Consider the following 144,179-nt stretch of genomic DNA (forward strand, 5'->3'; position numbering starts at 1 on the left):
ATTAGAAACTCTAATCTGGATGGACTGGAGTTTACGACTGATTGCATTCAGTGGGATTAGGCAATGGTGTTGTCCGTTGAATTCCATTTTTTACAATTGATCAATTGAAATCCCCCACAATGAAAACACAGAGGCAAATCCCTGCATGGCAACATCAGAAGTGAATGAGAGAAAAGTATGATCCTGTGGAGCCTCTTAGTTTCACCGGGGAGCTTTGTAACATGGTAAAGTAAAGGCTAGTGATTTTTAACCTTTCGTCAAGAACTAAAACTACTAATAATTAGTTTACCTGTAGATACATCTTGATGTTTCTAAGAGATGACAATAAATGTATTCACTTCCACATTGAGAGCAGAAATAAACCGGAAAGTGTTTCGACATTACTAAGTTGCCACTTTCAGCTGTTCCTCTGTCCTACATCAGCACTTCCTCAAAATGATCCTTCCCACATTAAGACATTTACTGGATAACATAATTGCCCGCATCATTTACCATATCCAAGTTCCCCATTTCTAAACATTTGAGGAATTTTCAACTTTTATCCATCTTTTTTCCATGATTTCCTTTCGTTTAATCATTATAATAAAACATGTTACTCTAGATTAACAGTTCTGTTAACCCTGATACTTTATGACTAACTCCAGTGGTTATATGACTGAGCTTTGCTTGGTGACAATACAGCCCAAATCTAAGCAGAACACCCCCACTAATGAAACTAAGTAGCCGATATGAAACAATCTCATCATCACCACGTTATCACATATCTTCTGAAAAACAATTACCACAATTATAAAACCTAAAATCAGCCGTTCCTGGAAGCGGTTCTTTATGTTTTCGTCGAACGGGCCACAAAATGCAAACTCAAGCACTTGTATTTTCCCCTTTCAAAGCAACACTGCTGTGAGGGACACAGTGTCAATTGCCTCACATCCTGTGTTGTGAGGAAGTGGAACAGCCAGCCCATCAGACAGGCAGCCACAGAGTTAGTTAACACATCACTGTCAGGAGAGAGGGGTAACGACAAGAGGGGAGCAAACACTGAGATTTGAAAATAACCTTAAAAACAGGAGAAAATGTTACAGAGGACGGCCTCCAATGTGTCCGACAAAACAAAGAGCTGCAAGCCGAAGGTACGTGAACAAAATTAAAACTAAGTATGTGTAAAAGTATAGATGTTGAATATCAATTTTGACATTAGGAAATGACCAATGACCTGAGGGGCAAAAAGAGACAGTTACAAATGTGTACAAGTTTTAGGTGCATTTTATGTAAAAGACACTTATTACCATTAAAACATATTCATAGTTGATGTAGGGTGTTTTCTCCAAATGTAAAAAGTAAATTGTATTTGGAAGATTTTTTATAATGCAAAACAAACAAACCACAATGGCTTAAAATACAATACCACAAACATTGCAATTAGCGGGAAGAATATAGATTTAAAACTGAATGTCTTTGATTCTGCTGCTGTGCTGTGGGGTAAAGTGTTCGCCTGACAGAGGACGCTGCATTTAATCAATCCGCAGAGGGTTGTCTAGAAGTATGGAGCTCATATTTAACCAGGATTTCCAGGGATTACTCAATTATTCAATTCGGAGATGATGGGGAGTTGGGAGAGATTATAATGACTTTTAAGTTTTATGAAAAAATGAACCGAAGGAAAGCTATAGGTAGGTATATAAGACCTATGTCATGAGGACTAAACTGTTTTTTGTAATCAATTCTTTTTTAAGTACGGACATGTTAGCCAGTGTTGCTGTATACAACCAAATATTCTCTCTGCTGCAACATGACCACAACATGTGTACATTTTGTGGACACATCTACAGAAGGCACTAACAAATAATTAGAACATTTTGTCTTTCCATAAGAGAAGGGACATAAAGAGGGTCGAGACCATGTACAAATCTAATCATATTTTGTCAGTAAAATCCTCTCTTGAGTGAAGTTGGAGCATTTTTGTTGTTGTTTTTTGGCCTTAAGACAGCTGGGACAAGGACTCACAAATGCAATGAGTTGATGTTATGTAATGCTCGTTACACAAACAGTACCATTTGTCTTTATGTCATGCTTTGCTTTGTAATCCTCCCTGCAGCGCTCCACCAGCTTTGGCAGGTTTGACATCAGGAATCACTCTCCACAAGCCAAACCCGAGGAAAATGGAACAACCGTGGTATGTGGATTTATTATTTAATTTTTTTATTTGTATGTGCTTAACTGCAAAACATATCATAGCAGCACCCATGAAAGCAGTTACTTGTCAATAACTTAACAAGTATTCATGTTAAGTATTTCAATATAAACATTTGCATTAACAATTTTCCCCTTTTGCACTGTATGCTTACATATTCAAATATCTGCAGCCATTGGTGCTGTGACGTGTTTCGTACACACACACACACACACACACACACACACACACACACACACACACACACACACACACACACACACACACACACACACACACACACACACACACACACACACACACACACACACACACACACACACGCACACGCACGCACACACTTGATCTTCAAGCCTTATCTATGCCTTCAAGGGCAAAAATGGTTCCACCACCTGCACAGCAAGCAATCTGCTGTGAAAAAACAAAACAAAAATGCTGGAAAAAAAACCTTTGCTGTACTAGAAGGGAGAAATACAATATGTCAAGGTCTTAAATATCACAGTACTACTAGTAGTTATGTACTAAATTATCTCTCTTTTCACAGCACACAGAAAACTGCGAGACTTTGGACCCAAACAAATCAGCTGGACTTGGGAAGAAGATGAAGGCAATTTCTCTGACCATGTGCAGGAAAATGGGCAAGAAACACGCCAAGTCATTTTTTGAGGAGGTAGTGTGTAAAAACTGAACTCACACAAACAACACTTTACCTCAGTTACAGTAAACCTGTCCGTCTTTCTCAAGAGTCCTATCACGTTCATCTCTTATTAACCCACATCCTCAGGCTCAACGCTGTTTGCTATATTCAAATGACGCACTTCGCTCCGACTTACACTCAAACACGTATTTTTGCACCCTTGTGTTTAACTGTAAGAATCTAACTTGCATTTGCTTAACTGGAAGTTCTCTGTTATAGTTTCCTTATTGCCTTTCACTTTCATGTTTATTTTATTAGCTTTTCTTTTTTAATGCTTAATGTCTTTCATTTTTTGTAAAGCACTTTGAATTGCCTTGTGTTGAAAAGTGCTATATAAATAAACTTGCCTTGCCTTAATGTAGATGTACTTCATTAGTTAACTGGAGTTTGCACACTTTAGTCTATGATCCATTGAGAACTATAAGAATATCTGAGTCTTATATGTCTCATTAAAAACTGTATATCTGTTATTTTCCTCGCAGGGTGAGGACATTGACAAAGACCCAGAAGCCGAGACAGAGAGCTGCCCTCCAGCTGAGAACAACCCAGCAAAGACAAGCAACTCCTTAGAGAGTCTTTACAGTGGCCAGAGCTCCTCCAGTAAGTACCTGCACTGCAATGTATGGGCCACAGAGTGCTGGGTAGTTTTAGCCAACATAGTGAACACATGTGGAGTTATATAACTAATTAAAAAAAAAAAAAACCTTCAAGGTCAGCGGATTTGTGTATCTATGAATGAACAGGTACAATGATTAGATAAGCATGACTGTGTGTGTTCAGGTGGTGTGACCAGTGAGTCCAACGGCTCTGGCCAGAGAGACAGTCTGAGGCTGGAGGAGGACGGATCGTATCAGGGACAGTTCAGCGGCAGAGCTCGGGTCCACACAGACTTTGTTCCCAGCCCGTACGACACGGACTCTCTCAAACTCAAGGTAAGATGCAACACAGCAGAAGTGGCGGAAGCACTTAAAGAGGCCCCATTATGCTATGAGGGGTTTTACCCTTCCTGTAATGTATTATATAGGTGCATGTAAATGGTCTGCAAAGGCTAAAATCCCAAAGTTCCCTCCAGAGGGAGTTTCTCTCCCACACACAGCCTGAAATGCTTCTAATTGGACTCCTTTGTTTACGTCCGCAACATAATGACATCACTATGTTACACTTGCACTTCTATTGGCTAGCACTCCAACACATTGTATGTGATAGGCTAGGGGCGGGACATCTTTTAGCGGTTGACCAATCATAACAGAGCCATCCAGTTAGCTAATGAGAGCAGAGTATAGGCTCTGGTTTCAGACAGAGGGTGAAAGGGCTGCTGCAGCACAGGCAGTATGAGAACAATAAAGACCTTTTCGAACATTAAACCACTTAGATAGCACTTAAGTAAAATACACAGTGTTTTAATATTCAGTAACACAGCTCTGATCTAAATTATTTTACAAGGTAAACAATCTTTAATCTTCACTGTTATTTTTTCCTAGGTCGGAGACATAATCAGCATCATCAGTAAGCCTCCGATGGGCATCTGGATCGGCATGCTTAACAACAAAGTGGGCAACTTCAAGTTCATCTACGTAGACATGTTGGTGGAGAAAGAGGAAGAAGAAGAGGAAGCTCCCAAGATCAGACAACAGAAGCTGAGCAAAAGACCTCGGCCTAAAACATTGCTCGAGTTACTGGAGCGACTGAATCTGGAGGTGAGGAAACATGTTTTATTCTGTTTACAAGTGAGAGGGTTTACTACGGAGCCCCTAAAGGGACATGAAAAAGCGCACGAGATACTAACCCGTTATCCTAACTTTTTTTTTGTTGAGAAAGTTACCGGTGCGCCAAGGAGGAAGTGGAGCGCACAGGAGACAACCATTTCATTGCAGACTGTTATGTTTACGTGGGGAAATGACAGTGCATACATTATTTGAGATATATTTCGTACTCAGACTTCACTTTAAGGATATTTCGGCCAGGGGTCTGTGGTCACTCCAGGAGGCAGCGGGACGTGTAACTCAGAGAAGAGCTCAACCAGTGCTCAAAGAGCTTTTACGCACCGCCTACACTGTGTTTATCTTTATTGAACAGCTATAAAGAGTGCACACACACACACACACACACACACACACACACACACACACACACACACACACACACACACACACACACACACACCCTTGTAGAGCTAGGGGTACCAAGGGAAGTAGCGACACACCAGACAGCCGGACGAGAGAAAAAGGAGAGGAAACGGAATGCCGAAGGAGTTTAAGTGAGGTTTTAATGCGTCAATAAGTAGGGCGGCTCACCAGCCAAAGTACAACACAAACGTACAACAAACACAACTATGCTGGGTCTCACACAGACAGGCTGCACACATGCAGCCAGACGAGAAGGAGAGAAAGAAGTCCCTCACTGCCGTCCTCCTCCGGTCCTATATGGAAGTCCTGATTGTTAATTCGGATCACCTGGGGGGAGGCTGCACCTGGGGACAATCAGAGGGAGAGAGGAAAACACACACACGACCACACACACACTACGGCCCGTAACACTTCCCCCCCCATAAAACACACCTTATACTGCTCACCAGCAGCCAACACCGGAGCAACACATGGAACACACACCACTCACTGAACACAGATCCACATCGCTCTGAGCTAGGTCCACACCAACCGCTTCAGAGACGGAAACACCCACACCCACAGCACTGTCACAGACGGATGCAGAACTCAACTGCAACTCACCACTCTGTCGCATCGCAACCGGGTGCCGGTCTTTTGGCTTTTCCAGAGCCGCTGCCACCTGCTCCTTCCGAGCTACACACTCTGCCTCTAGATGACCAGGATCAAGACAAAAGAAACACACTCTTTTTCTTGGGTCCTGGAAGAGAGACAGAATGAGCATGTGTGGCACGCCTGTTACGAGCTTTCCGGAAACCAACACGATGAGGAGAATCGCTCTGAGCCAAAACACCACTGTGTGATAGCTCAAGCCCTTCCTCATCCGCCATAGTGGTGGCCTGCTTTCGCTTCCAAGCTGCACAGTCTGCTATCATGTGACCTGGGTCAAGACAAAAATAACACGCTCTGTCTATCCTGGGACCTAACAATGGAACACTGGCACAGGGAACATCAATATCAGGAGCTCTCCGATAAGTGTCCCGCTGAGGAGGGTCCTGCTGAAACAAAACGCTCCTGTGTATCAGCGCACTCTCATCTGCCAGAGTGGCAGCCTGCTGAAGGGTAGTCACTCTCTGCTCATTCAGGTAGACTACCGTACGCTCCGGTACACAGTTTTTGAACTCCTCCAACAGCATCAGCTCACATACTGAAGCTATGTCATCCGCTGTACATGCTCTACACCACCTGTCAAAGAGGACTTTCTTCTCCCTCACGAAGTCCACGTATGTTTGGCCAGCAGCTTTCTTCATGCCGCGAAAACCCTGCCTGTAGGCCTCAGGCACAAGCTCATATGCCCTGAGAATAGCACCTTTCACCTTGTCATACTCCAAACTATCCTCAACAGAAAGAGAAGAGCAAGCCTCCTGAGCCTTGCACTGTACAAGTATGGCCCACACGTCTTCTGGCCAGCGCAGGGCAGCCGCAATGCGCTCAAATGCACCAAAGAACATCTCCACTTCCGACTCAAGAAAGACGGGGACTAGCTGAATGTTGCTACCAACATCAAAAGCAGCAGCAGAACCTGAAGGTGTAACGGCAGAATCACCCACCACAGCTGCTTGGAGCTCTAGCTTACGCATCCGGACAGCAGTGTCTGCCTCCAACTTCCTGATCTCCAGCTCACTCCTGAGCTGAAACTCTCGCTCACGCTCACGCTCCTCCCTCTCACACTGGAGACGAGCCATACGCACTTTTACCCTGGCATCTAATTTAGACCCCATAGCAACGGCTACTTACAAATATTATTATTTATTTACAAACTTCCCCAGATCCTGCCTACCAAACTTTACCTACCTATCTTCTGGAGCGTGCCGGGCTCGAGGCGACTTTAAAGGCAACCATCAGCGGCCGAAACCCTGAATCGCCTGCCCCCAACAGGGAATAAATCCCCACCCAGGATTACCCCGAAAATAAAAAAGGCAAAATAAAAAATGAGTGCCTGAAGGAAGGACTGATTCAGTCCAGCTAGACACTCCCCTGTCTAAACTGAGGAAGCTGTTCAACAGTAAATCATTTCACAGCCAATTCTACACCTATATACACTACTGCTCACCACCACACACAATATCAACACTAACCAACAACCAAATACTCACTCTTTGTCTCAAAGATTGGACGAGCCCCCATGTTACGTTCCCTTGTAGAGCTAGGGGTACCAAGGGAAGTAGCGACACACCAGACAGCCGGACGAGAGAAAAAGGAGAGGAAACGGAATGCCGAAGGAGTTTAAGTGAGGTTTTAATGCGTCAATAAGTAGGGCGGCTCACCAGCCAAAGTACAACACAAACGTACAACAAACAACACAACTATGCTGGGTCTCACACAGAGACAGGCTGCACACATGCAGCCAGACGAGAAGGAGAGAAAGAAGTCCCTCACTGCCGTCCTCCTCCGGTCCTATATGGAAGTCCTGATTGTTAATTCGGATCACCTGGGGGGAGGCTGCACCTGGGGACAATCAGAGGGAGAGAGGAAAACACACACACACGACCACACACACACTACGGCCCGTAACACACACACACACACACACACACACACACACACACACACACACACACACACACACACACACACACACACACACACACACACTGAACTGCCCGATTAATCCCCCTTTTATTAGTTTTATGAAGGAGATGTTCGGTCACCAGGGCGCATGATGGGCAGACTGAGACAAAAAATCAGCCCGGGAATCTAACCCAGCCCACGTAAACTGTCAACGGGGGGGCAGCAGGTGCTTAAACAAATAGCTCTACTCACGTTGTTCCACTCATTATGTGAAACTTCACAGACTCAAAGGATGAAAGGTGACTGTGAAAACACTGTTTGTCTGAGCTCATGTACACTCAGTGGTTTGATGGTAATGAAGACGCCGCTGTTGTTGCAGGAGTACGCCTCTGCCTTGCTGCTGAATGGCTACCAGACAGTGGAGGACCTTCTGCACCTGCAGGAGAAACACCTGATAGAGCTGAACGTCCACGACCCCGAGGACAGACGCAAGATTCTCGCAGCTGCTGAGTGCTGCTACACAGGTCAGCAACATCCATGACTATCACTTCTATTGAGTTGGTAATAAATTACATATTTGTTTCAACTTATCATATGTGGTAATGTAATGGCCTTTGAATAATGACACCAACGGTTTGGTTCCCTAAGCCTTGCTCTTACTTTGAGATGATGTCTGCCTTTGCATGGAAATGTGTCTTTCACAATAAAGGACTTCGACATAAACATGATCCCTTCCTACAAGAGTATTTTGCTTAGAGGCACCTCCACAAAAAGACTTACAAGTCAACAAAATTACATACAACTCAACAAAACAGCATAAAGTAACATTTCCAGATAGCAGAACACTGGAAATTGTTAGCTGTGGAAACCCTTCTCAGCAAAAGAGCCCTGGTTATCGACGAGGCAAAGGAGGTGAAGGGTGAAAGTTAAAAACCAAATGTTGAGGTCAAGTGCCTATCAATACAGCTTTTTCACAAAACAAACAACAAACTTCCAAATAGAAAATGGACAAAGCTGTAATTAGCAAATACATGCTAACCACATTAGCATACCCAAAGGTTCCTTTAAACCTAAGGCTCACCAGCCAATCAAATTGCAAAAACAAACCTAGGACCAACATCTTGACCAAGCTGCCAATATTCAATCAGCCAATCAGAAATGAGCATTCAACATGGCTAACAGTCATTTTACAAACATATTTAGTAACTTTAGTAGCATTCAAACAGCAACAGAGACCATGATACACATCTAAATCAGAACATCCTGTTCCTAAAACATTTCAATAGTATAACCTTAGAGTTTAACATAAATATAAAACCATGCAGGTGTAACTCAGTGCTTTTCAACAACTTGGTTGTAAGCTATTATTCTGCCAGGAAATAAAAAGGTGTTTTTGAAATGTGAAAACAGAGGCATGGGTGCCAGACAGAAGAGAAATACATCCTGTGTGCTCTGAGAGGCTTATCACTGATTTCCTGTTACTCAGAGAGAACGTGCTCGAGGTGTTCCAATCTGATGTCTCGAAGCAGAAGGCTGATTATCGCTGGGTATAAAAAAAAACTACTTTTCAGCATGAAGAGGAACAACATCCTCTTGCTAGTTTTGTTCAGGCTGTTGATGAACTGCAGTTGTAGACGAGGCAAATTAAAAGCCATTGTATTTGTTGTCTGGTTGACAGCGTGAGTAAACAGATGGCGGCTGCAGCGTGCCTCTGCCAGGCTTATTGACTCAATTTAATCAAGCTGAACTCCATTAGGCTAGTGGTTTAGCAACCTGGACAGGAGGATTAGCAGCTTCCATCAGTGGAGTAGAACTATTAAAGAATGGCAGAATATTTGTACTCTGTGTGAGTGAAAAATGCAGCACGGCCACCGCCTCACCTGGATTAAGCTTTGATGAGGTGTTGGATGTATCAAAGTGTCCAAAGCAAACTGATGGACGAGATTTCTTTCATATGGCACATTGATATCTAAGTAGTCTAACTAACATTTATTTGACTAATCTCTGAGAGTGGGGAATAAAAGTCTCAGAAGACATTACATGTTGGGGTGTCTTTATCCAAAATGTCAATGTATTTTTGTTTATTTTTATTATATTCTATTCTATTTTATTGAACAGGTTACTTTACCTGTTTTTGTTTATAAATATCTTTATTTTATATTTGTATTGCACATTCTTACTTAAAAATCTCATGTTTATACACACATTTTAATTCTATTTTTTGTATTTCTAAGTTTTAAATGTTATTAAAATGGAGTAACTATAAATGTTTAAAAATGCAAATTCTCCCTGGGATAAAAAAGTATTTTGTTTTTGTTCTGATTAATATCAGAGTGACATTTGCAGAAGTAACTTCAGCATTAAGTTATTAAGACAATCAAAGCCAGCCAGCAACACATTCTCATTGTTTCCTGGGAAATGTAGCAATTATAACCTTTAATGTTAAAAATAAAGTATTGCTATCACAGAAATAGATCATTAAGAAAAGACTCAGCCATTAAATGTGGGTTGATTTCCGCTGACTGACTTGGAAATGATTTAATCTCCTTTAATGCGGTTGAAGACAGAAACGTTTAATATTATGACATTTGATTAAATTCCATTTAACTTGTTTTCGACCGCAGGTGACGAAGTTAAGGAAACGGAGGAGCAGAGATCCTCCCACAGTCAGCAGGAAGAAGACAGCGACTGTCCCAGAGACTCGGGTTGCTTTATTCCATCTGAATGTACAGAGAGCAAGGAAGACACGGAGCGGCTCACAGAGGCTGTGGACTCTTAGTGAGAATACTCCTCAGAGGGTACGATGACTATTGGGATTTCAGTATTTTCTTAGGGGTGATGGTTTCGAAAATTATCAAAATGTCAAGTTAATATCCCTTATTACAACATTCTGAGCACAATTGAACAAACAACCTGCACTCAGAGTCATTTTATCCATTTGTCGCTAAAATAATAATAATCAAGTTGTACGTTTTGATATAAAGAGTTTTCTTTATTTCATGTTGTTGAAAAAGTGACATTTTATTGAATTAATGTCTTTTGTATTTATTGCATTCTAAATCATTCAGTGTGTTTTCCATAAGAAGCTTTTATTTATCACATCTGTATCATTTCACTCTGTCTCATGGTATATTTTTTCTTCTCATTAATGAGGTGAAGGATGTTTTTGAAATGTGGCGTCTGGGTTTGAAAAATGCATATTCAAATGTTGCCTATTGTATACTGTACAGGAGAACATGTATTTTTTCTTAGTGTGTGTGTGTGTGTGTGTGTGTGTGTGTGTGTGTGTGTGTGTGTGTGTGTGTGTGTGTGTGTGTGTGTGTGTGAGAGATAGAGAGTGAGAGATAGAGAGAGAGAGATGTGCCTGTGCATGAATTCATGTTAAAGTCAGCATTCAAATGTTTTCAAAACTTTTTGTAAATAAAATAAAAGCAATAAAATATTATTTTTCAGAATGATTTATTTCAGGTACCAGTCCAGTGCCTGATAATAGTTATTGATTGAATTTGTTCTGAAAATTAACAAAAAAATATATAAAAAGTGATTTTTATTTATGTTATATGAAATATATATGTAGATAGAATATTACTTTTTCATGTTGTCATATTTTTGATGTCAACCTTTTGATTCATTATTAAAATAGATACAATAATAATATAATATGAATTAATGATGCAAATTATAACACTACTACTGCTAACTTATTATTATTAATTCACTCCATCTCAAACATGGTTTGGAGGGAGGCTGTGGCTCAGTGGGTAGTGTGCTGGACTTGGAATCAGGGGGTAGCAAGTTTGAGTCCCACTGCAGTCAGCATGTCGTTGTGTCCCTGGGCAAGACACTGTCCACAGGACTGAATGTATGTAAGCTCTCGAAGATTAATTAAAAAATGTTTAAAGTTATCCTATCATCCATCCTTACTATGGCATTTGCCACTTGATTGACGTACAGGTGGGCCAGACAACACCAACCCCCAAGTGCTCAAGGCGTGTGCCGGTCAATTAGCAGGAGTTTTTCAGCACCTCTTCAGTCTCTCCTTGAAGCTGATGAAGGTACCGGACATCTGGAAGACGTCTTGCATTGTCCCGGTGCCCAAAAAGACACACCCCAGGAGACTACAGGCCTGTTGCTCTGACTTCACACGTCATGAAGATCTTTGAGAGACTGATTCTGCAGCACCTCAAACCCCTCGTGTGTGACTCCATGGACCCTCTACAGCAGGGGTGCCCATTACATAAAATAATAATAATTAATTTAATTTTTTTTAAAGTTATCCTATCATCCATCCTTACTATGGCATTTGCCACTTGATTTACGTACAGGTAAGCCAGTCTGAGTTGTATTGTGCCATACAGGTTCATACAGTTATGAGGGGGCCTCACCTCCTCATCTGAAGCGCAAATGCGGCGCACTATTATGCGTTTATGCGGCGCAATTAGTGTAAGCGCGCCACAGTTTGCTCCACAGAGCCTACACACAGCTGGAGGAGCCGCACAGCACACTAAGAATTCTGTTCTTCGACTTCTCCAGCGCCTTCAACACGATCCGGCCACACCTGCTAGCTGAGAAGCTGGTGGCCTGGATCACAGACTACCTCACCAGCAGACCTCAGTATGTCAGACTGCAGGGCAGCATGTCTGATGTGCTGCTGAGCAACACCGGAGCCCCCCAAGGAACTGTGCTGTCACCATTCCTGTTCACCCTCTACACCTCCGACTTCCGCTTCAACTCCGGCTCATGCCACCTACAGAAGTTCTCGGACGACTCCTCCATTGTCAGCTGCATCACAGATGACAATGAGGAGGAGTACAGGGCCCTGGTTGAGAACTTCGTAGGCTGGTGTGACAACAATCACCTCCAGCTCAACATCAGCAAGACTAAGGAGCTGGTGGTGGACTTCAGGCGGAGCAGGAAGAGGCCTCTGACCCCCATCACCATCAGGGGGAAGGATGTGGAGGTGGTGAACAGCTACAAGTTCCTGGGAGTGCACTTGAACAATAAACTGGACTGGACAGACAACACTGATGCTCTCTTCAGGAAGGGACAGAGCAAGCTGTTCTTCCTGAGGAGGCTCAGGTCCTTCAACGTGTGCACGAGGCTGCTGCAGATGTTCTACCAGGGCCGGACTGGGACAATAAGTCAGGCCGGGAATTATACAACCAGCCAGGCCACTACTAGTTTTTTGTGCCATTTTGCTGGATTTATTTGTCAATTTTTACAGCATTGCTGCCCATAGTGATAGCCGTCTAAATCTACTACCCAAAAATAAACATATGGACATGGGTTACTATTTAAAAAAATGTGCAATTCTATTTAGGAACCTATGTGAACATATTTTAAGTGAAGGTGGACCTCACATCTTATAGGGGGGTCCGGGGGCATGCTCCCCCGGTAAGATTGTTTTTAAATGTTGGACTTAAATGCATCAATCTGGTGCATTTTGAGGGGAAATAAAGAGACCACACCCATATAAAACAGAACTGTATACATTTAAATAATCATAAAATTATGGCCATAATCAATAACATACCATATCCAATATGAAAAAACATTGAAACTTGTTTATTTATTTGTTTTTGTTTCATTTATAGTTGCGAGTGTGTCTGTGTTCCTGAACCAGCCTCACCTGTCTCCCTCCTGCTCCTCTTTGAGGCAGCAGCAAAGACTAGTTTTAGGTCTCAACAAGTTTATCTTACCTTTTTTCACCTAGTTAACATTTTATTTGTATTATTCATGCATATTTTACTAATCACTCCCCCCTCAAATGGAAATATGTGTTTACATAAATGGTGACCAAACCCTTTGAGACCCACAGAGATAACTTAGACTAAGTTAACTATCTAAACACTCCGAGTCCTTTACCTCACCTGAGCTGTAGTTATCAGTCTCTCAGTCTGACAGGAGAGGACTCTCCTCCACCTTGTTGTTGAAAAGCTGCTTATATCCGTTAGCGCAGCTAGCTAGCACCAGATGCTAACAACAACAACAATACACGTAACTGGTGCGCGCGCTTTATCTCACTCGCTCGCGCCACATTACACACACCCTCCCGAGCTTGAATGACACAGAGACCAATCGAGGGCATTAGTGTATGTATGATCTGTATGAAAGTGGCCATGTCGGCAGGCCATCATGTAGACAGCCAGTCACCCTCTGTGAGGCAGTCAGACCCACATTTGCGCAGCGTTGCGTTCACAATACATACATAAAAAGAGAGAAATTCCACAGGCTAGCAGGCCACTTAACAGGCCAGGCCATCGGGAAACCTCCCGGTCCTCCCGATGGCCAGTCCGGGCCTGTGTTCTACCAGTGTGCTCTTCTTTGCCGTGGTGTGCTGGGGTGGTAACACAAACACTATAGGGACACTGGCAGGCTGAACAAGCTCGTGAGGAAGGCTAGCTCTGTAGTGGAAGTACAACTGGACAATCTGGAGGAGGTGGCAGAGGGGAGGACGAGGAGGAAGCTCGACAGCATCCTAGAGAACCCCTCCCACCCACTCCACACAGAGCTAGTGAAGATGAGGAGTACCTTCAGCCACAGACTCATCCCTCCACGACAACGCACCAAGCGCCTCGGACAGTCCTTTGTGCCTGTAGCCATCAGGCTGCACAACAAGGGGTTAATAATGAAAAATAAATAAAATTAAATCAGTGGACATAAATATACACTGTTTCCACAACCCATGTTAACATATTATTAGTAGTAGACCAAATAGGTAGATATGTCACTATATGTACAGATGTCCATTTTCACTTTAACTTATTCCGTACTTTATAACTTAGATGACCAAATATGTATATATTGTAGTGCCGAGAGATATGGAGTCAGAGGCGGTGTATCGAAGGTGCAAAAGGGAACTTTAATGAGGAGCAGAAAAGGACATGTTGTCGGGTCGCAGCCCGGGTCGACAAGAGAGAGAAGCCAGGAGGGCACACAACATATATAGACAACACCTAACATGTCCGTGTGGAAACAAAACCCCAACTGTAGTTCCATGTGTGAATTATGATCCCCAGTGTATTAATGAGTGGTCACCACACAAGCCCCCCCAGAATTCAAACATGGCAAAAAAAAAAAAAAATATATATATATATATATCCCCACGTCCGTGGAGAAAACATCACAAGGGCAGAGGAGGGTGGGGCCGCAGGTGAGGACCGGGCCACGAAAGGGGGCAGGGGCCCTAACGAGGGCGAGGGCACCCACACCGGGCCGTCGTAAGGGGGCCGCACTAGGTGTTGCGGAGAACCCAGCAGGAAAGAGGGCAACCCGGCCGCAGGCAGACGCACAACGGCGGCGGGCATGAAGTCCTCAGCAGGCGTCGAGGTATCCCCGGAAGAGAGGGCAACCCGGCCGCAGGCAGACGCACAACGGCGGCGGGCATGAAGTCCTCGGCAGGCGTCGAGGTATCCCCGGAAGAGAGGGCAACCCGGCCGCAGGCAGACGCACAACGGCGGCGGGCATGAAGTCCTCGGCAGGCGTCGAGGTATCCCCGGAAGAGAGGAGCAGTCCCCCCGGGAGGAAGGGAGATGGGAGATGCCTCAGCAGGTGCTGAGGCATCACCGGGAAGCAGGAGAGGCCAGACAGGGTCCCGGAGCGCGCCACCCATGGGCCGATGGAGCATGGGCGACGTCCGGAACTGTCGAGGCGAGAGGGGGTCCAGGAGTGCGCCACCCAGGCGTCGATGACACCGTGAGTGGCGTCTGGAACCGCCGTCGAGGTGGTGAAAAAAACGAGTGTCCACATGAGGTCAACCGGCTGGTCGAACCTCCTCTCCGGCACCGGAAAAAAAAATTGTTAACAGTCAGATGTCAACACGTCGTTAGCTGCTAGCCGTCGTTAGCCGTTAGCTGTTGTTGCTAGCCGTTAGCTGCCACTGCTAGTTGTCGTTAGCTGTTAGCCGTTGTTAGCTGCTAGCCGTTATTAGCCCCTCGTGGTTAGCCGCTAGTCGCCGTCAGCTAGCGCAGCCAGGACGTGCAGCCGCACGCCCCGAAGAAACAAGCCCACGAGGTAGCAATGGGGTTGCTGGTCGACCCAGCAGGTCGTGCATCGTCCCCCCGTTGGATAGAAAGCCGATGCGGGAACGGCGAGCAAAGTCTCCAGCCTTCTGCGGAGCGCGCACCGAGCCTCAGTCCGCGTGCCGGTGGCAGCCACGGACGTCTCCAATCAAACCCCGGCATTTCGAGAAAGGAACTCGAGTTCCTTTTGCCGTGTTCGGCTCCGTCCCGGAAACTTCTCAAGACGTATCAGGGTCACCAGTGTAGTGCCGAGAGATATGGAGTCAGAGGCGGTGTATCGAAGGTGCAAAAGGGAACTTTAATGAGGAGCAGAAAAGGACATGTTGTCGGGTCGACAAGAGAGAGAAGCCAGGAGGGCACACAACATATATAGACAACACCTAACATGTCCGTGTGGAAACAAAACCCCAACTGTAGTTCCATGTGTGAATTATGATCCCCAGTGTATTAATGAGTGGTCACCACAATATGCTGACAGTTATTTTACTCTTATTTTTACTCATCTCCTATTTCATAGTCTTTTATTATTATTATCATTATTATTTAAATTTTTTAATCTGTGTGAATCTTTGCTGTCCTGTATTTTCACGCTTACCCTGTTGCTGCTTTGCACAACTGAATTTCCCCTCGGGGATTAATAAAGGTTCATCTTATCTTATCTTATGTAAGTCGCTTTGGATAAAAGCGTCTAACAAATGACATGTAATGGTTGTAAGAGAAATGCCCTGGCTCTGTCTGGTTGGCTGAGAACACGGAAACGTCTGAAACTTTTATATTACGTTGCATGTCGCTAGAGTTCATGGGAAGTGTAGTATAACTACAATATTCGTGGCGTCTATGGTGTGAGTCTCAGACTACATTACCCAGCATCCACAGGGCGCCATGCAATGTTGACGTGTATTTTGTTGCTAGTCTGAAAAACTCCTATTTCGCATCACACAGCTGTCACAGCCCGACATCATTTAACCAAAACTTGGAACATTTGACCGACATTGTGTTATCTTTAAGCAGTTGGTGAGTTCGAAACAGTTTGTAACGATGTCCGGAGAAATCTCTATGATTGGTAAGTTAAATTACGGTTATTTCCACTCAGTAATTAGCCGGTGACAGTATGCTAACACATGAGCTAACTTGCTTGGTCCTCATCACCTGTTGTCCCGGTCTAGGTTCGGTTATCCTGGCCCTCTTCCTGGCAGGATACCTGGGTCAGCAGTACTTGCCGCCCCCCAAGCCCAGAGTGATCGGCCTGGATCTGGGCACCACCTTCTGCTCGGTCGGCGTATTCCATCCTGGCAGCGGGGAGGTGGAGGTGATCGCGGATGAAGAGGGAAGGAAGACCATCCCCAGCTCCGTCTCCTTCACCACCACTGCGGTGCTGTCCGGACATGAAGCCGTGGAGCTGGCCGACAACAACCCTCAAAACACCATCTACGATGCTAAGAGGTTCATAGGGAAGATATTTGAGCCGGAAGTCTTGGAGCAGGAGAGCGCGCGGTACCCGTTCAAGGTGGGTCGTGATGGGGTTAGTTCCCAGTGACTGACGAGAACTACTTTGCATGTGATTGCAAATTAGCAGTGGTGAAAATATTCATGTAGTGGAGTAGAAGTACAAAGTAGCATTACATGGAAATGCTCAAGTAAATTACAAGTACCTCAAACTTGTGCTGAGTAAATGTACTTAGCTAATTTACCAAATCATGTTGATATATCCCCTTACTCTGTTTTGTTATTCTATCATCACTGACTCTGCCTTTCAGGTGATAAACAATAACGGAAGTGCAGAGTTTGTGATCTCCACCAACCACACCTTCACTGTGAGTCCAGAGTTCATCGGCTCCAGGCTGCTGCTGAAGATGAAGAAGATGGCCGAGCGACAGCTGGACGTCCCCATCCTGAGGGCCGTCATCTCGGTGCCCGCGGAGTTTGATGAGAGACAGAGGAACTACACCGTGAGGGCCGCTAACCTCGCTGGTCAGTTCACTTATTATTTAAGCTGATAGTTTAATATCTGTATGTGTCATTTGGAAAAGCTGCACCTGCATCTAAAACACATATAGCTACTGTTATACTTGGATATTTTTAATTAAAGGTCTCCTATTATACTATTTTTAGGCATATATTATAGGTCTCAGATATATACAAATATATAAAAAACATATCTATGAAGTGTTTTGCTCAAAATACCAAACATATGTCCCATTCTAGCCATGCCTCATTCTCCTCTATTTCAGCCCTGTTACTAAAGTGCTGATTCTGGGTCCTTAGCTTTAAAAAAAAAAAGAAGGGGGGAGCTTATGCAGGAGAATTCTACCCAGAGACTGCCGTGATTAAACGCCATATCATGTTCAAAACCACATCAAGGATTATGTCTGTAACAATATGGAGCTCAAATGCTTCTTTTGTGAGGTGAGTTCCTTTTTTATAAAAAAAGCTTTGTTGCACTCTCTCCAGTACAGGTTAGCTCTGAGTGTTAGCGATACTTGCTAATGTAAACAAAGACCATATTACGTCCAAAACACATCGCATGTTGTTTCTGATAGCGACGTTTCTTATAGGGCCGTGGGTGTAAGCCAGCCCACATTTCCGATAATACGTCATATCGGCAGCGAATCTGGATCAGCCCCGTTGTAGCCCCGTTTTTAGAGATTTGGGTACGGAGGAAAAGAGAGAGGGTTTTGTTTTCTGACACTTTGTGAGTTCCCTGACACACCGGGGACACATTTATGTATAAAAGACATCAAAAAGTGAATTTTGCATGATGGGAAACCTTTAAGATCCATAACAGCCTTTCTTCCCCACACACATGCGCCACATTCGTTACATGTGTTCCCGTGTCCCTCAGGCCTGGAGGTGCTGCGCGTGATCAATGAGCCCACAGCGGCCGCCATGGCGTACGGCCTGCACAAGGTGGATGTGTTCAACGTGCTGGTGGTGGACCTGGGGGGGGGGACCCTGGACGTTTCTCTGCTCAACAAACAGGGAGGCATGTTCCTCACCAGAGCCATGGCAGGTAAGGACTCTCACTGATGCGAGATATGAGGTGATATGAGCCCGCTTTTGTCCGAAAATTGGAGCTTCAGCTTTTGTTGCGCAGTTCATGTCCCAGTTAAAGGATGTAAGTATCATGTTCCTCTGTGTCTGGCAGGGGAATTGTAAAATGAGACTAGATCGACACGTCCTTGAAGCAGAATCAGGTTTATTGCTGACGAGCTTCACACAAACGAGGTATTTGCTTTGGTGTGAAAGGTGCATACATAAGAGGAACACGTCATAGAAAAGGAGCAATAATTGTGCTGTACAAAAACTATATAAAAATAAACACAAATATGCAAAAAAACAGTGAAAATATGACAAGTACAATAATTTAAAGTTGCAAGTTTTTAAAAGAGGAAGTGTTGAACAGAAATATGCAAAATATTCTGAGGGGTGTGCAGGTATATTCACAGTATAACATGAATAAGATTAGTTCACACAGTTCACTTAGATATTGGATCGTAATGTGGCAATGTTGCATTTTCCCGGTTTTAAAGGCTGCATTTCCGCTAAGTAATGTATTTTCAAATGTTTTAGTCTTTGTCTTTTACCCACATCTCCTCCTTACTGATGATCACTCATCAAAAATGTCAGTGTTAATATTTCTATGAAATGACCAATTCTCAACCCAACATATCGTCACAAAATCGAGGTATTAGGTCAAAATGATAGTGATAATTGATATACTCCATATCATCCAGCCCTAGGTCTGTGATCTTTACACTTTGAAACATAATCTGGGAAGTTAAACCTTGGTTCTGTTAGTCAGTCTGTCATACAGATAGACTAGGTGTTTAGAATTCGCTCAGACAATAATCAGGTAAAATGTAGCGTCTCTATATTCTGTAACGTTGCAAAAAAACTAGTATAAGTGAAATGTGTTGTTATAACCTTATCATGATTGAACTGTGTTTCTTGGCAGGGAACAACAAGCTGGGAGGTCAGGACTTCAGCCAGAGGTTGCTGCAGTACGCCATGGAGCGAGCCCAGCAGGAGTTTGGCGTCCCTCCCACTCTGAAAGAGGACATCCACCGCCTCCGTCAGGCCGTGGAAGCCGCCAAGCTCAACCTCACCCTCAACCCCAGCGCCTCCATCCGCGTCCCCCTGCACCTGCACACCCCCGACAGCTCAGAGTCCCCCGGAGGCTCCGCTCCTCCTCCGGTTCTCTTCCAGACCACGATCACACGGGAGCTGTTCGAGGAGCTCAACGAGGACCTCTTCCAGAAGATCCTGGTCCCCTTGGAGACCGTGTTGGCCGAGGGCCGTCTGGACAAACAGGAAGTGGACGAGATCGTTCTGGTGGGCGGCTCCACCCGGATCCCGCGGATCAGGAGGCTGATCAGCGAGTTCTTCGGGAAGGAGCCCAACACGTCGGTAGACCCCGACCTGGCCGTGGTGACAGGGGTCGCCATCCAGGCCGGCATCATGGGGGGGTCCTGGCCCCTGCAAGTGAGCGCCATCGAAATCCCCAACAGACACCTGCGCAAGACCAACTTCAGCTGATCGGTTATTTATGTAAACGATCAAAGGGATGCCTCAAAGGCTTCATAGCTGTTTCATGCTTTAATTATGTGCGTCATTTAAAACCTGCTCAAGCATGAGGAACTGCCAACAAAACACTCAGGTTTTTAACTCGTGATTCTTGTTTGGGTAAGTGGCGCATTTCACAACACAACATTCCTCTTAGACAGATTCTAACTGATAGCATCTGCAGAAGTGAACAGTCCTGTTTTGTTAAGGGACAGATTCTTTTATTTTGCACAAAGCTTCCGCAGAAAGAAAATAATGACTGAAAATGTGAAGGAGAAACTTCTCTGCGTCAATGATGCTTCATGGTAGATACTCTCATGGTGTTCAATTCGGGGAACAACCATTTCAAGGACTTACAACCTAGCCAGTCAATCTTCTGCTATTTATGTATTTATTTATTCATAAACGGTGTGTGTGTGTGTGTGTGTGTGTGTCAGAGGTGGAAACAGTGTGTTCCTGTTCAGAAAGCTGCTATACTGTTTGAAGTGGAGGTGTAACAGTTTAAAGATGTATAATTCATTTCAAACAGAGTCACAGCATTGCCTACAGACGAATCAGCTCGATAATGAGTAGGTGCGGTTGACTCGGCTAATCGGTAATGATGCATGTTGAGAGAAAGCCTAACTATTCAAACAGTAACATCTCACATCACTGGCACCACCTCTCGCTCATGCTCAGTGCTGCACCTCCACTTGTTGACCTACTGTTTTTGTGCAATAGTGAGCAAGGACTTATGTTTGTGCTGCATGTGAGAAGTAGAAACAGCAGCCTGCTTTTTCTGCTTTAGGTAGAGCAAGGCGACTATAGACCTGCAGGAGGACCAGCGCTTTGCGGATTTGGAAAATGTGTTAAGTCACATTTTGGATGTTTGATGGACCTGATGAATGGGTTTGGTTGTTACGCCGCCTTCAATTTTGACAGAATTGTATTGAATAATTTACTTTGAAGAAAATTATGTTGCTCTTTTTGTGGTGGATTTTAGGCTGGTTACTAAAAATCCAGTATGGTCCAATACAACCATTTCCAACCAAGAACTCAAGTTACCTTCATTCCTTTAAAAAAGTATTAAGACTACATGTTGCCGAATTTCATTCATGAATCAGTTTATTTATTATATCGACTTTTTTTCTCATGTTGAAACTAAGATCTTGATATAATGGAGCCTTTAACTAAAGAAGCAGATTGGCTTTGATACCGTACATCATTATTAGTCCCTTTTTGAAGGAGGGAGAAATGATGTGACTAAGATCTATTTTTATGTCATACTCACTGAAGTCCAGCCACCTCAACATTGATGAAGAAGTTTGAACTGTTGCAAGCCGCAATTAAAATGATTTCCCTTCGCTAACTCACTTGTCTCTTTATTTCATATTCCTGGGCTTTTCACACTCCTGATCCTCCCATTTGATCCTCACAGTGTTTGGGAAAGAGGATGCTCTTGAGAACTTAAGGCAGTAAAACTATTTTTGATTTGATTCCAAATGTATCATGGGCGGTTCTCCCCTCCAAAAGAATACATCTATGATAATGCAATTCATGTAAAATACTAACTTACTGTGCTGTAACCTGGCCAACGGGATTTTTTCAGTAATGTACTTTAATAAGTGGAAACTAAAAACAAAGTTTGGTTGCATAAATCATGTATTTATTATGCCAAACTTATTTTAATGTTCTGTATCTTGGGCCAAAGTAACTCAAATCAATTGAAACAGTCATTGACACAAACGCTGTTTTATGTGCTTGACTAGAAATGCATTAAATGATGTGCCCCCTCCCAGTGAAATGAGTCTAGAACCGCAGCTGAAATGTAGTGGATGTGTCTAAAGTCTACAAATAAGACAGGATTACCGATTTACTTATTGCAGATTGTTGCTTTAATCCCCAGTTCCTCCTTTCATCATTGAAAAAACAAACAAGATGCAATTTTAAAATCTCCTTTATTAGATTATTTGTTTGTATTGTTTACTTCTGAGGCACAGTAATACCCAAATAAAGAAAACACAAAAGGCAATCTATTTCATTGACCCTGTGCTGCCTGTTGTGATCCCTATAGCGTCCCTTCAAATAGCTTAGAGCTTTATTTTCACATTTAGCACCCACTTCAGCAGTCCGTTTGACACCAACCAGCACGTGGATGCATGCAGCTGTCAACAACAACAACACACTGCAGACTGTCCTGCGACTCAGAGGCAGTGCCATGACTTCCATCATGACCCGGATATTGCTTTTGTTCATCACGGTCACATTGTTCAATAATTATTTGTGAAATATAATGCTTAGTTGGCTGGAGCATCTTACACACTGGTTCACCTTTTTATGTACAATAACACACTCAACATAGCACTGCACACAGGGTAACACATATATACCCAGCCTGAATACACACTATACAACAATCACATCTTTAAAAAAAAAAAGTCCAAACACATTCACATTAACCATAAAAAGACTGCACAAATCTTCACCCCCATACATCAGCCGATATGATTATTAGTCACATGCACTGGTCAAAGGTGGGGCATTCAGGCTCTTTCAAAAATAATTATCTTACATACACCATGTGAATATTTCACCTGGAGGAGAAGGCAGGACTTCTGTAAACAGCTTGTTGGTGTTTTTTTGTTTTTCTCTTTAAATATAAATATGAATGAACAGCAGCACAGTGAGTGCTGATGGAAGGTGCGAGGAGCGGTTAGCGAGTCTCATGCTGCGTCCAAGCCTCGTTAAAAGCTAAACAAATCTGCCGCGAGAAGAACAGTGGTTTAAAACAAGAAACTGCTTTGGAAAATTAGCTGAAAATAAACAATCTGGAAACATATTTAAATGAAGCAGGCGTTAATTGTAACTCAGAGGGGCCTCTCCGGGCCACAGATTTGGCGACTCCCGTAAATAAAAAGTGCGTGTAGTCCCGTGTGATATACAGTATGTCTGACAAGCAAACTCAAAACTATTTACAGAATGTACACAACTGAGTGGTTGTTTTTCTTTTCTCCATCAGATACAGCAGTCTGTCAGTTTCTCAGCAGGACAGAGGTGGAGGTCAGAGGAATGATGAGTGGTCTGTCCACACTGGTCGGTCACTGGCTGACGCCCTGGTTGCTTTAGTAGTCGTAGCCGTTGTCTTCGTACAGCTCCTCCGCACTGCCGACTCCATTCCCCACCTCTGGAGGGCGCCAGAGGAGTGAGACAAACAGTCAGTGTACTGGATAATGACACGCAACAAGCATCATGCAGGGCGTTAAAAAGAAAACAAGTATTGATACCATGCTAATAATACACATGTGGTTTGTTTGCGTTAGCTAATATTAGGCCTTGTGGATTTCTTCATGGCTTTTCACAATTTATTATGTAATTGTTAGTTGTGTGCAGTTGTGAGCAGTTGTGAGCAACGCTGTTCAAAGTATTGGTTCCTTTAGGGCTGCAGAATTTATGGAAATGTTATCAAAATCTCAATATGGACTAGTGCAATATTTAAATTGCAGTAGGAGAAATTCCCACTAACATTTAAAATTATCACAATTGCAAAAATCTGTCAAAAATAATCGCAATTATTTATATTTCCCAAATTGTGCAGCCCTTCTTTGAGTTGGTAAATGTAAATGAATCAATCTTTGAGATGTATTACTTTTTGCACACTATGGCCCCGGTTCCTTTTATAGTACCGGTACATGTACATTCGACCAGTAGTACTGCCCGCCCCATAACACGTATCTTTAATGGACTACAAGTCATTTATAAGATGAAATAGCGTGCATTGATTCAACATCCCACTTGCATATACGTTATGTCATGACAGCATCTCAATAAAACAACGCACAATAAAGACAGTTCAATATGATTTTGGCTAATAGCTTCTTTTTTTTTTAAATGCTATAAATATCACTATAGTTTAGTTGTGAATTATCATAGCAACTATAATCGTGAAGTGAAAATCTGATATTGTGACTAACTTTACAACCACATCAGTTTGCAAGAAAAACACGTTTTCCCTTCTTATAGTATTTTAAAAGTACAGTAATCTCAATGGATAAGAAGAACGTATTTAATCAAGATTTGAATTTAAGTTAAACATTTGTATTTCTACCCGATTGTGAAAAAAACAGACACGTGTCGGCAATGATGAACGCATGTCTGCAGTTACACTCAAATAAGATGTGAAAATAGAAGAAAAAGGAGCGATTGAGTAGAAAGTCGGGTGAAAATCATGAGCGGGAGAATTCGGTGGGACTGAAATGACTCACCTTTGACCCCCAGCTCTAGAGGCTGTCTAGACAGACTGGGGCGTCTATGAGCTCCCCTACACATGACGTAGTCTCCAGTGGGGGGGGCAGTGGGGGAGGATTGGTGCATGAAGGGATGGATGGATTGATGAAGGGGGGAGGGGGAGTGTAGGCGGAGAGGAGTCAGGTAACGAGGGATGCAATGGAATAAAAGGAAGTAGTCCCTGCTGGTGGAAACATGGAGAGGAGGTGGAGCACATCACACAGGCCGCTACTGGGGGTGACCTTCAACAGGAGAGGAAGAGGAGGAGCGTTCACAGACAGATGCATGCTGGGATGCAGAGACATGCTTATGATTCCTCATCTTTAGGTTAACAGACAAGAGAGGAATTTCAAAGTCACAACAAACAACAACACGGTACAAAACATCCGGGGCGTAAACACGTCCTCTGGCTGCGAGGCTCTCACCTGAGAAGATGAGTTTCTCCTTCATCACGTTCAGGTCTCGGCTGGACCTCCGGACGGCGGCCGCGCTCAGCATGATCTGCTCCGGGTTGTAGCTGCGCATGCCGCTGGTTCGATACCTGGAGGGGGGCACGGTTAGGGTCAGAGGCCGTCTCAAGAAGCAGCGCTCAGGTGCTATGCTCCATACATCTGGATGAGCTACCAGAAAACTGCAGGACTGCTGCTCTCCTTTTAAATCAAGGAGGAAGAATTTCCTCTTTGTAGTTGCCTTTTATTAAATTAAATAACTCTTATATCTGAGACTTTTTCTTGCCTTTTAAACCTGTATATCTTATTCTATTTTAGCTTTTTTTTTATTATTTGTATTCTCTTTAATGATTGTTCTCAAATGTAATTGTTGGTTTGTTTAGCACTGTGTCTTGATGCTTTTAATGTTTTTATTTTAAAGCACTTTGAATTGCCTTGTTGTTTAAATGCGCTACATAAATAAACTTGGCTTACCTTGAGTCAACAATTACATCCCTAAATAATGCAGTTTGTAGCTCAGGGACAGTTTTGGTCCGTAGAGGGAAAACTTCTACAGTTCAAGAACGAGCTCATTGTTAGTGTATCGTGCAGAGCCTTAAGATGAAACTAAACAATGAGGAACATTTTGTTGTAAGGCATTCTTTATTAGGTGTGTATTGTTTATCCGACAGGTTTCTTACTGGTTGATCAATAATGTACTTCATGAGTCAGTAAGACATTATGCGTTGCTAGGTTGGGAACAATCCAATCGCAGGTATTTATCTGGAAGTAGAAATAAATATATTCTGTATCATGTCCTCTTTAGCCCTTTCCAGAAAGTAAGGGGTTAAACGGTCCGTTTAGTTGAATATATTGTTATTTAAAACAGTGTGATCTGCAAATAACACTTTGCAGAGATTAAAAAAAGATATATGTTTTCAGTTGAAAGTCATTGTTCATAGTGCCCTGCATTCACTATATATCTATTGAATGTACTTTCTGGATGAATAATAATTAATACCATTAAATACAGGAACGTTTTCTCCAGCCTGTATTTATTGAATCATTATTTGTGTGTCAAAGCAAAGAGATCCATTTCCTGCACGTGAAAGCGGCGCCTTTGTTTCAGTGAAAGCAACTTTGACTTCAATGAATTAACTTCTAACTCTGAAGCGTTGCTCAGAGTAACTGTAAGAGACGAAATGCAAAAGAGCAAGCTCTTAGCTGGTCAGCATCAATAAAAGTCTATTCTGAGGCACTTCCCCTGATCAATGCTCAATCCTACTTCATTTGGACGTTTAGTCGTTGGGCTTAATAAGATGGAGAATACATTTAAATCTCATTGGCGACTTAATGCTGCGGATATGTTGTGCTGTGTGGGTGGAAAGCATTTGATTAAGCCCGTAGGGATAAGGATGTGAGCTTCTTCCTCAAGAGGAAGGATGCAGCAGTGCAGTACAACGATTCAGGTGACATGAAGACAGAGAAAATAAATATAGGAAGAAAGGTAGAGAGAAAAATCTGATGAAGTTTAATGTCATAACAGAGAGAACGACAAGACAACTGAGAACAAAATGAGAAAAAAAGTCAAAAAGGCAAAAAAATGCGAGAAAAAAAAGAACGATGGATAAAGATGGTAAAAGACAGAAAGAGTGTGAAAGGAGAGAAGACTTTGGGTCAGGAGAGGTGACCCAGTTACCTGATCATGTGATAGCTGAGAGAAGAGGCCAGAATGCAGCAGAGGAGGAGAGCATGCACATCAGGCAGAGGAAGAGGACGAGGAAGAGGCGGAAAGGACGCAAAAAGGACAAAAGAAGGCAGGAGACAAGAGAGGTCAGTTTAAAAGCCAGCAGGAGCTGCAGAAGAGCAGAGCACCGGATCGGAGAGAAAAAGACAAAACAAAGGAGAGATCTCTGCCCTTCATCTCGGAAGCACCAGGAGGAAAGCCGTCTGTCTCTCCGACGCAAAGAGCAAGTGCTGCTGTCGGGCTTACATCGTTTAGCTTAGAATGCTCATAGGATCATCTTCATTACACAGAAGTGCAGGAGGAGAACACAGCACATCTTTACAGTTTGCACACGACACTACACACAATGCCATTTAGTCTGCCGGGTCATTATTGGCAAAGTATTGTTTTTAAAGGGATCAAAACACAAGAGAACAGCATACTTATGTACGAGCTGTTAGTTTGTGTTCGGGTCAGATAGATTGAGAAAAAGTGAGTCGCGTTGCATGGGAGGTTTAAGAGAAGAGTGCTCGTTAATATTCAGTATTTAGTGACAGAATACACACACGGGAAACAAAACCAAAGAGCAGTCTTTGTGCACCGTGCGGTCATTGAGTGGCTGTACTTACTTCTGGAAAATGAATATTCCTATGACTACAGCGAAGGAGATGAGGTCCACAGACACCCACATCAGGCAGTATTCATCTGGTCTCTGGAAACACACACACACACACACACACACACACACACACACACACACACACACACACACACACACACACACACACACACACACACACACACACACACACACACACACACACACACACACACACACACACACACACACACACACACACACACACACACACACACACACACACACACACACACACACACACACACACACACACACACACACACACACACACACACACACACACACACACACACACACACACACACACACACACACACACACACACACACACGTTCATGGCAGAATCCACCACTGGGTGGCGCCTTGTGTCAACCAAACAATCGGTTATGTGAGCAGCCCCATTCAAACGCACTTTGATTCATAAATCTACATTAAAGAAAATACATTTGAATTGGGAAACAGGGGATTATGCAGTCCGTTAAGATGTGCATTCGTGTCAAAGTGTATTCAGAAGGCATTGCACTTGAACACAATCCTAAAAACGGTCAGTGATGTAATATAACAAGTTGAAAACCTGCATAAATACATTTTACCCCCTTTAAGGGTTTACAGGCTTTTCCGTCAATGTACGTCCACTGCTTGTTTTGCCACTAACAGGCTTGTGTTGTTATTACAAATTCCAACACTATAACATAAATGAATTCACGATATCCTTCTCTTGATGTGTACTGTGTTGTATTGTGTCCCACTCAAGGAGTAATCTCATTCTGAAATCACGCGATAAGACGTGACTTGGAGTCAGTGAGACTTGGAGAGCAGCTTTGCGTTATCAAAAACACTTTCCATGTTAGCTGATTTATACGATGTGGATGAGTCAAAAACCTCTTAGGAGATTTCAAAACGAGACTTCTCCTTGAGCAATACTTGGTTAGACATAATGATGAACAGACTAGATCAAGCACAAGGTCGAGAAAGATGTTTTCGTCAGTAAGAAAAACGACACGATCTGAGCTTTAATAGCAAAACAAGCATTGACTTTGACACCATCCAACGGCACATTCCCCTTGACTTCACAGTTGGCAGCAGATGGCCCAGCAGATTAAACTCTTCCTGAACCACAGCGGGGGGGCCGGGGTCACTTCCACATGTTGTCATGCAGGGTCCCCATATGGTGCTACGGACGGGTAGAGCAGGCTGGTGAAACGATAGCAGAGCGGCACAGTGTGGGTGCTACCCAGGTGCTCAGAAGGGGATTGAACTAGAAAAGATGAGTCATGCACGACTACAGCGTCCACTACAGTGATAGTGCACTTCATTCTACAGTGCAGAGACCTCGAATGAGTATATTATGCTCACTGCAGGAAATAAAGGAGTTTGGTTGAAAGCTAAGAACCCTTGTTGGTATCATTTGTTAAAATCTCGTTTGGTCATGCAGAGGTGAGGAAGCTTAAGGAGAGGAGACAGGTTGTCATGTAATACCATCACATGATACAACCTATAGCCAGTTGATGAGAGATGTTACACTTTGAAATCCTGTTGCCAAGCAGATCTTACAGGCTGGAAGGTCAAATAGAAAGACTATGGTGGAAAAAAGAAAGCCTCACACTTTACACACAAAGAGCAAGAATAAAAAGCCAAAGAAGAAGCTAAACAGCATGTCCTGTGTCCTTACCATGAGCCAGATGGGGTAAGGCACCTTTTTGAGTATATGTGAGGCCTCGGAGGAGACGGAGGACACCCCGCTGCACCAGAGCACCGAGTACAGCCAGGGCTCGTTGATGGTGTACAGCGTGATGCTGATGTTGCTCTGGGAGAAGTTTCTGAAGGAAAGGAAGACGAAAAATACATATTTTATTATTACATTTCATTTAGCTGACGCTTTTATCCAAAGCGACTTACAATAAGTGCGTTCGACCAAGAAGATACAAACTTGAAGAAAACAGAATCATATAAGTACATCAGGTTTCATAGAGCCAGACCATTGTAAGTGCTACTCAACTGGCTTTAGGTAAGCCAGTCCTTTATTAGTATATAAGTGCTTTGTTAAGTTCTATCGCTCGAAGTGGAGTCGACAGAGATGAGTTTTCAGTCTGCGGCGGAAGGTGTGTAAGCTTTCTGCTGTCCTGATTTCAATGGGGAGCTCATTCCACCATTTTAGAGCCAGGATAGCAAACCCACGTGTTTTGCTGATGGGAACTTGGATCCCCCTCGCATGAATCTCATAAGGGCATGTCTTTAATTTAAATCTGTGTGGAGCTGTGCCCACCTGATAACAGTGTCAGGTTTATGTGTGTGTTCCTACCCGATCTCCTGCGTGCTGGCCTGGTTGTATCGGAGCAGCAGCCGGCTGATGCCGTCCAGATGGAGGCGCTGGAGTCTCCGTTTCTCCACTGAGGTCTGGATCAGACCGGGGGCCAGCTGCCTCACCTGAGCTCTGTGTTCATCTGGAGTCCACATCACCTTCACACAGCACAACACAAACTGTTCTTACACTGGTCCCAATCACACTTTGTGTCATTTATCACATCATTAATGAAGCATGGTCTGAATGAACATGCATAGTAAAAGGAAATCACCAAGACAGGAGGTAGTCGTGGAAGCCACCTGTCAATCACAAGGTAGCCTTGCCATAAAGCAGGGGTGGGGCCTCCGGGCCGTATATGGTCCGCGAGACCATTTGGTACGGCCCTCGAGGTAATTTATAAACACACGCACAAAAAAAAAATTAAAGAAATCTAGCCCGCAAAAGAATTAATCAAGCGAGTGCCTGTTTTTCCTGGCCAAGGACAGGTTCCTAGAACACAACACGAGCCTACGTGTCATCACGTGGTATAGGGTTAGGGTTAGTTCTGACGGAGAGCACCGGAACGCCGCTCCGGCACTTCAAAAATGGTAGTACCCATAAGGAGCCGTACACATGCCGCAGTTTTTGCGTATATCTGTTCATCTGACATACAATAACGCCATCGAAAATAATATGCTACATTACAGTGGAACTACTTCTGGGTCTTTGTGTTTCCTTCAAGCTCGGCTGTGTGTGTGTGTGTGTGTGTGTGTGTGTGTGTGTGTGTGTGTGTGTGTGTGTGTGTGTGTGTGTGTGTGTGTGTGTGTGTGTGTGTGTGTGTGTGTGTGTGTGTGTGTGTGTGTGTGGCACAAGCCACATTTTGTGGTACCGGGGATTCGAATATATGAGGAGCTTTTTCTACAACCTGGGGGGTATACTACGAAGCAGGATTGTCGCTTAGCCGGCTAAATTCAGGGAAAACTCCGGCTTTCCGGTCCTACGAAGCTGGTTCTCTTTTTAGCAAGTTAGATCTCCATGGTAACTTATGCTTAGTGGCTAACCTGGTCGGGACCAGGTTAGGTTGCAGGCTAAGAGCTCAACTCAGTGAAAGCACTGCCTGCTGACCAATCAGAGCTCAGTGTGCGGAGTTTAAAGCGATCAAGTCATATTACAGGAGAAAGGAAATACAGAAAAGCTGCCGTTGCAGGAAAGACGGCCGGCAAAAATCACCGACTGTGTGATATTAATAGAATATCACCTCCATCTTCAGAGCAATCTGACTATTATAACATTAACGTTAAGAAAGCTTACTTAAATATCTGCCACAACATAAGTAACCGGATCAGAGTACATTAAGTACAGTCCGCGGCATATCACTTCATAATGTATCAATATCTCCTTATCTGAGTCAGCTGAGCCGTATCCGGCCGTGCAACACTCAGTGTCACATACTGTATGCAGAAGTATTATTTTAAGCAACACATTAAGTTGACAAAACACTCGAGTCAAATGTAATTAAAGTCAGATCGTGTTTTAGACGGGGCAGTGATATCATAAACCTGTTAATGTACGCATTCAAACACTGTATTCACCTTGCAGGTGCAGCTCTGAGGCTTTGATCCTGGATAAAGTGTTTAAGTCATGGATGTTTAAAGTTTAACTTCTTCATATGTCTAATATTAAAGTTCACTTTTCATTCAAGAAGTATGACGCTGCACTGTCAGTACGCTTCTCCATGTTTGTGATTGGTCGAATGCTCCAAATACCACCCCTTTCATGTGAACGCGCACCTAACTAGATAGGACACGGCTGGCTTGAGCGATCCACTTGATAACCCACGTCGTAGGACAGTTTAGCGAGAGCGCGTATGTTTTGGATTAGGCCAACCGGCTAACTCAAACATATCCAGGTTAGGTTGAACCAGCTTCGTAGTACAGGCCCCAGGTGGAAGAGAGCTCTCCTGACTGAGAGGCTCAAATAACCTCAGCTTAGTGAGGTAAAGGCACATCTTTATATGATCATTATAGTTGTAAAAAAATAAGAGAATAAAGTAAACCGGTATAAAATACTATATGACAGTAAAAAAAAAGTTGTTATTAATAAACAAGAATACAGTTTAAAAGGGGAGTGATTTGTAAAATATCCATAAAGAAAAATAAATCTGCTTCCAGTTCTGTTTCATCTGGGTGTTGAGAGATGTATCCATAGATCTCCTGATGTTGCTCTCAAAGTGCACCAGATTGATGCTCTTAACTTCATTTAAAAAAAATATTCCCGGGGGAGCATGCCCCCCGGACCCCCCTAGAGGAGGTTAGGTCCCCCCCCCCACTTAAATCATGTTCACATGGATAGGAAACTAAATACATTTGCACACATCTTCTGTCCATATCATTCTGTTTTGGTGGTCATGCCACACCGTGCACGTGCATGCATGCGCGAGTCATGGTGAGATATCTGGATTAAGAGGTTGCTTTTTCTTTGCACAGAATGAAAGAAAGGCCAAATGAATGATGAACGATTTTAGTTCTTAGAGGTTGAGTTCAATAATTTGTACGGCCCTCTTAGTATGTTGTAAAAATTGAAATGGCCCTTGAGAGGAAAAAGGTTCCCCACCCCTGCCATAAAGCACAAGCTGTTTTATCTATTAAACATGTATTTCACAATAAAAAGGACCATTCTTTACAATACGAGCATGCTTCTGCATTGAAACAACCTTGAAACTAGTGATTTCGACAATATACTGGTCAGGAAAATGATTACTGAGGAAATAACTCAAAGGAAGTTAATTATCTGGGAGTGGGGTCTGGGAATATGGGAGAATAAATCCACACATCTAGCTGCTCAAAATAGACATCTAAACATACTGCTATGGAAACAACACAACGCGGATCGAGTGTATCTAAGCCTTCAGTCCCTACTCACCAGGCTCTGAGGAACCCCAGATTCCTGCACAGCCTGCAGTGTATCATTGATCCAGCTGTCGTAGCAGGGGTGCTCCGGAGGGGGTCTCCTGAGCCGGAAAACCACCGTGCTGTTGTGATAGGAAGCCAGCCGCAGAAGCTGCTCCAGGCTACATACACTCTGATTGGCTATCAGCCGCTTCTCACGCGACGACAGGGTGTGCACCGTCCAGAAAGGGTCATCCTGAAACACAGGAAGGGAGCTGCATGAGGACGAAGATCAGATATATGTTTAACACAGGTGTCAGTTTTATTACAGTTACAAAAATAAACAAAATAGTATATCATAACATTAAGTAATTTAATTTGCATATTTTGAAAATCTGTAAACCTGCTTTCTTTATCCTAGTTACTCTAAACCAAAGCGTCCATCCTTTATAAGTAGTGCGTATGGAAGCCTACAGCAGATACATTTAGTGGAATATATTGTATATATATTCCTTGTTTCCTTCACATCCCTTCTTGCTTCACTGCTCCCTGTCAAAGGATAAAGGAGAGGAAGACGAGATGCATCTTATATAGGTCTTCCATAGTGTGCTTCACTTCCTTCCTTTTTGCTCCGTCATCTTAACATTCAACATGTGAATACAGATCAGGACAAATATACACGTGGACATCATACTATGGCAGATAATTGTCATGATTATGCACAGAACGGCTGAGGCTTTCCTTGAAATCCAGCTCACATGCAACGTAGAGAGACAGAGTGAGTGTGGAAAACAATTTAGATTGAGACAAATGTTGACGTAGCAGAGGCATCACAGCCAACTGTCTTGGCACGCTAATCTGAATGATGAAACATAAACTTCAGAAGAACAAACTGTATTTCAAAACAACATATGAATTTGAACCTACATTTAGAGTGCATGCATTTAAATTGAATAGAAAGCAAATACATGACCGGAGGGTGCTGTAGAAAACACAGCAGAGTATCTCAGTTCATGAAAAGCAATGTTTCTACATCACTGCATCTTGGTCAAGTTTAAACTGATTCTCTTTCTCACAGAATGTGAGATAACATGGATTTACACAATCTGCAGCAAGTGGCTGAACAAGAATAAAGAAGCAGGTCAATTTTACATTTCTTGTAGAGTATGGTATGCAGGGAAGAATAATTCAGCAGGTTGAAACCAAACAATTATTTTGAAGCACTAGTTGACCCTCTGCAAACAGAAGAACTTCTCAAAAGCATTAATGGATCCCAGAATGCAGATGAAATAGGCGTACTGATGATTCAATAGGCTAATGACCTTTATCTCACATCACTACACCACACAATGCCGTCGAACAGTTAAAAATGGCTTCATCAGCAACCACTAACTACCTTGAGGAACCACTGCCCGGCGTTGAGCTGCCGCAGATCTGTCCAGTTGAAGGATGAGGCGTCTTCCATGTGTCTTTCGGGGAATACCTTCCCCACGTCTGTGGTCCTCCGCAGGGTGCGGTCGTGCATCAGGAAAGGCACTCCGTCCACACTGATGATCAGAGGTGGGAGCAGAGTTAGGAGATGCACTTTATGGTAAGGCAACATCTAGATATTTGTTTTTAACCCGCTGACATCAAATACAAGAACAGGGTCACACCTAGGGCTGTCAGTCGATTAATCGCATGAATGTCCATAGTTAATCGCGATTAATCGCACACTTTTTATCTGTTCTAAATGTACCTTGGAGGGATATTTTTCAAGTTTTTAATACTCTTATCAACATGAGTGGACAAATATGCTTTATGCTAATGTTTATTATCATTTGAACAATGACAAATATTATCATAAATATTAAACACAACAACCTCTGAACATTACAAATATTCGCCTCAATTCAACCTGGAACCTCTCTCATACAATAATACAATACTGTGTGTGTGTGTGTGTGTGTGTGTGTGTGTGTGTGTGTGTGTGTGTGTGCGTGCGTGCGTGCGTGCGTGTGTGTGTGTGTGTGTTCGTTGGAGCTATGTGCAACTCAAGGCATATGCTCGAACGGGAGCTGCATGGACGCTGTGATCAGGTTGCGCGCACTATCCGTGCTGACTTCTCCTACAATGTCCCGCTGTCTGGCTTCCTGCATAAAGTCAAGTGCTCGGCGCAGTTGTCGGCGAAATGTCGCTCCTCTGTTTTCATTTAAACAGCTCCTTATATCCGTTAGCGCAGCTAGCTAGCACCAGATGCTAACAACAACAATACACGTAAGGTCTCTCTCTCTCACTCGCTCGCGCCACACATACACACACCCTCCCGGTCCTCCCGGTGGCCAGTCGGTGCCTGCCGGTGAGCATGGAAGTGTGGTCTGCAGCAAGCGGACGGCAGGCGCATCAGCTTGTAGATGGTGTTTTAAACTCGATGCGCTCTGAAACTACGGGGCGGCCGAGGACAAAAAATACACATGCGTTAAACGCGTTAAAATAATTAGTGGCGTTAATTTTCGCGTTATTAACGCGTTAACGCAAAGGAAAATGCGTTAACGCGTTAATAACGCGTTAACTTGACAGCCCATTATTTTTATAATAATTCAAACTGAGCAAGCTTAACAAGGACTCAAAAGGATCAGCAGAGTTAACTGTCTCTCTAGTGAAGGCTTAAAGGAATAACAGCTCTCAAAAGGATGTCATATTTATTCAGATAAGAGCAGAACAGACAAGACTTGGTTAGAGCGGATAAGTCTTGAAATAATGTCAACAACAAAAAAGGAAGACAAGACAAAAGTGAATTGTGAGTCTTTATTTAAACAAAGCTGCTGATCAATATTTGAATACCAAATTACTTCTCTTTTATGACAAGAGAAAATAAAAATGCCCTCCCATTACTTAATTTGCATATCAAATTCTTTGCAGACAAAAACAATGCCTTCCCTGTGTGGATACAAGTGTGTGTGTGTGTGTGTGTGTGTGTGTGTGTGTGTGTGTGATCTGCTGGAGTCTCACTGGCGCTCTGGCTGTCATCAAGTCTAATTACTCAGCACAGCCAGGAGCTCACCTGTCAGCGGCCTGCACCAATCACACACCCAGTCACCTCTACTGTACAGTGAGCGAACACACACACAACCACACACACACACACACACACACACACACACACGTTTCTCATACAGGAATAGAGTCAGAATCAAAGATGACAAAACGTGGAGTCCAAACAAAAGCTCTAACTCACAACAGGGCAACACCCCCCCCCCCCCCCCCCCACACACACTTTTTTATATAATCAGTCATCTTCCATCACTGCACATGCATGAGTAGACATGTACAGGAACTATCCATGGCCAAACAGAACCCCCCCCCCCCCCATTTGTTCTCTTCCCTCCCTCCTCCAAGTGTGTCTCTCTGAACATAGTCTGTCAGCTCCCATTATGTGATGTCGTGCCTCTATCTACTGCCTGCTGATAGACTGTAGTGAGTCCAACGCTCTATTATTATGAATGTTATGTTAAAACACACACGCACACAAATGTGTGACTGTTGTAGAGAAAATCCCAAGTACAGTATGTGTTTAGATTGTTCTTTACGAGACTTTTATGATGAAAGAATATTTTGCCTTGCCCATTTGCCTTTGACAAAAACAATACACAGTTGATTGTCCATAGTTTTATCAAATGGGAATCAACACATGTGTTTCCATGTAAGCTAGGTCTGATTTAAAAAACTTTTCTCTCCTGTACTTTTTTTCCTGGGTAATCTTTCTAAGTGGCTGACGAGAGAGTAACACAACTTGCTAACACAGAATATGTGTACCTTGTCTTTAAAGTACATAGAGATATTAAAACTCAACATGACAGAAACATGAATGCTTTTAGTCATATTTAAAACATGGGGCAGTGGGACAGGTGAGCTTCGTGTGACGAAAGTTAGTACCACGACAACAAACACGTGAAAAGAAGAAGTCACCTGCCAAAACCTTTTTGTTACTGTTTTAAAGACACATTTTTCCAGAGCGACCCGGAAGGATTATCCCTACAACATCTCTTAATTACAACAAAAATAATTAAGATCAGACTTTTTGTTCCTATTTCCCTCTCTTGGCTTCCATAAACCAAACAGCGAGGAAGAATGTAGAGATACTAAATAACTTAATTGGCGTGTGTGTGTGTGTGTGTGTGTGTGTACCTGATAGCCACGTCAGCCTCCAACCCGGTGACGTTCATCTGCAGAGCACGCTGGAAAGACCACAGTGTGTTCTCTGGAGCAAGCTGCGCACACACACACACACACACACACACACACACACACACACACACACACACACACACACACACACACACACACACACACACACACACACACACACACACACACACACACACACACACACACACACACACACACACACACACACACACACACACACACACACACACACACACACACACACACACACACACACACACACACACACACACACACACACACACACACACACACACACACACACACACACACACACACACACACACACACACACACACACACACACACACACACACACACACACACACACACACACACACACACACACACACACACACACACACACACACACACACACACACACATTAGATGAAGTCCTCTTACAGTGACCTCATCAGAAACTGAAAACCCTGCCACTGCTGAAGAAAGTCACAGATAAAATGCTGATTATTATTATTATACATATCAATTACATAAAAAATAATGTGGTGCATCATAGATGTGAAAATAGACTCCTTCCTTCTGAACATTTTGTTAAATGAAATGGAGCCGAGACGAGGATTGCTCTGTAACTCAAGTCAAGGCTATGATCCATATCACACCATTAGGTTAACATCACTTACTAGAAAAGCCTTTTCCTATGAGACCGTGTGAGTAAAGCTGATTTGGAAACACAGGAGAGGAATAAAGCCGTAATCAATACAGAGTACTTCTGGTAAACAGATGTCATGTGACCACGTTTCTCACAGCATCGCAGAACCACTCCCAATTTTAGATTCCGCTGTAAGGATCGATCGCTCAACACAAATACCACAAACAGCAGCAGGGTGTGTTTTTGGATCGCGCGAGTAACTGTCACGAATAACTGGGAATCCTCCTTAATTTCCCTTCCAAGTGTTGCATAACACTGAGTCAGACGCTGTGCCAAGAACATCAAGCACTCTCCAGGTAATATTTAGAAGCTATAACATGAATCCAAGCACATAAATCAAATATAAAAAGCAAAAACGTTTGCATTCATCAGATTTGAACATGGCCTTCTGATGCATACTTAAAGGTGACATGTCATATTTTTACGGTTAGTACCCGTCCCCTTGTGTGTTATGAAGGTTGTTATGCATGTAAACGGTGTGCAGAGTCAAAACCCTCAAAGTACACCCTGTAGCGAGTAAAACTCTAACACAGAAAATACCTCCCCAAATGCCTCGTTGGAGATATGGAATGGAATTATGATCAGTGGAAATGGCCATGACATGGGACCTTTAACTAACAGGCTGTAATAAGGTTTTTTTTTAAACTGTATTTGAGTCTAAGGCTGCGGCCCCACGAGGACGAAAACGGCTAAACGCATAGGATTAACACAAACGCAATCGCAAACGGCTTCCGTCCACATGCAATAATTATCCGGATAGTGTCTGCCCACACGAGACCGCTCCGTTTAGCTCCAACCGCTGGAGAAGCTGCAGTACATATGCAGGAGCCTCGACGTGGCGCTGTAACTTCCTCCACAAAAGCAGCGAAGAAGCATGGTTGTCATGGTTGCCCTTCTGTTTATTCTCCGCGGTGGGGGCCGAGGGAACCGGGCAGAGTTTTTCGCCAGTCAGCGTGTATTAAAGTTGAAATCTTCCGGACAAAATTATAAAAGTGCCGGTCAAAGGTCTTCTTTGTTATTTATTGAGCTTTAAAACAAATGAATAACGACTCTATATAATATAATGATAAAATACACGGAGCCTCTCTTTTTCCTCCCTCTCTTCGGACAGCGCCAGTGTCTGTCTCATGCAGCAGCTCATCCAGTAATCAGTGACCCGGCCGACTGTAAAAATAAACATATTTATAACTAGTTTAGGGAGTTTGAGAGGTAATTAAAATAGCTAAGGGTGATGATCTGACTTGAAGTGTGTGTTTTGCTGCAGCGGGATGAGCTGCAGGTGAGCAGAGCTGCGTGTCTCCGTCCTGTCAGATTAGACTTCACTCGCGAGAGAAAGATAAATAATCTGAATTCAGGGTGCAGTTTACTTTGACGTGAGCAGCAGAGGTGGGGAGAGGCGGGGCTATTGCCTCATCATTATTGCTGTAGATGTTGCACAAACAACTGTAGCATGGTCAATAGCGTCCGGAGCACGATAGCAACTCTGCGATCCGCCATTGTTGTTGTTGTTGGTGGCGAAACACTTCAGCACTGGCGCGGGGTAAGCGGAGGTGAGCAGAAGAGGTGGGGAGAGGCGGGGCTATTGCGCAATCACTATCAGTGATCTGAAAATGTCCGTATAGGGCGCACACACGGAGCTGTTTGACCCCCCAGAGAGTGGCGTATGCATTTCTATCCACCTTGGGACCCGTTGTCGTTTCCTCAGTCGTTTAGTGCCATATTCGGTCGTCCTCGTGTGGCCGAACGGTCTATATGACACTAAACAGTAACGCAAACGACCGAATTCGTCCTCGTGGGGCCGCAGCCTAAAATGTTAGCTGTGAGAGAGATGATGTGAAGTGATGGTAGTGAACGTGATTATTAGAAATGTCTAAATCGATTTTCTTTCACAGCAAGTTGCCAAGTCTTTGCAAGATGCAACTGCAGAAAAAATCCAGCAGAACATATTTCCCTCCCATACAGTACATCACACAGTGAGAGCTCAAAGCTCCCACTGGGTTATGTTTGTAGACTATTTTCAGTTGCACTACACCAAGGTCATTAATAGACTAGAATAGCTCTGGGAATCGCAGAAGAAAAATTAATAAAAAGAGTCAAGAGGAACAAATATCTGTAGGCAGTTTTCCTTCTGCCTTCTCCAAATCACAATCTTTGACAGCATATATTAAAAGGCAGGTAGAGTGTGTGGCAGTGTGAAAGATATGAAAATACAATTTGTTTATTGTTGCCTGGTTTATTACCACATTCAGATGTATGGTAGTTGTCAGCAGACTCACCATGGGGGCTCCTTGGTGGCCAATGACATCAGGGCGTTGTTTGAGGGTGCTGGGGTCCATGATGCAGGGGGAGGAGATGTACAGCGGCACCACGTAGAGACCCAGCAGCACACTGAGATACAGCAGCACCACCACCAACTGGAACACTGGGAGAAGACAGACCATAATACATGTCTGTAAGTTATATATGAAGCTACGACAGCAGTCAGCTAGCTTAGCATTAGGACGTCAGACAGGGGAAACCGTTAGCCTAGCACTGTCCAAGGGGAAATAATCAGCATAACAGCCCATCTAATGCTCACTAATGAACTGTTAACTTGTCTGATGTATCTGTTCAAACAACTAATCATTAAATCTTCTTAACAACTCTTCATTGCCCTTTTTTGGTTCCTGAGCAATGCACCTGCCATGACATAGCTGCATCTCTTAGCGATGATAGAGCGTTCATGTCATGTGGGTGCAGAAGCTCACAGGAACATAGAGACTGTACCAAGGCGTCCTGTTTTGCTGTGTCACAGTTTATAGGGGTCTGCGCGTATCTCTGTGTGTACATTACACAGTGTACATAACGCACTAATAAAACAGTTCCCTTATATCCCAAGAGCTTGCACTCAGCACTGCTCCTCCTGTCTTCAGCAAAACACCAACAAAGCCTGAAGTAGTTTTGATGAAAGTTTGCGAGAATATTAAAGCACTGACATACCTATATTGCACTTTAGGCGTATATTAAAAATGGGACATGTTTTTGGCAAAAAATGACCATGGTGAGTCGTGACTGTGACAGCTCCTGCCTATCTCCTAAAGCCTTGACTATTGTTTGTCCTTGAAAGTAACACAGATCGTGGGAGTGTCAGATGAGAGCACCTGGTTGTCGCATTACTGGAGATTTAAAGCTCCTATCCCGAGTGGCTCTCGCTCTTTTTCCCTGATCTCCTTCCTGAGAGCAGCTCCGGACCTTTGTTTGGTGTGTCCTTTGGTTTTTACACCTTGCACTACATAATGCTCTCACATTCACATCTACACTACTGATATTACTCACAAACATTCCTCATACTGGTAGTTATGTCTTTATTTGTTTGCTTTTTTATAATAAATAGCGCGTCATTACATTTTTTTGCACAATAACAATGTTGGCACCTTCACCTGGGTGACTAATATAATACATACGCCAAGGTAGTCTCTTGTAGCAAACATCCTACAGTTGGATTAACTATTACATCCACAGCACTGAACTTCACAAGGAATGTTTGACTTAAGAGGATGGTGAATTTTGAAGTTAATTATCAGAATTTTGCATGGGTACGTACAGTGAATGGCAACATTGCCATCAGGGGCCAAGGAGACATTTCCCCTGCTTTCAGCTCAACGGAAGTGAGAGATGAAGGCTGCAAGTGGGAGCACACACACTAACGCACACTCACACACACTCATGGGAATGTATTCGTTTCAAGGTCAGGGTGGGGTTGACTCTTGTTACGAACAGGAGACTCACACACGGACACACTCACTCACATCCTCTCTGGTATTCGGTAGATGCTTAAGTGTGGCCTAGACATTTCCACCTCATCATGTCTCTCCAAAAACAGAAACTAAAATATATCCAGGACTTTTATAACATTAATATTTCCCATAGCACAAACTGTTGTCCATAGTACATTTTATGATTTACATGAATGATTAAATCAATATTACTACAAGGCTCTCTTTGTTCAGAAGATAATAAAACTGGTACATAAATGACTTTCGATTCTACTGTACACCAACGGCAGCGAGAGTGAGAACACTCACTAAGAGATCCTAATCCCCAAAAAGACTCGAGGAGAAACAATCCAAGGTGTACCGACTGGAAAACATCACATGAGCCCGTAGGAATGTTCGTTATCTCCGACACCCTGGGTGGAGGTCCTGGCCTCTGTCTACATAGAGTTAATCATTCACCACTCTTCCTACCATATGTGTGTGTGTGTGTGTGTGTGTGTGTGTGTGTGTGTGTGTGTGTGTGTGTGTGTGTGTGTGTGTGTGTGTGTGTGTGTGTGTGTGTGTGTGTGTGTGTGTGTGTGTGTGTGTGTGTGTGTGTGTGTGTGTGTGTTGATGTGTGTGTGGCAGACAGGGTACAGCGGGTAAGAGTAACGTGTAGTCTTTGTTGCAGAAGTAAACATACTTGTTTTTTCTGAGCGGGCGACCTGTCCCGCCACGATCCACGACAGCGCTGTGACCGCAGCCAGAGCCCCTATGTGCAGGAAAGGACCTGTGGCCTGGACAGAGAGGTGAGGAAGAGTAGGGAGGATGAAGGAAATAGGATATAGAGGAATGGAGACAAAGGGGAAAGAAAGTCAGCAAAAGAGAAGAGAAACAAAAGGACAGAGAGTCATTGAATTACACACATTATCTGGGGTTAATACATTGTTAACATCACTCAGAGATAATAACTATCATTTGTAGGGGCTTTCAATTTCAATGGCATCAGTTTCAGAGGAGTAGCGCGTCCACTTCAATCACACAGTCATGGTGGCGAAATAATCTCACAGGGACACACTAATTATAAGCTTCTCACAACTCCTCCAAAATCGTATAGCTGTTAATTGTTAGGAGGATACATGTGGATTGACTGTTTTCTCACCAGCACCAGGGATTTTCTTGTAAGAGAACAACAAAATAATATATATAGATATTTACTGTTAAAACTTCATGTACCTATTAAAAGGTAGGATTAATTGATTTCGAAACGTATTTATTAATATCAGATTGATACCAGGCTAAAGAAACAGGTACAAAAGTGAAACTAGATGTTTCAACCCTCACTTCCTCATCCAGGTAAAAGTGGTTACAGTTCAAATATTTGATCACAAACCAATGGTCAAAGTCGAGGTTGTTAAGTAGGAATAATAAACTGCCTTGACTTTGTGTCGCACTTAGTTAAGCATTTAAACGTTCAATCATCAGTGATGTAAAAGCCGTGAAACATGACTTTGTGGTTTCGCTGTGTTTCAGTGTGCTGACCTGCAGCGAGATGGGGATGACATCCCACTCTTGCCCCCATGTTTGATTGACAGATATCACCCCGATAACGGTGGTGAGCAGAGCAGCAGTCACTCCTATCTGTAGAGACAGAGAGAAAGAGATACAAAAAATCAGAGGGGCTGTCACTTTGGATAAATACATGTTCACTCACACACCAGATTAACCTCCAAATGGCCCTCAGCCCTTTCACACCCCAGACAGTGTTTGATCCATGCATTTGATTTGCATATAACATTTTAGACTCAGTACAAATGGTGACAGATAGAAACAGAAATAGACATCAGAAAAAATAGATGCATAATGCAAAACCCATCAACCACCTTCCACTTCCCATTTTTCACAACACACAAGCCAACACAGTTGCTCCGTCTCACATTTGGCACATTACCTTATGGAGCCAGTGCAAATTTAGCTGTTGCCCAAGTGCAACGTGGCAAAGTGCTAGAACCTAAAAAGAGAAAAGCATGTCAAGTTAGAACTGTTTTTAAATGATCTGCTGCTTAACAATCTCAAATTGTTCAACATAACCATGGTCTTGACAACACAAGCAATCACTACAGAGGCAATATGATGAACACGACTTGTTTATCACCCCCACAGTGAATATATGATGCTGGACTGACCATTAAGAATGCAATGTAGGTGAAGCCAGCAGCAGTGGTGGCCAGGATGGGAACAGTGCCATCACTCCACTCCCCAGAGCGGTTGTACAGGAACCTGAGGAGAAAAAAACATGTGAAAAACAAATCTCATAACGACAGCTCACCTGCATTTCATTATTACTAATTGTATTGAAGGGTTAAAGAATAGATGCGATTGAGCTGCAACAAGCATTTAGTTTTATATTTTCTCTTTTTTCAATAAAACAATGCCTTAAAAAGGTCCCATGTCATGCTTTTCCAGTTGTTACCCGTCCCCTTGTGTGTTATGTAGCTTTTTCAGCTTGTAAACGGTCTGCAGAGTCACACACCCTCAAAGTACACCCTGAAGCGAGTAAAACTCTAACACAGAGAAGACCCGTCTGTGCTGCCCCAGAACGCCTCGTTGGAGATTTCTCTTTTTACATTTCTTTTCTTCCCAAGTATGGTGACGTAACCATGCCCAGGTCCAAATGGACACACACACACACACACACACACACACACACACACACACACACACACACACACACACACACACACACACACACACACACACACACACACACACACACACACACACACACACACACACACACACACACACACACACACACACACACACACACACACACACACACACACACACACACACACACACACACACACACACACACACACACACACACACACACACACACACACACACACACACACACACACACACACACACACACACACACACACACACACACACACACACACACACACACACACACACCTTTTCTCAACTGCGGCTTTGTGGATTTCTCAGGCTGAGTTTCGCGGTGTCTCATTGTCTCGCAGACCCCACGCAGCAACCAGGAAACGACACCAGTAATCCAGCTCACACTGTCCGCAGCAGCGAGCCCCGCAATGGTTGCTAACAAACGCCATGGTAACACATAATCACTGATGTTCCGCTATAACGGTGGTGGACTCATCAGAACAGAGTGGGCGAGCTGACCAATCAGAGCACAGTGGGCTCATAGGCTCACCAGCCGTTTAGGACAGAGAGTGAATACACATTAGGGTGGTCCTTAAAATTGAAAGTCGGAAAGTCTAAGCTCCAACCCCCAGAATTCATTCTATTAGTCAAGAAAACAAAAGTTGGAGACTTTCCGACTTTCAATTTTAAGGACCAACCTACTGAGGCTAAACTCCAAGGTTGATGAGGGAGGGTAAATGTTGTTGGAATTTGAATAAAATTCACCAGGAGAGTTTTCTTGACTATCATAACAAATTCCGGTGGTTGGAGCTTAAAATAAATGAATTTGAAAATGTGCATGGCACTAAGGACCACCCGAATACACATACTATACAGAGATGCTATATGAGAAACCAATGTGATTTTGGAACATTGAACAATATAAATCTATTCTAGTAGACCTCAATAATGGAATTATGATCAGTAGAAATGGCCATGACCTTTAAGTTAGCTTAAAGATATAGACTTTGATTTATTTCGACAATGGCAGGGTGAAAAGGTTGCTATTTGCAGGCTTTCTGTCAGCAATAGATAGCGGTGTAATATGAGTTGCCGGGTCTATAGCATTATCAGTTTACAATGGATCTGCAAGACCAGAAAAGGCACAAACAAAATAAAAGGCTTGTGAGGGAAAGGAATATAAGACTGTTGGTGTTTCAAAAAGGCCTTTAACTTTCATGCAGGCCCCTATAGAGCAGCCTCAAGCTTTATCGTAGCAATAAAGGTAACAAAGATACATCAAAGAGAGCCGTATCCGTGACAGATCGCAGACGCTACTGTCGGGCGAAATCAGACCAACGAGATAATGTGATTGTATCATTAATGGATGGGAGGAAAACGACTGACAGCTGGTTTTCTGTCGTATGTGGAGCTTAAGTATGGGAAACAAGTGCAGGCTGGTTATCTGGGTTCTAGCAATCACTGACTGTCAGCTTCTCTTTGCAGACAGAAGACATTGTTGTAAAAATGTTTATCCAATGTCGCTTTGAGCTGTATTTCTTTAAAGGCTGACAGTATCTGTACATCGACATCTGAAGAGCAAAGACAAGTGTGTGTGAGTGTGTGTGCCGATGTGGGCTTTGACATGACAGCCAGTGCCTTTAGCACTAATTACTTCGAAGCGTTATCAGTGATTCTAGTGGCACAGAGCCACAGCGGGGTCACTTAGCGCTGATGCTCCTAGCCCTTTGTGAATAAATTGATACTGCAGATGGAGCAGGATGCTCCCTGCTGCTAAATCACTAGAACACATACGGGCAGGGATGTCAGCTGTGTGATTATCTGTGGAAATCCCACAATAAGCAGGAAGGAGAAAGCAGGAAATGTGAACACTTCCTATTAGAAAGGAAAAGCAAATGTCATGCACATGACATTCAGAGATAAATATACACTGGGGAGATTGCTAATAAAAGGAGGTGAGGTTCAATTGAATAAAAGTAAGAACATGATGAATGAGAGAAGTACAGGGGCTTTGTGAAATCACAGAGTACACGGGCTGTGAGAAGAGGTAATGGAAGGAGACAGAGGATAATAAGAGGAAAAGGTGACATTGTAGAGGTTGCTGAGAGCAGGAGGAGAGGGGGAGGGAGGGGAGGGGGAGCAGCGCATGTGATGTGATATTTTGGGACACAGCCATTTTAACCATTTCACACTACAGCATGTATAAGAACATGCCGAACACAAATCACTTCAGAAATGTAACACCACAAATCAAGAAATGTTTGATTTAATGCTAATCCAAAAATAATATGTCTGTCGGATTCACAACTTGAAGGGTGCTGAATCTTTGTCCATGAATAAATGGCATACTGTTAATGTTTTGAAGGGTGTTTTGATCACTAATGTCCAGTATAGTTTGTACCTTAAGTATCTAATGTACATATAATGTTCTTGTATAAATTCATAAAATCACTTGTGCTTTAACGAAAATTGTTTGCGTGGTTTTATGCAATTGTAAACAGACACATTCCGCCTACAGGTTTGAAATAAGGCTGTTGTTGGCTTCAAATCTTTTCATTCACATATAAATGTGGTCACAAAGGCGGCATGGGACCAAGTCATTTATAGTATAGTAAATGTTGGGAAAACCATATTATGTAATGGTGTAATCTGTGGAAAGGATGGGTGGTTTTTGGGTCAGATTAAGGCAGATTAAAGTGACGATTTAGGAAATCAACAAGCCGAAAAGCTGGGATAGAATGTATTTACCGCGGAAACAATATGCTGATGGGAGTGTGGCTGTCGCTGGGTACTCACCAGTTAAACTCATTGTAGTCGTTATGTGCTTCCCACCAGAAGTAGAACCAGACCAGCAGCAGACAGAAGGTGAAGAGGAGGATGATGGACCACAGCAGCTCCCACTGAACACACAGGAAGAAATAAAACTCATTATTTCTGTGGATACACTTGTTTAATTTGAATTAATTAAAGACACATTACTTAATGCAGAACAGCTATAAATGCTGCCAAAACCAAAATTAGGACTTAGTCTGCGTTTGTTTACCCATAGCTATTAGGTTGAATATTTGTAAGTAATTTGTACAACTTTCCAGAAGATCTTCAGAGCGCACCAGAGCTCATTAGATGAAAACTTTATGCAAGCTAACATGGTTTCAACCTGGCTGCCGACCTTTGGAGAGAGTATTCCCTTATACACTTTGCTCATAATGATAACATGACTTTTAATAACTTCACAAGCAAGCCGGCTAATTACTGTCCTCATCCGCTTTGCACTTTCGTACTATGGCAGATATTAAATTGGCTTCTTCTTCAAATACAGGAAACACACCTCTGGGTCACTCTCAGGCGGGAACATTAAAGGGAAATGGAAACACTTTTCAAACTGCTTTCCATGCGACAATATTACCATTAGGAAATGTATTTATCTAGTCTATTTCCAATGTAAACGATCGAGATACGCAAATTTACTTTTTGAAATACGTGCCTAATGACCATGGGCGCTTCCATTGCTCCGGGACTTTTCCAGTGACGTCACTGATTGGGTACGGCTTCCTGGGCCAAAGCTCAATAACAAACAACATGGCGTGCAATGCACCAGTAGTTTACATTACAAGAAAACGGTCGTCGTCAGGAGTTTATTGTATTGCCCCAGGCTGCACAAATGGATTTTATACAAAGAAGGAAGAAGTACATTTCCATAGGCTGCCACTAAAGGATGAGAAGCTGCTCAAAGTCCAGTCTGGATGCCTGGTTCAATACAAAACATTGGATTTGAAGCCAGGATCTGTTCCCACAATATTCGATTTCTCAACGTATGCAGTCGGGAACACCGACCGTCCCAGCACGTCGGCCGCGCAAGACAATGACAGTGTCAACAAACGTGAAGTTCGAGCCACCAAACGAGTTGCTTCAGCTGCCGAGAGAGAGGTAAATATTGCAGCACTACCAGATTACTAGCTCACACATGTATTTACTGACACAGTGTGACCTTATTAATTAACGCAATCGCGTCCAAACTAAATGGTAGCTATTATTATGACGCACAATAGAGAATTGGGGGTGTTCTATAGCTCAACTAATTAAACTGGCATACACACGCTCATCTGTCGAAAACAGCCCTAAAAAGGCTAGTATTGCTATTGATGGATGGTATTGCAGGACCCAGAGCGCACGGAGCACAGAGCGGACAGCAGATAACGGAATTGCAGTTGTATTGCTTATAGATTATCAGAACATTTCAAAGGGGACACAGCCCCATTGGATATTAACCTATGGATTAACTACATCATCGTTTTTATCGTTGTAATGCCATTGAAGACCAGTTTAGACCAGACAATGAGGAAGGTAAGCCGTTAGCCTGGCGTATGTTAGTACCTAGTGCCACTTGTTTTGATGTACGTTTTTGTGAATAACCTCGCGAGTTTGTATCTTCCAGTGTTGAGGTGGGCACCGTTAGATTCTGTGTCTCCTTGCGATCATAAACGATGTGTTGGATGTGCGGCTAGGATAAGTAATAAGGGAGCTATCGGTGCAGTAATAGGTTAGCATTTTCGCTCGGGGCTAATTCGGAGGCTCACTGTTAGCATTGTGTTTTTTAAATTTTTTTATTCCGGATCGTATGCCACTCTATTCGACCGAATCGGTTCATAAGCATAGGCCATGGGATGCCTGGTAACTGTAGATGCTTCCACATCAATGTCATCTCCCGACGAATAGTCAAATTCATCGTTCAAAACGTCGATCTCATTGCAAAACTCCTCCATCGCTGCCATATCTGCTACGTTGTGTTGACTTTCGGTGGAGCGAAAACACAGCCAGTGACGTCACCATTTGGGACTCCCCTAATGGCGGCGGCCTGGTCCCGGAATTCCCCACCCGGCCGGCGGATAATTAATTTTCTTTTGGCGAGTAATATCATATACAATAAATATTACGATCAATATCCATTGTAAAATGAATAAACTACCGGAATATTATAACTGTAATTGGTGTTTCCTTTCCCCTTTAAGCAGGTGTGCTCGCCTCCTTCTTTTTTTCCGTATTTAAGCAGCCACGCTTTTGCTGTTACTCGAACAAGACCTATATGACCTTTTCATAATGCACAGATTTATTTTTATTTTTTAAAACACCCGAAGGAACAGAGCAGCAGAAAATGTTTGAGGACTTAAATGTGCCGATCACCCTCAGGTCACACACAGACACGGATTTTAATCCATCAGATTCCAGTGAACACATGAAAGGGACAGGGTGTGAGAAAACCACGCACATTTTGACCACATTGTTAGAAAGTAGTGAGGCTCTGTGACGTGAATTCTAGGTAATCTGAAAAATAATCTGTTTTACTGGGAAGAAAAACAAGTCACAACACATCTAAAGGTTGACTGGTATTACAGTGATTATAGCTGTCTGGCATGTCCTTAGGAAAACATACTTTTGGATAAACAGTAAAGACGTATTTAAATGACATCAATATGTTGTCCGGGCTAAAACCATTATGAGGTCCATTATTTAACTTGATGACGCATTTTGATAATTGATTAACAAGCAAAAATGCAAAAGATAACATGATTCTCGTTCCCTTTTTCTGTTTTATTACATCACTTCAAATTGAGCATTTGGGGGGGTTTGGACGAGTGCCTGGACAAACACGCAATTTGAAGATGTCCCTCTGAGCTCCAAAAACCCAGACGTGGCTATTCATTAAATAAAAATGAAAGAATCTGGATACAAAAAAGTAGTTCCAGTCATAAATGCGTCCATTGTATGCACTGCACTGTGTCAACATAAAGAAACTCAGTTCAGCTACTTAGCCTTTCAACGGGAGTGAACCGTTGTTGTGTGTGCTGCGGATCAGATTATCAGCGCCTCAGTCAGCTGATCAGACACCCAGGTAAGACGGTCTGTCTGACCTTTTTATATCTCTCTTTTTCACTGCATGCAACTTATCCAAACAGTGCAGCATTTGAAGGTCATTAAAGCTTGTTTGTAGAGCTTTCCCGCGTCAGACAGGAAGTAGAAGTCATGATGGTTTGGTAAACTGATGATACTATTAGATTTGTTGGCATGGTGTCATGTCATATCAGAGATCAGATGTACAAAAAAGGAAAACCAGCACGAGGGAATGCCAATTTAATCCCATCTCTTATTTGGACATGGGTTTTGAATATTTTTGGACTTTGCAAGACAACAAAAAACCTTATTATGCAAGAAGGTCTGCTTTCATCAGATATTGGCACTAGATACGTTTGGATACACATGTTCCTCTTTGAAGGAAATGACCCTGAAGTAAAAGTAGTCTTTCTAGACACTCTAAACACTTCCCGCTTTTCTTTTATTAAGTAAATACTATTCAACACTTCAGGTGTTTTTTATCATCAGTATCACATTGTCCTGTACAAGAGAAAACAATGATTAACCATTTAATCAGAGCAAAGCAAATCTATTCCACCGACAATAAGGTTACCATGGTTTCTGTGAGAGGGAGCTCTGCGTGTGTGTGTAACGGATTAACTCAGATTATTGATGAGGGGGCAGAGACCCTCGCTCCCATGGTCTTTAATGGCTACCTGCAATCACCTCTGAGATATGACCTTTCTCCTGAGAGGACATTGTCCCCCCCCACCCCCCCCTGTGGACCTGATATGCCCCATGAAGAGCTGTGATGGTCAATACATTGCCTTCATGCAGTGTTAATTGGCTCTCATACTAATCTGAATCCCAGAGATCGGATGCTAAAGATGGATAGATTTTAATATACACACACTGCTAAAGTAGTTTGGACAAGTATATATATATAATACACATCTCGGTTTCATTTACGATTTCTAATGAATACTTTCATGCACTGAAAACTATATTCAAATTACAAAAACAACCATATATATTAACCAGCATACAATAGAGTGTTTTAGCCATATGATCCCATGTGTCACGCTAGATGATAAAAACCAAAAACGTTCCATCAAAATTGCGACAATATTTAAGGGTTGATTATTGGTGCTTTCAAATTATTACCATAATGCCTTTTTTGATAAATATTCATAAGGGATGTGCGTAGTATTAGTAATAAGTGGTTTAAGGCAAAACGGAAGATGCGAAAATCCCATCACTTTACTGTAATCCAGCCTTGAAATTTATAGTAGAATAAGACAATGCCATATTAAGTTATTACGATATCCAAAAAGATCACAATATCAATATGACATTGATATATTGCCCAGCCATACATATCCTAATATTTGCAGGACAAAAAGGACACTTTGTCAATGTCTGCTCAAAGACTGCCGTGATAGTGTTTTAAAACTGAGACAAATCTGTATTGACAAAAGTACTGATTTCTCATTTTTGATTTAGGATCTGATGTACTCTTCCTGCTCGACAGCTTACTCAGCAGCAGAGATAGACTCCGTGACATCACATTACCATTCTGCATGGCTGGCATTTTGTCCAGGCACACCACCCCATGGCACCGGCAGCAACAGAACACATCCGTGAGAAAACCTCAATCTCTGTCTCAGTGTTTAAAGAGCGGTGTATGCCAGCAGTCATTGGTGCTTTGTTCTAAGAGCTATTCTGACTGGTGCCACGCTGTTTGCCCTTTGGAGACATCTTAGAGGACACAGAGGACAGGTTCTCCCTTGGAAGACTCAAAGATATTGGATTAGCTTTGATCCAATCAAATTATGTGGTAAACTGTAATTAAAATGTTATTTAAAAATATTTGGAATTACTTTTCAAACCACAAAGGACGCTCTCTCCAGCTAGTCCGGGGAACTTCATTCAGACAGCTGCAGTGTTTAAGATTCCATTTATTTCTTATAATTTCTGAACAAATGTGCCTTTCAAATTGTAATAAAGGATGGATGTTATAGATGATGAACCTTTGAAAAATAGGCGCTGCTAAAAATAGAAGGGACGTTCATTGCAGCATCTTAACTTCTTATTTTAAAACCTATAAAAGCATACACTCCAAAAAACCCACTTGCATTTGCCAACAAAATTATTTGCAAGAGCCATACATCTTTTTAAAAGTAAACAAATATATCTGATAAGGGGATTTCTGGCACTCATGAGGCTTAAGAGATTCCCCAAAGTGTTTACACTTTGACAAATACTCTGTCTCTGAGGAAAACACTAAGAATAGTGTGACACTGATTCATCTTCGCTGACTCACCAATACGACAGAGAACTCAGTGACTTAACATCTGGGAAAAGCAGGTGGGAGGAGAGGGAGAGGGAGAGGAAGAGAGGGAGAGGGAGAGAGAGGGAGAGGGAGAGGGAGAGGGAGAGAGGGCCACATAAGTCTTTGTTTAGAAATATTCAAAGATTTAAAAAGGTCCCAGGATAATGTTCCACAATCTCATTGGTTTCTCACAGCATCTCCGTATAGTATGTGTATTCACTCTCTGTCCTACACGCCTTGTTGGAGCTCCTGCCCCCCCCCCTCCCTATGAGCCCACTGTGCTCTGATTGGTCAGCTCGCCCACTCTGTTCTGATGAGTCCAGCACTGTTACAGCGGAACAGTGATTATGTGTTACCATGGCGTTAGCAACAAGAAAATGACATCAGTAATGACAAACAGATGAGAATGCTGCGTGGGGTCTGGGTGCCGTGTTGGCGGGACGTTGCGGGGCTCGCTGCTCCGCCCTTTGAGGCTCGAGGAGCGGACAGTGTGAGCTGGATTACTGGGGTCGTTTCCTGGTTGCTGCGTGGGGTCTGCGAGACTGCGAGACACCGCAGAGCTCAGCCTGAACACACACACACACACACACACACACACACACACACACACACACACACACACACACACACACACACACACACACACACACACACACACACACACACACACACACACACACACACACACACACACACACACACACACACACACACACACACACACACACACACACACACACACACACACACACACACACACACACACACACACACACACACACAGCCAGGCTGAGATCCACAGAGCCACGGCTGAGAAAAGTTAAGGCTGAGTGAGTGAGTGAGTGAGTGAGTGAGTGAGTGAGTGAGTGAGTGAGTGAGTGAGTGAGTGAGTGAGTGTGTGTGTGTGTGTGAGAGGAGCCGTTACGTCACTATGACCAGGAAAAAAAAAATGTAAAAAGAGAAATCTCCAACGAGGCGTTCTGGGGCAGCATAGACAGGTCTTTTCTGAGAGTTTTACTCGCTACAGGGTGTACTTTGAGGGTGTGTGACCCTGCAGACCGTTTAGATGCAGAAAGCGCTACATAACACACAAGGGGACGGGTGATAACCAGAAAAGCACGACATGGGACCTTTAAATGACTGCAACAAAGAATTTGAGCAAATTCAATTCAGCCGATATTATTTTACCTTTCTGCCTGCAGTTTGTATTTATCTTAACTTAAAGCGGCTCACAGCGGGTCCACTGTAGTGGCTTACGATCAAAGCAGCTAATGATGCACTTAATAAATAGGCTTACTGGATTATTCAAATCTGTTTACAGCCATAATCCTTTGAAGTTCAAAATGTCACATAACTCTTTGAGGCCTCTTTAATTGTTCTTGTTGAGCCGACACCCTCGATCCAATATTTCTTCACAGTACGTGATCACAGCATCAAATAGTGATTATAGCTCCCCTTGTTTTTCAGTGTTACACTCCCCGGCATCAGGTCTATTAGCATTGCATATTGAATTTAGCAAATAAAACTTAATTGTGTCAAACCACAGTAATTTGTGGTGAATATCTCTGTGCGTGTGGTGAATGTCTTTTTCGGAGTCATGCGGGTGGAGTTAATCACATGTATTTAATGTAATTATAGAAGATTGGTGTAAAGAAATGTGCAATAAACTGACTTCTAAATACTCTGATGCCTTAATTGAGCTCCTTTGGGACAATCCCGATCAGATTATAACCAGGCAAATGAGGCGTGCAACATTAATAATGGTTGCAGAGATTCTTTGATGTGCATTTGCCCTACATTCCCTGTAAGGGCAACCACTAATGATGATGCCAACGTGACTGAAGGATCTACGAGCTCTTATCCGTCCAAGAATGCTTCAACATGTCTAACAGGTCGGATCCAGGCTGCGGTGTCGTATCCATAGGAGGGTTATTATTCATGCTCTACAGAACAGGGTATTCATGCATGGATGGAGTGCATGCTAACTAAAAACATACAATTATTTGAACAAAGCAAATGACAATACTTTATACCGTGCTTTGATTTACAATATATGTTCAAGTCAACCCTCAGGCCAAAAATGGAGATAGATGCACATTGACGTGTGACTGCTTGTGTAGAGTCAACATGTCAAACTGCAGCTAGAGTAGCTTTACATAGCTCAACTCTGACCTGTTAACAGCAGCACACTGTGAACCAACACAGCCCCACAGCCTATACATCACACAGGGAAGCATTGGGATTACCACTATATTAATAACCGCACACATTTTAGCAGAGCATTCTTTCGTAGAGCTAAGTATGCGCTGACAGGGCAAAAAATAATAAAGCATGTTTGTGCTTGGTACTTAATGTGAGCAGAGAAACTGTACTCGTGTACACTTTTACATTATTACATTGGGGATTGCAAACTCAATCTATGTGGGCGACAGTATGTATGCGTCATAAAACAAGGCGAATAGTAACTGCTGCATTGTCACGTTACTAAGTTATCTTGACGTGTTCTGCAGAAGCAAGGAGATCATGCAAAATGCATTACACATTTAGCATGTGATATAAACTATGTTGTAATAGACAATATAAGGATTTTCATATGTAGATATCACAAAATGAAATGATGCATTCAATTAGGTCTGACAGCTTGGCTCAGTATGCTTTCAGCCAACATGCCAACACTGGAGAGAACATATTCAGTGGGATGCCCCTGAATACTTTTGCTGTCGGGGAGAAAGAGACAAACAGACACAAACATGGCGTGTGTGCGTGAATAAACTTGTAACGCAATGAAAGGTAGGAGAGATTCTGACTCACTAAAGCAGAGCTTCTCTCTCTGTGAGGCTCAGGCACAGCCTCACAGGCATCTCTATCTTCAACGGATTTAACACCTCAGTCCCCCGTCACATTCCTGAGCATATCCAGATAAGTCCCAGGCATTTCCCAAAGGGCCAGAACTGCTTTTTAATGCAGCCATGCCACCACAGCGATGCAATTATCCTGTCACTAATACTGACTGAAACTCCACTTCTATTTATTTTAGGGTGGTGGAATACAGAAACTGTTGATGTATTTTACAGAGATTTTTAATATCTCTAGAGTGTTAGAATGTATACATCTTTTATAAAAACCTTTTTCAAATGATCTCTAAATCTGATAATTTTTTTCCCCACATGAAAGATCAACACTCGAAAAGGAACTCAAGATGAGACCACCAGCCAGTCAGAAGGTCCTCACACTTCATAACATTCAAATATCATTCTTTACATTTATTTTTTCAAATTATCTTTTTAGCAATTACTGAAAATGTGGGATTACTTCTTTAAAAAGGAAGACCCCGCACAAGAAAATGTAGCAGGTGTCCCTTTCTGTATCCATGGCCGGGCTTAGCAGCCACACACCAGGAAGTAGCTTGGGAATGTTATAATTACAACAGATAAAGTAAATATGTCGTTCAGCAACCACATAACTTATCAGCGCTCTCAGTCATTAACAGCGGGAAACTATAGATTCAAAATAGTTTCTTTCAGTCTCTTAGCGACAGCTGCTTTCATTCTTACGCCGTGTGTACTCTGCAGAGCAACCTATGTGCAGCTCACACACAATGATAAAGTGATTGCCCTTAAACTAAAGGAAAGTGCTAAATGACTACTTTTCTTAAAGATTGAAATCCTGCCTTGACATGTTCTGTCAATAATAGTAACGCTACGATAAATCCCTTACCTTTCAAGGCCTTGGTTTCACTCCCTGGAACATGCATGTGCATTCACATTCACTCGCTACTCGAGTCCAAATCAATATGAGTTGCTGCCATTGCCTCCATAAAACACATCTCAAACCATCCATCCCCTCAGCCTCCTCTTTGAGTCGCCTCACAACTGATCATTGAAGATCATGACCTTTCAGTCTGGCAGCTGGAAGTAGGACTGGACAAGAATGTGAAGAGGCAAAATAAATTAGCTGACTGACTTAGAAGGTCACCTGTCCATGAACTGATATTACACAACAAGTTACACCTCAGAGGATGCAAGAGAAGATGGAAACATGTTATGATTAAGAACTACACTAATGTCTCTGCTCCTTTGATCTTCTTTCTTTTGACAACTGTTGCTATCCAAAGCAACACTGTAACATGGGGGAGTCATCATCACTAACCGTTTGTTCTCTTTAACTCTCTAGTAGTAATATGACCAATATATCAGAGACCGGGCTTACGAAGACCAAAGGATCACTGACAAATGAAGGCAGAGGAGCTTTGTGTGACTGAATGGTATCGACTGGCTAAATGGAAATACTTTCAATTATTACTGAGAGGCCAGATCGGCTTGCACTGCATGACGTCCACCGTCTTCCCACAAAGCACCTTGAATGAAGACGAAAGAACGTCCACTAAGACAGCCAGCGGTTAACCTGAATGGCTAATTACAGTGAACACAGATGAAAACGGGGGGGGGGATTATTGAACGAGACGCTGGCGGATTATGAACGAGTCTACAGTCTTTTCAACTCGAGACTCTCAGTTCTCACGCTTCTGGATTTGCTCAGGTCCGGTTACATGTAGCTGATACTTGTTCTTGATTGGCCACAGTTTGTTTACTGGGATCATTAAAGATGCAGTCACCTGCACCTATACTAGGACACATGGTAAAGACAATGGCAAAGACAGCTCTCTACTCTAAAGTCAGACAAATAAATAGCAGCATCTGACATCACTAAGACATGGCTGCAGGCTTAGTTATCTATATTTAGAATAGTGGTAGAACGCATGAATTCCAATAGATAATAACTTTATTGTCATTGCACCACGTATATTACAGTACCTAATAAACAAGCAACCCAATACATTAAAATGACAATAATTATTAAAAAAAAAGACAGATAGTGAGATTTAGCATTTCTGAATTTGAATCTTATAATTAAAAAGGACATAATTACAGGAAGAAATATATATATATTTGTATTGTCGTAGTCCCTGGTGCAATGACAATTAAGGAATGATTCTTCTTCTAATTGTAGTGGAGTTGCACTACAATTCAATCAGGAAGACTGTATGTATCAATTGGCTCAATCACTAATTATGCGGGACAATTTAAAAGAACGTTGAGGGGAATATATCCACATCCTGATTCGACCAAACAGCCCGCAGAGTGAATGACTGTGTGCTTCTTACAGCGGGGGTCAAGACAAGTGCGTTCCGCCACCACACGGTCAAAACAAAGGATGAGCCCGGTGAACAAAGAATGCTGACTCTGCACTATCCTATCATTTGGACTGAAAGAACAACCACTCTCAACAGGAAACGGAGCTACGTGGTGTCCAGTTTCCTGCAAACAGGACAGGGAAACCATCTATGTCTCTTTATTATGTCCTGCAATGCTCTCTACAGTATATGATGCGAGAGCTATTCACATATAACCACCCGTGTTATTTGAGTCTGTTTGTTTATACACCCAATGTAGGTTAAATGCACACCACATGTTTTCTTTGGCATTCGTCTGCTGACTGCCACAAGTTGATTGTGTGTGTCCTAGGCTTCTGCTTGTCTACAGTAAGGAGGTATGTGGGCATGAATAAATGATCCAATCTAGTGCCTGCGTCCATGAGTGTGCACACATGGGTAGATGCGCGGTGTTTGAGTTTGTTGCAGCAACATAAACTGTGTGTCCTTCCTAAATACGGAATGGAAGAGATAAAAGGGAAAGGTCAGGACACATTCCTTATCTTGTGTCGGCTGTAATACTTATCCTGAGAAGTGCCAAATACTAGAAAATAACACTGTTAGGGAGGTAAATGCGACTATTCTAGATGCACACTTGAGATTTTATAAAAAAAAATGTATAGACAAATGTTGATTAAGAATATATTGACATGATTGGGAATGTGACCATAAATAGGCATACATGTTAACGGTCTAAAACTGTTTAAATGCCAAAAGAAACTCATCTCATAACCTTTCATTGTCTTTCCAGACTATAATAAATGTGACTCGTATGCAGACACACGAACACCTGCAAGGCCATGGCTCGATAAACCACCCCTGGAGAAAAGTAAATAAAATAATTGATGGATGATATTGGTAACTACATTTGATTAAATTAATTAAAAATGTCCACAGTGTAGGAGATGACAGACACTTTGGAACAGTGCAGTATTGCCATGGCAAATCAACCTCCATGTTGAGAGCTCAAGGTTATGTATGGGGGATGAGCCAGCAGGGACATGTTTGGTGAAAAGGAATTGTTTGTTGTAAATCAATGTTGAAGGCAACTAGAGAACATTGAAGTGAAAGAGCACACAGTTATGGAGAGAAATGTGTGGGTTTTATAACGTTTTTCCGATAGAGGCGAAGTCCCTCCCTTTCCGGGGGACCTCCATAGGACCTTATTTTGGAGAAAGTACAGTTGCAAGAAAAAGTATGTGAACCCTTTGGAGTGACCTGGATTTCTGCATAAGTTGGTCATAAAATGTGTTCTGATCTTCATCTAAGTCACAACAATAGACAAACACAGTCTGCTTAAACTAATACCACACAAACAATTATATGTTTTCATGTTGTTATTGAACACACCATGTAAACATTCACAGTGCAGGGTGGAACAAGTGTGTGAACCCCTAAGCTAAAGACTTCTTCAAGAGCGAATTGGACTCAGGAGTCAGCCAACCTGGAGTCCAATCAATGAGACGTCTTGGAGGTGTTGGTTGAAGCTGCCCTGCCCTATCAAAAATACACACCAGTTTTGAATTTGATATTCTTAAGAAGCATTGCCAGATGTGAACCATGCCTCGCACAGAAGAGCTCTCAGAAGACCTACGATTAAGAACTGTTGACTTGCATAAAGCTGGAAAGGGTTACAAAAGTATCTCTGAAAGCCTAGATGTTCATCAGTCCACGGTAAGACACATTGTCTGTACATGGAGAAAGTTCAGCACTGTTGCTACTCTCCCTAGGAGTGGCCGTCCTGTAAAGATGACTGCAAGAGCACAGCGCAGAATGCTCAATGAGGTGAAGAAGAGTCCTAGAGTGTCAGCGAGAGACTTAAAGAAATCTCTGGCACATGCTAACATCTCTGTTGACGAATCTACGATACGTAAAACACTCTGAACAAGAATGGAGTTCATGGGAGGACACCACGGAGGAAGCCACTGCTGTGCAGAAAAAACATTGCTGCACGTTTGAAGTTTGCAAAAGAGCACCTGGATGTTCCACAGCACTACTGGCAACATATTCTGTGGACAGATGAAACCAAAGTTGAGTTGTTTGGAAGGAACACACGACGCTATGTGTGGAGAATCCAAAGCGTTCACATGGGGGGTTCTTGCAACTGTATGTATTGAAGTCAATGGGGAGAGAAAGATTATCTTTCGATTCCGTTTGAATTGTGCCACAAATTACACATATGATGTCAATTTAAAAGATAATTTTGCAAGTCAAAACAATTAAAATGTGTCGTAAAACTGTGAAGTAACACTGTTTTTTGTGTGAAACCGCTCAATGAACTACATCTCCCATCTCGCACCACACACCAAGACGGCCGTCACGTTGGCACATTTCACTTATTTCTTTCAGAATGAGGCGAAAAGTATTAAAAGAGGTTAAAATCACTACAAGTCTGGGCATGTTGAGAGCTGTACAAACACACAAGGGGAGTTAGTCGGTTCCGTAAGAGCCAGCATGCGGGACCGGGACTCTGGGATTTGTAGTCTTTCTAGTTGCGTATTTTTCATAGTCTTGTATTTCAACAGTTTTAAGACAAACTGTGACTTTTTTGACATGGAAAGAATTTTTAAGATTGACAAACATCATATGTGTAATTCGTGGCACAATTCAAACGGGATCGAAAGATACGTTTTCTCTTTCCATTGACTTCAATACATGATTTTTACGAAATAAGGTCCCATGGAGGTCACTGGAAAGGGAGGGACTTCGCCTCTCCATGTAGTTTGTACAGAAACAAATACATGTTCAATAATTTCACCCTTCCTACACAAACATCTTGTTATTCTGAGCTGTGAAAAGACTCATTTCAATTCAGCAGCCAAAAAGAGGATTTCCATCCCTTTGAATACGTTTGTCAAAATGTAGGTAGAGAGAAGATGAGAAAAACTGTAACGTCTAAAAGGAATTCACATTTTAAAAGAGGCATGCTATTAAAAAGCTGAAAAGTTACATCATTTCCCATCGATCTCCCTGGGTAGTACAGCTCTCATTGAAATGACATTGACAAGAGAAATGACAGAGACTGACATTATCATGTATCATTCACTGCAGCTGAAAGAAAATGAACAGAGGCGCACATAGGAGTGTGACCAAGTACTACAAAAAAAAAGTAATGATGATGTACCACAGTGGTTCTCAAACCTTTTTCAATAATATACCTCCTTTGAAATAAAATTCAGCCAAGTACCCCCTGATCAGCGCAAAAACAATGTTAGGGAAAAAATGCCTATATAAAGAGGTACAGTACAGCGCTGCACCATCAGTGTCTGATTTATTTAGGAGGCATGTGGCGCAGTGGGTTAGTGCGTTGGTGTTTGGATCAGGGGAGCACAGGTTCAAACCCCACTGCAGTCAGCATGTCGTTGTGTCCCTGGGCAAGACACTTCACCCCAAATTGCTCCTGTGGGGATTGTCCACAGTATTGAGTATGTAAGTCGCTTTGGATAAAAGCGTCTAACAAGTAACATGTAATAATTCAAACAACAACCTTGTAACTGAGAAACACTTAAATGCTACATTTCAAATGTTAGAATCCATCACTAAATTCATGGCAAACCAATTTCAACATCATGCAATAACACTAAGACGACATTAGTTGCCTTGAACTGATCTTTTTAATAAGTTGTACAATGTAGTGAAACATGGGCTTGTGCTTCACTGAGGACCTTTGTCATTCTGACAGGGAGGCCACTGCAGTTATTACACTTCACGTTTTGAAATATGTGTAACTCTGTTAATATAAAACCCACACTACTCAAACTTCGTTACTTTTCCTAACATTTGTATATTTATTTATTTTGGGGCGTGGGGAATGAAGAGAAAAAAAGATATGAGGATTTTGACCCTCATATAAACATATGCATAATGCAGCGCTATACTTTGCGGCCACACTGAGCAACGCTTATTGTTTAGGTCCTTTGATAAGCACGCAGTCATATCATTAACTAGAACTAGCTAGATCTGATAGATTTGGACATAAACGCGAGCGAAGTATAACCGGACACGAGAGAGAGATCAGATCAGCTGCTGCTGACGGAGAACAAGCAGCTCTGCATTATCACAGCTCCGTCCGCTGTGACGGACCGTTGAGCGGAGCAAAATAAACTAAGAGTTAGACCTAACACACTTAGCTAGTTTATCTACCCTGGAACTAGCTAAACTACTTTCGGGTCACTTATTACAGGTTCAGCGAGCTGCACAAGACTGACGGTCTGTCAGGAGAGGGAGAGGAAAAGAGAGCACCCCGTTTATTTTTCCCATTTTATTATCGAGAATTACTGTAAACTTTTGAATAAAGTAGTTAATTGTTTAAACGCATTACTTATGTTGTATAAAATAAATCTCACATACCCCCTGCAGTACTCCAACGTACCCCTAGGGGTCCGTGTACCCCCATTTGAGAACCACTGATGTAGCGTACTCGAAGGACATGGTTTCCCATTTGGTTAAAAACAAACAATCAACCTGCGTGCCTTTTCTGTGATGATTCACTTTCATACGAACACAGTAACATTTGAGTGTGTTACTATGGAGACCTCGAATGTTGTCGAGTAACTTTTTTCCAACATCTTTCAGGAGAGCTTTTAGATGTGTTGTTCATCTCAATCTTCTCACAACTTCTACAATGTTTTTTTTATTTTATTGTCTGTACAAGCAGAAATGCAGAAATTCAAATTGGTGTAGCTCATCGCAAAACCGTATTTCCCCCCCCCCTCTCACCTTGGTGGTGTCATCATGGGAACGTTGATAGCGTTTCCAGCGGCAACCGTAGATCCCAGTGATACAGGACAAACACAGCTGGCGCTCATAGACCTGGAGGGGTTGGTGTTTCACCATGCTCCTTCAGTCAGTCCTGCATCCAGAGCTCGAACATCCCACTGTCTATGGGGTATCCTGTAAAAAAACAACAAAAGGCATTTCAAATGTTAACAACATGAGTCCAAAAGTGTTGGGACAAAACAAATCAATCCATGGAACAAACAGTGAAGCACGTCAGGCACTTTGATGGAAAACACATGCTGACCTGAAAAGCATCGGATACAAAGCCCGGCCTTAAATTAAGACCTCGTTACCCAGCGCTAGTTTCCATTGACAACTGACTGCTAGGAGCTTTCATCAATATGATCAAGAAAGAAAAAAAAGAACATTCATTTGAACAGGCCCTTGTGAGCCCACCATTTATTAAATTACAGTGACCATGAATATATCACACAGGCACTCCAGATCTAGGTCAAAAGACAGCGTGCAGGCCCCATCCCTCCCTTTTATGTCAGGCCCAGAAGAAAGGCCAGGCAGAGAACAGGCCAGCAGGCGTAACAAGGATGTTATGCAACAATGACATTTTAGCAAAGCCCTTCAACTTACAGTATGAAAATCGATGCATGCCGCTTTTAACAGTGTTAATGGTCCACGTGCCAACTAGACCTGCGAGCGGTACAAAGCCAATTCTGTGTTGCAGTGAACCAAAACACCCTCTCAATCAGGAAGAGCAGCAGAGCACCATGATACTGATAACATGTATCAGCACTACTTTTATGCCTTTCTATTTTTGAGTTATTGACAATGGCAGAAAGATTCAGGCTGCTTTGGACGTGAAAACGCTGAGCTACAACTCGGTCCTCCCTTTTAAATGCTGCTGTGTCGGCATTGAGGCTCTAACGAGCTATAATAACAACAACAACGGTATTACAGCAGTGCTGGCTGTTATCACAAGTTTACCTCACTCCCCTGAGACACGGTGGAGCCCGTTGTGCTGCCTCTGATCAATCTGAGGTTAAAAGTTCGTTTTAGTGACATCGAAAGCATAACATGAGTGTAATGAATGGAGTATCTCTGCTGATAACAATCAAACAAACATGATTACAACTTTTTATAAGCACGCCATCATGTTCCCTGAAGCATTTACACTGGCGACACCACTTCTTAACAGTTTGTGAAGCACAGCTAGCATGCGGCTAAGTCAGATGTGACGTTTCAGAGCAGGTCTGCATGTTAACTACACTCTTCCTGCTGTAATCTGGCTGTCTCAGACTCTCGGCAGCTGCTCATTAGCATCTGCTGCAGTGGCCATGTTTCCTGTTATTAGCAGCTCTGAGGAGGGTGGGCCTGACCCAAGGGTACAACGATTCCAGCCCACCTCAGCAGGACCACAATGCTCTCGACAGACAATGCCTTAAATATATAAATGTTGTGTTTTAATCTACCACCTACAAAGGCTTCTCAACATCTTTTGCATTCTCAAGAATGAGAACTAAACCCCCCAAAATAAGATAACATTTGAGTACTTGCGGTTCCCTCGTTTTGAAGTCAATGGGTTTTGTGATTGGGTTTTTGGTTAGAAGTCTGAAATGAGGCAAAACTACTTTTAAGCAATTTCTACGATATGTCAGAATAGATTCCAGTCAGATATTTCTGAAGCGTTTAAGTGTCATAAAAAAGGCAGTGGCTAACATGTTGCTAAATGAGGCTACTAAACAGCATCACAGCGAACACAAGACTGTCTTTATCGTAGTAGCAGTGACGTGAAATAATGTGGTGGTTTTGTTTATAGCCCTCCATTTAACCTCTGGTTGTGCTTCTTACTGTACCATTTGCGATTGCATTTACGCTTCAAAAATAATAAAAGTGCTTTTAATATCTGAAGATTAACCAGCTGAAGAATGTGTCTAGACATGTGTTTGACAGAGAATATGTGCTGCAATTATCCAAAAGAAAAATACAAGTGCAAAGCTAACTGTCAGCTGTCATCCCTGCAGCGCTCTATATGAAGCCAGAGAAACGTGTACCACGCTGAAGGCATTGAAAGAAGAAAACCTGGTTTAAAACAATCTGAAAAATGTGCTAGAAATAATCACATTATCTTACTGAGAGTCTGCATCGCTGTATTCTCAAGCTGTCATGCAGCCATCCAGGGATTTGAACCTTGATCAGATCAGGAACTGCTTGATAACAAGCATAGCAATTATGCTTGTCTGATGCGTCTCATGAATAAATCATGTCTGGCGGGTTGAAGGGGATCACAGCTTTGTAAGCACATCATTTCCAGCCTTGAATCTAGCAGCAGGGCTCCAACAGTTTGAAGACGGTTCGAACAACAGGTGAGCACTTCACTAGACAGACTTTCTGTTTATGACATGGAATACCAAAATGTCCCAGTAACTTTCATGAAATTCATTGTAGATATTAAAAGCACAAAAACAAAAATTTGACCTACTTTTAAGAGAATTATTTTTGAATTCCACTTATTTGAACGCAAGGCACAGGTTTATCATTTGTTCACTAAAGGGTATTTCATTTGGACAAGCTGTTTTGTCAGCTCAGATTTTTTTCACTTTATAGTTTTATAGGAGTAAATTAACTTGGATACAATTCAAAAAAATGAAAATAAACCCATTGACAATTCAATAAAAAAAATTAAATATGATTTTTAATTAATGTTTCCTACTGCAGTATGTAAACCCAAACACTACATAACATGTTCATTTGATTAAATTAGTTCATATTAATATTGGCAGGGCTGAGCTGTAATGATGGTGATGATGCACGGTTCCTAATGACGTAGGACAACGTGTGTTTGTGTCTGGGCATGTTGAACAAGACAAACACAATCGTGCAGCTGACAAAGTAAAGCTCCATGTGCGTGTTCGTAACAACCACTTCCAGCACGTCGTGTTGTCACTTGTTGACACATCGTAACGTTCAGACCTGTATCCACAGCATGTTGTTTCAGCACAGTGGCTCACGCCGCTTCATTCCCAACATGTTTACCTCTTAAATCTTCCACTTGTGCCAGTTGTGTCATTTATATCACAAACTTCACTGCTCCTTCAACTGAGCTGAACATCAAACAGCCCATTACTTTCAATATTATCATAATTAGAGAGAGCAGCACTGAGATCACATATGTGTCACCTTGAGATGGAAGAGTCATCCATATTTTACTTCCGAGTTAACTTGCCCCAACCCTCATCAGAGCTGTATGAAGGCAGAAGGAAATGTGCTGCAGTTAATCCTTTTATCAGCAAAGTGTCTGACAGAAACTCATCAGCTAAATGACCCAGAGGACATCATTAAATATTTTATAAAAAGTGATGAATTGGCAAAGTTAAAGTTTAATAAAGCATGGGCAATGAGGTTGTAAGATTAACTCTTGAGCCAAAAAAAGCTCAGCTGAGAGGGTGAGCTTCACATCACACATTTGTATAGAAGACATCTATGCCGAGAGTTTAAACACCATTTCAGATTGTATTAGCGGACCCATCCCATCAGGACTGCATCAGGTTAAACAGGTGAAATCAATAGTGATCAACGCTTTGCACCGCAGCACGAGTAGCTTTCGTAAAATATTTGCGCCTGTCACAAGTTGTCTGACTCTGAACAAGAAGAGATGATTTGAGGGTTGCATGAAAACCCCTAAACGGCTGTTGTCATCCCCTTTTCTGCTGCCTCATTTCCTCCAATCACAGGCACAGAGAGGGAAAACAGTCTGCAGGGGAGGAAATGCTTCAGCACTTTCCCAGCCGAAAACAGTGTCTTCTCCTGACCAGGCAACTGAGGGAGAGGGCACGCAGCAGAGGACTGTGATCCAAGGCCAACACACTTATGGGGGGGAAAATACACGTCCGCATAAGTGCCGTTTCAAGACCCTTCTACAAAATGTGTCTGATCTGATGACTGTAACATAATACTACAAAGTCAATGTTTCCGTTGTGTTTCCAAAACTCAAACATTTAACTCATCTTCGAATCATTCTGAGAATCGACATGCACAACAAATTAGACTTCTGCATTACACAGTTACACTTGGATACGGTACACAGTATTACATGAGACACTGAGCTAAATAAGCTCCAACAATTCTGGTTCCTTTTTTGGTTTGCTGTCATTAATTATCATGATGCAGCATCTCATTTAATCTCTGTGTCGGGGATGAGCTCTTTCAACCCTCATTGTTAATGTAATTGCGATGACAATTTGTAAAAAGCGAATCATTCATAATTAAACCCGTCCAATAAGGGTTAACAGAAAACCGGTATATTTTGATCTGCTCTTTTACTACATCTCATTCCACTGTTTTAAACAAACATTACTAGCCCGGCTTATTTCCAGATATCTTAACATTTGGCGAATTCTTGTAAACATAGCTTCGGCATGAGTCAAAGCAGCAGCCCCCGCAGCAGCCCCACCCCCCCCAGGGTTTCTCCTCAACACTGATAGGGGAGAAAGGAGGAAAGAACAGGAAGAGTGACTGATATTATTGACTGATGTCTTCGTTCTTTACTTTTCTAAACTTCACGCAGTAATGGGAGATGATATTACGTTTATAGACTTTGCTGTTGTAAACATATATTTTGCTGCTCTAGAATAAACATGCAGATATATTTAAACATAAATGAATGATTATCCTGGTCTGGTTTTACTCTTTTTTTGTGTAAATATACTAGCAATTATTAAGTAATGAAAAATAAACCGTAATAGTATTGATACGTCAGACCGCTAAAGAGTATTGATTATCGAGTAATAGCATCAATTCAATCCTAATGATATATCTTGCTGCTTACAAACAAAGGCGTTTTTTTTTTTATTTGCAAAAACAAGGACAACATATAATGATATATATATTTAATGACCTTCACTTTGATGAAGGTCAATAAAGCGTCAATCTGTTTTTAAATTCACAACACACACATTCCTACCTGCATTTCAGTGATCCATTTCTTCTCTGTAAATCATCCTCCACTTAGTCCTTTCCTGATCCCCTTCATGCTTTGAATGATCTGAACTGCTAAGATGTGTATTGGATACCGAGTAACAAAGCTCCATGGAGACTCAGCTGAACCATGTGGCATCAGAAAATGCTGTGAGGGAGTTGATTAGTGACACATGGGTGATAAAGCCCATTATAACAAGCAATGAGCGAGTCATTATACATCAGAGCTGTTGGCGCTGCCTCAGCACTCGCTGTAGAAAATATACTTGGAGTCTTGGCAATATTTAAAATAAACTTCTTTTGCCTTCCAAGTAATACTCTTGGTACCTCTCATGTTACTCACCTCATTTTCTGTTTGAGCTAAACAAACTGTGTTAGAACAGTAAACAAACAGGCGTTTATGTATCCGCGATTGGTTGAGTCATTGTTGTGTTGTGTCAGTTGGCAACAGTGTCGTAAAGTGCGAATCAATGGTCCAAAATGTAAGATTTTCTAATTTCAATGTAACTTGAAGAATTAATCATGTGACAAGTGCACTACGTTCTGACGAAAAGTCTAAAAAAGGCAGATTCTGGCTTCATCTATTCTGAAAGGCTGAATAAGAACATGTCATCAGCTTTTTAAACAAAGGTTGAGTCCAGAGATAATAAAGATAAGCTTCCCACTGCTTACTTTAATTTCTCTTTCCATGCGTCAAAGCCAAGGCTGTTTCCTCGGAAACCAAACATCTGATATTGTGAGTATGAATGTTCACACTTTACTGCTATATCTCATGCAGGGGGAAACTATGGTCTCAAAATAAATAGTAGATTAAGATAACAGTTGAGGTAACGAGGCTTCTCTCCGCCGGGTCAATTAGAGCATTCGCTATTCACGGTAAATGACGTCTGAGGCCCTCCAATTATGAATTCAGTTTCTTATACTTTGATGAAATACTAAGACAAAAAACTGCATTCACATCATGTACCTTCTTATTAAAAGGTAGGGTAGGTAAGAATGGAGAAACCAGCTCGAGTGCGCTAGAATTTGAAAGAACACAACCGAAAAAAATCTGCCTCTTCCTTCAGACTTCCTTACAGAGCCCCTCCTCCAACACACACAAATGTGCACATGACCAATGAGAGCACGAGATAAGTTTGTGCACAGATGGAAGGCTGACAGGCAGGTAGGCCATCCAGTTATTTTAGCCGGGCCGGCTCAGATGATTGGTCGTGCTTTTTACAGCGCCACGGCTTCCACAGATGACATTTACGTATTTATTGTCAAATCATTTCATAAATTCATTGCTATCGGATGTTAAGAACATTCCATGGAATATAACAAAAAGTGTTTCTGAAGTGAATTACCTACCCCAGCTTTGACACAGCAGCAAGATTCAACCTTAAAACACCAGCTGGGTCGCTCTCGGTCGTAGAGCAATGGAAAACCTCTAATTTCACAACAATCATTTCATATGACAACACAAGCACATTACCAGATTACATTGTGGGAACATGGAAAAGATAGGAATGTTTTAGTTCAGGCACCCAGCAGCATTTTCCTATTGCTATACAAAGAAATCTGGCTCACCAGAATGAATAAAAAGAACAATTTTCTTTTACATTGCATTTTCAAACTCACTTGACACTGTAACAGGAACATGTGAGAACTAGCCAGACCTTGTAGATGAGGTTGTAAGCTCAGGAAAGGAGCGTACCAAATACTTGGTGGTTTTAAGGTGTTGTAGGTTATGTATTAACAATGCAGTGCAATATAAATGCAGCAGTTTATGCCAGTACCTGCAGAAAGCCTCTGCATTACCCAACTAAAACAATGTTTGGCATGTTTCAATCTAACCCTGAATGCAACCATAAATATAATCAGCACAACACAATTCATTAACATCATTCTAATCAAACCTCAACATAAATCACTCCCATGAGTCAATGCCGAAAAGGCTTTGAGCCCACAGCTTCTGTTTATCCACAGTTTACCATTAAGTCCCACCACTAACCACTCTCACTTTGTCCACTCAGATGTGCCAGTTGCTGAAAAACATTGCATACGTATTGTAAAATAAAATGATATACTCCAAGCGTGCTAAAAGTGTCACTCATCTGCAACGTTTTTTTTAAATAAATGATATATCAGCTCTATCTAAGCATCTCGTCTTTGAATGAATTGGGCACTTCCTTGTTTTGGGAGATACATGACTGATATATGTTGGAACAAATCACATTGATTGATTACACTTTGCTAGAGCCCCCAAGTAGAAAGGTGTAATCATTAGCACCGTTTTAGAAGGTGAAGGTGGAGATACTGATTAGGTAGCTGCAGGTAAGCAAAAACACAAGTAAGCACTGAGTATGCAGACTTAAGTGCATCCTGGCTAACGAGCAGTTTGGCCCTTATTTTAGAAAAGGTTGACGTCAGGAAAATGACTCCCAAGGTCTTTATTTTTAACACCCGATAAGGGGGATTTTCTCATGTGAAGTCATTTCTAAACAACCATCCGTTTGAATTGAAAGATGTATTATTTATTTGATTTATGATTTTACTTAATAAATACTCATTAAATCAATGACTTTAGCTAGATATCTTTATGAAATACTTTGTCTTGTTACTTTTCAGCAGGTAAGCTGCCAGAGGCTCTGTCTGGATGGAGGTGTGGTGTGCAGTGAATCTTTAAACAGACGGCATGCTGCAGTGAGAGACGACATCTTTATGGGTCTTGGCCATTAATACTTGTTTGAAGTCGTCTTGATGACCTAAGGGAATATTCCTTGACATATTCTGCCAGAATATTCATGATAATTAATGCAGATATATTTCCAAGCATACAGGACCCAAGGTAGGTTGATATACGGTATCATCGATGTTCTACTGCTCTCTCAGGCTAGTGACATTATGATGAAAAAAAAAAGAATTGAGTATTCAACACATACTTGTTGAGAGGCAATGGTGCCAGAACATTCTGGCCTCACAAACGGTGATAGAGTATTGCAAAACTCTTATGCCAGGGTTCTTGGGTGTTAATGTCCTTTCTGTGCTCATTATTCTGACAGGTCATGACTTGTTTTTAATGGTTATTGACTCTGAAACAAATAGATCCATTTGTAAGCAATATATTTAGGGAAATGTATTCTTTGATACTTAGCAGAGCTTTAGAAATAGGCAATACATAAATATGACCATAAAACAAAAACACATGTGTTTGATGGAGATCATTAAACTGTTAGAAAGACTGGAGTTTTTTTCTACTGAATTTTGAGCCAAGGAGTCTTCACGGCAGCTCCCAATTTCAAAGTTTTACATTAAACCTGAGATTTAAAAAGGCTCTAGCGCTGTGCCATACAAATAGTGCAACTGCAACTCAAAGCATTTGAGAAGAATTAATTATTTTGAGGTGAGATACTTTCAAACTGGCCGACAGCATGGAACGACTGACAATATGTCAACCACAGTATGTGCACATAATAACAGAATTAGTAAAGCTGGTGGAAGGAGTATTGTAGATAAACATCCAGACAATCTGACACTTTGCTTATCAAGGTGACAGCGCATCAATCCAATACAAATATGGGTCAGAGATAATCCGAGGAAACATTTATCTAATCACACTCCATCAGTTTCTTCATTTACACCTTTGATGACAGAAAGGAAGAGAAGCATCATTACTGTCACTCATTTCCATTTATATGACCGGAAAAAGAGAGAGAAATCCGCCCAGTCATTTCAGTGCGGACGAAACAACGGAGGCATAAGTAGGTCAAGTGATATGTGAAGATATTGCTCTCGTTTTTCATCCGGAGGCAAACATATTCTCTGAAGGGTGGGCTTCACTATACAGTATCATAAGAAGCCACCTTCATTGACTGAAGAATGGTTCGGTTTATGAGAAAAGGTGATTTGATAGAGAAGTGTCTTGATGTGATGCTGCAGGGACAGTGCTTGACAAAGCAATGTAGGTAAAGAGAAACATTAAGCCAAATAAGCAGCTTTGTGCAGCCTTGTTGATGGCGGGGATGGTTGTTATTGATTTAGGTGTTTCAGGTACTGGAAATACTGTGCTTTTCCCCTGAGATCTGGCTCAATGTACCAAGCAAATAAGAAACTACAATATGAGCAACATCCATCAAGTGAAATCTGCTAGGTGTAAGTCCACAGGCGGGAGAATTCCTCTGTTTTCAAGTATATTGTCAAGGGACCACCAATAAACTCGTTTCTGTTGCAGAGGTGGAAATGAAAAGGTGCCAACTTCCCCCCAGAAAACGATCCCATCCTGCTGTGAGGAGCCGGGCAGCTGATGGTGTGTGGGTTTGAACAATGATCACCGTAAAGACACTAGGGCTGTACCCGAATATTAGTTTGTTGGAGTACTATTCGGGTTTCAATTTCGTTATTCGGATATTTGTTTTTTTTGTTGCACTGCGGCTGCCAAATTAAATGTATTGAAATCTCCAATATCAACGTAAGAGCTTGTGCCTCTACGGGGGGTGCTAACACTTAATCATAAACGTTAGGGATGCACGATATTGGTTTTTTGAAACCAAATTCGCCGCTAGTTTAGCAGCGCAGGCGTCTTCGTATGCTTTTAACACACCATCGTAGCGATGGCTATGTTTCAGGTGACTAATTAGGTTGGAAGTATTATAGCTCGTTGCCTTTTTCCCTCCTCGTGGAACTTCTGCATTGCATTTGTTAATACAAATAGCAAGCGAACTATCTAACTCTGAAATAGTCCCATACTACCGACGACATGTTTGTCTACTGTCCTGGCTTCACGGCCGCACACCACTTACGTCACAGCCAGGCATGAGTTAGGGAGCGCTGGATTGGTGAAAAACTCCCCTCTTCCTAAACCACTATACCACAGTTCTGGCAAAACGGGAGGAGCCGAGTGAAGAACGAGCGCCCTTCATCCCAATCCACCCACACCGCAGTATTTTTTTCTTTTCTTTTTTACCCAAAAAAGATATTGTATATTATCGGGGCTATTAATACTTTAAATCGGGTTTATCGGGATGACGTCATAATTCCTAATATCGGACCGATAATTATCGGGCCGATAATTATCGTGCACCACTAATAAACGTAATTGTTTACTTTCTCCGTCTTTATATGTAGATATAACTTTTTCTCCATTAATCTCCGTCAAGTTGTTTCCATAGCAACAACAACTTCCTGTCAACAGTGCTAACTCTCCTTCAAAATAAAAGCATGTCCATACAAAATAGGAAGCCAAGCCAAATTACACTTATATTATATATATATCAAATCAAGTTTTATTTATATAGCACATTTCTAAACGATTTTTGGTCGAGCCAAAGTGCTGTACATATAATAAAATTAGCCTACAGTAGAGACACTTTACAGTAAATACAACAGTACAGATTGTTCAGAATATCAGTATGAGAAAGAAAAAAAAAAAAATATATATATATATAATATTAGGGCTGTCAAGTTAACGCGTTAATAACGCGTTACGCGTTGACGCAAAAAAAAATTAACGCCACTAATTATTTTAACGCATGTGTATTTTTTTTCCCCGGCCGCCCCGTAGTTTCAGAGCGCATCGAGTTTAAAATACCATCTACAAGCTGATGCCGACAGCCCCGCTCCTGCCGCCCGCTTGTGGCAGACCACACTTCCACGCTCACCGGCAGGCACCGACTGGCCATCGGGAGGACCGGGAGGGTGTGTGTATTTGTGGCCCAAGCGAGCGAGAGAGAGACCTTACGTGCATTGTTGTTGTTAGCATCTGGTGCTAGCTAGCTGCGCTAACGGATATAAGGAGCTGTTTAAATGAAGGAGGAGGAGGAGCATTAGAGGAGCATAGAGGAGCGCTCTATCCACACAACTGCGCCGAGCACTTGACTTTATGCAGGAAGCCAGACAGTGGGACATTATACGAAAAGTCAGCACACTCATGATTGCAGCGTCCAGGCAGCTCCCGTTCGAGCATATGGTGTGAGTGAGTCACACACACACACACACACACACACACACACACACACACACACACACACACACACACACACACACACACACACACACACACACACACACACACACACACACACACACACACACACACACACACACACACACACACACACACACACACACACACACACACACACACACACACACACACACACACACACACACACACACACACACACACACACACACACACACACACACACACACACTATTGTATGAGAGAGGTTCCAGGTTGAATTGAGGCGAATATTTGTAATGTTCAGAGGTTGTTGTGTTTAATATTCATGAGAATATTTGTCATTGTTCAAATGATAATAAACATTAGCATAAAGCATATTTGTCCACTCATATGTTGATAAGAGTATTACAAACTTGAAAAATATTCCTCTAAGGTACATTTAGAACAGATCAAAAATGTGCGATTAATTTGCGATTAACCGCGATTAACTATGGACATTCATGCGATTAATCGCGATTAAATATTTTAATCGACTGACAGCCCTAATATATATATATATATATAAAGACATATACAACTGCAACGAAAGTAACAAACACAATGCAACATCCTTTTCAATTTCATTAACAAATAACTATAAAACAACAATACTGTAGAATAACAAAATGAATGCCGTGAATAAACCCGAAATACACGTGTTGAAGCGGTTCACTGCTGATTACTAGGCTACCGAATATCCGGAGCACGAAAAATGGTATTCGGGACAGCCATAAAAGACACTGATCCTAGTCCACATTTGCACCACACTTTCCTCATCAACTTAAGTACTGTACAGTCTGTGATTTCCAATGTCTGAAGGGATAGTGAAGGGAAGCACTCAGGGCAGGAGATGGATCCCGCAGAGAAGAGTGCCAGACAATAAAGAACTTAGGATTGAGTTGGACGGACAGACTGGAGCCGGATGTGTGTGTTCCTGCTGCCCATACTGCTTTTTAAGCTGACAAGAATAAATCAATTAAAGCTAAATGACTGGATGTGAATAAGGAAAACATGGCAGCCCTCTGCAAAGTGGTGCTTCAAGCTAAATGCTACAATTGTCAATGCTAACATGCTTAGGTTAGCATATTACCATGCTAAAATGTGCCAATTAGCAGTATCAACAAATGACAGCTGAGGCTGGTTTACAGGAATGTCCTCAGTTTGCAATCCATGAACGAACTGTGGGGATATTTCATTAAAACCGTAAGTGTTGGACCAACGGGCAGACCGCATTGCCATAGAGATATGCCACTAGGATGGTACCAAATGCAAAAGAATAAAGCAGAAAGAAAGAAAAGAAAGAAAGCCAGGTCAAAAGGGCATTTGGGGGGGGGCTTGGTGTTGGTGTTATAACCAGCCACAGGTAAACTACATCTGGATACTGTGTTCAAGCCTTATATGAAGAGGTTTATTGCTAAGCAGCTTCAGAACCACATTTTCATCTGGAGTTGATGTTCTCTCTCATCAGTTATTAAAGCTTTGATAATCAAAGACAACAAAGCTTTAAGCTTTCATGTACAGTTAGCCTGGTATGAGCACCCTCATTTGGTAAAAGGTGAGAAAACCTAGCCAGTTTTTTACTTTTGGATGGGAATCTTTGGGTATCTGGGTATCTTGTTATCTAATAATAAGACTTGGTTTGTACGATTACAGTCCACTCCATTTTCTAGAAAAATGTCTTTTTACACATCTATATAAAACATATGTGAAAAAGTGTAACTGCAACAAAAATGCATTCCTTTACAACCAATTAGTCCACAGCCTACTTTTAACACTTCATCCGAGGCTTCACTAACTTTATTACAGTTCCCCCATATAGTTGAACCTACCCCATTTTATTCAACAAATGTTTCTGCTTTCACAGCTGCTTTTGCCATAAAATGCCAGTCAACAGAGAGGGGGATGTGGGGCCCCTGACCAGTCAAAATCACATGCATACATTGCTGAGAATTGCCTTGGCTTCATGGAGGCAGACAACATACAGATTTCCAAATGATGTTAATGAATGGTTATTTAGGGCTGCTAAGTTGTAAAAGATGGGATAAAAACTATGTTTTGTGTTCTTAGCACTATTGACTCGTCAGTTTGTAGCAATGAATCATTCTTGCCATGACCCAATGGTGCCTGCTGTTTACTCGGGCTAGAACAAATCTAAAGAATTGGAAAAAAAAAAAGGCTAATGTCTGGACCCCTCCTGGCCGGTCTGCCTATAGGGGTTAGGAGAAAGGATTCTGGGTTGGTTCATAATCATAGGTGATACTGTAGTGCTGATACTGTGGCCTGGAACGCAAACAGCTGACAAAGATATCCGTGGCATGCAGAGAAGTGGTGGGAACCATTGTTATACTGTGTGTGGCAAATGAACAACTCCATTGGATCAGTTCACTCCGGCGTCCTGACTGACTGTTGTAGTTGGACTATGTTTTTTATCAAGGTGCAATCTACATGAGGGCTCTTCACCACCATCTGTGTGTTGACATCACACCAAGTTATGTCCTCTACAGCGCCTTCTGCCTGGGCCCCGGAGGCAGGGCCAGACCAGCAGGTGCCACGATGGTGGACTTGGCATGAGAGATTCTTCCTCATCCGAACATGTGGAGTCTGACATTTTATAACAAAGATAATTACACAAAAGAAACAAATATCAATAATACAATCATTATAAAAACCAAGTAACCCCTCTACAGAAACACGGCTGTTTGCTATTCTTGGTTCCGAAATGGTAGAACAAGCTTCCCATTGATATCAGGACAGCAGAAAATCCAACACAACTTCCATCGCAGACAGAAAACCCACCTGTTTCCACTGCCCATCGGCCAGAAATAAATACAAAATCTCACTTCTCCAAGGAGAACCTAGAACAGTCTGGCGTATTTCAAGCCAATGCAGTAGCACTTATTAAAAGCTAATGCACCTATAGGATGCTTGTTTTTTTGGAGTTTGTATATTCATGGTTTAATGCACTTATTGTAAGTCACTTTGGATTAAAGCATCAGCTTAATGACATTTAGTTTTGAAAAAAACTTTCCAGTTTCCAGACATTATGAAAATCTATAATAGACACCTGATTCTCTTTTTACGTTTGAACTCAGTGGTGGTGGGTCTCAAGTGGTGGGAATATCCCCAAGAATGAAAGAAAAACAAGCAGACTTGTTATCCAGTCAAGTAGGTATTCTTGCCTTTTTTCAAAGCAGAGCCTCAGCTTTGACAAAATAACTGTGCACCTCCCAGTTTGTCTGAGCCCTTGGACTTTGAAGAGAGCTCAAGTTGCAAACCAGCAATGAGGGCAAACCAAAGACTCCTGTGTTCCTATGAGGGTTACATTAATAGCAATTAGCCTTGGGAATGCTACCCGAACAAACAAGGTGAGGCAAAGAAAGGGACGTTTTCTATAAGTTTGACTTTTACTGTGGGCTCGCACTTAACAACAATCTGTCAAAAGGTTTAGTATCGTCTCACAGTTTTCATTGTCAAATGCTTAACTTCATAACGAAAGTATCTGATATGAATAGTAAATATCAAGCATCTTTGACGGAAAGGGGACTTGTTCAGAGGACATTACACTTTGCCAAATAGGTATTATGACTATTTTTCTGGAAACCAAGCTTCCGTAAATGTGAACAAACCCTTATATGTTTAGTTCACAACTCTCAGTGTAAAAGATATTCTAGGAAATGTTGCACTCAGCATGAAGGTAACGTTGCATTAGTGTTGCTTTACACACCCCTAACCCATCATGTCTTTTGATAGATAGAGAACTGAAGACTGAAAGATGCCGAGTAAGTATCTGATGACACATGCAGACAAAAATCTATGATTTTCGACATTTTAGCCAATCAATCATCCAACTTTAATATATTGTTAGTTATATTCAGTGTCTGTTGAGAAGGCTTGTTTACACTATTATGTGACTGCATGTCATTGACTAGCACTTTATAATAGACTTGTGCTAGTTTTAGACATCTACATTTCCATGAAACCTTCTGAACGTATAGACCAGGGGTGCCCAACCTTTTTTGAACCGAGAGCTACTTCTAAAGTTGCCAGTCTGCCGAGATCTACCAGTCCAAATAGAGAGGCGTAGCCATTACTGACAGCCTACTACCAGGTAAATACACACTTCTACTTATATAAAACTGACCTTTGTACGATTAATACTTCATAAAATACTGCAGATCCTTTATCTTACCTCTTTCTAATCTACACACATACAAGTATTTAACTGAAGTTACACAACAGTGTTGTTGATACAGAGTTTGAGTTTATTCACATGTCACTACAGTGGGTAATGTTTTCAAGAAACATTGAACAGTGCTGCCACATATGACACAGGAAAAAAGAGAATACTCTGAACCCTTTCTTTGCCATTATATAAAAAATAGTGTTGCTACAAAAGTATAAATTAGGCTTACTAATAAGAAAACTCAGATCTGAAGCTACACAGGAATCTGCTGCCAAAGTGCAATAAAAAAGACAAAAGGCATTAAAATAGGATGCAAGCAACACTAGTTTCTTAACCTGAATTGATAATAGACTATAATCAATTTAAACAGAACAGATCTTAATGTTTGCATTCTTATACCATTTTGTACAATAATTATAATGAATAAGTTCAAACAAACTAAAACTTACAGCTGATTAATAACAGTATCTAACTTGAGCTTTTATTATATCAAAAACCTGCTGAAATGCTACTGTTATTTTTACTGTCCTGAAAAAGCACGTCGGCAGCCTCCAGGAATGCTTCTTTCACAACTTCGCCGTCTTTGAAAGACTTGTGTTTCACAAGAACGTGACTGACACGATAAGATGCTACGGTAGCAGCCTTGCTATTGTTGTTGGGCCTGGTGAAAATGGACTGCTGTGCATTTAGCTGTCCTTTCAGGCCCCTCCCCTTTTGGGAGCGTAGGGCAGAATTAGGAGGGAATTCCGTCTCGTAGCGTTTGTGCATTGTTTTGAAATGCCGCTCCTAAATTACCCTTCTTCGATAAAGCCACGCTCGCATTGCAGATGAGACAGATGGACTTTGAATTGGAATAGATACAAAAATAATCATCCTCCCATTCGGAGTGAAAATTATATATTCTGTGCTTTTTTGCTTCTGCCATAATTGCGGTCTTGTGTGTGTAGACTGTCACTCCTGTTGACACGGACAACGTCAGTGAAATAATGCCCACTTCCCACCAGCCACGCCCCGACACATGGGGTCACACCGGCCAATCACAAAGCTTTGATGCGTTCAAGTGCATTATTCTGGCACAGGAAGATTATGTTATAGGACATTAATGATAAAACAGAATATTGTTGTTCTATTTTTAGACACATCTCGCAATCGACTGGTTGGGCACCCCTGGTATAGACCTTACGGCCCGTCTACACTACAGCGTCGAAAGCTCCAAGCAGCTCCAAGCTGCCCATTCACTTTCAATGGGGTGACGTCACGTAGCCGCGCTTTTTCGCCGAACTGAATTGTGGGTAGCCGAGCGAGGCGTCTCAGGCGACCCAGGCGACCAGAAGTTGAACATTGTTCAACTTCTGGTCGCCTGGACGCCGGAGTAGCCAGCGCCAGCCAATCAAATCCCGTTTCCCAAAATCTGACAGCTGAAGCGCTAGCCAATCAAACCGCGTCTAAGCTGGGAGAGATATCCCGCCGTTCATTTCTATATTTTCAAAAAAAGTCGGAGGAGAAACTAACTATCGCCGTAGCGAATCACCCGGTTTTGTATGACCAGACCCTCTTCACCTCCCGGGATACAAACCGGAGGAACCAGGCATGGAGGGAGGTGGCAGAGACAGTGGGGGAAACTGGTAGGTTTTCGCCTGTTTGGGGAGTTTATATATATATATATATATATATATATATATATATATATATATTGCTCGCATAAAATCCCCGGGGGTTTTTGCTTTGTATGTCGGGGGCGGGAGATTCATGTGATTGGTTGTTGGCCGTGTTGCTTGAATAAAATCCCCAAGCTCCAGACACGCCCAGCTCCAAGCTATTTTTGGAGCTGTAGTGTGGACGCTCCGTTACAAACCTCCAACCAGTATTTCCGCCAGGGGGATGTCTTGCCGTCATTTGAAGCCCTTATTCAGCTCGGACGCCCTGAACGCGAGCGGTGCCTGCTACAGGACGACACGGAACGTGCGTGATTTGGACACGATGAGCCGTGCTAGTGGAGCACGCGCGTGAGCTGCGAGCACCAGAGCCTCGCAGCGGCTGAGCGAAACTGAGGCTCCGTGGTAAACTGTGGTAACATGAAGAGCTGTTTGGGAGCCGAAAACAGCTGGCACTTTAAAGAGCCTGTGACACGGTTTTCCCCCATCATCCAAACCCATCAATTTGAGTACATACTGTCCCCTTGAAAACCGTTACTGAACTGATTTTGGATATTTGTACTTTGATAACCATTAATCTGCCTTCAATGTTGACAATTTTCTGGATCTTCTCGCGGATTCTTCAAGTCCCGCCAAATGATGGGTGACGTCATTGCGGGCACAGCGCTCCAGCTGCACCGTCCAGGATCCCAGCATCTGCATGTAAACCTTTATATATATACAGTCAGATGTAAACGCACGACGGCGCACACAGCAGCAAGCTCAGACAGCGAGGACAGGTTAATGTTGAACGTGTCTGAGAGCTCATATGAGGCTGAAGGATCGGTTTATGTTGTATCTGTTAGAAGTTTAGGAATGAGGTGCGTCAATATGGGCGATCATATGGCCATGTAGCCAGTGGTGGACTGGGACTAAAAATCATCCCGGGACTCTCGACCGGCCCACTTCGGTACCGCTAGTAAATTGTCAACGGGGGGAGCGGGGATGTAAAATACAAATATAATGTATAATGTCTGTGTCTTTGACATTAGCGCTGCTAGCCACCTGTGCCCTGTACTACGAAGCCAGTTCAACAGACTCTGGATATGTTTGAGTAACAAACAAACTAACAAACGAGATCTCGCTAAGCGGTCCTACGACGCTGGTTATCAACTCGGTAAATCAAGCCAGGGTTTCTCTCTCCAGCTGAGAGCGCGTTCACGTCTAAGACACGAGTGGATCTGACTTTAAATTACATTTGTCTCGAGTGTTTCGTCAACATAATGTGTTAAATAATACTTCTGCATCCAGTCTGTGACACTATGAGTGTTGCACGGCCAGATGAGGCTGGAGAAGCTGACTCAGATAAGGAAATATGATATATTATGATATTATATGATCGATGATCTGATTGATGATGTAATATGAATGATAAGTGCGACACGTCGGCGTCTTCTCTGCATACGGCAGTTTAAACTGTATTTTCTTTATCCTGTAATATGACTCGAGAGATTTAAACTCCGCACACTGAGTGGATCTCTTTTCTATAGACGCCGGAGGCGGGCAGCGTCAGGTAAAAGAAGTTATTTAGCCTTCTCAAACCTGAGCCTCACGGGCCGCCTATGGGGGATGTGCTAGTTACTTATCCGACCGGCCCACTTCGGTACCGGCCCATCGGGATTCGTCCCGATGGCCAGTCCACCACTGCACCCAGCCCACGTAAACTGTCAACGGGGGGAGCCTCGCTGCGGGGAAACGGTGGACCTAGTGTCCCGATCGGAGTGGGAATAATAATAATAATCTGTGCATTTTATCCATTAATTTCCCCAACATTGTGGTAAAAAAAACACACGTTTAATCCATGTTGGTGTACTACAACTACAAAAAGCATCGGTTTGTTTTCTCATCAGTAAATGCAGACCGGCTCAAACAAACGATTTTTAATCATCATCCTCACTCATCATTTAATGTATCATATGTTCGCCGAATTGACATGAAAGCACTAATAAATGTAGTTTCATCCACTTGAGTTTATAACCACAAAAATAATCGATTTGTTTTTATATCACATCCGACGGGAGGAAATTCAGCAGCTCTCACTCCCGATTTGTAATCCTAATGTAATCATCATCTTCACCACGATCATTTATGTTTATGTCGCCGAATTGACATGAAAGCACTGACAAATATGAATATACTGTAGTCAACTTCATTAAAACGTTATTAACGTGCCTAAACTCAGTAATTCACCATTTCTACGCATGACACAACACACTTTGTCCGTGTTTGGCTCTCGAAGCGTTCCCGCATTGACGTCACTTCCGGCTTCCCCCAAAACTTCAAAATGAGTGAAGGAATTTCCCCGTGATGTTCGAAATTATTGATATTTAACGAAACGGTATCGCTTTTTCAAACTGACGGTTCGAGATTACTAGTAGCCCAATATTTCATTGCACAACAGTTGTTGGGATGGTGTCACAGGCTCTTTAAGAGAGCCGAGCCAAATGATCCGGCTCTCGGGGTGGACACCCTCTCAGCCCTGGTCTGGCGGAAACACTGCCTCCAACCAATCACAATCAGATCAGCTCATACTGCAAAGCCTTTCACTGCTCAGTGACACTTCACCCCAATTGTTGTTATTCAAAGATTGAGAGAAAAGGTATTTGCACAAAGGAAAATTGGTTTGAATAAACTAGGAGCTTGACCTAAAGTACTAGTGATGATAGTCCTGGACTGAGTCAAGGCTGTTATGTACATGTAGGTTATTTCTTATTTTCAAAAGTCAATAACTCCAATTTACTTGCCATTACTTTAGCATTGCATTTCTGCTATTGTGGTTCGAGCTAGGGCTGCACGATATATCGTGTCGTGACGATAATCGCAGGATGTGCGATTTTTTTTTAGGACGTGCGAGATTAATTAGGCAAATTCACTCAAACACGTCATGTTACAATTATTTAGCTGCCTGCTACAAAAGGAAAACTTGCGCGGCTCTCATGTCAGGGGTACTTGAGTGAGTGACATGCAGGCTCTGCATGCACAGCAAACCACCAATCACAATCATTCTTCATCAGATCACAGCAGGATAACCGAGCTAGCTCAGCTTGTTGCTCTGATAACTTAAGATCCAGAAGTCCGTGACTAAAATCCTTCATCCGGTTAAATATTGTTAAAAAAATACCAATTGTATAGCATTAAAGTTCAAGAAAGGAAAAAAAAAAAAACTGTATTTTTTCATATCGCAATATATATATATATATATATATATATATATATATATATATATCGCAGCGGAAGAAAATATCGCAATGTCAGTTTTTTCCAATATCATGCAGCCCTAGTTCGAACCACGTGGAAATCATATACTTCTTTTTCATAAAAAGGTAATAGAAATGTATTGCAAACGCTCACAGAAGAGTGCCAGGTCTTGTTGGAAGTTCATTATCCTAACTGTGGCAAGGCACAGAAGATGAGTGCATGTGTGTGTTTGTTTGCAAGTGAGAGAGAGAGCTGGACTTCACTGCTACAGGGCAGCCAATAATAACAGGTCCTTTATAACAAGTCAGACTTGCACTCCCTCTGGATAACGCTGCACCACTTCGACGGACCTCGTGATGCTTCTTTTGTATTATGAAGGCAGAAAAGATCATAAAGGATATTGGATTTATTGTTAGTTGGGTATGTTTCTTGCAGCTATTTATGGGAAATGTATACACTGTGGCAGTTATACAAGCAGGGCAAAGCAGAATGGCGAGGACACAGAATCAATACTCGACTAAAATGGACAATAGGGTCAACTACGGTCTACACGGAGCAACTAAAAATGTGTAATCAGCAACAACTACAACATGCATGTTATTTGAAAGCAGGGCTGAACCATTTTTTAATACCTAACTGTGATATTGCATTTGTCTTAAGACTGAAAAAACAATGTGGAGGCAGGGAAATAACTGCAGCAACACAAGAGAGCAATTAATTCAGAATGCCATTTTGAAACAAATGTGTTCTTGAATATAGTGTATATTCGATACAATTTTAGTTGTTCAGCCCAACTTGAAAACTAGATCAGGAAAGATTTAAAAAGATTCATCTACAAAACTGTGTGCAAGAGTTGGTAACCATTATGTGGCTCGCTCCTGTGAACGCAGCATTACATTCCTCCCTATTGTGACCCATTATATCACCCTCTATTCTGGATTGACTCTTCTAAAATAACAATACGGATATTTAAAGCTTTAAACAAGCCTAGTCTTTTCAGCTGGGCCGTACATTAGTAAAACATTACACCTACCCGTAACTCCAATTCAAGAACTGTAGAAGCGTGTACAGTACGTTACATCACAGTTTCTCAACTAACGTCAAAATGTCCACCTTTGAATCATTTTGTGAAATCCCCAAGTGTCATACAATCTGAGTTTCAATGTCAAGATCTGAAAACATTTTCAGATGGCTGCTTTCAGGACAGGAGCCTCACTTACTATGAAGACGGCATATAGAGCATTGTACCGTACGAGCCAAAATTAGTTAGCAAAGTACTATTCTGCACACTCCAGCCCAAAGCTTCTGCAATCCATTTATAGATAGATAGATACTGTAAAGAAGTAATAAAAAAAGAACCAGCCTAGACACTTTTAGTCCCAACATGTCCTGCCTGAGTTATCTGTCTATTAAAAGCAAACTGTTTCTAATCTCTTTAAAACCAGTTACTGGCATGCCGAGAGGATACAAATTAAATGTCATCTTAAAGGACACCCATCATGCTATAATTAAATGATATATTGTAGGGCCATACCTATATAAGGTATATTTATACGTTTCTGTTTTCAAAATACCAAACAGATCATACATTTTAGCCATGCCTCATTTCGCTCTATTTGCTGTTCTCCAGCCCTGTTTTTGCAGGGGGCTGATTCTGTGAGCTGCAGCTGGCCATGCCCCCCTGCAGGAGAGGGGAGTGTGCTCTGATCAAGTCAGAAGAGGGGGAAAAAAATAGATCTCCGTCCTCAGTGTGTTATTATATTATTATATAGAGTCGTTATTCATTTGTTTTAAAGCTCAATAAATAACAAAGAAGACCTTTGACTGGCACTTTTCTAATTTTGTCCGGAAGATTTCAACTTTAACAGACATCTTGACCGGAGAAAGAAAACCTAACTGAAACTCTGCCGCACGGTCCCTTCGTTCCTTGGAAGAGGTGGAGAGGTGGGTGTTTGTCATCTGCTGGTGGACTAACAGCCCGTCCACACACAGGCATGGAAAAAATCTTGAAAAATCTTGATGCTGGGCGTGTCTGAAGCTTGGCGATTTTTTGCGAGCAATGCGACCAACAACCAATCACATGAATCTCCCGCAACCTGACATACAAAGCAATAGCAATGTTAAAACGAAGTAAACTGGATGTAAACTCCCCAAACAGGCGAAAACCTACCAGTTTCACCCACTGTCTCTGCCACCTCCCTCCATGCCTGGTTCCTCCGGTTTGTATCCCGGTAAATAGTTCTGGTCGTAAGGAACCGGGTGATTTGCTACCGTAATTTCTCGTTTGGAATATGAGGACATTAACTGCGGTCTGGCTCTCCCAGCTTGCACGCGGTTTGATTGGCTAGCGCTTGTACTGGCGGGATTTGCATAAACGAGATTTGATTGGCTGATGCCAGCTTCGAAAGCATCGGGAGCATCAAAAATGTAACATTGCTCAACTTTTGATGCTCACGATGCTTGCAAAGCCATGCTCCGCTCCCCACAATGCAGTTCGGCGAAGATTCAAAATCTTCTACGTCACCTCATTCAAGTGAATGGGCGAAGTTTTGAAAGATTTGTTTCATGCCCGTGTGTGGACGGGCCGTAACCGGAGAGAATTACAGCGCTTGCCTCGACGGGGAGGGATTGCATTGAATTACAGCAGCGGGAGCAAACGCTTGCCTCGGGGAGGGAGAAAAAGAGCCAGAGAGGAGAATAAACAGAAGGGCAACCATGGCAACCATGTGCGGGAAATCTTCTTTGCTGCTTTTGTGGCAGACTACAGCGCCACTTACAGGCCTGGCATATGTACTACAGCGTCTCCAGCGCTTTCGAGCGACAATGGCCGGCTGTGGCCCAACCCCACATTCCCCTGATAGGTGGAGAGTTGGCCCAATAGCCGTAGCGCCACCCTCCTGACATCAGTCCAGTGTTCAAATCTGGATCAGTTTTTATCAGATCCTTTGCAGCCCCTTTTTTAGAGATTTGGGTATGGAGGAAAATAGAGAGGGTTGTGTTTTCTGACACTTGGTGAGTTCCCTGGAACACCGGGTACACATATTCATGTATAAAAGACGTACAAAAGTGCATTTTGCATGATAGGTCACCTTTAACTTAAGAGCTTCACCAAAATCAAATAAGTGTAAGCTGTTTTTACTGGAGGTGTAGTAGTGACAGATGGGATATGTCAAACAGTCAAGAAGGATGCAACAGTAAGAGACCATGCACCAAATGGATCTTCTCCAATGGCCAAAGGTTTTTTATGACTAGATTAAACTCTCTAATGAAGTTCTAAATCATATAAAATGTTGTAAGTGATCCCATGTTCTGCACTATGCAGCATGCAATCTTTCTTGGAATACAAACACAACTGGAAAGCCATATAACAAGCTTTCAATTTCCAAAGAAAAATTAATGGTGTCATCAATTATGCAAGTAAGTGCATACAGTGTGCATATGGAAGAAGTCCACCTGAAGACTCTGTAGCTTAACCTGCATTATGCCAATACACAATGCTATTTTGTAATATGCACTAAACTGGGAATGTGGGAATCAATTTATGTATTCATAAAAAGGGAGATACAGGAATGTATGACATACAAACATCATGGGCGTGTCCAATGTATTTGGATGCACATGAGACCTCAGTCAACAGTGGGATAACTACTGAGTTTACAGGGTTGTGATACAGGGTAAAACATTATTACATTAATTAAGAAATAGTTGAAACTAGTACACAATAGCCACATATGTTATAAGTGAGAATGCCAAACTATTATAAAGACAGGGAAATAAACGTTTAAATCTCAATAACTTCTGGTGGGCATTAGCTTGTTAGACTGTTGTTTAACTGTAGGCACGTTAGAGGAATGGTATAAACTCCTATTCACATTATTTCTGAACATATAGAAATAAAGTGCAAAAATGTTCTGAAATGTTAAAACGGTCTACTAATGATGCTATAAAACTAAACGACAGGTAAATAAACACCACAAATACTGTTACACACACACTCACCTGTCTGCTCCCACTTTTCTTTGATTCAGTTCGTTTTACGGCACACGGTGAAGTTCTTTTTTTCTTTCTGCCCGTTAAAGATGCCACCACACCCGAAAGTCAAACGGGGACAACCCGTGTGAAAGGTACCGAGTGAGAGGTGGGTGGTCGGTAGCGGTAAATGCTGACAGAGCCGAAGTTTTACACCGAAAAACAAAAGGAGAAAACCGGACGGTGTCAATGGCAACGGTGGAACGTTGGCCAAAATAAGTCCCGTTTCATAATGTCAGTTTCTCCGTCCTCTGTGTGTGTTTTGGTTCGCTTTAGAAATAAAAGCTCCGCGTTATCAGTGTGAGCAGAGACACATTCACCGGTAATTCAATGTACTGAGTGGGAGGAGTGTATTTCGGTCTTTTTATCTCCAGTCCTCCTGTACAGTGAGCGTCACCGTCCTGGCTGACTTTACTCCCTGTCTGCGCGTTCAGGGCGCAGCGAAAATACAAAGAGCTACACTTTAAAACAGTTAACACCGTTTTAACAAACTCTTATTGCCCATATTTTAATAAATTGCACTTTATTTAAGGTTTCAAACGTCATTTTTAATTATTAAATTTAAAATTGAAGCCAAATGGCACTCAACTACCATTAGTTTTCTCAATCCCACTCGACAGATCGACAGTAAGCTGAAATTCGGATTTTACATGAACGCAACAACGTGCAAATATAATTTCAGCTAAACAGGCTTCTTTTTTTTATCAATCTACTATTTTAGTTTTTTAACACCATACCTTAAACACGTTGATGATAATGCGGTTTAATGAAGAAGAAGCAGTTGTGCTTGTTGACACATGACAAAGATTAAAGGTCATGAGCAGCCATGTCTGTTTGGAAGGTGAGTTATGCCATATACACAAACAGTCCAGGTTTATTTCCATCAAACCAATCCTCTTTTATCACCTTTTTTATTTTACCTCAAAATAACTAAAACATTTTTGTTTGATTACGCATCATGTGAATTGCATGCTTTTGTATCCCTTTTTTCTGTAATGGTTATCCACTACTCAAGTCTCATTTTCTATCAGGCCAACAAACAAAGCAAATAATCAAATCAACAAAAAGGTCACAGTCCTCCCACACCAGAGGAGTGTTTTCCAGGTTCAGACTTTGTCACTCACCTTCAATCATATTGACACACACTGAATTAGATAACTAATTAAACAAAACATATTGAATTTTTGTTTTACGAGAACACCATTTGCAGTCATAATCAGAGACAGCATGTTATGTTAGGAGAGTCTCATAATAAACCAATTTACACACGCTGTGACACATTGAGTATTTATCTTAATTTGTTTTGTCAGCTGCATTAAATACTACTGGTGGATGTTTTTAAATGAATGTTCGCCTATATAAGGGAATATTTTTCTAGAAATTAATAAAATAAAATGTGTTTTCCTCAAGATTGATTTTGTTTTGGTATCAATACTGATAAAAACAACATTTAAAGAAACACAACGACTGCATTGATACATTTAAATCCCTTGTTAAATTAGAAATCCAGATAGTGCTCTTCTGTTTAAAACTGAAGGATGTTACCATACAGAAAAGTGTTCATTACAATGGCTATAGTTTTATTTATTTAAGGTGGCTCATTGTTTTTCCGTCAATTGCAATTGCAAATTAAAGTGCATTTATTATTGACCATATAAGGTGTTTAGTTCACTGAATGTTTATTTAATATGTTCTAGTTGTCCTTGTGTCATTGGGTTGAAGAATACCAATATACAATGCTGTTGCGTTTCACTGCACAAAAGCTTTACCAGTATACACATTCCAGTATTAATTGTACCAAAGCCAATAAATAATGGGGGTGTTCAGTCCTTTTCAGATCACTTGTATTCAAGTGGTTTGCCTGGCCCTGAACTATCTCTATGTGAAGTGTAGGAGGAGTTGTACATAAAAGGAGATCATATCTATATCACCAAGGAAACAGTGAGGGAAGTGAAACATTGGCATCATATGAAGAAAAACAGGAGTTTGTGCATGTTAATGCACGCACGCACGCGCGCGCACGCACGCACACACACACACACACACACACACACACACACACACACACACACACACACACACACACACACACACTGCCCCTTAAGAGCATCTTTACAGGTGGGGAAGTAAGGGAAATGTTGCTTTCGTGAAGGTTTTTGATGGAGCAGCGCAGGATTCTCTGGTCTTGTACAAACAGATCCAGCAGCTGCGCTCTGTTATGGTCTCCACCCAATTTAAAATGACAAACAGAATCCACAGGCAGGGGAGGAAGGAGGATGGCAGGTAGGGGTCTCCTCTGCAGGTGGTGTGTCAGCAGGGTGAAGTGTTTGTGACTGCACCGTCTGAAAGGTCACCAAATGTGAGAGAGGGGGAGTGAGACGAAATAACGAGAGTACCAACACAGATACTTGTAGATTGTATCGTCTAAATGCCAATCCACCAGCTTGTTATGACTTTGAAGGTCTGCTGGAATTTCACAGCAAGGTGGAATTTATTCAGAGGCCATCTGGGGGAACTGAAACAGCTTTGATTTATATCGATCTCTGAAGGGAACTGGAATTAAACATATTACTTTGATCTGAACACTTTATTCAAAGGCAAATATCACACAGGTAGACACCAGACTACATGCTGTCCCAAATGTACTGGCCTTGAATATTTAACTTTCTGTTTATTTTAATGTTGACACAATGGAGCTATAAAAAGAGAGGTATTGTGCTAGTTTGATCTTGAGAGAAAGTGGAAGTGACTGTTACTTGAACTCCTCCTGTTGACCATAAGCAAATAACTTTATCTGATGAAGTGGGTGTACGTTCATTTGGTTTCTTTTTACCCCATCTAGCGGTGGTATGACAACAATGCAAGGCAGCAGCAAAAAACTGCAGCTGGCAAAGAATTTAAATGAGTTCTGCGTCTTTACTTCTGAGCAAGCATTATTGGTTTCGATTTTTCCTCAAGCACATACAGTAGATAATATAAAAACACAAAGGTCCACATTACATTTAAAAATGTCGTTTGAGTCAAAGCTGACCAACCTGAATATCATCTTATTACTGACTACAAAGACGTTGATGCCTTTAGGAAGCTCTCTAGTTTCTCCCACCAGGGGGCATAATCGATCAGTATGAAACCATTTGAAAGATGAATGTGTGGTGCATTGTCATTGCTCTTTCTGATACAAGCTCAAATGTACATTTCCTCTCTGTGGGACGAAAAAGGAATTTCTGAATCTGATGTAAATAACAAAAATGTCTTGCATTTGTTTTTCCTGAACCAAGATTTAAAACATGTGGTCAACATGGCCAGAATAATAGTGTTTGTGTAATACAATTAACTCTCCTGTTATGCTTGGGGTCAATTTGACCCCATTCAATGTTTAACGTATTTTAAAAAAATGGTTGACATTATAATTATTTTGCTTAGTATTTCATGACTTTTCCTAATTTAGTGAGGACTAATGGGTAAACATAAAATGAACATGAAGATCTTTTTTAAATGTGTGCGCACTTTGTACGCATCGGTGTTCCTTGGGGTCAATTTGACCCCAGTCTGTTTTAGTAGTGTAAAACATATACCAATGTCAATATTTTACACACATTTGTGTAGATTGTGTAGGATGATATTGAGGTGACTATTACATGCAAATGTATCATTGTAAAACAAAACGACCCTCTGCTTTAGTTATTGGTCATTTAACAACATCAAAAGATCTTACTTTAACATTTTATATCAGTCAGTGAGATTTTATGGTGATTTATATATTTTTCGATATTCACATAATAGGAATTCCGAATGTATAAAGGGGTCTGTAGAGGGGAAGGTTGGGGTAATGTTTTATTTAAATGGTTATGTCAACTAAGATACCTAGAGACATACATGTTGGTTAACATTTGGAATATGATCATTGTCTTGAGTTTTAAACTACTGGGGTCAAATTGACCCCAGAGGATAAAGGGTGTAGTACATTTGAGGATAACAGGAGGGTTAATGCATTACAATCCCCCCAAAAATATTTAAGACTTAATATTTTAGTAAATAACTTGATGAAGAGCTGTCTAGCAACAGGATGTAACTGATAAGATACATCTTCTTTTTTTTTACATTATTCTACTGAAAATTTTGTTTACAATTTATTTTCCGGGGGACAATTTATTAAACTGTTTTGATTGTAAAGAGGCAGTTGCTATACAGTTACATCACACTTCATGGATTTTACATCCGGTGGATTTAGATTGACAAAGCACATAACAAACTCCATTTGATCCAGGCATCAAACTTCAGAAAGTTACATCACGCAGCAGACTGAAACATTTCTCAGGTCTTGCGTCATGACGTTCCAGCTGCTGCGCTCTGCTTCCTTCAGTGGAGTCTTTAGCCTCATCCCAATACCCCTCCTCGACTCCTCCTTTCCCTCACTCGCGTCCCTTCCTTGCATCTTAGCTCCGCCTCCGTAAGATGCGAGCGAGAGACACGAGAGCCTCATCCCAATACTCCTCCTCGACTCCTCTCTTCCCCTCCTCCGGGACTTGACCTGGAAATCGATCAAGACACTCCATTTTGAAGGACGTCCCAATAGCTGAAATGCACACGGAGGAGTCGAGGAGGGGTGAGGGAGGAGGGGTGAGGGAGGAGGGGTGAGGGAGGAGGGGTGCGGGAGGAGACGAAAGGGAGGATACACGCGAGCAGACTACGCGGAAGTGTTTTCACTACTCGCGTATAAAAGCCCCGCCCCCACGCTGGTCCATTTCAACAGAGGAAACTCGACAACTGGAAGATGAGTGGAAAAGCGTCACATAAATGTATAAGTGCTCACAGCTCCGTGGGAATTATTATGTGCAAGTCATTCACATTACTATAATTATATTTTTATTTAAATGTAGGCTACATTTTACACCAAAACAGAACACAAACGCAGGACCAACCATCTACATTGAATTCCTTGACTAACAAGAGAAAGATTCAGTCATTTAAATAAATATTTAACCAGAAATGGGCCGGTTCTAAGGGGTTATTCAGTTAAGCCCGATGAGAGGGGATACAGCTGTGCACATGTCATCATTAACAGACGTCGTTTAAGACTAGTGACGTTTGAGTGAACGAGGACATCCCAATTAATACCTGAGGACTCCTCTGTCCTCGCGTCACCTCCTCCTTTTCCTCGCTCGCATCTTACGGAGGCGGAGCTAAGATACAAGGAAGGGACGCGAGTGAGGGAAAGGAGGAGTCGAGGAGGGGTATTGGGATGAGGCTGAGGAGGTGACGCGAGGACGGAGGAGTCCTCAGGTATTAATTGATGTCCTCGTTCACTTAAACGGCACTCTTAAACGACGTCTGTTAATGATGACATGTGCACAGCTGTATCCCCTCTCATCGGGCTTAACTGAATAACCCCTTAGAACCGGCCCATTTCTGATTAAATATTTATTTAAATGACTGAATCTTTCTCTTGTTAGTCAAGGAATTCAATGATGGTTGGTCCTGCGTTTGTGTTCCGTTTTGGTGTAAAATGTAGCCTACATTTAAATAAAAATATAATTATAGTAATGTGAAAGCCTTTTAGAAATGAATTGCACATAATAATTCCCACGGAGCTGTGAGCACTTATACATTTTCCAGTTGTTGGTTTTCCTCTGTTGAAATGGACCAGCTGTGAAGGTGGGGGCGGGGCTTTTATACGCGAGTAGTGAAAACACTTCCGCGTAGTCTGCTCGCGTGTATCCTCCCTTTCGTCTCCTCCCGCACCCCTCCTCCCTCATCCCTCCTCGACTCCTCCGTGTGCATTTCAGCTATTGGGACGTCCTTCAAAATGGAGTGTCTTGATCGATTTCCGGGTCAAGTCCCGGAGCAGGGGAAGAGAGGAGTCGAGGAGGGGTATTGGGATGAGGCTTTTGTGTCCAACATGTCCCCTCGGTCGAAGCAGCCTGTGACAGAATTGCATGATTACATCCAACCGAGACAGAAGAATATATCATATATATTTCATCTTTAAACAGTGTCAAAACTTGTGTTTTTTGGAAACTTTGAATGATAACAAACTTTTTTAAGAGAATACTTCAAACACGATGCACCTGGGGAAAGTCTACCATTGGAAACAATAAACAACAAAATCAGAGCCCATCTGGAAAGTATACTGGAATGGAAACCAAACACTGAACCTTCTGGAAGAGATTATGCAGAAAGGGAGGTGTTCAGAACCCCCCGCCTCAACAGACTACAAAATCATGTCAGTCTATCGGTTTGAAGGACTAGGCACAGATGTCCTCTGTTTATTCACATCCCCCACATGACGACAGTAGCCACTTAAATCATGATGCAACTGCATGGACATCTGTTTTGTTTTATTCTATTACAACACAAACCTTAAACTTTAACAAACAGCAAAGATGTACAAAGTATACAGATAATATCATTCTGTAGTATATGTATTGATTTTATGTTGACCACATACACACTTTCTTATTTAAATCCAAGTGAATAGACTAGAAATGTATACAAAATAGACAAGATTAACCTTATTGATATATTTGTATTTTAACAGCACTAAGAGAGACACAACTGGTTGCAACCCACAGAGTGCTAACACACTCAGTGCTGAGGTGTAATGACTTCCAGATGTTGAATTGGCTCCTGTCGTCAAATAACCCTTTCTTACTGTAGATGCAGTCGCTCCACCCTCTGAGGTCTGCTTTTGAATCATATATGTCTGTCAAAAAAACAAAAACATGCATGGTTCATCACGTAACGACTATAGTTTAAAGCAAACTTCTTACTATCTTGATAGGTTGTGAAATATTGCATCATTTGGTATTGTGCTTATATATGTTGAATCCTTCCTAACTGTTTGCATGTGGTGGTTTGGAAAAGTACTGGAAGTTTCTATAAGCTCACACAATCACGTCCACACACAGAATGTACAGTATTTAGTCGGCGTGCAGGAGGTACTTTGAGTGGATTCATGTAAAGACGCAAAACACAAACCTCATCCATTAAAAAAAAGAATGACATATATTATTTTGCCATACCAATGTGCAATACTGTTGCATGAACTTTTTCTGTATGATAATGTAGAGTCACAAACATAAATCTAGATTGACGTGACACATTTAATATATTAAACAAATCTTTTTTTGCGGTTGTGAGCCTCATTTTCTTCCCTTTCTTTTACTAATTGGATCTTCCAGGCCTTCGCCCCTCAGGGAAGGCAATTTAAGGATTGCTATTTAAATGGAAATTGTGTGTATTGGGAGATTTGACCAGACTTGCTTGACCCAGAAGTAACCCTCTTTACAGGGTGAGGAATCTAAGTGTAAACTGTTCTAGGGGCTTATTCAGAATAACAAACACCTCCTAACGGGAGGAAGAGGGCTTCAATCCTGTGTCAAACCTTTCAAAGGAGAAGTTGTTAGCTGAGTCCATAGACTGCAATCATTGTATTATTTTAATATCTACTAGAGATATGTGGTGTTAGCCTTTGGGAGCTTTTCTTTCTTAGAGATTTCCGGATACCTGCCTCAACAAGTCCCTGAAGAATGGAAGCCACTCATCAGATGGCATGTCAGGACAATTTGCAGGGGCTGTAAAAGAGGAGGAGTTTGTGGGATTAGGAGATGGAAGGAATTCCTTGAGTTGGAAAATAGACACCATGATCTAAATGGATAGTGTGTATTTCAGAATGATTACTTTACCTGTCCTTCTATGTGATTCGGCAAATGTGTCGTTGATTTCCGTGGACAAATAACAGATTATACAGGGAAAACTTTAAAACTACCATTGTGTAAATCTATCTATCAATCTAATTGTATAGGCTACCTTATTTCATTCTATTCATGTTCTTGCGGGCCTCTTTGATTGTCAATTATTGACACAGATTACACAGCGGAAAAAGTATCTTTATATTATGTAAATGACATCAATCTGATTTGTTTGACACAAGTCTTTACAACTAATTTAATTACATGATGTTCTTCCACAATTCAAGAAAAAGAGATTCTGCTCTGCACACAGCAGTTTTTACGACAGTGTTTCTATTTAAAACCCCCGTCCTTCCACCGCTGTGCTCCAGCAGCTGAGTAGGACAGACGTGGCACTGTGGGGGTGGGGGAAGGGCTGGAGACCCTCTGTGAAGCAGGGTACGACAGAGGAGAGCTTTCAAATGTATTCTCATTCCCATCTTAAATGAGACATATGTGTAACAATGTTAACAAAAATGTAATTAATGCTTTTCTTTCTTCTACATTGGCAACCAATGTGTGTGCCCATTCACTGATGTCTTGCCTGCTGAGATTGCAGAAGGGTTATGTACGGTGGCTGGGAAGGGCAAACAAGAATTACAAAGCGTGAAACAAAGCTTGAGACAGATATACATTATATAAAACAAAATTACATTAGCAAAACACTTTAAACAAGGAAAAAATCAATTTAACATTGACAAATGTTTTTTAACAAGATGCGAAACACTTCTACAAATCTAGAGACAAATTTACATTTTATAAAACAATATTACATTTTATAAAACAACATTTAAGAGGGTAATGCAATCGTAAAACAACTGCAAAAAGTGTTTACATGTGACATATTACCATGAAGAACCAGCACCTTACCGTGGTAGAGAGGTTTGTGTGCCCTGATGAACCTGGGGGCTGTGTTGTCTGGAACCTTTGTTCCTGGTAGGGTCTCCCATGGCAAATTGGTATCAGGCAAGGGGCCAGACTAAGATTGGTTCAAAAGACCTCATGACAGACGACACAAGAAGTGAGAATACCCGGCCCGGAGGAAGCCCGGGGTCCTTTTCTGGAGCCAGGCCCAGAAGGAGGACTCGTCGGCGAGCGTCTGGTGACCGGGCTTGCCACGGAGCCCGGCCGGGCCCAGCCCGAAAAGGCAACGTGGGCAACACCTTCGCTTCTCCGTCCCGCGGGCCCACCACCTACGGGAAACAGCGATGGGGTCGGGTGCGCTGCCAGAAGGGTGGCAGTGAAAGCGGAGGGTCTCGACGGACCAGACCCGGGCGGCAGAAGCTGGCTTTGGGGACGTGGAACGTCATCTCTCTGGGGGGGAAGGAGCCGGAGCTTGTGTGGGAGGTGGAGCATTACCAGTTGGATCTGGTTGGGCTCACCTCTACGCACAGCGTCGGCTCTGGAACCTTACTTCTGGATAGGGGTTGGACTCTATTCTTCTCCGGAGTTGCTCAAGGTGTGAGGCGCCGGGCGGGTGTGGGGATACTCACAAGTCCCCGGTTAGGTGCTTCGTTGTTGGAGTTTACCCCAGTGGACGAGAGGGTCGCCTCCCTACGCCTGCGGGTTATGGGTGGGAAAACTCTGACTGTTGTGTGTGCTTATGCACCCAACAGCAGTTCAGAGTATACAGCCTTCTTGGAGACCCTGGAAAGAGTCCTGTATGGGGCTCCTGAAGGGGACTCCTTAGTCTTGCTGGGAGACTTCAACGCACATGTGGGCAATGATGGAGACACTTGGAGGGGCGTGATTGAACCGGAGTGGTGGTTTGTTACTGGACTTCTGTGCTAGTCATGGATTGGCCATAACAAACACCATGTTCGAACATAAGGATGCTCATAAGTGTACGTGGTACCAGAGCACCCTAGGCAGAAGGTCCATGATCGATTTCGTTATCGTATCATCGGACCTGAGGCCGTATGTTTTGGACACTCGGGTAAAGAGAGGGGCGGAGTTGTCAACTGATCACCATCTGGTGGTGAGTTGGGTCGAGTGGCGGGGGAAGCCTCTGGATAGACCTGGTAAGCCCAAACGTGTAGTTCGGGTGAACTGGGAACGTCTGGAGGAGGCCCAAGTTCAGGAGGCCTTCAACTCACACCTCCGGCGGAGCTTTTCGGGCATTCCTGTGGAGGTTGGGGACATTGAACCAGAGTGGTCGGTGTTCAAAGCCTCTATTGCCGAAGCCGCGGCGGGGAGCTGTGGTCTCAAGGTCCTAGGTGCCTCAAGGGGCGGTAACCCTCGAACCTCCTGGTGGACACCGGTGGTCAGGGAAGCCGTCCGACTGAAGAAGGAGGCCTTCAGGGATTTGTTATCCCGGGGGACTCCCGAGGCAGTTGCAAGGTACCGACAGGCCCGAAGGGCAGCAGCCTCATCCGTGGCCGAGGCAAAGCAGCGGGTGTGGGAGAAGTTCGGAGAAGACATGGAGAAGGACTTTCGGGCGGCACCAAAGTTGTTCTGGAAAACTGTCCGACACCTCAGGAGTGGGAAGCAGGGAACCATCCAAGCTGTGTACAGTAAGGATGGGACGTTGTTGACCTCAACTGATGGCGTGTTAGGGCGTTGGAAGGAACACTTTGAGGAACTCCTGCACCCGACAACTCCGCCCTCTATGTTAGAGGCAGAGCTGGAGTATGACGGGGGATCAACACCAATCTCCCGGGGGGAGGTCACTGAGGTCGTCAAACAACTCGACAGTGGCAAAGCCCCGGGGGTGGATGAGATCCGCCCGGAAATGCTGAAGGCTCTGGGTGTTGAGGGACTGTCATGGTTGACACGTCTCATCAACGTTGCGTGGAAGTCGGAAACAGTACCGAAGGAGTGGCAGACCGGGGTGGTGGTTCCCCTTTTTAAAAAGGGGGATCAGAGGGTGTGTCCCAATTACAGAGGCATCACACTACTCAGCCTCCCCGGGAAAGTTCACTCTAAGGTACTCGAAAGGAGGGTCAGGCCGATTGTCGAACCTCAGATTGAGGAGGAACAATGCGGATTCCGTCCTGGTCGTGGAACGACGGATCAGCTTTTTACTCTCGCAAGGATCCTGGAGCGGGCCTGGGAGTACGCTTATCCGGTCTACATGTGTTTTGTAGACATGGAGAAGGCGTATGACCGAGTTCCCAGGGAGTTACTGTGGGAGGTGCTGCGGGAGTATGGGGTGAGGGGGTCTCTACTCAGGGCCATCCAATCTCTGTACTCCCAAAGCGAGAGCTGTGTCCGGATCCTCGGCAGTAAGGCGGACCCATTTCCGGTGAGGGTTGGCCTCCCCCAGGGCTGCGCTTTGTCACCAATCCTGTTTGTAATATACATGGATCGGATTTCGAGGCGTAGTCGTGGGGGAGGGGGTCTGCAGTTCGGTGGACTAAGGATTGCACCACTGCTTTTTGCAGATGATGTGGTTCTAATGGCTTCATCGGTCTGCGACCTTCAGCACTCACTGGATCGGTTCGTAACCGAGTGTAAAGCGGCTGGGATGAGGATCAGCACCTCCAAATCTGAGGCCATGGTTCTCAGCAGGAAACCGATTGACTGTCCACTCCAAGTAGGGAATGAGTCCTTACCCCAAGTGAGGGAGTTCAAGTATCTCGGAATCTTGTTCTCGAGTGAGGGAACAATGGAGCGTGAGATGGGCCGGAGAATCGGAGCAGTGGGAGCGGTACTGCAGTCGCTTTACCGCACCGTTGTGACGAAAAGGGAGCTGAGCCAGAAGGCAAAGCTCTCTGTCTACTGGACCATTTTCGGTCCTACCCTCACCTATGGTCATGAAGGATGGGTCATGACCGAAAGAACGAGATTGCGGATACAAGCAGCCGAGATGGGTTTTCTCCGCAGGGTGGCTGGTGTCTCCCTTAGGGATAAGGTGAGAAGTTCGGTCATCAGGGAGGGACTCGGATTTGAGCCGCTCCTCCTTCACGTCGAAAGGAGCCAGTTGAGGTGGTTCGACACCTAGTTAGGATGCCACCTGGGCGCCTCCCTAGGGAGGTGTTCCAGGCACGTCCAGCTGGGAAGAGACCAAGGGGTAGACCTAGGACCAGGCGGAGGGATTATATCTCTTCGCTGGCCTGGGAGCGCCTTGGGATCCCCCAGTCAGAGCTGGTTGATGTCGCCAGGGAAAAGAAAGTGTGGGGCTCTCTGCTGGAACTGCTACCCCCGCGACCCGACCACGGATAAGCGGGAGAAGATGGATGGATATTACCATGAATCATTCGAATTATTAAAATAAAAAAATCATCTTTTGTATGTGATGAAACCCATGTTAGAGATTGAGTCAGCAAGCAGCATAAGAATCAGATGTTCTCTGTGTTTCTGTCTGAAGCCACAGCAAGAAAGGTTTGAAAGCTAAACCTAGATCAGCGCTGGAGAGTTCATTTCAGGCAACCCCTCTCATTCCAGCCTGTGGTTTCAAGTGGGACGTCCCACTCCCAGCTTCCTGAGGAAAGACAGACACCCTCTTTTGCCCATTCCCACTTCTAGAAAGTTCTTTCTCTGGCTATAAAACGCAGGGTAGTTTGTTACAGTCACATTATCCACAGGACACAAGTCAGAAGAGAGAAAAGAACCCTGCTAATCTTTGCCAGGTAAGGATCGGAAGATAATTGTCTTTAATTCAGGAAGAAATGCAGAGGGTGAATGGAGTAATTTGTTTCATCGTTACAGTGTAGCATTTTTCCAATTCAACCCTCAAACATTCAAAACGTTTTTCACTATCTTCATGACCCGCACACATCATTTTATAGTTTATCTGCATTGCATTGTTGTCATACAATATATCCCAGCATGAGGATACTGACGTTTTTTGACTCTTGCATGTCCCTTTCCAGTCCATTTAAATGCATTAATTGCATTGAAATGAGGAGAAGTACTGTATATGCACCCAATGTGTTTTGTTTTTTTAAATACTTGAATCCATCACTTTTTAATGTAGAGAAGTCAAAACTGCCCATTTGTGTCACAGCTGACTGGATGAACTTTTTTTTTCTGGGTCACATATAGAGGAATACAAAATATGAACGTGTCTGATTGTGATTACTAACATGCATAATAACTTAAACGTGAAAACAAAACTCCATCAGAGCCTGTATAATATTTCTGCCTGCTTTATGGAGATTGTTACATACACCTCTTGTCTTTCAGAATGCAAATGGCAGACATGAAAACATCTAAAGGTATCCGAATATGATGCAAAGTATCACAAAAATGCAAATATAGAGATGAAGACATTATATCTCTGCTCTCAGAATGGTGGATAAGGCTCAGAAACAAGATGCTGATGCAGGGCGATAATTACAGTCCTATAAATCTGGTCCTTTGTTTGAAAAACGTATGGGATGAGGGTGCCCAACCAGTCGTGGTCGATCGCGGGGAGATTCCCAGTCGATCGCGAGATGTGTCTACAAATAGAACAACAATATTCTGTTTTATCGTTAATGTCCTGTAACATAATCTTCCTGTGCCAGTATAATGCACTTGAACGCATCAAAGCTTTGTGATTGGCCGGCGTGATCCCATGTGTCGAGGCGTGGCTGGTGAGCAGTGGGCAGTGCACTAGTTCGCTTATGTTGTCCGTGTCAACAGCAGTGACAGTCCGCACACACACACAAGACCGCAATTATGGCAGAAGCAAAACATATATAATTTTCACTCCGAGTGGGAGGATAATTATTTTTGTATCTATTCCAATTCAAAGTCCATCTGTCTCATCTGCAATGCGAGCGTGGCTTTACCGAAGAAGGGTAATTTAGGAGCGGCATTTCAAAACAGTGCACAAACGCTACGAGACGGAATTCCCTCCTAATTCTGCCCTACGCTCCAAAAGGTGAGGGACCTGAAAGGACAGCTAAATGCACAGCAGTCCATTTTCACCAGGCCCAACAACAAGAGCAAGGCTGCTACCATAGCATCTTAACGTGTCAGTCACGTTCTTGCGTAACACATGAAGTCTTTCAAAGACGGGGAAGTTGTGAAAGAAGCATTCCTGGAGGCTGTCGATGCGTAATAAAAATAACAGTAGCATTTCAACAGGTTTTTGATATGATAAAAACTCAAGTTAGATACCGTTATTAATCAGCTGTACGTTTGAGTTTGTTTGAACTTATTCATTATAATGATTGTACAAAATGGTAAAATAATGCAAATTGATTATAGTCTATTATCAATTCAGGTTAAGAAACTAGTGTTGCTTGCATCCTATTTTAAAGGCATTTCTTTTTATACTCTACTAAAATGCAACAAAAAAAGGGTTTGATTCTATTAATTTTGTCTTTTTGATTACACTTTGGCAGCAGATTCCTGTGTAGCTTCAGATCTGAGTTTTCTTATTAGTAAGCCTAATTTATACTTTTGGAGCAACACTATTTTTATATAATGGCAAAGAAAGGGTTCAGAGTATTTTCTTTTTATCCTGTGTCATATGTGGCAGCACTGTTCAATGTTTCTTGAAAACATTACCCACTGTAGTATGCGACGTGTGAATAAACTCAAACTCTGTATCAACAACACTGTTGTGTAACTTCAGTTAAATAGTTGTGTGTGTGTAGATTAGAAAGAGGTAAGATAAAGGATCTGCAGTATTTTATGAAGTATTAATCGTACAAAGGTCAGTTTTATACAAGTAGAAGTGTGTATTTACCTGGTAGTAGGCTGTCAGTAATGGCTACGCCTCTCTATTTGGACTGGTAGATCTCGGCAGACTGGCAACTTTAAAAGTAGCTCTCGGTTCAAAAAAGGTTGGGCACCCCTGATGTTACCTGCAGGCACAACCCAGTCTCACAAAAAAACGTGTAATAACTACGTTGGTCCACAACGTAGGACATAGTATTTCTACAAAAACGCCTCTGAAATTGTAAGATCCCTACGTTTTTGTTCACCATTCATTCCAAAGGCTGGCGTCTATGTCACGTGATCTTCACATTTCTCCCTGCAGAAAAATAAAACATGGCCGAACTTCGTTTTATTCTCGGTGGAAAATGCCTATTTTAAAGTTAGTTTGGCCATTAAAATGCGTTTTGATGTCATTTGATGCGAGAAATATGAGTTGTTATTTCAGATTATGTGTGCAGTGGATGCACATGATCTTTAGTTTGCTAGTTATTACGAAGATTACTTTATAATACAACGTTTTCATTGTTACCAAGGTGGTTGCTAGGGACGCTGCTATCGATATTATTTCTGTTATGTTGTGTAATTGTTTAATGGTGTAATCTGTATTGATACCCCCTTCCCCGTCAATGTATAGTGTTGGTCCACAGCGCAAACGTATTAGTTTAACAAAATCCGCATCTAAAATTGTGGCATAGATACGTTATTTTCCCCTGTGCAATTCCGGTCTCACATCTCACAGCACATCGTCATTAACAAATAGCGGAAACAGACCGAAAACACTTTATTCCGAGTGTTCTTGCTTTTCTCTTTGAAAGTCATCACATAACGGCATTGTAATACACGGTTCGGCTGCATTAAATATTACGTATCTGCCGTAGTTCTTTATGTATAGAGCCCTGATGAGAAGACTTCTAGACAAACATGAGGAACTGAAAACGTGACATGGATCATAAATATATCGCCATTAAACAACATCTTACATTTCTTTTCACACAATACGTCTCCTTGCAGTATCAACACTAATTCGTCATATTTCGTGGATATTTGATCCAATTGGTAGATAGGCTGTATTTACACCATAACGGTGCACAGCTGATATAAAGGGACACCTAGTGGTTAAAGCATGTTATTGAATTTCATTATTTTTATTATTAGATATTAATAGGATCCCTATAAAGTATATTCATTACTCGTTGTTCTCTACTAATAGTTAATTAAAGACTGTATATAATGACTATTTTGCACATCCCTTTCAAGATTTCAAGATTTTCTAAGGTTTATTGACATATCATATTCACAAACGGTGTAGTTATGCAATGAATGAAAAACGTTGTGCATACCTCCAGCAATGTTAACTATGTTAAAGCACTTATTTTTAACTGATATTATACATATGTATTATACTCTTATATAAGATGTATGTAGATAGTATAAGAAATGTGCAGAATACGACAGTTTAAGGGTGGAGGTACACATATTGATAGATGTCTTGTAATGCACTGTTGAGGAACCTGCGACCAAAGTTTTTCATCTCCGACCTTGTCAGGTATTGAACAATCAATAAATAAAGAACACAGAATTATTAAATATAAAACACAGAATTTGTGTGATTATACTAAATGATTTACAAATAAACACCACTGCATATTTACAACTGTTACACATGCTGATGTAACGCAAATGTTTCCAACTTGGGATCAATAAAGTATATCTTATCTTAAGATGATCGATGGCTACTGCCATATTTGCAAAATGTGCCTCTGAACCTTGACAAGTGTATGTTTCAGGCTTATCAATGAACAACAGGAGGGGTCACAGACACAAGACCAGCTGTTAAATAAAGCTCTTCTGACCTTAGCTGGCATGTGGGTAATGCTGCCCATTATGGGCACAAGCTATTTTCACCCATTTATTAATTATATGTTTTACATTTGAGTGTTTCCTATCCCCTAAACCTCCAGGGATGTACACAGTTTAATACTGGCCACTTCTTATTATGGGAAATACGAAAACGTCTTTTAAAACTACAACTCCCAGTAGAGATGTGCTGCGAAACATAATAGCCAGCATGTGTAGTTCTGGGGACGGGGTGGACCCGTTCAAATCCAGTTTGGACAGTCTGCCCTGGTTCCATCCCATTTCAAGTGCTGTTCGACGCTCGGCGTAACCCTCGGAGCACACTCTCCAATCACAGAGCTTGAGGACTATCACGGGGTTTGTCAAGCAAAGCGGAGAGAATACTTACTTCCGGGTGTAATATTCTCTAAAGCAAATGAGCTGCTCCGACCCTCGGTCCTGACGGACTCCAACTTGTGTTTATTAATCAAACAAATAAATAAACACAAGGATAATTATGTGTTATTGTTGAGTAAATGGAGAATTGCACAGGGGAAAATAACGTATAACAGAAATAATATCGATAGCAGCATCCCTAGCAACCACCTTGGTAACAATGAAAACGTTGTATAGACACAATTTCCTGAAGTAATCTTCGTAATAACTAGCAAACTAAAGATCATGTGCATCCACTGTACACATAATCTGAAATAACAACTCATATTGCTCGCATCAAATGACATCAAAACGCATTTTAATGGCCTAACTAACTTTAAAATAGGCATTTTACACCGAGAATAAAACGAAGTTCGGCCATGTTTCTTTTTTCTGCAGGGAGAAATGTGAAGATCACGTGACATACTGTAGACACCAGCCATTGTAATGAATGGTGAACAAAAACGTAGAGATCTTACAATTTCAGAGGGGTTTTTGTAGAAATACTACGTCCTACGTTGTGGACCAACGTAGTTATTACATGTGTTTTTGTGAGACTGGGTTGGCAGGCACAACACTTTCTCTAGGAAGAAACATGGCTCCGAGTGCTGCTAAAGCGAACATGTCAAAGTGGAAAAGAGGTTTTTAAAGTCATTGAAGTGCAGACGTGCAGTGGTTCGAATCTACAGTATGTAGAGAACAAAGAGGCATCATATTTCAGTGTCTGCACTGCTTCATTCTGAGAGGACGTACCAGCTATACAGCTTAGCCTCAATTTCTGATGACGTGGCGATGAACATGTCTGCCTGAAAATGAAGGCATTCTCTAACTTCTGTGTGGGCTGAGCCAGCCCTGCCCTTCAACGATCTGCTCATGTCATGGCATTCAGAATTTCTCAGTTGATGAATCATTTATTCCACAGACTCCCCCTGAGGAAACATTCTGACGTGTGCCTTCCACCTCAAACATACATATTTATTAGATTTTACAAAACAAAGTCAGGTTCAAAGATGTTAACCCTAGCTGTGTCTTCTGTTCCTTTTTCACAGGCTGTTGTAACTGTTTTTGGAGACAAACAGGATGTGGATGACAAACGTCGTAGCTCTTTGTTTGCTGGCCCTCGTGGCCTCTGCAGAGGACAAGAAGCTGAGCAGCCATGCCACCACGCTGGCTGATAAAAGTGCCAACCTGGCATTTAGGTCTGAAATCAACTCTTAGCTTCACTTGGTTTTGCCTATCCATTTGTTGTTATATTTTTCTGGTTAGAAACAAAAGCAAATCATCTCTTCTTGTGATTTCCTTTCAGCCTCTACAACAAAATGGCAAAGGAGAAAGGCACAGAGAACATCCTCATCTCTCCTCTGGTGGTGGCCTCCTCCCTGGGGATGGTGGCTCTTGGGGACAAGTCTTCCACTGCCTCCCAGGTCAAAAAGGTCCTCAGTGCTGACAATCTGAAGGATGAGCATCTGCATGCAGGCCTTTCAGAACTGCTCTCTGACGTAAGAACAATATTACATCCTACATATTGGACTTTATTTCTTCACAAAACTCAAAGGACACCTTCATTCCTTTTTATGTATTGCTCTTTTGTCACTATTATGTATGTTACACTTTTTTCAGGTGAGCGATGCCAAGACACGCAACACTACCTGGAAGATCAACAACCGCCTCTATGGTCCCAGCTCCGTCTCGTTTGCTGATGACTTTGTGAAAAACAGCAAGAAGCACTACAACTACGACCATTCAAAAATAAACATCAGAGACAAGAGGAGTGCAGTGAACTCCATCAACGAGTGGGCAGCAAAGTCCACAGATGGCAAACTGGCTGAGGTCACCAAGGATGTTCCGAACCCAGATGGAGCCATGATTGTCAACGCTATGTACTTCAAGCGTCAGTATAAATACTGACTTTTATTGATATTTTTAAAATACATAATGCAGATGAGTAACTGTTTGTTTTGTCCCACAGCTCACTGGTTTGAGACATTCAATGGTGACATGGTGGACAAGCGTGCATTCCTGGTTACCCGATCACTCACCATTGGAGTTCCTATGATGCATCGTACAGGTGGGTTTTATCCAATGTCTCTAGACTTTGGACCCTAACTCATTATGTCATTAAAAAGTCTGCCAATGAGAGCAAGCAAGATTGTTGTGCTCTCTGCAGGTCTGTATGACTTCCACGAGGACCAGGAGAACCGTGTCTTTGTGCTGAACATGCCTCTGGGTCAGAAGCAGGCCTCTTTGATCCTCATCATGCCCTACTATCTGGAGTCCCTTGAACGCCGATAGAAACTCCTGACCAGGAAGCAGGTGGACACCTGGATCAGCAAGTTGGAAAACAGGGCTGTGGCCATTTCCCTGCCAAAAATCGCAATGGAAGTCAGCCACAATCTGCAGGTAAGTGTCGGAAATGTGATGGTTGTGAGAAGATAGTCTAAATACCAACCAGAAGCCATTTGAATTATAAAAAAACATCTCTGTATTTTCTAGAAACACCTGGCTGAGTTTGGCCTGACCGAGGCTGTGGACAAAGCAAAGGCTGACCTGTCCAACATCTCCGGAAAGAAAGACCTGTACCTGTCCAACGTTTTCCACGCGTCAGCCATGGAGATGGACGTGACAGGAAACCCGTTCGACACCAGCATCTACAGCTCAGGAAAGCTGAACAATCCCCAACTTTTCTACGTAGATCATCCCTTCATTTTCCTGTTGAAGGACAACAAGAGTAACTCCATCCTGTACATTGGCAGGGTGGTCAGACCTAAAGGTGACGTGTTACGAGATGAGTTGTAATGTTAATGGGAATTGGGTTGGGTAGATTAGTTATTTTTGAAATGGTGGCAGGAAACTGTGTATTTTTGGTATGACTGTTAACTCGTGAGCACATTCCTGTTGGCAATCTGTGGACTTAGTTCCTTAGCCCTCTGTTTTTGTACAAGATAAACTTTTCCAGGGAACAATTTCTCAAACCCAACACATTCGGTTTCAACCTTTAGCCCCCCTATTTAAGATCTTTATGAACAAACGCGAGACAACAAGCTTATACTAAGTGCGTTTTCTTCACAACCTGTAAGTAAGGCTTTGACCCTGATCCATGAATGTTTTCTTGCATCATCTTTAATGTTTAAAGTTAACAAAGATCTTTGCACAAGCTTTGTCTCACTCATTCCCTTCACATGCTGGTTTTTGTTATTGTGCCTTATTCATGTTCACTTGCCAACCATACTGTTTCATGTTGTTGCTGTAGGTATTTTCAACATAAAAAGCTGTTGGAATCGTGTTATGTCATATATGAGTTTTTCAATAAAAAAACAAAACGAGCTTGTGTTTTGTTTTTTGTTTTTTGCAAGTTATGTCTGAATACCATCCAAACAGTTGATAGAGTCTTCTGGAGGTTTAAGCAGAGTGTGAGCTCGCTAGAGATAACATCTGAAAGGAAAAGGTAAACAATCTTTCCAGTCGGCTGGAGGACGAACAAAACCTCCAGCTCTGGAATGTAGGGGTCATTGCTAATCTCCCGTAGAAAACTATGCCGAATATTTTGTGGTTCACTTCCCTAACCACCACTGGGAAAGTCAGTGGGATTTTAGTTGGGATGTCCCAAACAGAGGAAAAGCAGACTCAGCAGTGCAGGAACTGGAGTGCAGGGTTCTGATGGCTAGTGGCAATCTCATGCAGTTCCAGCACAGCAGATAAAAAGGTGTAGTAATTAGACCAAAAACAAATTAGAAGTCTCAAAGGTGCTCCCATGCAGACCAAGCATTACTTAAGCCTACTTTTCATTTATTGTACATTTGAACACATACATGTGTCAAAAATGCAAATAACAATAGATCTTGAATACCAAGATGAGAGCTGTAGCGCTAACTGGCTACAATGTAAAGAAAGCCAAATAACAAGGTGTTACGAATGAATCATTTAATTATTTTATGAAGTCATATTCTCATAAATGTATTCTTTGCATATCTTTCTATACAGACAAATAACATAAATTACACAATATACATATTTCAGACTGACTGTTGTTGTTTTGAACACCAAAACATGAATAAAACATGCTTATATTACCAATATTAAGATGTTGACATAAAGATTTTAAGTTATTTAAAAAAAAAAAAGAGTATAATTAAATTTACCGTTGACTCAATATCTAGGGGTTTGGATCAAAACAACGCTTTTTCAAAAACATTTCTATCAAATAACACATTTCATTATTATTATCTTTTTAGGTTGAAATGATGTTATATGTGCATCCTCTGGTATTCCCTTATAATATACCTATATGTCCTTTTTTGATAAATTGCATATTGATTAATATTGTTTACTCGGAAGCATTCAAATCCACTTAATGCCCCTTAGAAATTGTAATGTTGAACACTAGATGGGGCTCTTCAGCGGCTGCACAACTTTCAGACACATCTTGCATCGTTATGAAAATCTTTAAATGTATCATACCTGCTTAAAGAACTTGGGTTACAATCTGTAACCCTAGTTTGTATTGCTAACACAATGAAATGACATACAATCATTGATATAGACACTCAAAGAGAAAAACTGTAGCCCAGATTTGCACAACAATTAGCACATCATCAGCCTCACAATAAACACACTTCTCTTCATTGAACACAGAGATATAACTTGATGTCACTTCTTTGCAATTGTAATGAAAACGTTTACGGTCTAGGTCTTCTTTTATGATTTGGTGCTATATAAATAGACATTGATTTGACTTCCAACATACTTTCCTATGCTGCGTTCTTTCCTATATTGATACATACACAGCTGTTAGGTGTACAGACACTTTGGTGCTTGCAGTTATTCACCAATCAATCCATTTATGCACAATAAAAAGGCAACAGGTGAGTATGCCTGTTTGTGCTATGTTTATGAGATAAATGTGTTTGTTTGTATTTACTCTGCAAAATGCAACCTTTGGAAATGCATGGAGTTGCAAATGTACATTATGAAGAGAAGTACTAACCTTGTGTGTTGTGTTTGTTCAATATATTCATGAACTTCACTGAAAATATCTCTGGAAAATGCAAACCCAGACTCATATTTCATCATTACAATAAGAGAGAACGATTTAGATTAAGCACAGCAGTGTGTCATTGGTTCAAAGAGTTAGGATGAACCACATGTGACAGAATAGCGATACATATCACTAAAGGACCTGAAAACTGTATTTCATATAAATCTATATGAAAGAAGAATATGTTTGTTGCATTGTCATTACTGAGTCACACTTTCATAAGTGTAAAAAAAGGCTAAAGCTCTATTTTAGTGTTTCATTCTTAATATTCCTTGTCATCTTTCTCAATCATAGTAGAAATATATTGTTGTATGATGAGTGTTTTAAATATTCTCTCCTTTGATGATCATATAATAGCAGCCATTGTCTCAAACGTCTAATAACTTAAACCTGGCCACAACAAAGTAACATCCTCAGCTCCACAACTCTATTATGAGCTTTCGTGGCAAACAAAAAAAGATATTACCCCCAAAAAAAATTTCATTTCATTTTGAAACAGGAGTTTGGAGCAATCTTCTGATGGGTGAAATAGCTAGGTGACCATCCAGTGGCCGGTGAGTGCACGGAGGAGTGAATAAGAGGAGTGAATAAGTGCATCCTTCACTAAGGAGCGGTTCACCTTCCCCGCGCTGCAGCTCGTACGTAGACAGGTAATGCGAAGGACGACTCTCATTACATTAGCACTGTAATGTTCTGCTGTGCTGGCTGCAGGTGGATTAGCCAGTCCGGGGACAATCCTCTTAAACAAGTTTGCACTAAGCCACAGTGAGAGCCTGGGTGCTCCAGCTCTCTATTCCTCAGGATGTGTCCTTCTGTCTATCCTTCCTCTGGTTTCCTTCCTTTGTCACATCTTTCCTTCTCTTCCATTCTTTCAGGTCTTTTTATCCACCTGCCTGTTGGCCTCGCGAAAAAGAGTCTTGATCTCCTCAGTCACCATTTCCTGCCAGTTGTCCCTAGGAGATGCAGACGGTGGAGTTAAGACCGATATTGGGTTTTACAGAGACACTTGAAGGCATGCCACAAGAAACACAAAAACACAGTAGAATAAATGAGTTAGTCACAGTAAAAACGAGTGAAACAAACAAAGAGGGCTTTCCCCAATCTGCTTAAGAAGATGTAGAAGGTGATAAGATCAAGAGATTATTGAGACTAATACAGCACAGAATAAATGAGAGAGGTCAGACTCAGGCGTCGTTTCTGGTCACATCCAACTGACACAGCCACATTTCCACAACACAACACCGGCTGCCATGCAGGTCTCTAACCTCCTGCGTTTGGACTGAGAGAGTCAAGCCTTTTTCTCAGCTTTCTTTCTCTTGTACTCAGCTATATCCTCAGGGTTCAGACCGTGGCTGTCTTCCCTGAAGTAACATTCAGATAGTTATAATTTGCATCATCGAAAGTGGATCAGAGGCAGCAGGCAGACATGGATTGATAACATTAATGAAACGTAACATCCAAATTGGCAATTTCAACTTGGGGACAGGTAATCATTTTGGGATTTTGTATACATTTACTTATTATCTTAGAATGAAGCCATACAAAAGGTGAAAGAAGTAACAACATTTGAATGTCTTACCCCGGTTTGATCTCTGGCGGACTTGGCAAAGGCTTTGTAAAGTTTGTTTTCCCTACAAGCCAGTATGTCTCTTCAATACCTTTACCCTAAAAAACAAACGAGAACACATGGATTTATAGGTCTCCTTCCAAATATTTGTCCACATACCAAACACTGAGGTTACATATTTGTAAAATGCCACGTTACCTTCAGCTCTGTCTTGCCTCTCACATCTATTTTATAACCTTCATTTAGAGAATGGAGGATTTTCACAGTGTTCATGTTAACATGGATTCTATAAGCTGAGGGACAAAGAGGAGGGAAGAAGTTATTACACTATTGCAAAACATGAAACTACACAACTAAATGTGTGCCCAGGAAACTCACGCAGCCCAGTGGATTCCATACGGGACGCAGTGTTGACGGTGTCTCCAAAAAGGCAGTACCGAGGCATCGTCAGACCGACCACTCCAGCAACACAGGGCCCTGAAACACGACAAAGATAATCAGAAAATAATGTATTCATCCCACGTGCTTATCGAGTGTTAGAACAATAACAATGTGAAGAATCTCACCTGAATGGATGCCTATGCGTATCCTGACGGGCACGTTTGGCATGTGCCGCATTTGGAAGGTTCCCACCGAGCTGAGAATGTTCAGGGACATGTTGGCAATCTCAGCAGCGTGCTTGTTGCCATTTCTTTTGGGCAAACCAGATGCTACCATGTAAGCATCCCCAATGGTCTCCACCTAGATATTATCAACATATTTATTCAGTTATGTTATACACATAAGACTGTAACATTCCTGAGCTCTTTGAAGCACAGTCAAAAGTATTTTATCCCACTGTACAGTATTTTATTTGACATTCTCCATCATATTTGAAATGAAGTAGTTTACTTATTTCTGCATTTTTCTTGCACCGTTGTGTCACTTATGTCTCATTGAATGTCCTGTATGTTGCACTGTTGGGAAAGCCTGGGAGTTTCCATTGCCAACAACCACGCTGTGACTTTTGTGCGTTTGACAATAAAACCTTTAAATCTTAGTTTTTGAATCAGTGTTTGGACTGTAGACACAAGCTGTTGAATTGCATGTTAACACTTAAATGACCCTTATAAATATCGAGCATGTTTTCTGACCTTGTAGACATCATGGTTGCTGAGCACGGCGTCAAACAGAGAGTAGAGGTCATTCAGAAGGTCGACCACCTCGATGGGATCACTGAGCGAGGAGATGGTGGTGAAACCTACAATGTCGCTGAAGTAGATCGTCACCTGGTCGAAGTACTCTGGCTCCACTGTGGCTCCGGTCTTCAGGGCCTCGGCCACAGATCTATAGACGGGCAGAACAGTGACAAGAAACAGATAGTCAGTTGTTTTATCTCAAAGGGGCCCGAGTATGCTTTTGGGGTTTTCCCTTTCCTGTTATTCTTTGTGAATGTAAATGGTTTGCAAAGGGTAACATTTCTAAAATGCATCGAAAGGGACTCCTTTGTTTACTTCCTGAACATATTGACATCACTGACAGCACACTGCGCGACATCTCTACACTCTAAAAACGAACTCAGGCGACCTTTCACCTCCACTTAATTAAATGCATGGTTGCAAGATAAAAATGTGAGTTAATTGATTTAGATAAACATTTTAAGTTGCACACATTAATTTATAAGTTGTGTTGACGTAATAATGTTGGTAATTACATCAACTTAATATTGTGTGTAATTTTAACTCTGATTTCTGCGTTAATTGACTTAAAACTAAATTCAAGTTGTAGTAAGTTATGCAAGTGGCTCGATAACTGCATTGTTCTACACCTTGAGGTAAGGATTTCAAGTCCACTCCCACTTAACATGCCTGGACAAGTTCCCACAGTTAAGACAAATAGAAATATACAAAGGACATTTTAAGGTGAGTGTCATCTTTTGTCATTCAAATACAGTAGATAGCCTTGTAGTTGCACTGTATAGGCAAATTGCTGTTTGACCACAATTAGCAGCCTTTGAACTGTGAATAGTTCTGTGAGAGGATACAAAGCAGTAGAGGCTACTGTGAGAGTAAAAATACTTTGGTTACTATTGTGATATCGCTTTTTATTCAAAATGAATCTCGGTGAAGCAGACCAAGGACATGCTTCTTGAGGTAGGATCGTTATTTAGAGATGTCATTGAAATGCAAGTTGTTGGCAGTCACCCATTCAGAATATATTCATTTAGGTAATTTCTCTTTTTTTCCTTTTTTCAAAAATAGCACAATACAATTGAAGTACGCAGAGAACTATAGCCATCCACTGCCTTGTCGTGTACCTTGGAGAAAAGGAAGAGGACCTTTTCAAGGAGTTTAGCGGCGTAATTAAAAATCTTGAAATAAAATAAAATCCACGGGCACAGGACAAAAGCACTGCTCTCTGTCAGTTACATTTTGAAGCATATTGCACTTTTGGTCACGCCCCAATCACTAGTATCTTAGCAACGTTCAGCATGGATAGGTGATGACAGCAATGGCATGGGAAAAGGATTGTGTAACATTTGAAAAGTGTCTTCTGCTCTTCACTTACCCAGTTCCCATATTGTATGGAACCTGCGTAAAAGATGAGAAGGTACACTAAAACTTGCACGGTTGTGATTGACAAAATCTGTCCACATGCATTGAAACACTAGGCAAAGTACTCAAAAGCGCATCTGTGTGTCTTCAGGACCACATTGCCATGACGACACACACATGCAGACTCAATAGGTGAAAACAATACCAGCGTTACTTTAGAAGCTGGTAATAATGGCTCTGAATTCGCTAAGAGTGACAGTTTAAAAAGTATGTAATTAATTACCTAATTCATTATCTCTTATGCGCTAACTTATTATTTAATATGCTTCAAAAGGACATGAATATCGCCTTCATCAGTGACCGGTCCACCCCAGGATCTGACCATACGATGGCAACCATCGTGGTCGAGGGAAACAAATGAATGAGCAAGCAATCTGCGTTAAATGTGTTCATACTGTTTGAAATAATGACTGTCGGCAGTGATAATAATAATTCCTTGCATTTATTATAGCGCTTTTCCAGTGCTCAAAGCGCTTTACAGATACACATTACACATATACATATTTTTTTATATACATGCAATGGTCACTGTGGATAATACCCACAGGAGCAAGTTCAGGTGAAGTGTCTTGCCCAAGGACACACCGGCTTTACAGACACAGCAGCGGAGGGTTTCACCCCTTGATCTGATGATCATTGCACAGCGCACTGCGCCACACTGTCCATTTTCACGCCTCGAAGTCATCGAGGCGCTTTTACAAGTACACATTGATATTATACATGTACTGTGGACAATACCCACAGGAGCAAATCCGGGTGAAGTGTCTTGCCCAACGGCCTGACGCAGTGGCGGCAGGAGCGGGTTTCGAACTGGAGTTCCCCAGCACCCCCCTTGATCTGATGATCAGATGCACAGCCCACTGCGCCACCCGTCCCGTGGAAACATCTTCGTTACATCTTTTGTAAAATGGATGTGTGTGATCTGCAGATTGGTGGCCATTGAGATATTGTTTCTGTAGTTTTACAAAAACTTTACATATTTTACACATTTGGCACTGGTTTTAAATATGCAAAGGCCTCTAACTTCGATGTGATGGCAGCATGTATTTGCTGTGTCCCCATTTCCCATGGTAATATGGCTAATGGGTTTATTTATTATTTGTGGGGCAATTTAAATTTGTGTTATTCATCTTTTTTTTCAAGATTTAAATGAAGCTCAGCGCAAGTTCTTTCAGGAAGACTGGGTATACATTCACTCCGCAGCTGCATATAATCAGCTCATCACAGGCGTCTCTTTAACCTATTACATTTCACCTCATTATCCAGCAGCCAATCACCGTGCTGCAGCCAAACTATAACATGGTTCTCCTCTCTCCTGCAGTCAGCTGTGATGTCAGGTGTTCATGCACCTTATCATATGGCATGTGTCAATACATGTTCAAACTAAATGAAGTCTCTCCTGATTGAAACATCATGTGTTGAGATAAACAACTGCAGTTCAAATTTAAAAGTGAATTGCCTAATATTTTTGTTGTGGAATCAATTAATTTCTTTCTTTAAAGGCAAAAACATGAAAAAGCTAAGAAAAAAACTATTGAATACAATATATTTGGAGCAACTTAATTTCTAAATGGTTGTCAACTTAAACACATGTGTTCACAATGATGGTAATTAAGTACATACAACTTAAAATTCCTTTTAAATCATACGATAAAACAGGTTGGAACAACTTAATATTTGGAGTAATCAACTTAAAAACTTGTATTCCCGAATGAGGGTAATTAAGTACATACAACTTAAAATTCCTTTTAAATCATGTTGTAAAACTAGTCGGAACAACTTAATCTTTTGAGTAATCAACTTCAAAACTTGTGTTTATGCTACCAATATTAAGTAAGTGGTCATTAAAAACACCTCTGATTGTAGAGGAAAAGCCTTCTCCCCTAACTCAAATAACTTTGTTGCTTTAAGACAATTTCATTAGAAGTTGTCTTAACTCAATACACATCGATGCAAACTGTTGCGTTGATTTTCTTTGTTGAGCCAAGGCATTTGTTTTTAGAGTGTATGCAGGTGACCAATCACAACAGAGCCGGACAGTTAACCAATCAGAGCAGACTGGGCTCTGGTTTCAGACAGAGGGTGAAAAGAGGTGCTGCAGCACAGGTAGTATGAGAAAAATAAAGAGCTTTTTGAACATTAAAGCATGGAGACATGTCTTAGTAGAGGCACAACATACTGATATGAACCTGAAAATGAGCATAATGTTTGTTTGTTTGTGTGTGTGTGTGTGTGTGTGTGTGTGTGTGTGTGTGTGTGTGTGTGTGTGTGTGTGTGTGTGTGTGTGTGTGTGTGTGTGTGTGTGTGTGTTGTGTGTGTGTGTGTACACTCACGGTGGCAGCATCTCTGACAGCAGTTTTTCTGTTCTCTGTTTCTCCGCCTCCAGCTCTTCGGTTCTCTCTCTGATGAGATCCTCCAGGTTGGAGCTGTACTGCTCCAGCATCCGCAGCATGGAGTCAATTATGTTTGTCTTCTTCCCCTTGTTGATTATCTTGAACTACTCGCAATAAAAAAACAATACAGAATCACTTTAAATGATACTCATAAAATTCTATTCTAATAACCGGCCGTAAAATAAGAAAAGTTTGATGAAGGGAATAATCTTAAGCAGTTCAAAATTCATTCTTACACAACTTGTCAATCTTCAGATCTTCATCACCCCAAATGTATCTAACCCTTACCAAGGTACATTTTCAATAATTTATAGATTAGGTTACCTAATTATGAAATGGCTTTTTCCACCTTACAAAATAAAGTGTTTGAAATCCATCTATCAATATTGTATAATTGTATTTGCTTTGTATTGTTTAACTCATAGTGACAATATGCAATTAATATTGAATTCATATTACTTTTTGTATAATCAATCTTGACATTTACCATTATTCAGGTTGAGGGTTCAAATAAGCCCAGTGTGTTTTGTGCCTCTTCCTGCACTGTACACTTTTATGTTTGTGTTCTGTTAAACTGTGCAAACCCTATAAAAATGTACCCTGTCAAAGATCTCATGAAATGTTGGTCGGCGCTCTGGTGTTTCGCTCCAGCACTGCTTCATCAGCTGGATACACTCCAGAGGTGCCTGGTCCGGGGCCACAGTGGGGCGGCACATGGGCGGGGGCTTCTTCACCTTACGTATGATCTCTAGTGAGGAGACAGAAGACATGGAACAAATCAGAATGCAGTAAAAATGTATGAAATGTTCCTCAAATCTCCACCTCATTGATCTCAAACTAATGAACAGTCCTCTCTCTTCCGTGATGGATACGCACCCTCGGGTGTCAGACCCAGCATGCAGTATGGAAGCCCTCTGACCACCACCTCCTGAAGGATGATGGAGAAGCTGTACACGTCTCCTTTGTAGGTGCCTTTGCGTGAGTTCGCATTGTCCCTTAAGAACTCTGGAGCTGTCCAAAATAACTCTTGTGGAAAAAAGAATGGACAAAGAAATAGGTTTGAAACATGATACACTGAACAAAGTGAAACATTGACTTAAATTAAATGTATTATTTCAACAAATTACACATACTAAAAGCAATTAAGTTTAAATAAAGAATATTGGTTTCAACTTAATATTATTGCGTGCAACTTACCTTATACAATTATGTGTAAATTGTTGACATAATACATTTAATGTTCTTTTTTCAGAGGGTGTGCTCTCGTACAGTATGTGCTGTAATTGTGCTTCAAGTGTGCTGTCAATTTGCTCATTAGTTTTTGTCTTTGATTATGTTTAGTAATTGTACTTGGGTTTTTGTCTGTGCTACTGCGCTCTTGTATGTTTTTGTTAATGCCATCAACCTGCCAGAAACTGCAGAGGAAGAATGTGTGTGGACAACAAATGTGCATAGCACCTTCTTAAATAAATAAAAACAAATATACATACAAGCATAAGTTAAAACATTCAAGCTCATCTTAACAGCACTTTTGAAAGGCTAATGTTGTATATTGGATAGTCATGAATAGCAGTGAGGCATTCTGTCATACCTTCAGGTGGAGGTTCTTCTAAAGGAGCTTTTTGAGCATCCAGCAGCTCGTTGAAGCCATAGTCAGTAATCTTCAGGACAAAACGCCCGTCCACCACACAGTTACGAGATTTAAGTCTGCCATGGGGGAATTCTTTGTGGTGAAGGTATTTCATACCCTGGACGCACAATATGTTTTACAATGAGGTTAACCATAGAATAAATGTCAACAAACCAATGGGGCAGTTCATCAGTGTTTACCTTGATGAGGTCGAGCAAAAGCGAGGACTTGAACATCCAGTCTAATTTGACGTCCTCTTTTCTCAGCAGGTCCCTCAGACTGCCCCGGGAGCAGTGCTCCGTCACCACCGCAAACATCGAGCAGTCCAGAAAGAACCCGAGGAACGGATTCACGTTCTCATTTCTCAGGTCTTTCATCTGAGAAAGCAGATAAGGAATTATGTTGTAATGATCCAGAAGTATGAATGAATGTTTTATTACAATAGTTAGCTACAGCACTTATTACTACTGGAACTTAGATGAGGACATGCTTCTCTACCTTTGTGAAAATCCTGGTGGTGCTCTGCTTCACTTCTTTGAACTGACCCTTCTTAAATTTCCTCAGCCACACCCAGTCGCCCTGGAAGAGAAGTCATGTGTTTGCAGTGGGATCCACTTCAGTGTTTCACATTTTTTACATATGGTTTTATTGACTGCAAAACGTTTTAAACTCTTTTAGACAAAATATGTATTTTACTACTAAAAAACAAACATTTACTGCTGCCTGTTCATTCATCCATCCACATTTCATGTGAGTATCTGGGACGTACTGTTGTGATTCCTGATTTAAAACCACTTTAAATCGTGCACAATATTTGAGAGGACAAGAACTAAAGCCAAATTAAATCTTCACTAACCTAGAACAAATAGTCAAACCTAACCTCAACCTTCCTCAAAAATTGATTTAAACATAAATCAATGACACATTAAAACCAAGTGTCGAATGGGTTGTCTGTCTTAAAAACATGGCAAGAGTTGTGTCATTGTAGAATGTCCTATAAGAGTTAACGGCCCAGACATTAGCTTTAGCAGGACAACGTCACATACAGGTTGAAGCAGCAGGAGGAATGACTCTCAGTGTTACATACCTCGTACACGGCTACATTGGTGGTCTCATGAGTGGTTGTCTGTAAGCTGTTAACAGAGTGTGAGCGGTCTCCAGTTTTCTCCTCTATAGCACTCTTTGAGTCGCCTAGATCTTCTAAATTAAGTTTCTGAGGGAAATAAAACAACAGTGGAATATTTTATGGAATGAGTACCATCCTGAAACGTTTAATTCAATGTGATATGTCTACTTAGTATAATGCAGAAAACACATGGAAAAGAGATTTGCTGATGCTTACCTTGTTGCTTGGCTGAGGATCGATAAACGTGAGATCTTCCAAAGTCAGAAGTATCCGATTAGGACCTTTGAGCAGTCGGATTTGTTGGAGTCTCCTCCTGTAAATTAGATCAAGAAAAAAATAAATGAATTGGTACAAAAGGAGGTAGCGGGATTCATAAGTCTAACTCAGGATTCTCTTATCTTCAGAGCGAAGACAGATAACCAAAATAAATGCACCTTCTTATGTGAGATCTACTTCTAGTATCCTGTCGGCAAAAAGTACTTGGATATTAAATAAGGGTCAGGATTATCAGCAATACACTTTGGGAAAATAAGTTAATTTGATTTCAACAGTATTTATAGATGTTTTGGTTATTCTGCTTTCTTTTGCCAAATATGATTCTCTACCTTTTGTTTTTGTTACTATTTTTCTATACCCTTTTCATGCTCAAGCATCTACACAGAACATCCATTATTGTGCACACCAAATGATGATGCAAAATATCTCCATATCAAATGTGTGGGATGCAGCTGAAGAAAAGCACAGGAGAGGAACACTGCTACTTGTTTGCTTTAAAAGAAGAACCTATATCTATCTACAGGCTGTACCTGATGTAAAGACCAATAAGGAGCCCTCCAACAGCCAAAGACAAGATGACAGCAAACACCACTATGATGTAGGTGACCTCCACACCTGGGGATGACAACAGGTAACTTGATGTTGGGGGAAAAGCATGGAGTAGATGCAACTGTGAAGGGCTTGAGAAACCACACATCCATACATCATTCACATTAACACACACACACGCACACACACACACACACACACACACACACACACACACACACACACACACACACACACACACACACACACACACACACACACACACACACACACACACACACACACACACACACACACACACACACACCACACACACACACACACACACACACACACACACACACACACACACACACACACACACACACACACACACACACACACACACACACACACACACACACACACACACACACACACACACACACACACACGCCAAAGCGAAGCCCCTTACCTCCAGTGCAGAGGATTTTTTTGTCAAACCAGCAGCTTGAATCAGATGGCGGAGGATATCCTCCAGGATAGTGAATGGAATTGCCAGCAAAACTAAGCACTCTGGACTTAAGGTCCAACAGAAAGGTCTGGTAGAGCTGGCTCCCAATGCCGTCAGAGTCCAGGATGACGTACTTGGTCAGAACGTCCCCAGCAGCGTCCACCGTGATCCTCTGGTTGAAGCCGGTGAAGTTTGTGTTCTTTTTGAAGTACGCCAGGTTGACTCCTGACAGCAGCTCTCCTGCCTTCCTGATATTGTGGATGGACTTGGCCACCAGGTAGATGCTGTTATAGATAGTTCCAAATAGTGGGTTAACCTGCAAGAAAAGACATGATGTGTTAAGCATTATATTTCAACTACTTTATATCACCCCCTCATGAAATGTTGAGCAGTACATTGTCGCAGTCTGTTTGCTAACATGCAGTGGTGTTATGTAACTAGGTACATTTACTCAAGTACTGTATTAAAGTCACATTTGAGAGATTTTTAGCTAATTTGTACTTTTACCCTATACAATTCAGAGGTAAATGGTGTACTTTTACTCCACTACATTTATTTAATACCTTTAGTTACTTTGCACATTTGCATTAATAATGACAAATATAAACAACACTTTAAAAGGACTTTAGTTACACTTTGAGTAACATTCACAAGCCACCCTGCAGAGTACAAAGCTGCACCTTTACCGGCTTTGAAAGAAACATGAATGCCTCCATAATTATAATCAAAACATACAATATGTGGGTCATTCCAGAATTGGGGGACATTTCATGTCCCACATATAACAAATCAAATAATCCATGCCAAAAAAGCTAAAACATGCACGTGTTTTGTTACATATACTTGCCTTGAGACAATGTGCATATAAAGTTGTAGAAAAAGTGGTTTCAAAATCATATTTAAAATATCAAATAGCTCTCGGACATCCCCTAAAATGGCCTTTTTGTTGGTATTATTCTATTGATATATGTCTCTTGTAATGGTAAAATCAATTTGTTAAATCACAAACACATTTTAAATAACAGTAATTTTGCACAGAAGGTGTGTCCCTCAACATGCGTGCAACCCTGTTACCCAAACCTTTTTAGCTTGGTAGAGGAAGTGACACATGACACAGTGGAAAGGACACCAGCAAGCCATGTGCTACTACCATGGGTAGACCAAAACTAAGTCCTCTCTTTTATTTTTTATATATTTCCAATCTTGTCACTCTTGCAGGAGTGTGGCACTCATACAAACGCAACCCTGTTACTCACATTATGAGACTAAAACAAATACATTTCAAATGTATCTTTCTTTAGTTAAATATCTAAGTGTGTCCATTCCTTGACAATAGCATTACATTGTGCAGCTAGCATTAATTCCTGAGGTAAAAGCCTGCAACCCTGTTACTATAATTAGAGTAACAGGGTTAATTCTTCATTGGAAAATATATATAAAACGAACAACATCAAACAACATTTCTGTTGTCCTGAGTATTTATTTGTCTAATTTATGTCATGATCTACAATCAAATGTTATGTAGCCATTTAAACCTGTTACCTTACGCAAACCTGTTACTCTAATTTCAACCCTGTTACTATAGCCTATCATTTTTTCTATTAAAATAATAAGATTAAACCAGTTTGATCCAAAAATGACATGAGTATTTAATGTATATTTGCCTTTCTTTACTTAAAGGTAGGAGTTTGAGAAACCAGCTTGAGATACACTTTGTTATATTCCATGGAATGCTCTTAACATCCCGATAGCAATGAAAAAGTGCTTTGACAAAAAATCCATAAAAAAACGTCATCTGTGGAAGCCGTAGTACTGTCAAAAGCACGACCAATCATCTGAGCCGCCCCGGCTAAAATAACTGGATGGCCTACCTGCCTGTCAGCCTTCCAGTTTGATGCCTTAGTTGGGCAAATCACTTTTTTTGATGGTTTATTATCTGTTTTTCCTAAATACAATAAAAATAAAAGGTTTATTTTTCAAAAATGTTGTTGTCTAAATTGTTCTCCAATTCTGGAATGACCCATGTGTCAAATAAGTGTCACATTTGCATAATGAGCACTTTTACTTTGAATAATTAAATATACAATTCATGTGTAAAGCACTTTGCATGCCTCAGGTGCAGCTCAAAGTGCTTTAAGGCACATATCACAGGAATTTCACTTGTAACAGAGTATTCCTACATTTTCTACTTTTACTCAAGTAGGGGAGAAGGGGTTAGTTGAGCCAGTGGGTAAGTTGAACCAACCCCTGTAACCAGGCAACGCCTTATAGTTGTAATCAAGTGACCAGAAATTATGTAAGCTCCACCCATTTCTCATTGCCTGTGAAAGAGGGATACTCATTGTGGTCTGGTAAGTAAACATTTTTACAAAAAAACGTGTTTTGCTCGTCAAAGTAAACTTTCTAGATGTTAGCTATATCGGCTGTCATGTAAAAAAATGTTTATCCAGGTTTAAACACCTAATATTGTATGTTGATGTGTTGGCAGCGTATTAAACCATTTGAATCATTAAGCTAAAGATGACTCTGAATTGTAATGCTAGGCTATTTTTTCTAAAATGGTGGCTAAAGTGGTAAAGTGAACCACGGGCCTTGGGGTAAGTTGAGCCAGTTTTTCAATGGAGAAATGAATGAAAGTAGGCCAAGTTGATAATAAGAGCTCATTGTAGGCTACATTTAAAGTTGAATTTACCCTGTGTTTGATTGGTAAGATGTATGAAATTGTATCACCATTTGTATGATTACTTTTCGTTTTAACATGTTAAAAAAAAAATCAATCAATTCAATCGAAATTTATATTAAAAATATTTGAAAAACTAAGCTTGTATTTGGTTTGTTATTTATTGTTACCTTTAAGATTTGTTGTAGGTATGTCCATGTTTGAACAGGTATGCCCATGTTTGAACAGGTATGCCCAGGTTTGAACAGTGGTTCAATTTACCCCCTGACCTGGATCAACTTACCCCTACACTGGGGCAAGTTGAGCCACAAGACTTTTTTTTTGAAGAAGTAATATTTTCACTGCCCTTGATCAAATATTAATTATTATTATTGCCATTGATAGGAGACATCCTGAATTATAGGTGTGTGTTTTCATTTTTACTATGTGTCATTTCTCATTTCTTAGAGGACAGCTGACAGCATAACAAAAAAATGGCTCAATATACCCCACTCTCCCCTATCTGAGTAGACTACTACATATATGCTAACATGCTAGCGGTATTAGCAAACACGGCAAAAGCACAAGTTGCAACATTTGTAGTCAACTCGCTTTCAGTTAGGAGGCTGTGGTGGAAGAACAACATAAGTGAACATTTTAATAAAAAAACCAGCTGTAGATGATTAGCTTTTGACGTGGTTACTACCTGCTCAGGCTGCACGTCTAGTGTGATTTCCTGACTCCTCTTGGCGGCAGCGAATGCCTCATTGAAGGAAAAAGGCTCAGAGGCCATGGTGATGGTGAGCACAGCATCATAGGCTTCCCTCAGCCTGCTGTTGTTTTGCAGGGGGAAGAACGAGACGTTCGTGTAGGGCAGGCTGTAATGGAGGGTGTCGTAGGGCATGAAGACATACTTCCCTGAGGTCAGGCCCATTTCCTGTGCTTTGAGAAGAAAGGTAGCCTGCTGCTCCCCTCCAATGAGGACTGAGTGCATGCACATGATGATGACTGAAATAGATAAGTAACAATTATATATTGGTAGAGTGATAACATGTGTTAGCACAAGTGGAGTTTACATAATGTACTCCAAAAGTTGAAGACAAATCAGAAAGAAGGGTACTTGTGATCTATGCAAGTGGCAACACATTACCATGCAGCATTGTAGTCTGAAGTCTTATTATAGTATTCCATTTAGTTCAAGTGTTCAAGCGCGAGTGTTCAAAGTTGTTAAAAATAAGAAGTCGAGGTTCCCTGTAATTTCACTTTTCTCCCAAACTCCTCTTTTCTATCAGCTTTTTCCACTTGATTATTATTTAAAACAAACAAATTAAGCTTCTGCCCCAGTTCACCTTAACCACAAGGTGAAATCTGCAGTGTCAAATGGCATTATTTTCTCTTTAATCTCACTAGTACTCGATACTCTCGCAAGGCTGTTTTTGTTGCACTCATGCCAATGAAGCATGTTTGGAATGATAAGCCTATTAAAGAGGATGTGTTGCCTACAGCTTGAAAGGGAGAAAATCCTGGTGGGGAAAATCAAAACAGATGATGGTTTGATGTTTTGCAGTTCAGCCAGGAGTTCACCTGTGATTTAATACCTGCTCCCCATGTTTTTATATTACTATCTCTTTTTGTAAAAACGACTACGACTGCATATAATAACATTTTAATATATTATTCTACTTTTTAATCATCTGGTATCACCTTAACATATACAGTCTCACATGTTATAATTTCTAGCTCCTGTATTAATGTCAGCATAGACTCACCCCTGATTTCTCCTGCTTCCTGGATTTTCCTCAGTGTGCTCTCCATCTCCGTCTCGTTCATGCCAATGGATGTAACCAGGCCAACAGGAAGCCCCTCACGTCTGAGAGCAGTAGCAACTCTCGCAGCAGTGTCCCTCCATATATCCTCATTGGATGAGATCACCACAACACTGGCCCACCTAAAGTATTTCAACACGATGAACAGCACCTCAGAGGGAAAAGGTACTGTCCTGGAAAAGGTCGGGTATCCCATGACCCAGTCCAGCTCATAGTTAACACAGCCATACGAGAATATGGCCTTATCCCAGTTCTTGGAAAGCAGAGAAGCGGCAACACAGTATCCCGGGTTTGTGGGGCCAATAAACACATCCGCCTTGTTCTCATTGTAAATAAATGCAGTGAGAGCTGTGGAGGTTTCGCAAGGTTCCTGGAGAATGATAAAGTCCAGTTTAAGGCCTAGATCCAGATTGAGGTCTCCGTTTATCCTGTTTACAGCGAGCCTTGCGGCTGCAGCCGGCAGAGCCCTGTTCTGCACAGGGTCGCAATTCCAAGGCCCCAGGACCCCCACTTTGAATATTAAACAGCGGACACAACAAGGGAATGTCAATACCCCGAGGAGGACCCATAACAGAAAGTTATAAAAGGGCAGTGTCGTAAAAGTTGGTCTGCTTTTAATTACTGGCATACATGGATGGTTGGACTCCCACAGTGCCCCTCTGAAAGGTGGATGAATATTTTGCATTGTCCTTCCAGGATGTCCAAGATAATGAATCTTCATGTTCACTAATGAATTAACAGTGACACCTGCAAAACAGGCAAAGATAAAAGTATTTCTAATTCTTAAACAAATGGCTATAGTAAGTCGTGAATGGCGGATTTTAAACAAATGGACCACCTACCATTTATCTAGTGCCATCAGGTCAGTTTCAGGTTCCAATGAGGCATTCACACACCTGTTCCCAAGGTTCTGCTTTTCTGATTCCAAATATTCTGAATTAGCTATTGATCCCGAGCATCCACGGTGTTGCTCCGCTGAAGACACAGCCAATTCATTGTGTTTGGATTATCAGCTGAAAGTGACAGGCTGCAGGCAGAGGGCTGCGCGGTGCGTCTGTCGCGTTTAGAGACAACTTCAGCACCCTGGAGAGCTACTTATGTCCCGCAGTCAGCGCCTCTGAAGGCTCCTGAGCGTTTCCACAAACACTTCTGTTCACGGGAAGCATGTCTGAAGAAAGACAGATCAAATCCCATCCAGCCCCTAGGGGTTCCTTACCATCACAAACATAAATATCCAATTGAAAATTGAAATGCGAATCGAACTTTGAGCGAACTTCCCTAAGAAAAAAAAAGTATATTTAAAATTGGGAAAACATTTGATTGATTGTCAATATATAAAGCCAGTGTCAGCTACAAGCCTATTCAGTCAAATCCCTTCAAAGTTACTCAGGGCTAAAACGTAGGTGTTAGCCTCTAATCCATTTTCAGTGAGGCACAATGTAAGAGGATTGACAACAGGCCTTAGTCTACTCTAAAAGCCGTGTTATCATTCAGGCTGGAGCCACACAAGGCCTCTCCCCCTCAGTTACCATACTTATCTGGAAGTAATGTGTATTGATAATGATATTTTGATGTTCATATACTAAGTGTATATCATGGAAATACAGTTTATCCATAGCATCGACCTCCATATGCTGTTTTCGGTAAACAAACATGTCCTGATGTTCCAGGTGGGGACATTTTCTTGCCATGGAGACACCTCAGCCATACTGCATGAGGACACCTGGACCGTGCTTTAATTGGTATAATATACACGCTGTACAGCAGGCTCCAGATTAAGTGAATTAGGAGTGGTAGTAATTAAAGATAACGAAGGACCTTCCCTGCAGGTCCCCTGAGTTCTGCTGCCTGTTTTGCCTGCGTCAGTCTTTTCAGCTCTTTTTCAAAAGACGCCACCAGGTAAAGCAACCTTGCCTGACAAATGAGTCACAAACAAATGGTTGCCACGACATCAACAGTGGGTGATGGTGTAAAAGACAAACTATGGACTGGGTGAATTATATACCAGAACCAAAGCCTGGATCAAGCGCATGTCAGTGATTATACATTAGATATTTGATTGTATTATTCCATTATAAGGTGATAGGGTAAACCACTATTACATATAGTCTACAACTCACTATTCATTTTTTATGTAAAGTCAAACATAGGTTTACATGTATTTCATATAAGAGTAGTTTACTAGGATTACATTTAACGAAAGTGGTATTAGTATATTAAATATAAGGTATTTATTGTCATTAGTGTCACATTTGTACAAAATCAATCAACATACTGTAAGTATTCAAAAAGCAGTCTGTCTTTCAGATTACTTAAAGCTTTGTCGCCCGCATCTCACACTCTCCCTCATTCTCAAATGCAATTCCGTTTCTAGTGACACATAGCAATGCATTTATATGCCTTCACTCCTTTTAATCTTTGTTCATTTTTGTATTGCTTAAGTAAACTGCCATATCACATTTCCCTTTTTATTGTTGCTTGAACAGTATGAATTGTATGTGGTTCTGTGTATGGTGAGTTTATTTGCCAGTGCCAAAGACACATCATGTATCAATTTAATGGACAATAAAGTATCTTGAATCTGAATCTGAACCCAGTAATGTTACATGCAGTAAACAAAAACAAAAACCAACCCCTTTCAATTTCAATTCAGGTATAAATAACAAAAGCTTTTAAAAACCACAAGGGTAATACTTCAGTCAACATCTGACATCAGCTGCCTGCCTGCCGTGTGTGTGCGTGCGTGTGTGTGTGTGTGTGTGTGTGTGTGCGTGTGCGTGCGTGCGTTCGTTCGTGCGTGTTTGTGTGTGTTACAAAGAGTGTGTCCCATCCGACCGTTCGATCTCCTTCACCCATCTGTTTGTCTGTCATTCTCCCTGTGTGTGTGTGTGTGTGTGTGTGTGTGTGTGTGTGTGTGTGTGTGTGTGTGTGTGTGTGTGTGTGTGTGTGTGTGTGTGTGTGTGTGTGTGTGTGTGTGTGTGTGTGTGTGTGTGTGTGAATAACATAACCTTTAAGTGATTCCTGACTACTAAGGACAATGGGCCAGTAAACAAAGGTTATAGACATGATTCAGAAATACAACATTAATGTGTAACATGATACTCGAGAGAGATTTCACCTCTGTTGACCCATATTCCACGTAAGCTGATGATCTTCTTAAACATAACACCTTGACATCGCTGTCCTGCTTCAGGAATAGAGAATGATGACTCAGCACTACACATCTGATGCTGCTCTGTGCTTTGTTAGAAAATGTGAAATGAAACAACTCTCCACAAGCAAATCAAAAAGAATAATTAGGAGGGGAGGTATATTTAAAAATAACTAAATCGTATAAGTATCCACCTAACTTAGATATTAAACTCTCTCTCATCACACAGTATGGGACGGTAAGGGACATTTAAATGTAGTGTGGGCAGAAAGAGGATGATGTAATATGATATCCTCTGAATCTTAAAAAAGGATAAATGAGGACATAATTCAAAACGCATGTGAGACGTAGATAAAGACTTTTGGGAACAATATATTTTGAAGTCACTCACACTGCATATTCATATTTAAACAAAGGCCCTTTCACACACCATATCAATGAAGACTGTGAAGGTTCTTCCAGCAATTATGATGTATATGGGATTGTTCATTTGAACTCAACTTACAAAAGCTTGAGTGGCTTTGACTCTTAATGACAAAAGTCACTTTAATGACTAGATATTCAACATGATTCATGCGGTATCAGATTTAAAATCAGGTCTTTAACCCTTGTGTACAAGCAATATAAACAGCATATGGTTACTATTTGCTCTTTTACATTTCTTAGATCACATTAATGAATTAAAGTGCTACTTGTTTTTTTGCCCGCTGACCGGCTGGTCCTGTGGCTCGTTTTTTGTGTGTAACTAGCTGATGCTCAATCTCATCCTCTTCTTCAATGTCACTGTCAGACTCAGAATCCTCAGAAATGTGATCCTCACATTCTGAAACCTCTTCCTCTACATCATCATCAAATGGTTCTCTCTCTTCCAGAATCATTTGCAAGGCCCTCTGAGCAGAGAATCTGTTGGCCATCTTGATCAGTTGTGATCAGGGGCCGTTCTAGGGGGGGGGGGGGGGGGCAGGGGGGCCAGTGCCCCCCTAACACTGACCTCTGACCCCCCTGTGGCCCCCCTAACAATGAAACGTGTTTTGTTTTTTTAAATGTATATTTTCTGGTACTCGGTTTGCCAAAAACCGCAGGATTTTGTTGCTGTAATGTGAGATTGTGCAGACACCCTTATGTAAAGTAGAGATGTAACTGTTCATTGCCTTTATTTTTATATAAATATGGTGTTAGTGCAAACATTGCACTATAACTTAAGCTGAAGCTAACAGTAATAACTATAAGATCTATCTGAAATAAACAAGTGTACTGAAACAAATACCAATAACTGTATTGCCTTGTTTTCTTATGCGCAATTACTTCATACTGTCTAGTTCTCTTTTTCGTCCTGCATTTATTGTGCCCCCCTCAGAAAATAACTGGCCCCCCAGTGGCCCCCCCAGTCAAATTGGTCTAGAACCGCCACTGGTTGTGATAAGGACCCAAACTGGCGAAGCTTTTATTATTGTGTTCCGCCCCAAATTTGAAAACTTGGATAGAGTGTGAACAAAATAAAGATTGGCTCCCGCAAGACATAATGCACACACACGCACACGCACGCACGCGCGCGCACACACACACGCACACACACACACACGCACACGCACACGCACACAGAAGGCCCAGACAGGTGCACAGGACCTACAATTTCCACACTTTTGCTAGCCCCAGTGGACACGAACACCCTGTATGTAATGTAAATGTGTAGGGGGGGTTGTACAGTGGGCGGTCATTGAAAATGTGTTCTGATATATGTTCTTCACAGGAAATGAGCCAAGGCCATTGAGTGTGAGTTTGAAAAAATAATTCATCATACAATGTTTCTTTAGATAAATAATAAAAACGGGTCCCACAGACCCGGACACCACACAATTAACCTATATTTTCTGAAGATTCAACTGAAATCACAATCAGGCAAGTGCACAGATAGACCTCAAATGGGGCTTGAGCACATGCCCTTTTGCTCTCCTATTGGAGAAGTGCCCTTTTTTGAATGAACTGTTTTTACAAATCTGTATCATTATCTCACATAAAGCAAAGAAAAGGATAAACCTGTGTCTAATACACGTTATCTAATGTGTTGCTTTTTATAATTGTGTGCTTTAGTATCTTATGAAATGTGAATTATGTTATATTCATTTGTTGGCGCAGTATCTTAGCCGTACAATATCAGCATCTTCCTATTGCCTGTCATTACTGAACCATTGTTCCTGATGCATTTGATAAGGTGGTAAGAGAAAAAAGGAGGCAAGAGAGGGGCAGCATCTTTGCAGGCAGTACTGATGTATAGATCAGAGTTGGGCTATATCTGTTAGAAGAATGTACTGAAATATAATTCATATTTCTTCACGTATCATTAATAAACTGTCATGTACCAGTGTTTGAACCAACCCTAGTCATAGGTTTATTTCAATATATACATTGTATATCCCTTCAAACTGTCACACAAGTAGTTATATCAGGCATATATGTATTTAAAAGTAACAAAAAATGGCTGATTGCCTTTTTATGAATTTGGGCTCATGGCATGCCCCTCTAACTCCCTCTGCACGTGCCTGATAACAACAACAGTGAAGGTCCTGATTTAATATTAAATGTTTTATTAAAGGCTCTCTGTAGCACTGCTGCCATCTAGCGGAACATAATATATTATCCACTGGGAAAGAAAAACGTATTTACAGTGTGTAGCCTATATCTAATCTTTAAATGTAACTCCATGGATGCTGAAAACAGAATGCGTTCAACCCAGATTCAATTGGGATATTTTCAACAACACACTATTTAATAAAGAGTAACACATCAGTCAAAAAGAGCTGGTATGTTCTGTGAAGTAGGTATATTTTTCATAATTACCTTATGCCACAAACATCATATGGACATTTCTATGTACATATAACGTTTAAGTGTGCTGGAAATGACTGGCTAAATGTAAACAATCTAGAATAAAAACTGCAAGCTCATTTCTTGAGTAATTAAAAGACAGTTGTTTTTCAGACACGTAAACTCTTCAAAAATCACCAGTGGGGTCACTGCTGATGTATTTAAAGAGCCTGTGACACCATCCCAACAACTGTTGTGCAATGAAATATTGGGCTACTAGTAATCTCGAACCGTCAGTTTAAAAAAGAAAAAGCGATACCGTTCCGTTAAATATCAATAATTTCGAACATCGCGGGGAAATTCCTTCGACTCATTTTGAAGTTTTGGGGGAAGCCGGAAGTGAGTCAATGCGGGAACGCTTCGAGAGCCAAACACGGCCAAAGTGTGTTGTCATGCGTAGAAATGGTGAATTACTGAGATTAGGCACGTTGATAACGTTTTAATGAAGTTGACTACAGTATATTCATATTTGTCAGTGCTTTCATGTCAATTCGGCGACATAAACATAAATGATCGTGGTGAAGATGATGATTACATTAGGATTAAAAATCGGGAGTGAGAGCTGCTGAATTTCCTCCAGTAGGATGTGATATAAAAACAAATCGATTATTTTTGTAGTTGTAAACTCAAGTGGATGAAACTACATTTATTAGTGCTTTCATGTCAATTCGGCGAACATATGATACATTAAATGATCTTGAGGATGATGATTAAAAATCGTTTGTTTGAGCCGGTCTGCATTTCCTGATGAGAAAACAAACCGATGCTTTTTGTAGTTGTAGTACACCAACATGGATTAAACGTGTGTTTTTTTTACCACAATGTTGGGGAAATTAATGGATAAAATGCACGGATTATTATTATTATTATTATTATTCCCACTCCGATCGGGACACTAGGACCACCGTTTCCCCGCAGCGAGGCTCCCCCCGTTGACAGTTTACATGGGCTGGGTGCAGTGGCGGACTGGCCATCGGGACGAATCCCGATGGGCCGGTACCGAAGTGGGCCGGTCGGATAAGTAACTAGCACATCCCCCATAGGCGGCGCGTGAGGCTCAGGTTTGAGAAGGCTAAATAACTTCTTTTACCTGATGCTGCCCGCCTCCGGCGTCTATAGAAAAGAGATCAACTCAGTGTGCGGAGTTTAAATCTCTCAAGTCATATTACAGGATAAAGGAAATACAGTTTAAACTGCCGTATGCAGAGAAGACGCCGACGTGTCGCACTTATCATTCATATTACATCATCAATCAGATCATCGATCATATAATATCATAATATATCATATATTTCCTTATCTGAGTCAGCTTCTCCAGCCTCATCTGGCCGTACAACACTCACAGTGTCACAGACTGTATGCAGAAGTATTATTTAACACATTATGTTGACGAAACACTCGAGACAAATGTAATTAAAGTCAGATCCACTCGTGTCTTAGACGTGAACGCGCTCTCAGCTGGAGAGAGAAACCCTGGCTTGATTTACCGAGTTGATAACCAGCGTCGTAGGACCGCTTAGCGAGATCTCGTTTGTTAGTTTGTGGTTGTTAGTTTGTTTGTTACTCAAACATATCCAGGGTCTGTTGAACTGGCTTCGTAGTACAGGGCACAGGTGGCTAGCAGCGCTAATGACACAGACATTATACATTATATTTGTATTTTACCAGGATGCAGTGACACAAATATTTACATATTTACATTTACTATCTACAGCACCCGCCGCCCCTGACATCCCCCACTCCCCCCGTTGACAATTTACTAGCGGTACCGACGTGGGCCGGTCGAGAGTCCCGGGATGATTTTTAGTCCCATTCCACCACTGGCTACATGACCATATGATCGCCCATATTGACGCACCTCATCCCTAAACTTCTAACAGATACAACATAAACCGATCCTTCAGCCTCATATGAGCTCTCAGACACGTTCAACATTAACCTGTCCTCGCTGTCTGAGCTTGCTGCTGTGTGCGCCGTCGTGCGTTTACATCTGACTGTATATATATAAAGGTTTACATGCAGATGCTGGGATCCTGGACGGTGCAGCTGGAGCGCTGTGCCCGCAATGACGTCACCCATCATTTGGCGGGACTTGAAGAATCCGCGAGAAGATCCAGAAAATTGTCAACATTGAAGGCAGATTAATGGTTATCAAAGTACAAATATCCAAAATCAGTTCAGTAACGGTTTTCAACGGGACAGTATGTACTCAAATTGATGGGTTTGGATAATGGGGGAAAACCGTGTCACAGGCTCTTTAATGTCGTAGAACAAAACGTGATTTATCTCTTAAAGGTGGGGTAGGTAAGTTTCAGAAACCGGCACGAGATACACTTTTTGTTATATTCCATGGAATGCTCTTAACATCCCGATAGCAAAGAATATCTTAAGTGCTTTGACAAAAAATCTATAAAAAAAATTCACCTGTAGAAGCCGTAATACTTCAAAAAGTACAACCAATGGCCTACCTGCCTGTCAGCCTTCCATCGGGGCACAAACTTATCTCGTGCCCTCATTGGTCATGTGCGCGTTCGTGTGTGTTGGAGGAGGGGCTCTATAAGGAAGTGGCAGATTTTCTCCGTTTGTGTATTTTCAAATTCTAGCGATCTCGAGCCGGTTTCTCAAACTTACCTACCCCACCTTTAAATTGGTGTCAACCACAGACCTTATTTCGAGCTATTTTCCAAAACCCTATGTAGAAAATGCATTGCTTTTTTGACGAAGGAACCGGAAGTGCTAAAAATGCTAACTTACTTCCGGGTTTTAGGACGCGTCACTGCGATTTCTATACTTTGTGATAATATATGTTCACTTGGGTCATGTTTACCTCATCATATATCAGGTTTCTCTTTCACATGCTTCTTTCAAAGGTTTTTCATTCTCTGTTCTGCAATCTCTCTGCCTGTGCCCCTATCTTATCTTTACAGGCTTGAAGAATTCCAGACACTCATGCAATAGTATGTGTGTGTGTGTGTGTGTGTGTGTGTGTGTGTGTGTGTGTGTGTGTGTGTGTGTGTGTGTGTGTGTGTGTGTGTGTGTGTGTGTGTGTGTGTGTGCATCTGTGCATCTCTGCGTGTGTATGTGTGTGTATACGTGCGTGTGTATGTGTGTGTGTGAATACAAGTTGCTACACGTCTAACAACAAAATGTCAAAATAGGTTCCTCTTTCTATCACAGCTCAGTGTGTGACATGCCTTTTTGTAGGGAACAAAATGATCATGGTCTGTATTCTTTTATATCAAATGTTTTTTAACGCTTTTTCCAAGACCAATGCATGTGCCGCTGAGAATGCAAATATTAGTGAATTTGTGTGTATTGAGCCTACAATGGGTGTGTGCAATGATGCTGTCATGCTCTCACGAGGAAAGCAAAATGAGGGTTCAAATTAAGAGCGGAGGCCCCTTCGTGCTGTGTGAGCAGCAACAGATGTTCACCATAACTCATCACTTGACCTCTGTATTTCTGGCCCTTAGAGAATTTATTAGATTATCTCTTGTAACAGGAAGTAGCCAAATGTCTCCACAGATTAGTTTTGGCATGTGACAATAACATGTAACATGTGTTCCTATAGATTGGCTCTTCTGTGTAGAAAACTAGAATAGTGTTTGAAATTATCTAATTTCTTATTGAAAACTAATTACAAACAATGTTATCCTCATAACACATCATAATAATGAAAATATAGGTACTATAGGCTATAATCAATTACTTTACATACATCTGAAGGGTCTGTCTTAACAAAGGTTTCCACCATATTACAAGTTCCCTCGTGTAAAATAACCTTTCAGAGGGTAGCAACAGGAAAAGTCTGCGTTTCCGTTCACATAATCTTTTTAATCAGTTTCATCAAAATGTGTGTTGAGGCCAATAGAAAAAAACCGCCACCTTGTTGTGCAATACTGAATGTTAAATGTCCTTCTCATGTGGGTTTGTTTGCAATGTCTCTCCACTAGAGGGCGGATGGAGAAGCAGTGTCAGAAATACAGTCCAACACCGGAAGTTGGACGTGTTGGCCTTCAAAGTAAAAGCATAACATTGGTTAAGGACGGAGCTCAATATCTAAATAACTTTACTGCCTTGAGAAAATATTGTTTGTTTCAGTGCATATTCTTTAAAGTTACGTGTGTGTGACAAATTGAAAAAATAACCAAAAAATACTAGGCCTATTTGATTATTGATTAATGTGCTCAGCACTCCACTGTTGCAGTTTGGTTTATTTGCTCTACTTTATATACTGGGTAGCTTAACTTATTATAAAATATGATAATATACTGTATGTGTCAATTTATATGTTGTATTAAACTAAATCTGCTAAATAACTTGTAACTTAATAAGTAAATACATTTAGTGGAGTAAAAAGTAGAAAGTAGCATAATGTGAAAATTATAGAATAAAGTACAAGTAGGGCTACATACTCAATAACTAAAAAGTATTAGTTATTGAGTAAATAGTTACATAACATCAATGTTTAGTGGTATGAGCATCAAAACACAATATTGACAAACGTCATTGCGCAAGTTGGTAGCTACAACAGAGCAACTGCAAACAGCCTGGCTAATAATTGTATTTAATGATAAATCACGGTATGAACGAAACTGATGGATATCATCAAACCTTTCACAATGTAATGATTATGTAATATTAATGTATTTTGTTGCCTACATAACAATATTGTCAATATCCTGACCTGACATCAAAAGCACCCTGGCAACGGTAGCCGAGGAAACAATACAAATGTGATTGAATAGAACCAAAGCATTTGTATCAATAGGCTGCATTTGTAGCATTTTATTTTGGAAAGCATCAACAGGAAGTGGTCTTAATTTGGACGCTGGGGTGGCTTGACGATGGTAAAACGAGCCCGAAGCACGTCAAGACTTTATGGGATGGGAACAGACGAGTGTGTCCCAGTTCCTGCCAGTGTATTGTGACGGGCAGACACAGGAGGGATCCGCAGAGCTCATGCCGAGCAGCAGGCACACTGCAACCGGCGGGACGGGAGCCTTGCGGGGGTCTGGAAAATGGGAGCGGTGAAGTGAAAAAACGGCCGAGAAGCGGACTGTCTGGAGGAAAGGCACCAAAGTAAGTCCACGTAACTTTCTCGGTACAGAAAAGTAATGAAAAAGCAAATCTTTTCATATTTTTCACACGTTTGTTTCCGTTTATCAGAAAGTGGTTTTGTTAACTCTTCGCCTTTCAGCAGTGTTACGATAGTTTCGGACACAGAGCTGTGGTCAGATCAGGTTTCACGGTTGCCTCTTGGTTTTAAGAAACCGCCCCTGCGTGGTGTCCCATAGTTCTGGACTGACCATATCGTTAACCGCAAATTATTCACACACGGAAAGAAACGTTACGAAGTGTGCAAACTCTTGCGGTGCCCATAGTGGTGACATGTGGAGCTGTGATTGACAGCCAAGAGGGGCGGGGTAGACGTTAAAGTTGTTATAGTATAAGTACTCATAGTGATAGGCTACTTGTTCTGGGTGTTTTATCCAGAAAGGCTGCAGTGGAGTCCTCCGGGGTTTGCCACGTACAGCTGCAAGAAATTTGATCTGCGGAGGTGCCCATGCAGTGAGAGTACACCGGGTTGACGTCCCAGGGCAGCGGTGCAGCGTGGTAATGCACACAGGGCAGGACACATCGGTCACAGTTAGTCACACTTTTTATGATGTGGTAGTCTGAAAAACAGCTGAAGACAGACTGTTAAACTGCAAAAAGAAGAGTTTAACTAGGGTTTCATGGAAAAGGTCCTTCTGATGGACCTATGAGTTAGTGGGGGTAGGCTACTCAGTAAAAGTAGAAAATACTAAATCTTAAAAAACACCCATTTACCAGTTAAGGTCCTGCATTTAATTAATGTGTATAGTGCTGCTAGATATCTTAACCTATAACCAATGTTTTTTTATAATATTTATATGTTGTATTAGCCATAAGCTTAGTATTAAACTAAGGTTGTCAGATAAATGTAGTGAGTAAAAAATACAACATTGTCTTCGAAAGTAAAGTGATGTAGAAGTTTTATTCCACCACTGGACACATTGGTAGAATACTTATGAATGTTACTTGTTTTTAAGTAGCAATACTGCAATGATAAAAGGTAAAGTATTATTTAAATAGGTATTACTAAGTATAAGTAGTAGCAAACAACTTTATTTTCAAAAGTTAAAACACTAGTTTCAGAAAGACCCTATTTTTGTTATATCATTATATTTTGGATTATTAATACTAATGGATTAATGATGAAATAAATTACTACTTTGTAATACACATAGTTTAATTTATAACAAACTTCTCGCAGGTTTTGTTTATGTAAGATCTTAATTCACAGAATGTGTAACTAAAGCCAAAGTAGCATGAAATGGTACATAATACATCCCCATAGTCCTTAAAAGTTTTGGCCAATTTATACTACTCTATTAAGTTATAATACTTCAATATAAAATGTCTTATTGGGTCAAATGATAGGAACAGATACACCAATGTGTTGTCATAACTGGTACAGGCTTGATTCAGTTGGGGAATATATCCAAAATGACCAAAAAGACATAGGCCTTTTTACACATAACAACAAGTCTGGGCACCTTCTTGCCAAGGATCACTCTACTGGGTAGTTATCTTATTTCAGTACATTACACTGTCTCATTGACAAAAGTGGTCATTCGATTCTGGCCATGCTGTTAGCTGCACCTTCAGTGAATCTTTTACCACTTTCTGTAATACTGTCTCTTCTAACTTTGCTTGGATTTACTCTGATACATTTGATCAGTCTCCTTTCTTGTGAACCTATTTATTCACTGTAACTGTAGGCGTCCCATTGATGCACTCAAGTGTTTTAAAACACTTGAGTGCCATCAGTTTCTTAGACTCACGCTTCCCCCTTAGTGTTGTGCATTCATTTGGCTTAACAGGATTAGCACGGCATCCATTTTTTAAATGTGATAGTTTTAGCCTTAAGATTTCATTTAGGGGTCTCAATAACATGAATAATAGACAACAGGAGGATTTTATAAATTGAAGGATCAGTGCTGTTTGAAAATACAGAAATGTGTTTATTAGGAGAATTAAGTTGATATTTTGAAGATTTACACTGCCATAAATGTGCAGTTTATTACTTCCTTGCACACATTTAGATAAAGAAATGCAAGCTGGAAAAACATCTTGTCAAGACATTAGATAAGTATGTATGAGTAAGTAAAAGTGCTGTATTGTAATGGATTTTTGACACACTAAATGATTTTGTCTCTACACTGATACCAAACTATGGTAATTAGATTATCACAGTAGGCGAGTTGGGCAAAAGTCTGCTTGCATTTGCCAGGAAATTATCCTTTTGTAAAGAAAACACACCATGCAAAGTAATCACTGCTGCGGGAAAGAAAATAAATAAGAGCTAATGGCCGATGATCCTCTGAGAACAGCAGGATGCCAGGTTATGAGGTGCCAAAAGACCTCTGAAAGTGAGAAGGTGTTGGGGCGTGATATCTCACATGCATTTGCCAATTGTCCACTCAGAGGGTTTGTAGCTCGAACTGCCGTTGCCTTTTGGGTAATTGCAGTAGTTAGAATGTGTATGATTTGAAGGCAGCGGCAGCAGCAGTTTGCTGTTAGCTGACATTTATTGGTGAGAGGTCGAGAGGAACAACTGGTGCGGAGAGTTCCCAATCCACGCCGAGGCAACAGATGGAGCAACTGATGCAGGAAAGAGAAGGCGGTCCAGACAAATGTGGCCACAAAACCACACAGAGGTGACGAGCGGCTGAAGACCAGTGTGGTAGACGTAAAGAACGTGTAATCGCTCGGTTTTACTGGCAGTTTCTCATGTTTAGTCTGCATATTGCCTCTGTGGTTTCCTAACAAGGCTGATCCCTTTGAAGCCTGTAGTTTGCTTGAGGAGAGACAAAACTTGTAATTGCAGAGAAGGCGGGAGGGACCTTTATTATCGTATTTCACAACAGCTAATGATGTCATACACAAGAAGAGTTGAGCCGTTTAACTGTACATTTGAAAAACATGTATCGACACACTATGTTGCGATACACATAGAGAATTCATTCATCACGGTTTTACCTCTGTCCTTTTACGTGTGGTTTATTCTGTGGGCGGACTATTTCGCTTCTGAGGAGCTCAACCAGAAAAAAAGCTTGTTAAATTGTGTTCAGTGAGTGAGAGATTTGTGTCCTCAGCTCAATTTGACAGTCATAAAACTTGGCTGCTTGTGTTTGGTCAAAACCTGAAGCTAGAGAGACTCTGGGAATAAAATGGATTCTTGCCTTTTAAATCATGACTTTTACACGTTAAAAAGTGAACCCCAAAGCAGTCTCAACCAACTTAGTTTATATTCATATTACAAGTTACAGCATTACAAGTTACACCCTTTATGTAGAATACATCAAACAATGTTTTGCTATCAGTGTTACAAGTAGGGTTGCAAAGGGGCGAAAGTTTCCGGTACATTTCCGGAAAGTTTCCATGGGAAGTTAAGCTGGGGAATTTTGGAAATATTCGATGCAAAATTAAACAAAAAACATGACATTTCAACAGATTTTTTTTTTTTTTTTAAAGTAGAACAGAACAACTTTTAATTATTTTATTGAACAATTATTTGTTTCATTGAAGAACGAAAACAGGAATGTTGAGTTAAATATTACTCATCTGTGCATGTGATGGAGGAATGGAGGGGGTGTGGTCTCAATAGCCATGCAGTAAGCAGTTTATGCTAAAATATACTTTCCCCAACTACATTTAAGTTCCCAATGAAGAGCCAACCTTCAATTTTGAAATGTCCCAGTTTATTCCCGTTAATTCCCATGGAAAGTTTCCATCTTTGAAAATTCCCGGAATGTTGCAACCCTAGTTAGCAGTAGTCAGGGGTTCAGGGGTCAACACAAAAGAAACACGACACAGAGGTGATCAGCTCAGACTAAAAGACTTTGAGCCACAGTAATCAGCCTGTATATGTTGACCCACTATGCAGCTATGTAACCTCATCCTCTTACATAAGCCAAGATGAATAACCCATCTATAATCTATATACCTGATAACAGCCTGAGTACAATCTCACTGCATACCCCAAAATGAGACAGAATGAAAAATAAATGTCAGTTCAAGGATAAGAAAGCATTGTTATTTTACTTTTTACATATGAACAAGTAATTCCCTGGGAGGCTGAATTTGATTATTAAAAAAATACTTAAGTTGTGAACAAGTGCTCACAGCATTGCATTATGGGACATATGCTGTAAAACTCTGTTGTATCTTTAACTCGCTTTGCTGTGTCACGCCTCGGCCACTTGATCATTACTGTTCATTTCTACCTGTTATGTAACTCTTAACCTAATTTTCGTGTGTGTGTGTGTGTGTGTGTGTGTGTGTGTGTGTGTGTGTGTGTGTGTGTGTGTGTGTGTGTGTGTGTGTGTGTGTGTGTACACGTTGCTTGAGTTGAACTGGGTAAGCTCTATTCAGCTCTTATTTACACATAGAGGGACAACAGCAACAGCAACACCTAAAAAAAGGTATTTTTCTCTGGTTTTAAATAAAAAACATGTGTTGAATTTTATTAATTCACTTATCGTTATTTGTACAAATTTCATTTACCTCTCTTCTTTATGTATTTTAAATCAATCTTACAAATTATTGATGCATATTTTTCAATAGGCTTTGTTACCTTTTTTTCATTTTGAGGCTTTCTGTATGCTTTTTTTTTTTCAAATGCAGGGCTTTTATATTTATTTCACTAATCATATATTTGTGCTTTTAACTGCCTTATGCATTTTTTTATTAATCTTACACATTATTGATATATTTTGAATGTTCAAGCTTTGTTTTCTTTCTTTTTTGGCTTTCTTGTATGATATTATTTCAGATATTATATTTTTGGATTCTTTTTTTTTTTTTTGTCTAAATGCTCTGAGGCTTAGAGAATGTGCTCATAAAGTGGGCAAAACAAATGTTTCCTAATTTTAAGATAGTACAGTGTTTCTATATGTTAAGGGCTTTGATTTACAACCATGCATACTCATTCCAGTGAGTAAACTGAGAAAGTGCAAATGAACTCCTTGATCAAAGAAATTAGGTCACGCCCGTTGGGAAGCCAAGAAGGAGGGGAATCGGGGCTACTCAAGTAGCCGGGATAAAAGCTCAAAGTCTTATCACAAAGATTAACAAATACCTAGGAGATGGCATTTGAGCAGGAACAGCTCCTCTTATTCTGAAACTACCAACAAGGTGTTCTGGGAGAGTTTGGACAAGGCGTACTGATCTAATCTGTTGATTGGGGTTTTTTCTCAGATGGTGATCGCAGTTTGGAAGCAAATTTGAACATGATAAAGACTAGGGCTGCTCAATTAATCAAACTTTTATCAAAATTGTAATATGGTCTTGTACATTTTCCAAATTGTGGAAGCTCAATATTGTTAAAGGCTAAAAATGTTTTAAAATATCGTTCTGTATTCAGTATTGTGGTGCTTGCAAAGATATCCGAGCCAACTAGTGTTCTACAAAGTAAACAAAACATTTGTCTCATACAGATACTCTTAAGAAGATCACACCATAATCATTTTAATATATTTTAAAGGTGGGGTAGGTAGGTTTGAGAAACCGGCTCGAGATACACTTTTTGTTATATTCCATGGAATGCTCTTAACATCCTGATAGCAATGAATATCTGAAGTGCTTTGACAAAAAATCCATACAAAAATGTCTTCTCTGTAAAGAGCACGACCAATCATCTGAGCCGGCCCGGCTAAAGTAACTGGATGGCCTACCTGCCTGTCAGCCTTCCATCTGTGCACAAACTTATCTCGTGCCCTCATTGGTCATGTGCACGTTCGTGTGTGTTGGAGGAGGGGCTCTGTAAGGAAGTGGCAGATTTTTTCCGGTTGTGTATTTTCAAATTCTAGGGCACTCGAGCTGGTTTCTCCAAAATTACCTACCCCACCTTTAATGATGATGGGAGTAAGGATGCAAAACCAATCAATCCCTCTAAATCGCAATATCAGTCAAAATTAGGGATGCACGATATTGGTTTTTTGAAACCGATACCGATAACTTCCTGCTTCTCAAGACCGATACCGATAACCGATAATAATATAATATATATATTATATATATTAAATGTACCTGTAGTTTTTGCACACCTGGTGGTAAAAAAAAGACTAGTAGTGAGCAAATGACATGAGCATTACTACTATGAACAAAACTAACCCTGGGGTCGTCTCTGGCAAACATCAGGTTGGAAGTATTATAGCTCGTTGCCTTCTTCCCTCCTCGTGGAACTTCTGCATTGCATTTGTTAATACAAATAGCAAGCGAACTATCTAACTCTGAAACTTTGAAATAGTCCCATACTACCGACGACATGTTTGTTTACTGTCCTGGCTTCACGGCCGCACACCACTTACGTCACAGCCAGGCATGAGTTAGGGAGCGCTGGATTGGTGAAAAACTCCCCTCTTCCTAAACCACTAATACCACAGTACTGGCAAAACGGGAGGAGCCAAGGGAAAAACAAGCGCCCCTCATCCCAATCCACCCACACCGCAGTATTTTTTACAAAACCTCTCTAACTGACATGTTAAAAAGTTATGTAAATATTTATGTTTTCCAGAGCATAATGGCACTCCTCCTTTGCCTTGGCCTGTCGCTGCTGGCCTCTGTCCAGTCCAGCAACGTCAAGAACTGCCACCACGGCTGCCACTGTGAGGTGGAAAGCTTCGGCCTGTTCGACAGCTTTAGCCTGACCAGGGTGGACTGTCGGGGGCTGGGACCCGGGACCACCATGCCTATCCCCATCCCACTGGACACCTCCCACCTGGACCTGTCCTCCAACACCATGGGCCCGCTCACCGACACCATGTTGTCCGGTCCAGGCTACACCACCCTCGTTAGCTTGGACCTCAGCAGCAACCTTATAACAACGGTCAGTCTTTAAAGGAGCTCTAGTACATCATGAGGTTATGTTTCCTTTGACTTTAATGACACATTTGTATTTATAAAAATGAAAATTGTGATTTATAATCAATAAAATGTGGGCTTTTTTAGCTACAGTGTGGTATATTTGGACACAGCCTCTGGCAAATGCTAGCAAGTGTTAGCTAACTTTAGATATATATTGTTGTGGTTCACTCTTACCTCTCATTTACAGTGTTTTTTAGCTGCATCAGTTTTCAGGGAAACAGTGTTAAACCTTATTTAATATAACTCCCAAGCACCCAATGGTAGAGAGACATAGTAAGCAGCTCAACAGTGAAGGTCTTAGCAGCAATTAAGCCAGATATGGGTAGTGGAGTAAAAAAAGTAAAAAGAATGATTACGGATTCATATTTTGGGATTTTTTTAATACATTTGTGTGTATTGTGACCTGCATAGACTTGCCTATCTACACAGCACTGAAAAAAGTTATACAAGTTATTTCAATGTATCTTCACATCTGAAAAATGTACCTGGCCAATGTTTTACGGTTTCCTTTCTCTTTCTCTCAATCTTGCCACATTTTCAGATAACAGCCAATGTTCTGTCCAAGCTGCGTTACCTGGAGACTCTGGATCTGAGCCACAACAACCTGCAGAGCCTCTCTCTCGGCTGTTTCTCCGGCCTCCCATTGGCTGAAGTTGACCTCAGCCACAACAGCTTCCAAGAGTTTGACATGGACGTGTTCGCCACCAAAGTAAATGGTGAGCCTGTCAGCGTGGATCTGTCTCACAACAGGCTTGTGTCAGTCTCCACGACTTTGCGTGGGAGAGAGCTGCACATTCAAACCTTGAATCTGTCAGCAAACCGGCTGCTGAGTGTACCGGCGCTGGCAGGACTTCCGCTGAGGTACCTCAATCTGGATGGTAACCCCATCACACAGATCAAGGAGGGAGCTTTTGCTCAGCTGAAAAATCTAGTTTATTTATCCATCAGTGGCCTCCAGGACCTTCACGAGATCATGCCAAACAGCTTCACGGGCCTCCTAAGCCTGCAAGTACTGGATCTCTCAAACAACCCCAAGCTCAAGACTTTAAGCCCCGCAGTTTTCAGCGGACTGGACTCCCTGCTGGAACTGAATTTATCTGGCTCTGCTGTGGTGTCCTTGCCAAATAACATGCTGACACACCTGCCCAGCATTAAGAGTATCACATTAGGGCGGAGCATCCAATGCTGGAGGACACAGAAACAGGGACAGTTCCACCGGCAGCTTGGACAGGTCCAACACAACGAGGTGCTCAGCTGTAATGTGGAGGGCGTCGTGTTGTAGGAACGGTGCCTGTGGAAATTGACCAATCCTTAAAGGGGCCAGTATAGTCCATCAGAAGTGCTTGCCAAGTGGTCGAATAGCTTCAGAAACCCCCCTCACACCAACAGCTTTCTGACGCTGGATATAACCATTAGCCGCGTTCACACTGCGGTACTTTTCCCACAAAGGTTCATGCGAACTTAGTTCATGCGAACTCTGTAGTTCGCATGAACTAAGTACAGATCGCGTTCACACCAGAAAAAGTCTCTGGGGGTGGATTAGGCAAATGAAGCCGCTGACGTCACTTCTTCTTCTTCTTCTGCTTTGGGTTTACTGGCAGGCCGCAAACCACTTCACGGCGTATACTGCCGCCCAAAGTCCCCGGCCGGAAGTCCCCGGAGTTGGGGAAGGCTTCAGTAGAAGCTGCTGGGAGTCCCAGCAGCTTCTACTGAAGCCTTCCGAGTAAATCGCAAGAACGCCGACACCGCCTCATCTCCACCGCTCCCATGTTTTATTTTGTGTTGCCATAAGTTAGTCTCTCTGCGTTTCTGCGCTGGACTAATGCTAATGCTAATAATGCTAATGCGAGGATAATAAAATGGCGGCTTCACAAAACTTTTTGGGAGTTTTACGGGGCGTGGTTTGCAATCCGCCCAGCCAATCAGGAATATAGCTCTTTTCTCAAAAAAGAGCCGCTCGAAAGTCCCTGCTCTCTAGCAGGGACTTTCGAGGGGGTAAAAAGGTTCGCATGAACTACTTTTAGTACCGGCTCTTTTTGGTGTGAACGCGATCATGAACTAAGTTCGCGTGAACCTTTGTGGGAAAAGTACCGCAGTGTGAACGCGGCTATTAACACTTTAGATTTTGTACAACCACCTTCTGAGAGTATAACCACACCAGTACAATCCTAAAGCGAGAGCCGTGCCTTATCTGCTCTGATATGCAAAACACTTTTTTGTTACTTTCACTTAATTACCTCTGTTCCAAGGTGAGCTTTTGGAATATGTCTTAAAGGTTTAAAGTAGCCTACTCAAACTCTTGACAGAAGTATAAAAAAATGCTGTTACCTTTCAGAAAAAAACAACTTAAAACTGATCCGTTTCTTTCAACCTTTACATTTAGCCTGAACTGGTGATAATTTTTCATAAATCCAACTTTTTGAGTAATGTTCATACTGTTTGTTATGTACTTCATTTAAAGTGTGACCATATTAAGAGCTTTTTTGCACTCAAACCAGTTGTGATGTGTTCTTAAATGCACATACATAGCAGTGTAATACAAAACCTTCTGTGCATTGCTCTCATATCCACACTGATTGTTCTACTCTTGACCACTAAGATCATTTTATTTGACTTTGAATGTGATGCTTTATTTGAAATGTTTAAAGGGATAGTTAGATATTTTGGGAAATGTGCTGATTTGTTTAATAGCCGAGCGCTAGATGAGAAGATTCTGATATTAGTTGGTCCAATATGAAGCAATATAGCCAACAACATGCTAGCTTAGCACAAAGCCTGGAAACAGAGGGAAACAGCTAGCCTGGCTCTGTCCAAAGAACTTCTTGAGCTCACTAAATAACTTGTTTGTTAAATCAATACGGAAAACTAAATGTGAAAACAATGGCTGCGGTTGTAGGAAGGTACTATTTATTGGACTTGCAGTGACTTCCTGTAGTCTTTTGGAATTTCCCATTGAACTGCAACATGTTTTCTTTATGTTTCAGTTGTTGACAGATCAAAGACATTTAATTTAACCTGTTTATTTAATAAATGTTGTAATTTTTAGACGTAACCACATAAGCTGTTCTCCCCGGTTTCCATTCTTAATGCTAAACTTAGCTTCTGGCTGTGGCTTTATACTTAACACACATACATTAAATTGTTGTGAATCTTCAGATCTAACTCTAATCAAGAGAGCTAATGTGCATATTATACATTATTGTATTATATATATGTCCCAAAAATGTCAATCTGTACAATCCAAGTACTAGTTCTTTATTAAGCTCGGTCTGGGTGGGAAACTTACACTATCTTCTGTAAGTGATGAGGGCAAAGATATTTTATTGTTACGACCATTTCATTACTTGAATCTGACCTCCTGTCCTTTATGTTTGGAAAACTTACCTTCATAAGGACTCTTAGTTTGGTGGCCTTTAGAAATAAGGCCTGTGCAGCCTTTGACTCACTGTTCTGTTTGTCTTACACGTTACACAATGGCAGCGAACAGGCCGTGACCATGTTGACCAGCAGTTTATTTTGACCTGCTGGCAAATCATTCTCCAGTGGAACAAAATGC

At 41.6% G+C, this 144,179-nt stretch overlaps 7 protein-coding genes across 10 annotated transcripts in view; 4 read left to right on the forward strand and 3 right to left on the reverse strand.

Annotated features, from left to right (window-relative positions):
• Positions 1–984: 984 nt before the first annotated feature.
• Positions 985–11,009, forward strand: LOC117457634 (SAM domain-containing protein SAMSN-1-like). The gene is made up of 8 exons (XM_034097819.2): positions 985–1,130; positions 2,096–2,173; positions 2,736–2,861; positions 3,371–3,488; positions 3,669–3,820; positions 4,370–4,585; positions 7,944–8,088; positions 10,189–11,009. The coding sequence occupies exons 1-8, from the start codon at positions 1,074–1,076 to the stop codon at positions 10,341–10,343; spliced, it is 1,047 nt and encodes a 348-aa protein (XP_033953710.1). The 5' UTR covers positions 985–1,073; the 3' UTR covers positions 10,344–11,009.
• On the reverse strand, positions 5,138–7,931 carry LOC139434947 (uncharacterized). 2 transcript variants are annotated; one of them, XM_071205211.1, is made up of 2 exons: positions 5,618–7,931; positions 5,138–5,358 (listed from the first exon to the last, which is right to left on the reverse strand). In XM_071205211.1, exon 1 carries the CDS (start codon positions 6,772–6,774, stop codon positions 5,719–5,721), a length of 1,056 nt encoding a protein of 351 aa, XP_071061312.1. In that variant the 5' UTR covers positions 6,775–7,931; the 3' UTR covers positions 5,138–5,358; positions 5,618–5,718. The 2 variants fall into 2 exon arrangements, with proteins under 2 accessions (XP_071061312.1, XP_071061311.1); XM_071205210.1 differs by having other exon boundaries at positions 5,505–7,931.
• Positions 11,010–16,452: 5,443 nt separating the features above from the next.
• On the forward strand, positions 16,453–21,496 carry hspa13 (heat shock protein 70 family, member 13). The gene is made up of 5 exons (XM_034097823.2): positions 16,453–16,648; positions 16,752–17,092; positions 17,343–17,556; positions 18,428–18,595; positions 19,541–21,496. Exons 1-5 carry the CDS (start codon positions 16,624–16,626, stop codon positions 20,119–20,121), a joined length of 1,329 nt encoding a protein of 442 aa, XP_033953714.1. The 5' UTR covers positions 16,453–16,623; the 3' UTR covers positions 20,122–21,496.
• Positions 21,497–22,068: 572 nt separating this feature from the next.
• Positions 22,069–86,266, reverse strand: gdpd5b (glycerophosphodiester phosphodiesterase domain containing 5b). Of its 3 annotated transcripts, XR_004553313.2 has the most exons (18): positions 85,880–86,266; positions 61,834–62,007; positions 46,517–46,620; positions 43,219–43,312; positions 42,984–43,043; positions 42,575–42,673; positions 41,736–41,829; positions 39,575–39,720; positions 36,566–36,648; positions 33,795–33,945; positions 32,433–32,654; positions 29,529–29,686; positions 28,899–29,046; positions 27,195–27,277; positions 26,539–26,553; positions 24,837–24,952; positions 24,390–24,653; positions 22,069–23,311 (listed from the first exon to the last, which is right to left on the reverse strand). XR_004553313.2 is itself a non-coding variant. In XM_034097086.2 (17 exons), the coding sequence occupies exons 2-17, from the start codon at positions 61,948–61,950 to the stop codon at positions 23,250–23,252; spliced, it is 1,752 nt and encodes a 583-aa protein (XP_033952977.1). In that variant the 5' UTR covers positions 61,951–62,007; positions 85,880–86,264; the 3' UTR covers positions 22,069–23,249. The 3 variants fall into 3 exon arrangements, 2 of the variants coding, with proteins under 2 accessions (XP_033952977.1, XP_033952978.1); XM_034097086.2 differs by lacking the exon at positions 24,390–24,653 and having other exon boundaries at positions 85,880–86,264; XM_034097087.2 differs by lacking the exons at positions 24,390–24,653; positions 26,539–26,553 and having other exon boundaries at positions 85,880–86,263.
• Positions 86,267–98,126: 11,860 nt separating this feature from the next.
• Positions 98,127–105,794, forward strand: serpinh1b (serpin peptidase inhibitor, clade H (heat shock protein 47), member 1b). The gene is given in 8 exon segments (XM_034097883.2): positions 98,127–98,210; positions 98,767–98,798; positions 103,554–103,703; positions 103,811–104,003; positions 104,125–104,395; positions 104,474–104,572; positions 104,672–104,904; positions 104,998–105,794. Coding segments are annotated over 6 exon segments (1,218 nt in total). The 5' UTR covers positions 98,127–98,210; positions 98,767–98,798; positions 103,554–103,584; the 3' UTR covers positions 105,301–105,794.
• Positions 105,795–108,410: 2,616 nt separating this feature from the next.
• gucy2f (guanylate cyclase 2F, retinal) lies at positions 108,411–123,337 on the reverse strand. Its single transcript, XM_034096918.1, has 18 exons — positions 122,596–123,337; positions 121,533–121,834; positions 118,129–118,483; positions 117,656–117,740; positions 117,066–117,162; positions 116,811–116,936; positions 116,222–116,302; positions 115,924–116,100; positions 115,685–115,841; positions 114,970–115,119; positions 114,693–114,841; positions 114,034–114,197; positions 110,240–110,432; positions 109,673–109,847; positions 109,485–109,583; positions 109,305–109,399; positions 109,119–109,204; positions 108,411–108,492 (listed from the first exon to the last, which is right to left on the reverse strand). The coding sequence occupies exons 1-18, from the start codon at positions 123,335–123,337 to the stop codon at positions 108,411–108,413; spliced, it is 3,315 nt and encodes a 1,104-aa protein (XP_033952809.1).
• Positions 123,338–133,514: 10,177 nt separating this feature from the next.
• tsku (tsukushi small leucine rich proteoglycan homolog (Xenopus laevis)) overlaps positions 133,515–144,179 on the forward strand; it is an 11,030-nt gene continuing 365 nt past the window's right edge. Inside the window, exons 1-3 of the mRNA XM_034098125.2 lie at positions 133,515–133,750; positions 140,274–140,585; positions 141,165–144,179. The exon at positions 141,165–144,179 is cut by the window's right edge and continues 365 nt beyond it. Of these exons, the coding sequence (XP_033954016.1) occupies positions 140,280–140,585; positions 141,165–141,905 (1,047 nt within the window). The 5' untranslated portion in view covers positions 133,515–133,750; positions 140,274–140,279 and the 3' untranslated portion in view covers positions 141,906–144,179. The remainder of the gene's footprint in view (positions 133,751–140,273; positions 140,586–141,164) is intronic.

The sequence above is a fragment of the Pseudochaenichthys georgianus genome, chromosome 13 (assembly GCF_902827115.2).
Source record: "Pseudochaenichthys georgianus chromosome 13, fPseGeo1.2, whole genome shotgun sequence".
Lineage (NCBI taxonomy): Eukaryota > Metazoa > Chordata > Actinopteri > Perciformes > Channichthyidae > Pseudochaenichthys > Pseudochaenichthys georgianus.

Excerpts from the sequence above, each read along its gene's own strand:
- LOC117457634 (XM_034097819.2), top strand. The coding sequence starts at position 1,074 with ATGTTACAGAGGACGGCCTCCAATGTGTCCGACAAAACAAAGAGCTGC. Across the intron at positions 4,586-7,943 it reads TGGAGCGACTGAATCTGGAG|GAGTACGCCTCTGCCTTGCT; the intron begins GTGAGGAAACAT and ends CTGTTGTTGCAG. Across the intron at positions 8,089-10,188 it reads TGCTGAGTGCTGCTACACAG|GTGACGAAGTTAAGGAAACG; the intron begins GTCAGCAACATC and ends TTTCGACCGCAG.
- LOC139434947 (XM_071205211.1), bottom strand. The coding sequence starts at position 6,774 with ATGGGGTCTAAATTAGATGCCAGGGTAAAAGTGCGTATGGCTCGTCTC.
- hspa13 (XM_034097823.2), top strand. The coding sequence starts at position 16,624 with ATGTCCGGAGAAATCTCTATGATTG. Across the intron at positions 16,649-16,751 it reads CGGAGAAATCTCTATGATTG|GTTCGGTTATCCTGGCCCTC; the intron begins GTAAGTTAAATT and ends GTCCCGGTCTAG. Across the intron at positions 17,093-17,342 it reads GCGCGCGGTACCCGTTCAAG|GTGATAAACAATAACGGAAG; the intron begins GTGGGTCGTGAT and ends TCTGCCTTTCAG.
- gdpd5b (XM_034097086.2), bottom strand. The coding sequence starts at position 61,950 with ATGGTGAAACACCAACCCCTCCAGGTCTATGAGCGCCAGCTGTGTTTG. Across the intron at positions 43,044-43,218 it reads CCTACATTGCATTCTTAATG|GTTCTAGCACTTTGCCACGT; the intron begins GTCAGTCCAGCA and ends TTCTCTTTTTAG. Across the intron at positions 42,674-42,983 it reads ATTTGCACTGGCTCCATAAG|ATAGGAGTGACTGCTGCTCT; the intron begins GTAATGTGCCAA and ends CTGTCTCTACAG.
- gucy2f (XM_034096918.1), bottom strand. The coding sequence starts at position 123,337 with ATGCAAAATATTCATCCACCTTTCAGAGGGGCACTGTGGGAGTCCAAC. Across the intron at positions 116,101-116,221 it reads CCACCAGGATTTTCACAAAG|ATGAAAGACCTGAGAAATGA; the intron begins GTAGAGAAGCAT and ends CTGCTTTCTCAG. Across the intron at positions 115,120-115,684 it reads AGAAGAACCTCCACCTGAAG|AGTTATTTTGGACAGCTCCA; the intron begins GTATGACAGAAT and ends TTTTTCCACAAG.